This window comes from Zingiber officinale, chromosome 3B (genome assembly GCF_018446385.1).
Source record: "Zingiber officinale cultivar Zhangliang chromosome 3B, Zo_v1.1, whole genome shotgun sequence".
NCBI classification, from domain to species: domain Eukaryota; kingdom Viridiplantae; phylum Streptophyta; class Magnoliopsida; order Zingiberales; family Zingiberaceae; genus Zingiber; species Zingiber officinale.
In genome coordinates this window covers 30,961,506-31,105,684 of record NC_055991.1, presented here as the reverse complement: position 1 = coordinate 31,105,684, position 144,179 = coordinate 30,961,506, and the positions used below count along the sequence as shown (strand labels likewise).

The window sequence follows — 144,179 nt, the reverse complement described above, 5'->3', positions numbered from 1 at the left end:
CTCTGCAGACCTGCCCTGTCGCTCAGCTCTGCTGCATTATGAAAACCAGCCCCTGCTGGCAGCCTGAGATTATCTGCTCAGATCATTTCGACTATAAGTTGAATTTAAATTTCGTGTAAATTTTAAATTCAACTAAGTCCCCTAAAATCTCCGACAACATATTGTTTGGTTTCTAACAGTAACTTCTATAAGTTATAGAAGCTACCTCCTAATTTCTACAATGTGTCTCATGTTTAGATAATGTTCATAAGATATATACTCGTCAGAAAGCAACATCACAAAAATATGATATGAGTTGAACTCATCTAAGAACATACAAACAATAAAACATAGTCAGCCTTTGAAACTGAATTCATCAGCTATTATAACAAGAAAATCTATTTTGAAACAAATTAATGAGTGCAAGAACAACTGCCATACAAATAACAACATAAAAAATATACAAAATAGATTTATTTACTTCATAAAATAGGAAAACGTTTAATATTTTTTAGTTATATACACTAAAAAAAGATAAAAACAAACCCTACACTAGGAGGAAAATCCTAAACCGAAGAATGGAGGAAAAGTTTTTAGGTTGAAGCTTTGGGAGGGAGGATGATAGACAGTATATTAATGAACTATCAATTCTTTTTGGTTTACTAAACCTAAAATCAGGGAAGCTGGCTATGGTTCAAAGTTGAAAAGTCCTGAACCCTTAAACCCTGTTCAGAACTTAAACCAGGTTTAGAAACTCAAGTCCTTAACCAGAGAAGGGCATTTTGGGTAGGTAAAATCAAATGGAACCTCCCATTTAACTTTAATTAGAAATGGGGCGCTCATCTAACAAAAATGTATATAATGGGTGTCCATTCGATTTTTGACCAAATAATGCAGAACCAAATATGGTTATGCCAGTTTGTTCACGTTGGAAGGGTGATAAATGGGTTGAGCAATGTGGTGTTCAAGTTTGAAAAAAAAATAATTAAGTCAATTTGAATATAAAATGAATTAAATTGTTGAAATAATTATTTAAGCTTGGTTTGATTTTTTGTTTTATGAACTTGAGTTTGGTTCAAGATTGATTTGAAAACTTGGTTCATTTAGATGTTATCGAGTTCTCAATCCAAGTTTGTTTGATTGTTTAAAATTTTTTATATTTTAAAAATATTTGATTGATTATTAAATTTGATAATATAAATTTGTTTATTTATTTTAAAAGTCATTATGTTTATTTAACATATTAATAAAAGTTTAATTAACAAATATGATTCATAAACATTATGCACGAATATTATTCACAAAAGTTATTTTTGAATATTACTCATGATATTATTTTTGAACATTGTTCACACACATTAATAAGTTAAACATATATATGTTTAAGCTTGTTTGTTAATTTAATGAATTATTCAAAAAACATAAATAAGCTCTATCAAGTCAAACATCAAATTTATTCACGAAATATACAGAGCCCTATGTGTTGGTTGATGGTGTGTTTACAAAAGACTGATCAGGTGGATTACAGGTAGACCTGTCCATGATCGGGCCAGCTATGGTTCAAGGCCCAATTAATCGGAATTGTCGGTTCATTGAACCAACAATTCAATTGTTTTTTAATATAGATGGTGTTTTTTTTTTAAATATAGATGATGTGTTTTTTTATTGATGAACATTAGTTAAAAAGAATAGTTTTTTACTGAACCACATAGGTAAGTTTATGAAATTACCAAATCATGCATGGTTGTTTCAAAATTACCAAATCACGTGCCCATTTTTCATTTTACCCATATAAGTCGACTGATTTTTAGATCAGTCGAATCGATTTTGCTCTGTATTGAAATGTCAAAATTTTAAGCAAATTAGTCGACTGATTTACTTTTTTTTTCAAAGTCGAATTTAGGTAAAATTAATTGATGGACCAAACGACCTTAGATTGATATGAAACTAGTTCGTATGTATTCGACTATCTTTCCTGATTATATTCATATCCTCAAATATCAATTTGACATTTGGTACATCAACCGATTTTGCCCAAAATCAGCTGATGGATCGAATGACCTCGGATTGACATAAAACTAGTTCCTATGTGTTCGTTTATCTCTCTTGATGACATTCATACCCTTAAATGTCATTTAATTCAATATATTGAGAGTAATAATTTTTGAACACGAATATGTTTAAAAAATTAATTCATGTTCAAAAAAATCTGATTGATGGACCAAATGACCTCGGATTGACATGGAACTAGATTCTATGTGTTTTACTAGGTCTCCTGATTATATTCATATCCTTAAATATTAATTTGACCTAATATATTGAGAGCAATAATTTTTTGAACATGAATTAATTTTTTAAAAATATTTTTATGCTCAAAAAATCATTGCTCTTAATATATTAAGTTAAATTAATGTTTGAGAGCATGGAAATAATCAGGAGATGTATATGAACACATAGAAACTGGTTTCTTATCAATCTGAGATTATTTAATTCATCAGCCAATTTTATCCAAAATCGGATGATGGACGACATGATCTCAGATTGACATGAAACCAGTTTCTATGTGTTCATCTATCTCTCCTAATTATTTTCACGCCCTTAAACATCAATTTGACTCAATATATTGAGAGCAACTTTTTAAATATGAATTATTTTTTTAAATATATCCATGTTTAAAAATCATTGCTCTCAATATATTGAGTAAAATTGACATTTGAGGGTATGAATACAATTAAGAGAGGTAGATGAATACATAGGAACTAGTTTCATGTTAATTCGAGGTTGTTTGATCCATCAACCGATTTTTCCCAAGATCGGCTGATGGATGGGCAAAACTGTTGGGACCGAAATGTAGCTAGGGGGGGTGAATAGCTCGTCGCGTGCTCGTGGTCGGCGTTGCTTGTTTCTTCAAAGGTGTGCAGCGGAAATATACAAGAAACAACACACACAACGCTAACAAGTAGATTTACTTGGTATCCACCTCCAAAGGAGGTGACTAGTCCAAGGATCCACACACTCACACACACCTCCACTAATAAACACTCCTTTTCGGTAACTACCGAAGGCGGAGAAGCCCTACAAGTTCACACTACAAGAAGAAAGGGAAAGGATACACAAATACAAGCAAAAGCTTACAATGAGTATAGAAAACCCTAACCCTAGCTTTCTTCCTCTTGCTGTAGATCCGCCTCTTGACTTGGAAAAACCTCCAAGAGCTTCAAGAACTGGTGGTGAGAACCCTGTGGAGAAGCTCTGTGATCGTTGGTGAAGATCGGGAGAAGTGGCCGAGAGTTCTGCCGAAGGAATCGCATGCCTGCAGCCTTTATCTGCGCCAACGGTCGGATCCCGATCGATTGGATTGCTCCCAATCGATCGGGGAGGCTTTGGATCGATCCACTGATCGATCCAGAGTGCCTCTGTGCTCTCAGGAATTGCCTGGATTGATCCGCTGATCAATCCAGGACTTATCGCGCAGAAACGCGCCACCCCAATCGATCCACTGATCGATTGGGGTCTCTAGATCGAGCGACCGATCGATCCAGAGGCGTTCTGTCAGCTATGCGACTTGCCCACTCGAGGTTTGTCGCGGGGAACTTCCCAATCGATCGGCCGATCGATTGGGCATCAGCCAATCGATCGGCTGATCGATCCAGACATTGGTTTTTGCCCAAAACCAAGTCTCAAGCCCCCAAACCAACATCCGATCAATCCATGACCTGTTGGTTCATAAAACCTAGCATCCAGTCAATCTTAACCTGCTAGAACTCGCTTACCAAGTGTCCGGTCAATCCCTTTGACCCACTTGGACTTTTCTCCTCGTGCAAAGTATCCGGTCAATCCCTTTGACCTACTTGGACTTCCCAACACCAGATGTCCGATCATTCTTGATCCATCTGGATTTCTTCGCCTGACTTCACTCACCAGGACTTCCCTTCTGCCTAGCTTCACTCACTAGGACTTCCACCTGGCTTCACTCACTAGGATTTCCTTCTGCCTAGCTTCACTTACTAGGTCTTTCCATCTGCCTGGCTTCACTCACCAGGACTTTCACCTAGCTTCACTCACTAGGATTTTCCATCTACCTGACTTCACTCACTAGGACTTTCACCTGGTTTCACTCACCAGGATTTCCCCGTCAAGTATCCAGTCAACCTTGACCTACTTGACTCTCCTTCACACATGAACAATTGCACCTGCAATCTTCATGTGTTGTCTACATGTATTGTCAAACATGTATTGTCAACATGTATTGTCAAACCATCAAAACATAAACATTAAGACTCGAGCTTGACCCAATTCAAACTAAGTCAACCTTGACCTGGGGAATATTGCACCAACAATCTCCCAACAAAAACTAGCTGATGGACCAAATAACTTAGGATTGATATGAAACTAGTTCCTATGTATTTATCTACCTCTGCTGATTATATCCATGTCTTCAAACGTTAATTTGACTTAATATATTGAGAGCAATGATTTTATAAACATGAAAGTGTTTGAAAACTTTGATTTGTGTTAAAAAAAAATCAGCTAATGGATCAAACGACCTCATATTAACTTAGAACTAGATCCTATGTGTTTGACTAGTTCTCATGATTATATTTATGCTCCTAAATATCAATTTGACCAAATATATTGAGAGCAATAATTTTTGAATGTGAATTAAAGTTTTCAAACATATTCATGTTAAAAAAATTATTGCTCTCAATATATTAGTCAAATTGGCATTTAAAGGGCCTGAATATAATCAGGAGAGGTAGACAAACACATATGAGCTAGTTTCATATCAATCCGAGGTTGTTTGATCCATCAGCCAATTTTGCCTAAAACTAGTTAATGGACCAAATGACCTTGTATTGATATGAAACTAGTCATATGTGTTTGTATACCTCTCCTAATTATATCCATACCCTTAAAAGTAAATTTGACTCAATATATTGAGAGTAATAATTTTTTAAACATGAAAATATTTGAAAATTTTGATTCGTGTTCAAAAAATCTGGCTGATGGATCAAATGACCTCAGATTGACATGAAACTAGATCCTCTATGTTTGGCTAGTCCTCCTAATTTTATGTATTCTCTCAAACATTAATTTAACTCAATATATTGAGAGCAATAATTATTTTAACATGAATTAATTTTTTAAAATATATTATTATTTAAAAAATTATTTCTCTCACTATATTGAGTCAAATTAATGTTTGAAGACATGCATATAATCATAAGAGGTACACGAATATATAAGAACTAGTTTCATGTCAATTCGAGGTCATTTGATCCATCTACTAATTTTGCCTAAAATCGACTGATGGACCAAATGATCTCGGATTGGAATGAAACTAATTCTTATGTGTTCGTCTGCCTCTCCTGGTTATATTTATTTCATCGAACATTAATTTGACTCAATATATTGAGATCAATGATTTTTTGAACACAAAAATGTTGAAACATTTAATTTGTGTTCAAAAAATCTGGATGATGGACTAAACTGCCTCGGATTGACATAACACTAGTCATTATGTATTCGTCTAGTTCTCTTGATTATATCCATGCCCTCAAATATCAATTTGACCCAATATATTGAGAGCAATAATTTTTTGAATATGAAAATGTTTGAAAATTTTAATTCATGTTAAAAAAATCGAGCTAATAGACCAAACGACCTCGGATTGATATGAAACTAGTTTTTTTATGTTTGTCTAACTCTCCTAATTATATTCATATCCTCAAACATCAATTTAAATTAATATATTGAGAGTAATGATTTTTTAAATATAAATATATTTGAAAATTTTAATTTATTTTAAAAAAATCATTGCTCTCCATATTTTGGGCTCTAAAAAATCATTTCTCTCAATACCTCTTTACAATTTAATTCGTGTTTGAGAGCATGAATATAATCATGAGAATTAGTCAAATATATAGGATATAGTTTCATATAAATCCGAGGTCGTTTGGTCCATCAGCCAGATTTTTTGAACACGAATTGAATTTTTCAAATAATTCCATGTTCAAAAAATCATTGCTCTCAATATATTGAGTCAAATTAAGGTTTGAGGACATGAATATAATTAGGAGAGATAGACAATTACATAGAAACTAGTTTCATGTTAATCCAAGATCATTTGGTCCATCAGTCGATTTTGGACAAAATCGACTGATGGACCAAATGATCTTAGATTGACATGAAATTAGTTTCTATGTGTTCGGCTACCTCTCCTAATTATATCCGACTGATAGACCAAATGACCTCATATTGATATGAAACCAATTTCTATGGTGTTTGATTACCTCTCCTGATTGTATTTATCCCCTCAAATGTCAATTTGATTCAATATATTGAGAGTAATGATTTTTTAGAATATGAAAATATTTAAAAAAAAATTAATTCATGTTAAAAAAATCATTGCTCTTAATATATTAGGTCAAATTGATATTTGAGAGCATAGATATAATCAGGAGAACTAGCCAAATATACATGATTTAGTTTCATGTCAATCCGAAATTGTTTGGTCCATTAGCTAGATTTTTTTAACATGGATTGAATTTTTCAAATATATTCATGTTTAAAAAATTATTACTCTCAATATATTGAGTCAAATTGACATTTGAGGACATGTATATAATCAGGAGAGGTAGATGTACACATAGGAACTAGTTTTATATCAATCCGAGGTCATTTGATCCATCAGCTGATTTTGGATAAAATCAGCTAATATATCAATTGACGTATGAGATTATTGGATATAATCAGGAGAGATAACCGAAGATATAAGAGCTAATTCATATCAATCTAAAGTCGTTTGATGCATCAACTAATTTTATCTAAAATTAACTTTGAAAAAAAATTAGTCGACTGATTTACTTAAAATTTTAATATTTCGACATAGAACAAAATTAATTTGACAGATCTAAAAAATCAATCGACTGATAAAGATAAAATAGATATGTAATTTGATAATTTTAAAATTAATCTATGTCTTTTGATAATTTGAAAAACCTACCTACTTAAGTAAAAAGCGGGTCAAACTGGTTTAAGGCTCAATTAAGAGAACCGTAGGTTTTCAACTGATTTTTTTTTAAACATAGATGATATTTTTTTTAATGAAGAAAATTTGTTAAAAACAATGTTATCGGGACTTCTATCTGTCTTGAGTGAGAGGCTGAGAGCCAAATGTAATATTCACCTAAACTATAAACATATAGTTTTTTTTTACTATATAAAAAGAAAAAAAAACTAAGAGAATAAATAATTTTTAAGGAGTAAAAGTAATTTCAATCGTTATACTAATGGTTCTGACTATTAGCGGAGAGGAGGAGGATTTTTATTTTATTTTCTACAGTTCATATTATTTGATATTTTTTATTATTGATTATGATTTAATGTATGTTATTCTTCAAAATCTATAAATACTAAATTCATTTCATCATTTTCATACCATATTCGCTCTTATCATCTTTCAATTTCAAAATCTCAATCGTTTTTTACTTAAATTCTCTAATCATAATGAAGAAAATATTCATTATTTCGATTTTGGAGGGACAAGGAAATTCAAATGAGGATTACGATATTCAATTTACCGATGATAAATCTAAGTAAATTTTGACATCCAAAATATAAAGAAGTACTTATGACGATACTTCTAAGGATACCCTTTTAAAATGATAGGAGAGTGTAAACTATTTTTTATATAAATTTATAAAATTTTAAATTTTTATTAGTAATAATAATTTTGAACTATGATTGTGATAATCTTAATTGAATCATGAGTAGATAGTTTTGAATCATAAATTATAATCATAATCATAATCATAATCATAATCATAATCATCTTAAATATTTAAAATTAAGAGTCAACTTATCAGGACAATTGAACTAACAATTCCTAACTATCATATTATCTAATTGTCCATTTCGAACTGTAATCGGTTTAATTACACGGCAGTTATAATAGTTTGTTATTTAACGTAAAATAAAAAAATAAAATAAATTTATAATTCATCAGTTTTGCTCCGTGTTAAATATAATATAATTCTTTAAAACACCTTTTGTTAAAAGCAAAAAAAATTCTTTTGGAAAACTGATTTTTCTCTATTCGTGCAATTCAGGGACGGTCATGGAGCGGATGACGAAATGGCTTTCCATTCCATTAAAACGAATAAAAAAATATACAAAAATTAATTGATTTATAAATTCATCTGTTTATTATTTTATAATAAATAAATAGATAAATAATAGATGAATAATCCTCTAAGTAAAAGAGAGGTGTACTCTTTAATAAAATAAAGAACTTGACTACTTTAATTTCATCCGATACTCTGATTCTGCGATAGGATATTTATATTGTTACCTAAATATTCGTGGTTTGATTCCTAATTATAATATATTTATAAGAATTTTTTTTTTCAAATGAGGAGCACAATAAAACAATGTTGGACTTCTAGGCTAGTTGTGACGAGTACTTCTTGATTTATCCTGATGGTCAGATAAAAATTTTCGTAGAATCAGACAAGTCACTAAGGAATAGTCAATGAGGCCAATTAAATTTATCATTTTTTTTTTTTTTTGACTAATTCAATTTCTCCAAGTAATCCATCCTTGATGTGCATAAAGAGCTCGACTAGTTCTAAGCCCAGGTTCAATTTTATATTTGAAAATTTTAATTCGTGTTAAAAAAATCTGAATGATGGACCAAATGACCTTAATTGATATAAAACTAAATCTTATGTGTTCGACTAATTCTCTTGATTATGTCCATGCCCTGAAATATTAATTTGACCTAAAATATGTGTTTGACTATTTCTCCTAATTATATTTGGCTAATGGACCAAATACCCTCGAATTGATATATGATTTTTTGAATACGAAAATATTTGAAAAATTCAATTCATGTTCAAAAAATCATTGTTCTCAATATATTAGATCTAATTGATGTGTGAGAGTACATATATAATTAGGAGAACTGGCCAAACACATCGGATCTAATTTCATGTCAATCTGAGTTAGTTTGGTCCATTAGCCAGATTTTTTTGAACACAGATTAAAATTTTCAAATATATTCGTGTTCTAAAAATTATTGCTCTCAATATATTGAGTCAAATTGATATTTGAGAGCATGAATATAATCAGGAGAGGTAGCCGAATATATATGAACTAATTTCATATCAATTTGAGATTATTTGATACATCAATCAATTTTACCTAAATTGACTTTGAAAAAAAATCAATCGACTGATTTGTTCAAAATTTTGATATTTCGACACAAAGCGAAATTGATTCAATTAATTTTTTGAGTAGATTGATAAGAGTAAAATGAAAAATGGGTATGTGATTTAGTAATTTTAAAACTACCCTACATGATTTAATAATTTCATAAATTTATCTATGTGGTTCAGTAAGAAGCCATAAAAGAATGGACCAAACCGGTTCAAGGCTCAATTAAGCGAACTTTAGGTTTTCATCTGATTTTTTTTTTAACATAGATGATATTGTTTTATTGAAGAAAATTTGTTAAAAAATGTTATCAAGATTTGAATCTGAGAGTAGATACTCTGGTTGACAAAAAAGTGGATCAGGGGATGAACCACTCACAATTACTGTCGGATCGTGGTCGTGATCCGGCTGAAATTAGTTGCAATCCCTCTCTGGGTTCACCGTCTCCCCTAGATTTGTATCAGGGCGAGCGGCTGGAGGCTGCCCCTAGCTCAGCGTCGGGCAGCCAGCCACTTGCCCACCTCCGGCGGCTTTCGGCCGTCTGCTTCGATCCAAACTATAACCTGAGGGACAGTGAATCCAGAGAAAAATCATAACTAATTGTGGTCAGATCATGATTACGAGTTGACCATAATTAAGAATAATTCATTCCTTGATCTATTTTTTCATGGACGAAGAGATTTGGTCCCCTTGAATCTTGAATCTAAGTCTCTTGAGTGAGAGCCAGATGCAATATTCAACTAAATTATAATAAATTAACATATAATTTTCTTTTGCTATATAAAAAATAAAAAAATAATAAATAATTTCTAAGAAGAGAAAGCAATTCCGACTGTTATACCAATGATTTTTCGTTGGTGGAGAGGATTTTTATTTTATTTTTTATGATTTAAATTATTTGATATTTTTTAATGATTATGATTTAATGTCCATTATTTTTTAAAATTTATTTAAATAAGAAGTACCATATTCTCTAGTCTCATCTTTTAATTCCGAAATCTCAATTGTCTTTGGCTTGAATTCTTTAATTATAATGAAATGAGAAGGTTCATTATCTCCATTTTTGTTTGGAGGGCAAAGAAATTTAAATGAGGATCACAAGTAAATTTAGACATTCCAAATATAAAGAAGTATGATGCTTCTAAGGATACCCCTTTCAAATGGTAGGAGAGTGCAAACTATTTTTTTTTATAAATTTATAATTTTTTTAAAAAATAATAATAAAAATTTTGAACCATGGCAAAATAAACATTAACCGAATTGTAAATTGACGATTTCAAATTATAAATTATAATTATCTTGGACGATTGAAATTAAGAGTTAACAAGTAAGGACCGTTCAACCAATAATTTCTAACCATCAAACTATTTAATCGTCAATTTTGAACAGTGATCTGTTTAGTTACACGACAGTTATAAACAGTTTCTTATTTAATGTAAAATTTAAAAATAAAATAAATTTATAATTCATCAGTCTTCTCCGTGTCAAATATAATATAATTCTTTAAAACAACTTTTGTTAAAAACAAAAAAAAAAATTCTTGTTTGGAAAACTGATTTTTCCCTATTCGTGCAATTGAGGGACGGAAATGCAGCTGAGGACGACATGGCTTTCCATCTATTTAAACGAATAAAAAAATATACAAAAATTGATTGATTTATAACTTCATCTGTCCATTATTTTATAATAAATAAATAAATAAATAAGAGAAAGATGAATAATCCTCTAAGTAAACAGGGCCTTAAAGAGCTTGACTAGTTCAATTTCTCCGAGTAATCCATCAAGGCATAAAGAGCTCAACTAGTTCAAGTCCAGATTCAATTTTTTAATTATACTTGATGTGAGATATCTGAAAATGTGAAAGTCCAAGAGGTGGGGCTCTAAGCTATGAATTGTGTAGGAATTATTAGGGGGAAAACAGTTACCAGCTATATGTTGCCATAATGGAACACTCATCATTCATCAAAAATGATCACAAAACGATAAAACAATAAATGGAAGAGCTGCTGCAGGCCATCCGCATCATTCCTGTGGCCTAGTTTGTTAGAGGATAGAAAACTACTTCTCCATCATTCAGGAAATAAAGGTTTGGCCAGCTCCAAAAGCCATAAGCCATCGCTGTCCTAGTATTTGATGTTCCACAAGCATCCAATTCGATCACAGCTGTGTACAAAAGTCAGACCTGCAATATAGCGTCTACAAGCGTAGGCATCAGATATATTAAATATTTCAAACTGTGTGATGTAATTTACCCTTGTCACTTTGCTCTATCGAAACATAACTAATGTGTTAAAGAATCCAATACGATAAACATCATCAGCTAAAAAATAAGTGGAATAATCAGAATGATATTATTATTCAAATGACCAAACGACAGCAAATGGTTTGGATTATGATGCTAAAACTACAAGTATGAAAGTTCAAGTAACCTTTTACGATCGATAGTATCATGAAGTCTTCAAGGCATGCTTCTTCAAGTGGATCACTGGAAATAAAAAGCTCATAAAAGCTAGTGATCGATGTAGCAGACATAAAGAGTATAAGATACGTTCTTCAACTAGCACCTATTAATTCAAAATCAACATTCTGGTGGGATAGCAATGGTTTTCCACCTCGTCATGGAGTCTAACCCTGATTCTGTCAGCCATACATGTATTTAAGGCTATTTAAAGGATAAGCATGAAAAAAGTCTGCGCAAAAATTCAAGAGTAATGATTGTGGAATAATTAATCAAGAGATAGAAGGTCTCCCTCATTTTAATAATTTATAGAAAGTGAAAGAATGAAGAAAAAAATTGCATTTTTATCAGGATTAGAAATAAAAATGGACAGGGTTACATATTGATATTACAAACACCATACTGTAGCAAAACTGAAGTAAATTTATCCAAATATGAGAACTAAGCTCTAGACATGATGGATCAGGAGTATAACGTAATGCATGATGATAAACAAAACGGGAAAATAATCAACAAGTTGATATCCAGATATCTGAAACATCATGCTATCATAAAGTCCATAAATCACTAGTGTCGTTCACATTTCTAATCCTTTAATACATAAAATGATTATTGCCAAGAACTTATCAGCGTTAGCTTGCTTGCAATGTTGATAAGCATAATGCAAAAACATTCAGAAGCTAGAGAATCAAACAAGCGCTGGAAAAATCAACATCTAAAATGATTATATGATTGTTTTTCATTAAAACAAATTATCTTACTTTGTTTTTGGTAGGTATGAAAACTTTGTCAAGTATTCTAACTTATATGCAAAATTGAATGCCAATTAGCAGGGAGGAGGGGGGATAATAGGAAAATTGTCTCATAAGTCACCATTATTATCACTGTTTCTCCTCATATGCCTCCATGTTCAGTTATTTTTAAATAAGACGATCGTCTTCTTCTTTCGAGAATCTCCAACCTTATGTCATCTATCCTAAAGATGCCCAACAAATAATATTGATTCCTAAAGGCTGGCGTACCGAGCTGATTCCCTATAGTACATGGATAATGTAAACAAATAGAGTGGCCCTGTGCAGAAGAATTTCACAAAAACAAGCTCAAGTAGTGCAAAGAATACTATGAAGTTATCCTTGATTTAGAGCATAACCGATGGAAAAAATGAACCATTACATCTGTCAATGGAAATGTCAATGCCTGTTGAATCTCTTGGTTCCAAAGTGCACCAATCAGCAATCAATATTCTAATAAGAAATTACCCTTTATGATCCCTGGTTTCCTATGACATTCTCAACCATTTGAAATGACAATTAAGATTATCATGCCTTTGTTTTTTGCATAAATCTGAAGTTTATTGTAGTAAAGATTTGACTGAAGTAAATTCAAATTCTCTGTTTTGTACAGAAGTGAATGCACACAATAATTAAAACACTCAGTTATCATAGTTATCCATTCTAAAGTGATCACAAAGTGACAATCCAAGACATTGCTATGTTATAAGTCATTTAAGACAAAAGAAAAAGAGATAGAGCAAGCAAACATGCTTGGATTTCTGATAAGTGCTTTCTTTGATATGCAAACATCTAAAGACGAATCAGATATTTAAAGAAGATAAATAAATAACTGATAAGATCAGTGATCAAAATTGTAAACCATCTAGAATTACTTAGCTATGTCGCCCCATCACATCTTAATAGTCCATGGCAAGCAAAACTTACAAGAAAAAAGTGTCCTATAATGTATGTTATATTTGCTGATTCTCAAAAGGACACCAGTCGCAGACACTATGAACATGCTAAACAAATAGTGAAATAAAAAAAAAGTAAAGAAACAAATTTTCTTACAGAGGGAAACTTTAACTGGCATATGCTAAGAGAAATCAATCAGCAAGGTCTTCATATCAAATACATATAGTATGTGGCAACTCCAATTCCCCAATTACACAACGTTGTTGAATACTTCCAATCAGCTGAGCTGTTAATTTTTGAGATGATGTTTCCCTCCTAAGAATCTAAAGAATCTCGACTTCCACAATCAACAGTCTCTAAGCATCACATGATTAGTGAGATCTTCTTCTGTTGTGTTGAGAAGGATTAAACCCCTCAAAAAAATCAGATAAAGCCATTTCAAGATCCTCAACAGTGTACTTGATGTACAACTCCGGGTGTCTACCACTCTCTATATGTTGTCGGAACCGCCCAAGAAAGGCCCTGTATGCGGGCAACAACCTTTCTGAGATTGAAATCCTGAGCTCCTCCCTCAACTGGGTGTCTGGCACAAACCAACTCGCTTGGGTTTTATGAGCTTCATCAAAAGAAGCATTGAAAGACTTAAACCTCTCTCTCAACGTGGACTTGGAGACTCCCGATGAGAAGCTACCACTAACATGAATCCCCTCATCTCTCAAACAGTGGAGAATTTTGACCCACGTAGCTCTCTGATAGCTAGTTGCAGACAGTCGGAACTTCCCCGTGAGCTTTCTCAAGTAGTCATCACCAATCATCTCGCGGAGCTCGGATGAACCCTTCACCTTGTGTACTATATAGTGGATATTGTTCATCAAGAAGAGGTGGGAAAGAGCGTTATCCTTGTAAAGAGCCGCCTTGTTCTCAAGATTGTGCTGCAGTACAACTATGATCCAAGTCAAGTGAGTAGAGAGTGGAGTCTGATTCTCAGACTCCGGGAAATCAAGCTCCAATGGTGCAGAGCCAGCTGCAGCAAAGTCATCACTAGATAACCTGGCACTAGCTGATGGTCTTGTTACTATGAGTTTCATGAGAGTGGGCTTGTAGTCGGAGATGAGATTGATGTAGTTCATCACATACCGAGTGAGTGGATGGATGGTGCCACCAGGAACCGGGGTCTTGGGTGGATCCCGAAGCACTGCGTTCTCGAACTCAGAAAGGATTCCTCTGATAGCCTCCGCAAGCCGGGAGAGGATCTCGGCGGCTTGGGTATAGATGGATTCGGAAGACTTGGATTGGAAGACAGCCCCAACATCCGGGAGGAGATCAGAGATTGTGTCATGGAGATCGATAATTTTGAATAGCTTCTCCGGTGACCTACGACCGATGCTGATGGCTTCGGCGAATCCAAAGAGTTGGATAGCAGCGCCTTTGACTGTTTCGGTGAAAGAGGTATCATCAGAGATCCCAAGGCCTTCAAAGATGCGTTCACAAAGGAGACGCTCGCTGGCAAAGACGATCCGAACGCAGATCCGGGCGGCGCGGATCCAGCGTCGTATATTTGCCTCGAGAGCGTCCCACTCGAGACGCTGGACTTCCCCGATGCTAAGCTTCTCCACCCCTAGCTTCCTGAGGCAAGCGTCCACCGCTGCCTTCCGGACGCCGGCGTACACTTGGATGCACTCCCGGTCGTACCCGGCGTCAATCATACGCTCCGCGATGCTCCGGAGGTCATCTAGCGCGTCGGCCGGCAGCAGATCGATCTCCCGGATACTTTTCATCGACCCGATGCTGCTCCGGCGGATTCTGCTGCTCCCACTCACGGATTCGGACTCACCACTCGCATCCCCGCCGCCCTCAACATCAGACAGACCGTTGATCCCTTCCCCCGAAGCGGAGCTCATCGAGAGCGAGCTCAGATCCACGAACGCTTCGACATCAATCTCGGTCGCCCGGGTCAGCAACAAGTTCCGGAACTCGTCCTCCAGCCGCACCATCGCGGTCTGGATCACGTTCCCCGACGAGGACGACCGCCGCGGGCTTCCCGCCGCGCCCGGCTCCTTGATGGAGCGTCGGATGTCGTCGAAGGCGCGGAGATAACTCTCCCCATCGGAGCGGTCCCCGCCGTCAAACAACATCCGCTCCCCGGCCGAAGTCGCCGTGGAATCCCACCGCAAGATCAGCCTCTTCGACGCCTCCAGGTCGGCCTTCGACAGATCAGCGGCTGCTGACGATCCGACAGATCCGTCCATCATATCCCTAGGGCAATTTCAACGAAGCAATCGTTGTTCGTGTATGTCGGCTGCCGCTGCTGCTCTCTTCCGTCGTCCCCAACAAGACTTGCTTCTTTAATCGCGATGCGGAGAGAGAAAGCTCCGTGACTTTGACTTCCCGTAACGGTACAGAATATTCCGGAGTTCCGACACCACACCGTAACGAGAGGCCGTAATCATCGCGCCAAATCTAACGGACGACGACGTTCCTTGCATCATCACGCCGCCGATAATGAACCACTTGTCCACTCGAACCGCGGCCTCAGGGAGGTGATCGCCGAGCCTGACTATTATCAGAATCGACGGCTCGAGGAGCCTCCTAATAGGAGATGGTCAAATCCCATCCGTTAAATCGACTGTCCACCGGGTACGAGACATGTGGCCCTCCACCGACGTAACGCAGAAGGCGCACTGCTCTTTTTGATTGGCTGACGAGGTGGGTCCCATGCCCAAGGATCGGCCCTGGCGTTGATTGACTGGCACAGCATCGTTGCTAGCATGCGCCGCCTGGCTCATTTCACAAATAAGAAATGATTAATTTCTCAAATCATAATTAAACCCTAAATCTACATCCCAAGCGACTAGGTGTGTACAATACAATTAAAAAAGGTTGGATTTGTTTTAGTATTTTTTTTATTAGAATTGTCATATCATATCCTTTGGATGGGCTTAATCAAATTTCTACGGATAATAAATGCAACAAAAAAATTGGAAGAAAGAAATTAGAAAATTTGGCTACCATTCACAGGAAGTCAGGGTATATTCAAATTTTTAAATTTATCAGAAAGTATGTACACGATTTTATTATTTATCAAAAGATTTATCTTTTCTATCGTTCTATGAACTGATTACTTTTTTTTATTATTTTTTTTTGTTCTTTTTCTTCTTATGCAATGTTTTTTTTTTCATCTCTTCATTTTTTTTTTCTTCTCTTTTACACGTCGATTTTTCTAAAAATATTTTAACACTTCTGAGAAGCTGAAATAAACAATAGATAATATATTTGAACTTCTTACAACCTCAAAAATCTACAAGAACTGAAATGAGTATAATCGAAGCTCTCTAGGTCCATTAATGGATTTTGACAAAACCCCACTGATGGACTAGAGATCTCCAATTATACTCATTTCAGTTCCTGTGGATTTCTGGGGTTGCAAGGCGTTCAAATATGTTATCCATTATTTATTTCGATCTCTCAGAGGTGTTAAAATGTAATACGAAAGAATCATTAAAATTTTCCACGTTGGCCCTGATAAAAATCATATTAGGCCCAATCTGGGCATGATATTATTCTATACTAGGTCCACATTAGGCCTGATATGATTCCATATTAGGTCCAACGTGGAGAATTTTGATGATTCTTCCTTATTATATTTTAACACTTCTGAGAAATCGAAATAAACAATAAATAGCATATTTGAACTCCTTGCAACTCCAAAAATCCATAGGAACTGAAATGGATGCAATCGGAGCTCTCTAGGTCCATTAATGAGTTTCAATCAAAACTCATTAATGTACTTAGAGAGCTCTGATTGTACCAATTTCAATTTCTGTGGATTTCTGGGGTTGCAAGGAATTCAAATATACTATCTATTATTTATTTCGACTTCTCAAAGGTGTTAAAATATAATAAGAAAAATTATCAAAATTTGCCACGTTAGATCTGATATGGAATTATATCAGGCACAATATAAGCTCGATATAGAATGTAATAAGGCCCACGTTGGGCATGATATGATTCCATATCATGCCCAACATGAAGAATTTTGACGATTCTTCCTTATTACATTTTAACACTTCTGAGAAGCCCAAATAAATAATAGATAGCATATTTGAATTCCTTGCAACCTTAGAAATCCACAGGAACTGAAATGGATGTAATCGGAGCTCTCTAGGTCCATTAGTGAGTTTTGGTCGAAACCCACTAATGGACTTCAAGAGCTTCGATTGCACTTATTTCAGTTCCTGTGAATTTATGGGATTACAAGGAGTTCAAATATGCTATTCATTGTTTATTTTGGTTTCTCAGATGTGTTAAAATGTAATATGGAATCATATCAGACCCAACGTGGGCTTAATATCATTCTATATCAGACCCACATTAGGCCTAATATGATTCCATATCAGGTCCAACGTAGAGAATTTAGGTGATTCTTACTTATTACATTTTAACACCTTTGAGAAGTCGAAATAAATAATAAATTGCATATTTGAACTCCTTGCAATCCGAGAAATCCATAGGAACTGAAATGGATATAATCGGAGCTCTCTAGGTCCATAAGTAGATTTCGACCAAAATCTACTAGTCGAAATCTACTTATGGACCTAGAGAACTCCTATTGCACTCATTTTAGTTCTTATGGATTTATGGGATTGCAAGGAGTTTAAATATGCTATCTATTGTTTATTTCAACTTCTCAAATGTGTTAAAATGTTTTTAGAAGAATTGACGTGCAAAAGAGAGGAAAAAAGAGTAAAGGAAAGAGATTAAACATTGCATGCATAAATGACAGAGAAAATAAAATGAAAAGTAATCAGGAAGGTAGAGTGAAAAAAAAATACTATAAAAAAATACATCCTTTGATAAATAACAAAGTAACATGCACCTTTTCATAAATTCAAAAACTTAGATACGCTTTTGGTAAGCATAAGTCCGTCCGTGCGTTTTAAGAAAATGACAAGTATTTCACGCAGATAGGGGTGAATAAAATCGTAATCCGACCCTGAAAATTAGAAAGTTTGATTCGCTTAATTAGAAAATTTATTTTTTTAAATGATTATTTTGATTTATTCAATTATTCTCAGTTTTAAAATTTTAAATTTAATTAAATCGAATAAATATACGTCACTGTTATAATCTGAGTAGTCAACTGAATTGGATAATGACTAATCTCTTTGAAATAGGGAACATGTGGCAAAAGGCGAAATCGCTCGCCCTCAACGCCCCTGCCGCACCCGACCTCAGGCCATCATGAGGGAGGTAAATCATGGCAGTCGAGAAGGCAAGTGGTGGTGGGGTGAGTTGCATAGGGTCCAGGGATTTACGTCCCGACAACCCTGTGGTTCAATCCCACGACCTCATGCGGCAAGCATGCCACCATTTACCATCTCGGATGATCCGTGGGGTCAAATGACTAATCTCTTTGAAATGGGGAACATGGTATACTGGATAGGTGGTTTCACTGTTGACTATAAGAAGACTTTTGTACTGGGAGTCGAGGGCGCTAAACGATCATGTGTGTTAAAGAAGAATATGGAGGGAAGAAACGTCAACAACCAGATCAGGGAGGGGTCCCGATGCAGGTACTCTGACGCTCAAATCAATTACATGATCGGGAAGAAAAAGAATATAATGAACAGTAGAAAAAAAAACAATAAGCTCTGAGTGCGTAATGTCACGTAGCGTAGCGTACCTGCTCCTTTAGGAGAAGAAGACCCCTTATATAGTGTCAATTTTTCTTTGTGCTCAAATATTGATGCATTTTCAGAAAAAAAAAAGATCGACCATTCTGACACTCTAACACCTTTCTAAAAATAGACCCACCATCTCTGTGTTTTACAGAGTGAAAGCTTCCATCGTAAAGACTGCATAGGGAATATTCTTGTGATTCTCTAATGACAGTTACACAAAACATCAAAAAGGAATATTATGTCGTTGGGTTGGTGAGCCCTTGATATGCTCTAATGGTAAGTCGATTGAGTCGCCTTTATCGCCCGATCGAACCTCGTTGCGTGCAGAGTTAAGTCGGCTAAACAATGATGACCCTCTCAAGGAATTGGCCTTCGCTCGACCTCTTTGCTGAGCCAAAGAGCCCAGCGGGGTTGTGTGCTTAGCAAGTCCGATCAGATAGTAGACATAATCGGCCAGACCATTCAGCCGAGACACGTGCTCATGTAAGCCCTGCATTACTCAATGGGCTCGACTCTGAATGATACTGAACAACTCAAGGTTTCATTGACCCTGAGGAACTCGAGATCCAATCAGACCAAGGGTCCGATCAACTAGACCACTTGGCCGAAACATGTGACCGTGCTAGTCCTGAGTTTTGATTGCTCTTTAACCTTGACCACCATGTTAGCCAATTCTCTTGACTATGCCCCTAATTTCTGGGGTCTCGTCTTATTCGCTGTATCACAAGTCTTCCCTATTGTGACCTTGTTCACCAGCTAGAGGAGGGTGAATAGACGGTCACCCTCTTTGATCACTTCCTACGCTTGTTAGCGTAGCGGAATACTAAAACAAATAAAGAAAAACTAAAACCTAGAGGCAATAAACAAAACAATCAAACCTCTAACACATTGATTTACGTGGTTCAGAGATTAGGGTTCCTACTCCACGACTATCCTTAAGATGGGTGATCTCTCAATCCGTTGGTGGATCAATCTCTAGTAAACTTTGGCTAGTGAACGACTCCTTCTCTGTGGAGGAACCTTGCCATAATCTTGATCGCCAACACTTGGATCAATGAGAGCTCAGAGACTCTAATTAGGAGTTAACCATCTTTAATTTTATCACCTAAGCTAGTCATCTTAAGCTCTATTATATTGAGCTTGGGGGGAAAACATCCAAGTTATTTTTCCACTGCTAGTCGACTAGTAAAGTTACCTATTGAATGACCTCTAAGGAAAATCAACCGTTATACCCCAACTGTTGGATACCAGTCGACTGATATTAAGACCAGTCGAATGGTACCAGTCAACTGGTCCTTGAGAGAATAGAAACATTCTATTATCTCTCAATTGACTAATGAACATACCAGTCGACTAGTCACCCTAGGCTGAGCAAACAAAAGCTCACACTTGCTGTTTCTCAACCACCAATCAACTGTGACATATACCAGTTGACTAGTAAACCCTAACACTAGGATTCTTACCCTGAGTACAATCATTCAACACTCATCCTCACTCGCACAATTTGACCTTGTTTTTTAGCCTCCTCCATCAGCCTTGCGTCCCTCAGATGCTTCCCCATCTTTCACGCTTTGCCTTCAAGAGCTTTCTTTAGTCTTAGCCTTGTTGTCGGATCTTCCATTGCCAAGAGGCTCCTCACCTCTGGGACTTCAACTTTGCCAAGAGCTCCTCTCTCTGGGATTTCATCCTTGCCAAGAGTTCCTCGCTCCGTGAGTTCATCCTTTCCAAGTCACACTTGGACTTACGTTGCCAAGGTCACATTTGGACTTACCTTTGCTAAAATCACACTTGGACTTTTCCTTTGGCAAGATCATACTGGAACTTTTATCATTGTACTTGCCACCTGTTGGATCGACATCGTGCTAGAGGGGGGGGTGAATAGTACTCGTGGCTTTCACGCATTTCGTATTCGTAAAACAATGAGTAACACAGCGGAAAAATAAATGCAATACAGAAAGACACAAGGAGTTACTTGGTTCGGAGACTAGGGCGACTCCTACTCTAAGGCCCGTGATCGTTGATCGCTTTCGGTAGACAACAACTATAATATCGCAAATTTGATACAATAAAGGATTACAATTAAGTGCATAATTAACAGTAATAAAATATACTGACGATAAAAAGATTGATGAAATCGGAGTGACGGGTCGTCGGGAACTTGCTGTAGCTTTGTCGGAACTTTCTCGTTAGCAGCTGGATGCAGAAAGGTTGCTTGTTAATCAATGATCACAACTGCTGCTCGAACCCTCCTTAAATAGCCTACTTGAGGCGCCTCGAAGCCCTTCCAAGGAGCCTCAAATCTGCCGAGTCAGCCGCGTGGATGAATGCTGAATTCTTCATCTCTGATCCACTTGAAGGCACCTCCATGGTCAGTCCAAGGCACCTCCAAGCAGTCTGAGGCACCTCCATATCCTTTGAGGCGCCTCTAGCTCTGTTGTGCGTAGACTTCAGCTCCTTTGCACCCGAGGCGCCTCCAAGCTCCATGGAGGCGTCTCGGACACTGTTCATCCGAGGGAAAACCTTGTTCTCTCATACCTGCAAGACGTGTTAGTCCAAAAAAACACAAACATATCCTGCAAATAAAGTTAGCACATATAATTATGATAAACAAAATACTTTGACAGTCTCCGGGCTGTCCGGTTTTGACTTCGAATTTCCGACCAGAAATCCTAAGTCGAACCGACGCCTACTGTTCTCTCTTCCGGGGAGCGCGCCCTTACCTACTTCACTCAGGAGAGTTTACCTTTTGCTAGTTCAGTCTTCCATACTGACTGGACTTTTGCTCGGCGCTCGAGTCTTTCAGTCTTCATGCTGGACGCCCGATCTACGACCCGTCCAGTCTTCCACCCGGTTCGCGATACCAGGATTTCAACCTAGGGTTACCACCCCTTAGGATTTTTGCCTGAAGACCTCGACCCGCCAAGGCTTTCCGCATAGGGTTTCCACCCCCTATGACCTAGGGTTACCACCCCCTAGGGTTTTCCACTTGCCTAACCGCAGTTAGGACTTTTGCCTAAGTACACTTAGGACTTTTCCTGCAACGCTCATTCAACATATTAGTAAACAAAATATCTTAACTTTGAACCCTTTGACATAATCAAAACATAGGTTCGATCATCAGATGCTTCCCGCACCAACACCACCTTCACACTTAACAGTGTATATCAAATATAACAAATAACCTAACTTAAACCTTTGCCCAAACATTAAAACCTATGATCACACTGATTGCTCCAATAATCTCCCTATTTTTTATGTTTGACAACCTGTTTAAGTAGGGAAATAAATAAGCAATAAACATGCAAATGAAATATGCAATCTACTCATGCATGTATCATAGAACCTAATTCTTGACTCTCCCTTCACCTAAGCTCTCCCTTGAGCTAGGATTTTCCCGCAAAAGTATTTAGGTTTCCCACTTAAACCAAAACTTCTCTCCCTTTTCCATACAACAAAAAAAAAACTCCAACAATATCCCAATTATTGGATTTTTTAACCTCTAATGACTACAATTATTATGTATTAATCCCTCATAAGATTACATACATTTATATCATCCTTTTGGTCATTTCCTACTGCTTAGTTTCAGACTATATTAGTCGACTTTCATAGTTCCCAGTCTACTGGCCTCATCAAAACAAACTCACGGAACCGTTTTGTGTTCGATGAAGAGTGTTACCAGTTGATTGGTAACTGATGCAATTGACTGGTACTCTATTTAAGCCCAAATTATATTTTAAACCCAATTTCAAAAATTCACCAAAACTTCTATAGACCTCTAAAAAATTTTAAATTTTGTACAGAGGTCTATTTTACCATTGTCTACTTGAAAAACTATTTAAAAATATATTTATTACAGATCCCAATATTGACACAAAACTCAAAACTATCTAAATTGTTCAATTGAACCTTGACCTAAAGTCTTAGTTTTAGCTTTCTCTTGATGTATCTACCCATACTAAATCATAATGCATCCTTAGCATTAGTTTATATGACATCTATACATCTAACACCAATTTTCATGCAATATGAATATCATTTCATATTTTCATGCATGAAATTCAACTCAATTGTATCTACCAATTCGATTAGAGACTCAAGTTCATCTTTAAACTATTTTGGTATATTTGATGACCCATCTAGAATCCCAGGTAAGGCCCATTTGAGATCCATTGACTATGAGTTCCAATTTAACGTTTTGAGCTCCCTCTAGAGCTCTTAACCCTAGCCACCTTCCTAGGTGACTCATTTACAATAGCTAGACCACTATGATGCACCTCGAGTGACAATTGATTTACCCATTTGACCTTCTTCTTCTTCTCAACCTTAGACTTTTCTTTGTATTTGGTTGATCTCTCATTGTCCTTAATATTAGAATTTGAGGGATGTCTTAAGACAATCACCTTAGGAGTTTTTCTATTTATTTGATAAGTATATATTCACTATTTGAGTGCATATTATATGTTTGATTGTCTTAAACTCATTTACTGAATGCCCGTAATATAATTCATAGCATGAGAGAATTTGTGATTGGATCACAACTAGTGATTATCTCTACATGTGCAATTATGAATATATTAAAATTTCCCTAGTCGTTGAATTAATGTATTCAGACACCATCAATTCTGTAAAACTAGCATGGGTTATACTCCTTGGTTCGACCAAGCAGCTGTTTTCTCACTGGCTGGAGACATTGGTATGTCGAGAGTTAAACGTAGATGCTGGTTATAAAAACTAGTTCATTAGAGTGACTCGCTGTAAGATTTCATAAAGTTCTCTCTATATATATATAGATATGTCTGTGAAGTTCTTACTACAGCACGAGTGCAAGTTTCCTTCGAGTTGAAGTATACAAGTTATCTTGGTAATGGAGACTTATACTTTAACATCTTAAGCAAACATCTCATTGAGGTGTGGACCCGTGATGATTGGGTATAAGTTGAAGTGCCCAAAGGTGTTTGGATAACTCACAGAGGATTCATTGCTCCTTGCAAGGAGACATATACTCTATGACCACTCGTTAGGATTATTACTCAAAGTCTTTAGCCAAAGCTATTGGGGTTCAATCAAAGTCTCATATTAGAAATATTTGGTAAAGATCATGGGGTTAAAAGGATGCATGATATCTCCATTGGAATGAGACCTGTTGGGTAGAGCTCAAGAGCAAAGTCATGACGGTGTAGGCTCAAAGTAGAAAATATCATGACATTTGTGGAGATATGTGAACATCCTTTGGGCACAACAAAAGGTATCAGAGCTATGGTCCATATCCGATGTAATATGGGGTGGCCTTGAACAAAGTTGAGGGTGGGCCCAGAGTAGGTCAGGATGACCGGATGCTTGTGGGAAAGGCCCCGAAACAGATCAGGGTGACCGAATACTCGCGGTGAGGCCTGGAGCAGGTCAAGATGACTGGATGCTTGCGAGGGAGACCTGTGTAGGATCGAAAAGAATTTAGATATCCCCACAATGGTATGATATTGTCTACTTTGGGCCTAAGCTCCCATGGTTTTGCTCTTGGACCCTTCCCAAAAGGCCTCATGCCAATGGAGATATCTTTTTTCTTATAAACCCATGATCTTTCTGTTGGTGCGGGAAGCATCCGACGATTGAACCCAAGTTTTGATAATGGCAAAGGGTTCAAAGTTAAGTCTTGTTGTTATCTAACATGTTGAATGAGTGTTTCAAGAAAGTCCTAACTGTGGTTAGGCAGGTGAAAACCCTAGGGGGTGGTAACCCTAGGTCGTAGGGGGCGGTAACCCTAGGTGGAGAAAAGTCCTAGCTGCGGTTAGGCAAAGGAAAAACCCTAGGGGGCGGTAACCCTAGGTCATAGGGGGTGGTAACCCTATGCGTAAAGTCTTGGCAGGTCGATGGCTTCAGGCAAAAGTCCTAGGGGGTGGTAACCCTAGGTGGAAAGTCCTTGTGTCGCGAACCAGGTGAAAGAATGGACTAGCCGGGAAGCGGATGTCCAGCAAAAAGTCCGGAAGCGTCGAGTGCTAAGCAAAAGTCCAGTTGATCTGGAGGATCGAACTAGCAATAGGTAAATCTCCTGAGTGGAGTAGGTGAGGACGCGTTCCCCGTAGAGGGAACAGTAGGCGTCGGGTCGACCTAGGGTTTCCGGACGAAAATTCAAAGTCAGACCCGGATAGTCTGATGACTATCGATAATATGTTGTTACCTTATTTATGACTTTATGTGCTAACTTTGTGTTGCAGGATATTGTTTGGGACTAACATGTCTTGCAGGTACAAAATAATAAAGTCTTCCCTCGGATGAACAGTGTCCGAGGCGCCTCCATGGAGCTTGGAGGCGCCTCGGGTGCAAAGCTGGAGCTGGCTGCGAAGCACCTTGGGAGGCGCCTTGAAGGAGACATAAGGCGCCTTGGAAGGCACCTTGAATGGGGTATAAGGCGCCTTAAGCAGATGAACTTCGACCAGTTCAAGCTTGATCCACGCGGGAGACTCGGTAGCATGGAGGCGCCTTCGGAGGCCTTCAAGGCGCCTTGAACACCCTTTATAAGGGGGTTTCGAGTAGCACCTTGAAATCATCGAATTCCAAGTCTTCTGTCTCCAACGTGCCTCTCAGAAAGACGCCCGAAAGTGCTGCTACAAGTCTACGACGACCCGAAGCCCCGAGATTCTATTCTTGTCATCGGTATAATTAGTTTTTGCATTTACTTGTACTTCATCTTGTAATCCTTTTATCGAGCTTATTGTTGTTGCCCACGCAAAGCGATCAAGGATCGCGGGCCTTCGAGTAGGAGTCAATCTAGGCTCCGAACGAAGTAAAAATCTCTTGCGTGTTTCTGTGTGATTGTTCTTTGTCTTTATTCCGCTGCTTTAACTCTTACGCTTTTTACGATTCCGATAATTGAACGAAATAGCCGCGAGCGCTATTCACCCCCCCCCTCTAGCACGTCTCAATCCAACAATTGGTATCAGAGTGGGGTCGCGTTGATCTGGTGCAACCACCAATCACGCATCTTTTTCGTGGTATTTTCAGATTTTCAGAGTCAAATTAGAATTAGCTTGCTAGCTACATTCTAATTGTTTTATCGAATCGGTTTTGCTCGAAATTGGTACAATACCACTCGAGCTCGTTTTTCCTTATTTCTCCCGCACTGCTAATCCAAGACCTAGTCTTGGAACATTCTTTACGTTTTTGTTGTTACATATTACAAATGACCCTCCAAGAAGGGTTTAGCACTTCTCGCCCCTCGCTCTTCTCCGGCGAAGACTTTACCTATTGGAAGAACCGGATGATCTATCATCTCAAGACACAAGTCGAAATGTGGATCATCATCCAGACCGGTCTTGAGCTACCACTTGACGGCGTTGGAGAACTCGTTTCATGCACTAACTGGGATACCAACATAAGAAAGAAAGGTCGAAGCTGATGCTAAAGCAACCTATATACTACAATGCTGGTTGACAAAAGAAGAACTGAATAGAGTCGGACCATTTTCAAGTGCGAAGGAGCTGTGGAACAAACTAATCGAGCTGCACGAGGACACGTCAGACAATAAAGTAAGTAAGCGTGATTTAATTTTAAATAAATTGTATAATATTAAAATGCAGGAAGGTGAGACGGCGAACCAGTTTCACGCACGCATCCGGGACTTACTCAACGGGCTTCATGCGATCGGCCAAAAGGTGGAAAATCACGACGTAATAAGGTACGTGCTAAGCGCTTTTCCGAGGAACACTTTGTGAGCATCCATGATTGATGCCTACAAAGTTTCCAAAGATTTATCTTCAATAAAACTAGATGAATTGTTTTCTGAATTAGAATTGCATGAGCAGACTAATGCACGCTCGATCGAGAAAGGTGTCGCTTTGGTTGCATGTACTAGCAGGACGCGCGAACCAACGTCAAGGCACAAATCCAAAATCGAGTCCAAAGACGAATCAGAGACAGAGGACGAAGATGATGATGAGGCTATTTTCCGAACTGGTAAAGCTTGTACGGAAGATATGCAAGCTAAAAAAGGTGACTCAAACGAAGACGAAGGACAAGACTGGAGTCACGTGCTACGGCTGTAATCAGAAGGGGCACTACAAGCCAGATTATCCAAACAAGAAGAGAAGAAAGAAAGCATTGAAGGCAACCTGATCCGAGTCATCAAACAAATCCAAATCGGATGAAGAAGAGCAAGCGAGCCTTCTCGCTCTACCAGTACTAGCGAACATTATCGACACCGAGTCTGAGTTCGAATCCAAAACGGAGAGCGAGTCAGAAACAGAGTCCGAGCGAAGCCACGAATCCGCATTCGTTTCCGAAAGACCTAACCCCACTGTAAGTGCCTTACTCGTCGAAACTCAATTAGACGATTTAAAAAATATAGTCCCTTACTTGCTAAAAAAGTTGGCTAAATCCAACGTCCGAGTTAAGTCGCTCCAAAAGGAGATAACAACCCTTAAGGAAGCGACTGACTCGAGTTCTTTAACTGAGCCAACTCAAATTGGAAGTTCAACTCAAGTCCAACAACTTGAGGAAGAAAATTCCAATTTGAAAACTCAAATTAAAGAACTCAAGGACACGTTGGAACAGTTTACCATGGGTTCCAAGAATCTGGATCTGATTCTTGGAAAACAGCGAGCCGTTTACAACAAAGCCGGACTTGGATTTAAGACCAAAACAAAATATAAATCATATCTGTCTCTAGTTAATAGAAATAATAAAAACATAATTCAAGCATGGGTCCCCAAGTCCAAATTGGTCAATCAAGTTGGACTTGGTCAATACTGGGTCCCGAAGGATCAAATACACAACCTCGATAGACCATATCCAGGCTATGATCCAGGGGGAGTTAAAAGAAAAATGATCTTAATAAAACAAAATTAAAAATTAAAAATCAAATTAAAAATTTGAAATTAAATTATAAATTAAAAATTCGAAATCAAATTAAAAATTCGAAATTAAATTATAAATTCAAAATTCAAAATTCAAAATCAAATTATAAATTAAAAATTAAAAATTAAAAATTAAAAATCAAATTAAAAATTCGAAATTAAATTATAAATTCAAAATTCAAAATTCGAAATCAAATTAAAAATTAAAAATTCAAAATCAAATTAAAAATTTGAAATTAAATTATAAATTCAAAATTCAAAATTCAAAATCAATAATTCAAATTAAATAAAATATAGATGGAGGATCCAGAATAGCTGGCACTCCCAACTGAACTACCCGAAATGGGTAAAACAAGAGTAGATTACCCGGCAGGGTAATTAAGGTTAGATTAAAACGGGTTAGGTTTAACTTGACCCATAGTACTGGTGAAATTTTTGGATGATAGTACGTTAGGGAAGCTTGGGCATCGCATGTCTAGGAAGATATGGCTTTGACCTGGTGCATTTGGCCAAGTGGAACTGACCGAAGCTACGCTTAAATGGATCCTAACTAGTTAGCCCAAGGTTTAGTATTAAGTTCAATGGGTAGGACTATTTGGAAAACCTCGAAGGCATGGTTACTTTAATGAGTTCCTTGTGACTCACCATAGCCCAGAAGTTTATCCACCAGGTCTTCCTGCCCCTCGACCCACCAGGTCTTCCTGCCCCTCGGTCCACTCGACCTACTAGGACTTCCTTGCTTAGTCGCAACTAGGACTTCCTGCCTGGTGTCTAGTCCTCTTGATCCGAACATAGGAGCCCCCACTTTCTTTGTTCGAGGTCAATATTGTGTCCACATGGCTCAATCAGACCATAACTCTCGTGCACAGTTGGCGGTTAAATCTTCTGGCAGTCTGATCTCTAATACCAATTGTAGGATTGAAAAGAATTTAGATATCTCCATAATAGTATGATATTGTCCACTTTGGGCCTAAGCCCTCATGGTTTTGCTCTTGAACTCTCCCCAAAAGGCCTCATGCCAATGGAAATATCTTTTCTCTTATAAACTTATGATCTTTCCCATGTGTTTTCATTGTGGGACTATGTTTGCAACCTTGCAACCCCAACAACCTGGAGCAGGTCAGGGTGACCAGATGCTCGCAAGGAGGTCCGAACCAGGTCAAGATGACCAGATACTCGTGGGGAGGCCTGGAGTAGGTCAAGGTGACCAAGTATGGATGCTTGTGGGGAGGCCTAGAGCAGGTCATGGTGACCGAATACTCGTGGGGAGGCCCGAAGCAGGTCAAGATGACTGTATGCTTGCGGGGAGGCCTGGAGCAGGTCAGGGTGACCAGATGCTCGCGGGGAGGTAAGTAGGTCAGGGTGACCGAATGCTCGTAGGGAGACCCGAAGTAGGTCAAGATGACCAGATGCTACGGGGAGGCCCGAAGTAGGTCAAGGTGACTAGTGCGGATGCTTGCGAGGAGGCCAGGAGTAGGTCAGGGTGACCAGATGTTCGCGGGGAGGCCCAGACCATGAGAGTAATTATGGTCCTTCGTTTGAAAGGAGGATTGTTGGGTTTCAATCAAAGTCCCATATTGGAAAGATTTGGTAAAGATCATGGGATTAAAAGGATGCATGATATCTCCATTGGAATGATGCCTTTTGGGTAGAGGCCAAGAGCAAAGTCATGAGGGCCTAGGCCCAAAGTGGACAATATCATGTCATTATGGAGATATATGGACATCCTTTGGGCACAACAAAAGTATCATATGTTGAGAATGCGAGACTCTTGTACACATGTGTGAGTAATTTGAATCCATGGAATGAGGAAGTATTACTTGGGCCAGGTGTGACGTAGTCAACTTAGTGGGGACAAGACATATAGACCATGTGTTGAACCAAGTGGGTATAAGACGAGTGAAAGGAATGAGGTACGACTCACTATAGCTGGTGAAGAGTTTAGAATTAATTCTAAAATCAACTATAATTTTCTTACTAATTGGGGATCATGATGTACTATTAGGTGTCACTCATGATCGTTCTATAATTAAGTAGTTAATTATATATGGCCAAGATAAATTGGGAACCTATTGGGTCACATGCACTAACGAGTTTCTAAAAAACGTAAAATAAATTAAAGAATAGGATTCTTAGATCAAGAGATAAATGTTTGGTTGGACTGTATATAAGACAAATATGAAAATATTTATTGCAATGAAAGCACGGATGAGCCATATCTCTTATGGAAGAGTTGGACCATATTTAGTTTAATCATGAATTAATCATGAACCAACTTGGTTTAGTTGTGAACCAAACCAAGGGGTTAATGCATGAGCTAATTTTTTGTTAAGGAATAATGGGTTGGATTTGAGCTTTCTAATCCAACTCATTAATGAGGGTTATATATTAATATGGTTGAGATAAAATTAGACACATGAGATCATTAATTGGCTTGTAAGATTTTAGAAAACCTTAACCTAATTTCTCTTCTCCTCTCCCTCTCCCCTCTCTTTTTCCTGTTGGATCGTGAAAGTCGCTGGGGGGGGGGGTGAATAGAGATCGAAAATTCGTAGCAAGTTAGAGTAAGTAGCGAAAAAATAAGAGCAAAGCAATGCTAACACGAACTGGTTTTAGTTTATTCGGAGCCTTCGTCGACTCCTACTCTAAGGCCCGCACTCGTCGAGTGCTTTCGTTGGGCAATCACTAATAGTTCACAAAATCATATTACAAATGTAAGTACAAGAACTTTAGAGAGAAAATACCGATAACAATACAAAAAAAACTTGAGCCGCGGGTTGTCAGAGAAGCTTCTCAGAGTCGCAGAAGCACAGCGCATTAGAGCAGTCGTTGGAAGACGTTGTTATCTTTTGCTCCAGGATGAGACCTCCTTATATAGGATGCTCCGGGCGCCAGGATCCCTTCTGGACACCCGGATCCCTTCCGAGCGCCCGGATCATGACGTAGATTCGGTCAACCAGCGCACTCCACGTTGTGATGCGATAAGTCTTTGCCTTTTCGGGCGCTCGGACCAGTTCCGGGCGCCCGGACCAACTCTGAGCACTCGAACCAATTCCGGACGCCCATACCACCATTTTCCAAAAAGTCATTCTCCTGTAAGAAAATGCTCCCGGTTTATCTTGGTCATTTATAATTAATTATTTAATTATGGATCGATCATAAGTGAAACCTAATAATATATCATGATCCCCAATTAACTAAAAATTATAGTTGATTCCAGAACTAGTTTTGAACCCTTCAGTAGTTATAGTGAGTCATGACTTATCCATTTCACTCATTTTATACTCACTTGGTTCAAGACATGGTTTATGTGTCTGTCCCCACTAGACTGACTATGTCACACCTAGCCTAAGTAATACTTCCTCATCTTGTGGATTCAAATTACCCCTACATATATCTAAAAGTCTCATACTCTTAACATGTGATATTTTGTAAAGACTTTGAGTAATAATCCTAATAAGTGGTCATAGGGTATACGTCTCCTCGCAAGGAGTGGTGAATCCTTTGTAGCCTATTTAAACACTATAGGCCACTTCGACTTATACCTAATCATCCTGGGTTCACATCTTCAAGGAGATGTTTTGCTTAAGATGTCAAAATATAAGCCTCCATGACCAAGGAATACCTCAAGTCAAGAGGGAACTTACACTCGAGCTGCAGTAAGTATTTCACAGACATATCCATATATGTAGAGAACCATATGAAACCTTACAGTAGGTCACTTAAATGAATTAGTTACCATAAGTAGCATCCACGTTTAACTCTCGACATCTCAATGTCTCTAGTTAGTCAGTAATAGCTGCTTGGTTAGACCAAGGAGTATAACTCGTACTAGTCTCACAAAATTGATGATATCTGAATACATCAATTTATTGACTAGGGAATGTTTCAATACTTTTATAATTACACATATAGAGACTCTCACTAGTTGCGATCCAATCACAAGTTTTCTCATGTTATGAATCGTATTGCAGATATTCAGTAAATGAGTTTAAAATCATTCAAACACATAATTACACTCAAATAGCGAATCTATATTTATCAAAATAAATAGTATAAATCATAAGGTGATTGTCTTAAGACACCTCTCAAACATAACAAGCCACTGTCTATAGCCCTAGTTATCCGCTCGGTGCATTCCTCGATTGTAGTGGCTGGCGCAAGCATAACCACTACAACCGCGAGGTTTGGCGAAAGACATTCGAACAACTTCCACATGTTGAACCACAGTCAACCTCTATTCACGGGGGTGTGGTAGAGGGTTTTCTCGGGGTCCCCTACATTGAGGAGGAGGGAGAGTAGCTTGGTGCTCGGGGGTAGTGGCTGGCGCAGGCATAACCACCTCCTTCTTCCAAGCTGACCAGTCAACCTCTGTTCACGGAGGTGCGATAGAGGGTCTTCTCAGGGTTCCCTACGTTGAGGAGGAGGGAGATGACCATGGCACTCGGAGGGTAGTGGTTGGTACAGGCATGACCACCTCCTTCTACCGAGCTAACTAGGGTTTCTCTCTCTAACTTATAATCAAAATCTCTAGGGAGCTTTTTGATCAGGGACCAAAAGAAGTCCTCATCTATGAGCTCTTGGGAGAAGACATTCACTAGAATCTCTGGAGTGGTCGATGAAACATCCATAGTTACTTAGTTGAACCATTTTATATATGCCCTCAGCGCCTTGTTGGGCCCCTTGCTTAAGGAAAATAAACTCAGTGTGGTCTTATGGTATCGGCAACTGCTGGCGAAGTGGTAGAGGAATGACTTGTGAAAATCCTTGAAGCATCAAATTGTAAGGACCCGCCTTCTACTGACTAGGCTGTGTGGCCGATCGTTACATTAATCTGTGCTAACTATTCCATGACCATCATTAAATCTAAGTGCGGAAGCTGTACTAATTGAAATTTTACTAAACTATCATCATCTCTTGGTTCTACATGTGCTAAGGGGTGTAATCTAAACTATTCATGACATATATTACATCCCCCAATGGTCAAGGAACTTAACTAAGAGTTTCTTGTTGATATCAGGCCTCCCAATCGATCCGCGGATCGATTGAAATGGCCGGATCGATCCATTGATCGATCCAGATGGCTACTGTATGTGGGGCTTAGGTTGGATCTATCCAGTGATCGATCCAGCACGCTACTGTGCTCGGGCCAATATTCTGGATAGATCGGCTGATCAATACAGACTAGCCAATCGATCCAGTGATCGATCCCAGAGCCTACTGTTCGCGACAGAATTTGCTGGATTGATCGGCTGATCGATCCAGAGGCCTACTGTTCGTGGTACGAACTTCTCAATCGATCGGCTGATCGATTGAGAAGCCTCCAATCGATCAGCCGATCGATTGGGGTTTCTGATTTCGTACCAGAAGTCTGATTTCAACACTTGTTCGTGCCAAAACTTCCCATGTCAATCATAAACTAAATGTAAAACATTCTAACATCACACAAATAGTATTTTAAGCATGATAGGGTGCATGACTAACTAATTCATAGCAATTAACATACTAAGGTGCAAAATAATAAAATGCTAAAAGGTTATAATGCTTAAAACAAGCTTGCTGAAATTCCCTAAGATCTCTATTTCAAGTTCCATCCACACACATCTTCGTAGCATTCCCCTCCAGCCTCCGCTAGTCCATCTTTCCTTTACCTTTATCTGCAGTATAAGGAAAAGAAAGTATCTGTAAGCTTTCGCTTAGTAAGAAACCATCTACCTCACTAAAACATGCAATCGATGCAAATCATGCTTTGAAAACATACTATTTGAAAAGAACATACTGAATATGCTAAACATGGCATGACATACAACACATAGAAATAAAACTGATCATAGCAATAGAACTAATCATAAACTATCATGTTGTATCAACAGAAAACTAAACTGATATAAAACTGAACTAAGCTAATGCTAATCTGATGCTAAAGTTGACTGAACTCACATGACTAATTTGTGATGTTTGAAAAACTATATTCATAAGTAGATTAAAATAATAATCAAGCTGCTGTTTGGGCCCGACAACTGTACTTTGCTATGCGCGCATCCCCAACTAGACCCGGGTTTGCAAGTCCCGAATTTAGTAGGGTTACTAGGTTAGCTGAACCTAGGGACGACTATGGGAGTCTAACTCAATGGATATCTAATCCAGTACAGTGCCATTGATAAAGTAAAATACTGAACATAAGCTAATAAATTCTTGTCTTGCTTTTACTAGGTTGTCTAAACCCCGAACTAGGTTATCTAAACCTAGAGGCGACTGTGGGAGCCCACCCATTGGACGTCTAGTCCTGTAAAAGCTGTAGCCAGACTATATGAGCTGTGAAATGCTCCTATTGCATTTAACTAAGCTATCACAATGCCTAAGTTGCATTTTAGCTGTGCTAGTAATTTAATCGAACACTTGGTATGCATTAATTCGCATCCTTTGTGCCGAAAAACTATATACTACTAACTAAATCATGGAATTCACACGGAAGCTACTTATACTGCAGGTGAGGGGTTTCTTACCTCCTGTTCGTAATTTCTTACGATTCTAATCGCTAGGTTTTCCGGAGGAGACGATTTCCTCCGTCGATTTCCTCGCGTCCACGTGCTCTTCTCGTGGGGAGGAACGTTCTCGTAGCCGAGATATCGCCGGAAGGTGTTCCCCTTGCCCTTGGGACGGAACCCTAGCCTTCCTTGTGGTTGGCACCTAGAGAGGAAGAAAAGAGAGGTGGGCGGCGGTGAGGTTTTGAGGAGAGGAAAAATCACGATCCAAATAACCCTTCACTTAATTATTTCTTATTTATACTAAGTGATCTAATTCGGCCCAACTCTAATATAAATTTAATTGTCTCTCTTTCCTTTCAGCACGACCCTGCTGGGTTCAACTGGTTACTAAAATTATCTGTAAACCATAGGTCTCGGGTTCAATTCCCGCTTAGGCCGTTTTTGGTTTCTATTTGTTTTTGCTACTTCCGCTACTCTAAAAATTCTGTAAAAATATCCTAAAATTCCAGAAAAATCATAGAATATTTCTAAAATTTATTTTGAGAATTTTCGGGCGTTACACAAATGGAGTCGGCAGACAATCGGTTGAACCATCTTTGTGACGAGACAAAGAGAGTGATCAGGAACACTCGTCACTTGACATCGTCTGTGTATTGATGGAGGATAGCTACACTTTCAAATTTGAGCAAATGGTCCTCTGAGTCGGTCGCTCCTCCATACTCTCCAATCATAGGTTGTCTTCCAATAATTTTTGGGAGAACGACATACTTACTTGTCTGGGGGAGCTATTGACCATAGGAGCTTTCCCCTTTTGAATATCCCGAGTGGGCACATTTCCCGAAGATGATCCTTGGGGTCTTTTTACTCGACCTATATCATCGAATAGCAAGTGGAATAGTGCCTGGTGTTACGCGACCCGGGAGGGCAGCATGAGTGGCAAGCTAATCGGCTCCACAGGCACTTGCATGATGCCGCCCGAAGGAGGAGGAATCGGTTGGAACCCAGTTGGCCCTTCCACTCGGGTCCCTCGCTCAACGTGAGGGTCTGTCGTCGATAAAGTCGGGTCGTTCGACAAAGGACACCCAGCTGTTCCTTGATGCTATTGAACTAACTTCTACGCTCGGGCAGTTATTAGCAGCCCCAAGTCTTCTTGAGACAAATTAACTATAGTGAATTCTCCAATCTCTTCCGTTTTCGTGTTCTAGATTTAGGCGAAGTTCTTACAGATGAGACCAAATTTGATCCTGTCTGAAATCGAGGAAGTTGATGCACTGGGTAGGTGACTTTGTTGTTGACCGTGAGAAGACTTTTGTACTGGAAGTCGAGGACGTCGAACGATCTTGCATATCAAAAAAGAATGTGGAGGGAAGAGAACATTAGCAACTGGGCCAGGGAGGGGTCCCCGACACAGGCACTTCTACTCTCAAGTCAGTTACATGATCAGGTTGAAAAAGAATATAGTAAACAGTAGAAAGGAACAGTAAACTTTGTGTGTAATGTCATGTAGCGTATTTACGTCTTTAGGAGGAGACCCCTTATATAGTGTCAATTTACCTTTGTGCTCGAATATTGATGCATTTTCAAAAAAGGATTGACCATTCTGATGCTCTGACACATTTCCAAAAATAGATCCACCACCTTTGCATTTGCAGGGTGGAAGTTTTCATTGTAAAGAATATATAGGTAATATTCCAGTGATTCTCTGACAACAATTACACAGAATATCAAAAAGAAATATTAAGTTGTTAGGTTGGTGGACCCCTGATATGCTTTAATGGTAAGCTGACCGAGTCGCCTCTATCGCCCGATCAGACCTTGTTGTGTACAGGGTCGAGTCGGCTAAAGAATGATAACCCTTTAAAGGACTCAGCCTTCTTTCTGCCGCTATGCTCAGCCAAAGAGCTTGGCCAGGCCATGTGCTTAGCATGTCCGATTGGGCAGTAGACCCGATTGGCTAGACCACTTGGCCGAGACATGTGCCTATGTTAACCCCGTGTGACTCAGCGGGCTCGACTCCGAATGGTACTGAAACAACTCGAGGTTTTATCGATCCTGAGGGACTTGGAATCCGATCAGACCAGAGGTTCAATCGGCTAGATCACTCGACCAAAACATGTGACTATGCTAGTCCTAAGTGCTGACTGCTCCTTGACTTTGACCACTACATCAGCAAACTTTCTTGAGTTTGTCCCTGACTTTAGGGGGCCGCATTATTCGCCATATCAATGACTATATAAATCAACTACTAAATTGAACTAATTTGATGTTTTAATATTAATCGATTGATGAGTCAATTAGTAAGAAAAAAAACAATTAATTTGATAATTGAGGGAATCAATTGATTTTATATCTGTTCAATTTATTGGATTTAAAGATTTAATTTGTTTTAAAAAATTAGATTTAGATTCAATTTTTAACGACGGAATACTCATCCATACAAACTTAGCATTGAGTTTGATATGGTCTAGCGATCGATGGAAAAAGCACGAACAAGACTGAATTGATCCGACTCATTTGGATTTTAAGTTTTAAAGATGAGAATTGAGATAGAAGAGGATTAGGAAGTTAATGGTATAAAAACTGACATCGAACCAGACCTATTTTTTTTAAAGAAGCAATAGTGAGATTCTAGCTAAAGCTGTCAATCGGACCTCTTAATTGATCCAAATAATTTAAATCGATTGAATTAAAATTTTATTAATTTATTTAAAAATGGATCTAAACAAATCAGTTCATGCGAATTACGAATCCAAGTGAGTCAGTGGGTGATTGACTCGCAGATCTAGAAAGAACTGTTTTTTGCAAATTTAGATTATTATTATTATTATTATTAAACATATGTTAAATTTTTACGTCAATTATTTATTATGTCAATTTTTTATGAAATTATAAATTATAAATTTTATTTAGGATTTTTTTTTAGATATGTTTATATACCAAAGGTTTTAATTCAATGAATTATAAAGATTGTTTTATATTTCTTTATTTTTTTTAATGGAATCACCTGTCTAATTTGCCACCCATTTTAAGTTGAATTGGATTCAAAATTTCTCAATCCCGAGATGGGAGGCCAATCCGGCCCGCTCCATTTCATCATATGATGGATTTTTTTGACGAGTCGTCCGCTCCAACGGTTGCCAGCTCTAATTGTTACTTCCAATTAAGGGTATAAATGACTTGAATCGTTCGTGAACCGTTTGCGAATAGCTCGGTAAAAACTTGACTCGAGCTTGAATTTAACTGAACTCAAACTGATCTCGAGTTCGCATTTAACAATGGCTCGAGAGTTCGTCGAGTCTTGTCAAACAAAATTAATTTAATATTTTAATAATTAAAATTATTATTACTTTTAAAATGAAGAATAAGTTAAGATGGAATTTATGCCTAGAGCATGTCATTTAGTGCATTTGAATAGATTTTTAATTTATTTTTTTAAGTCAGGCTCAAGCTCAGGCTCAAACTCGATCGAGCTGGAGCTCGAGCTCAAGTCGAGTCTCTATAATTTTTTCGAGCTCAAGTCGAGGCTCTATAATTTTTTCGAGCTCGAGCTAACATGAGTTCAAATTCGGCTCAGCTCGATTATAACCCTACTTCCAACCATGATCTCACCTTGCTCTATGGATGGACTTTACATTGAAGGCCCATCCATTCTGATTATTGGTGCGTAGGCCGGCAAAACCATCAAGATTTTTGCTTCGTAAATAAAATTTCATATTAATGTGGCAATTCCTATCCTGGTTAGATTCGCCCTCCTAATCAATGCAAGCCCATACTAAACTGTCAGTGACGCAATCAAGGCTTCCCAAGCTCAAATATTATAGCTTGTGAAGAAGCTCATAAGATATATCCCCGGAAAGATCAAAACTTTTCCAATATCAAATGTTGCAGTTTGGGAACCGCTCCATAGAATACATCTCCGAAAAGACCAAGCCTTCCCAATCACAATGTTGTAGGTTGGGAGCAACCTCATAGGCCCGGAAAGGCCAAGGCTTCCTCAACATCAGATGTTGTAGCTTGGTAACAATCCCATATAATACATCCCTGAAAAGACCAACGCTTCTCCAACCTCAAATATTACAACTGGGGAACAACCTCATATGATATATCCCCAGAAAATCGAGACTTCCCAAGCCTCAAATATTACAACTTGAGAACAACCCTCTAAGGTACACCTCAGTCAATTAACACAGTACAGAAATACCCTCATTCAGGAATGCCTTCGTTCCATATAGTAGGTTGGGAGAGTCTCCCGATTATCTAGGCCATGAAAGCCTCATTACCTATAATTATGCCTACTAAATTAAAAATCCTCTAGTCATTCTATTTTACTATCCTTATTAATAATTATCACTAGCATTGGTACCTCTTTGGCCAATGATTTGATCTCTCAGTTGGTGTTGATGTCTAGGCGTGATAGCGCTTCTGGCTGTGGAACTTAATCCATAAGTTGAATCATTTCCCTTATTATATTCAATCATTTTTATTGGTTGTTTGATGTCAAATGGGGGTGTGTCTGCGGCAGGTACCGTTTTGGTTGAATATCGAGTCAACTCGACGGCAAGTTGTTGCTCCTATCCATTCACTGACATGGCGACAACAGGAGATCATTCCTTCACGCATGACCTTTCTTGTCTGGCTCACTCCTCATCTCATGGACAATACGTAAGGAGATGGGTGATGATTGGGGGCGGCAGCTGACGGCAAACACAAGTCCTTTCCCCTTGATACAAGATAGGTCGTCCTTTTTATCTTATATGGTAAAAAGATGATTCACTTATTCTCAGCGCCCCTATCAACCCGTCCTTAGGCTAACACGGAGGAGGTAAATCACGGGTGACTACTAGCCATTAGTGTAAATGGCCCAGACATGGAAAAAGTTATGCTCGGTCACACCGAGTTTCGACCTCAAAACTTCATGTGACTACACCCTATATCTTAACCATCGTACCGTCCCAACGAGACGTCCTTCTCATCTCATGAATGACACTTGATCCGGTGATAAGGCCGGGGGGTCCGCGTGAGGGCAAGGTCAACGACACGTAGAGGTTAACAGTCAAAGGGGGGTCAACCTCAGGGGCTCGACGAGCGGACAGGACATGCCGATCGCTAGGCGATTACCTTCACCCGAGAGAGCAACCATTTGGCCGTGGGCCCAGATTTCCAATGAGGGAAATCACGTGGCCGAGCGGATGGTTCGCTCGGCCAGGGTGCAAAGAAAGAGCAACGGCCGAGCAGCCTGCCCGCTCGGCCAGATATTTTGACCGAGCAGCCTACCCGCTCGGCCAGATAGGCGATGACCCTGAACCTTCCCGGACGGGCAACCACCTACGCTAGACCAAAGGTGAATATCCTGGCCGAGCGGCTTGATGATCGATCCGGGAAGAGGAATTCAAAAAGTTTGGGACAGTGTGGACGTCATCTTAGTAACCCCTGTTGCTAACAACAGACATGTTTGAGGGCTAGATCACACTTAGTATCGTACGACGAGGGATTCTGCTGTCCCATCAGGAAGACGCTCAGACTGTAGCAGTATGGTGTCAGACATGCTCTTCTGACAAGCCCATGCTGCGGTATGGTACAGGACACGTGTACACATCGGGTTGTGTGCACCAAACTCCCATAGCTCTATATAAGACCCCTTGGACTTCACCGGAAGTATGAAATCTCCGATCCTAGAAGTCACCTTCTTGTTTTCCATTTACCTGACTTGAGCGTCGGAGGGTCGTCGTCGGGAACCCCTTCCCGGCCCGATTTCTTTGCAGTTTCGCCGGAGCGCCGTGCAACGTGCCGAAGATCTACGTCAGCAACTCGGAGAGCGCCACGTGCCCAGTGTCCGTTGATTCAGCTTTCGGACAGGATCAATTTGGCGCCTTCTGTGGGAACGCTCCTGCATCCGATCGGAAGCAATGGACGAAGCTGGACGATCGCACTCGGTGATGCTCTCGACAGAAGAACTAGACGCTCTGATCGAAACACGAGCAGATAAGCTCGTGGAACAAAGGCAGAAGTCGCAGGCCGAGCGGATGGAGCATCAAGCAACATCGGCATCAGGAGGCCGAGCGGAAGCACCGCCGGCCACGGTTCCATTCCATCGGGCCCTATTTCGCACTCCTCCTGAAGCCGCAGCAATTAATCGGGATCGAGGATCTTCATCAGATGAAGTACCAAGATGAGACAGCAGAAAAGGCAAGGCTCCCCGAGCGGATGCCTCGCCCGAACGGATCAACCGTCAATTCTCAGAGGCCATCCTGCGGGACCCTCTGCCAAAGCACTATGTGCCGCCGGCGATCGGTGAATACAATGGAGCCACCGACCCGGACGATCATTTGGGTAAGTTCGACAACACCGCTACTCTTCATCAGTACACAGATGGGGTGAAGTGTCGAGTTTTCCTTACCGCCCTCTCGGGATCGGCTCAACGGTGGTTTCGGAGGCTTCCGGACGGATCCATCACAAGTTTTAAAGACTTCCGAACGGCCTTCCTCCACCATTTTGCAAGCAGTCGACGCTACTAAAAGACTAGCGTGAGCTTATTCGCCATCAAGCAAGAGCCCAGAGAGTCGCTCAGAGCTTATATCCAGCGATTCAACCAGGTGCCCATGGACATCCCAACGGCCACCTCCGAGACGATGATGAACGCATTTACGCAAGGCCTCGTGGACGGGGATTTCTTCCGCTCCCTCATTCGGAAGCCGCCCCAGACTATGATCATATGCTACACCGGGCTAATGAATATATCAATGTGGAGGAAGCCCAAGCGGCCCGGAGGAAGGAAGCTCCAACTGAGCGTCCACCACCTTCCGAGCGGAAGCCGCACACTGCTCATCACCCGCCCAGAGGACCTAGGGTCGAAGCAATCCGCTCCCCCCATACTAGGTCCCAGGTGCAAGAGGTAGCGGCCGAACGACCCAAGCAAAAGAAGAGATGGACCCCAATGTTCTGCTCATTCCATCGGACGGACACGCATAACACCAGAGATTGCCGAAGTCTTCCTCTAATCGCCCACCCCGTTCCCCGGAGTGGCAGCCGTCGATCGCCATCATCCGACAGGCGACAAAGACCTCGTGAAGCCGAGCGGACGAAACTCGACAAGCGACAAAGACAGACTCCCGAGCAGCGGCATACTCCGAGGCGTGAAGACAATCCCCGGAGGTCTAGGGAGCTGCCAAGGCCATCCGCTCGGGAAGAAGAAAATAGAAACAACACTTCCCGAGGCGAAATCAACATTATTGCTGGGGGGCCGACCGGGGGCGACTCCAACCGAGCAAGGAAAGCGAGCGTAAGACAGCTCCAGATCCATGCGGTCGGCTGCAGTCAGGAACGGGCGAGCGGACCCAAAATCAGCTTCGGGCCCAAGGACTTGGAGGGAGTCGAAGTGCCGCATGACGATGCTCTCCTCATCAAAGCGGTAATAGCCAACTACACTTTTCACCGCGTTTTCATTGATACAGGAAGCTCGGTCAATATCATATTCAAAAAAGCTTTCGACCAACTACAAATTGATCGAGCCGAGTTGCTGCCCATGACAACACCCCTCCATGGGTTTACGGGCAACGAAGTTCTGCCGGTCGGACAGATCCGGCTGGCGATTTCGCTGGGAGAGGAGCCGCTCAGAAGGATCCGGACGGCAAATTTCGTCGTGGTCGACTCTCCTTCAGCGTACAACGTCATTTTGGGCCGACCGGCTCTTAGCGAGTTCCGAGCGGCCGTCTCCACCTTCCATCAGAAAATCAAGTTCCCGGTCGAAGACAAAGTGGGAGAAGTACGAGGAGATCAACTGGCAGCTCGGCGATGCTACGTCGAGATGATACGAGCAGAAGCTAATGCCGCCCGGAAGACGCCACGGATCGAGGTGAACGCTATAACAGAAAAACCTCCCTCTCTTGTTTATGAATAAAAAGAGGAAGTGCAGATTCACCCGACCCGACCGGAGGCCACCACGTTTGTTGCGACCGATCTGGAGGTAAGCCAGAAAGAGGAAGTAATCAAATGCCTCCAGAGAAACTGTGATGTCTTCGTCTGGTCGATGCACGAGCTGCCCGAAATTTTGCCTAGTATAGCGCAGCACGAGCTACATGTCCGACCGGACTCTCGGCTGGTGAAGCAAAGGAAAAGGGATTTCAGCGCTGAACAAAATGTCATCATCCGAGCAGAGGTTGAGAAGCTCTTGGAGGCCGGCCATGTACGCGAGGTCCAGTTCCCGAGCTGGCTGGCGAACGTAGTATTAGTCTCCAAGCCGGGCAACAAGTGGAGAGTGTGCATAGATTTTCGGGATCTCAACAAAGCTTGCCCGAAGGATTTTTATCCTCTGCCTCGGATCGATCAACTGGTGGACTCCACAGCTGGCTGCGAGTTGATATGTATGCTAGACGCATATCAAGGCTACCATCAAGTACCGCTCACCCTAGAAGATTAAGAAAAAGTCAGCTTCGTTACAGCCGACGGCACCTATTGCTACAATGTGATGCCGTTCGGATTAAAGAACGCAGGAGCCACTTATCAGCGATTGATGAACAAAGTGTTCAAAGAGCAGATTGGGCGAAATCTGGAAGTATACGTGGACGACATTCTCATCAAGTCCGCCCGAGCAACCAATCTCTTTGAAGACATGGAAGAGACTTTCCGAACGCTACGGAAATATGGAGTTAAGCTAAACCCTCAGAAGTGCCTGTTCGGAGCAAAAGGGCGGGCGTTTCTTGGGATACATAGTGACCGAGCGGGGCATCGAGGCAAATCCCAACAAAGTGAAAGCATTACAAGACATGTCACCCCCAAGAAATCTGAGGGAAGTACAGCGCTTGACCGGTCGGATAACTGCTCTGTCTAGATTTATCTCCAAGACCGCCGACCGGAGCCTACCTTTTTTCAAAATCTTGCGCAAGGCCACTAAGTTTCACTGGGATGAAGAATGCGATCGGGCGTTCGAAGATCTGAAGACGTACTTGAACTCTCTACCTGTGCTAGCCAAGCCGACTGCGGGGGAGCCACTTTGTATCTATTTATCTTCAACTGAGCAAGCAGTTGGCTCAGCACTAGTAAGGGCGAGCGGAGAAGAACCTGTATATTTCCTAAGCCATATCTTAAAAGATGCTGAATCTCGTTATACTAGACTTGAGAAGCTGGCTTTTGCTTTGGTCCTCGCCGCTCGGCGCCTCCGTCCCTATTTCTTGGCGCATACTATAATCGTCCGGACGAATAGCCCTATGGGAAGAGTGCTGCTGAACCCAGAAGCGTCCGGACCGCTCATTAAATGGACCACGGAGTTGAGCGAATTCGACATTCAATATCAACCCCGCTCGGCGATAAAGGCGCAGTCCTTGGCAGATTTTATCACCGAAGTGCAAAGGCCAGAGCCTGAAGCTATGTGGAAATTATTTGTGGATGGATCGTCCACTCGGCTCGGTAGCGGGATTGGTGTATTATTGCTCTCTCCCCAAGAAGAAAAGATGCATCAGTCCGTCCGGTTTGATTATAGAACTACGAATAATGAGGCAGAGTATGAAGCCCTTATAGCCGGCTTACAGGCCGCCCATCACGTGGGGGCCGGACGAGTGACGCTGCATTCAGACTCTCAGTTGGCCGCTCAGCAGCTCTCGGGTACCTTTGAGATTAACAATGCTCGGCTCAAACTCTACGTCGAAGCCTTTGAAAAACTCAAGACCAACTTTAGAGAGGTTATTATTCAGAAGATACCCCGAGCGGAGAACCAAGCTGCAGATGAACTAGCTAAACTCGCAAGTTCAATATCCTCGCTCGTCATCCAAAGGCCAATTGAACAAGTATCTTTAGTGGCGCACGTCGACCGGATGGAGGGCCTCACGTTTCCGAGCGATTGGAGGACACCCATCATGGAATATCTTCGCTCGGGTGCTACGCCATCCGATCATGATGAAGCCCATGTGTTGAGGAGGCGAGCCGGTCGGTTCACGCTCATTGGAGACCAACTATACAAGAAGGCTTTCTCCCGTCCACTCTTGAAATGCGTGAGTTCAGAAGACGCAGCGTACATCCTCCAAGAAGTGCATCAAGGATCATGCGGAGGGCATCCGGGTGGACGATCATTGGCCAAAAAGATCCTGCTGGCCGGATACTTCTGGCCCTCCCTGCAAGCAGATGTCGCTCGGACCGTCACGACGTGCCTTTCTTGCCAAAAGTACCATAACTTCTCCCACCGACCGACGGAGGAAATGAAAGCAGCCACCGTGTCCTGTCCATTCGACCAATGGGGAATGGATATCGTGGGTCCGTTTCGTATGGCGACCGGGCAGCGGAAATTTCTACTAGTGGCGGTCGATTACTTTTCCAAATGGGTGGAGGTCGAGCCGCTAGCCAAAATCACCGAGCAGAAGGTCAAGAAGTTTATCTGGCAACATATCATCTGCCGGTTCGGCATCCCCCGTCGACTTGTTTCCGACAACGGACGGCAGTTCACGGGAAAGTTGCTCGAAGATTGGTGCAAAAGCTATGGCATCGAGCAACACTTCACGTCTGTAGCATATCCCCAAAGCAATGGTCAAGCCAAAGTAGCTAACCGGGAAATTCTTCGCATTCTACGCGCTCGGCTCGACCATTTGGGAGGAAGCTGGGTGGATGAAGTGTCGGGCGTCCTATGGGCCATCCGAACGACCCCGAAGGAGGGAACGGGCGTGACGCCATTCCACTTAGTCTATGGGGGTGAAGCAGTGATTCCAGTTGAAGTGGGGGTCGAGTCCGCCCGGATCTAGAACTATGATAATGACAACGCCGAGCGGAGGAACACGGAGCTGGATTTGGTCGATGAAGAGCGAGCCAAGGCGTCCGGCCGGCTGATGGCGTACCGTCAACGGATGAAGCAAAAGTACAACCGGCGCGTAATCCCCAGGGCATTCCAGGTTGGCGACCTTGTCTGGAAGAAAGTAAAGTCAGCCGGCCACGTCGGTAAACTGGAGGCTCCTTGGGCGGGCCCCTTCAAAGTCATCGAAAAGCTCCGCTCGGGTGCTTATCATCTCTAGCCGTACCGAGCTGGGTGAGAAGTGCGCTGATGTAATTTTATATATGTTTTGGTCGCCTATGTCCTTGTAATGCAGGAAGCAAATAATTAAAGGATGGCAAATAGCTTCGCCGAACGGCAGTATCAAAATTAGCTTTAAAAAGACCGTCGAGCTCCGACGTTAAAAATCGAGAGACGAGCCGGCATCTATAAACTCTCCGAGCGGAAGACCGTCGAGCTCCGACGTTAAAAATCGAGAGATGAGCCGGCGTCTATAAACTCTCCGAGCGAAAGACCGTCGAGCTCCGACGTTAAAAATCGAGAGACGAGCCGGCGTCTATAAACTCTCCGAGCGGAAGACCGTCGAGCTCCGACGTTAAAAATCGAGAGACGAGCTGGCGTCTATAAACTCTCCGAGCGGAAGACCGTCGAGCTCCGACGTTAAAAATCGAGAGACGAGATCGTCTAAATCTCCGAGCGGAAGACGGTCGACGTATCCAAATCTCAAGAGAGACGATGTTGGTGCGGTTAGCACTAACGATTTAACCCAGGTTTTGATGAATGACAAATAGGTTAAGTTAGTTTTGTTGTTGTCGACACTTTGATCGAGTGTGCAGGAGAAGTCCGACAGGTCGACGGGCTGACCGGATGTCGGCACGAAGTCCGGCCTAGGTCGACAGTCGACCGGATAGTGGCAGAAGTCCAAGCGGTCGACGGGTGACCGGACGCTGGCAGAAGTCCTAGGTCGACGGTGACCGGATAGCGGTAAGAAGTCCAAGCGGGTCGACGGGCCGACCGGACGCTTAGCGAGAAGTCCAGACGGGTCGACGGGTCGACGGGTTGACCGGACGTCTGGCGGGTAAGTGAGGTAAGTCACCGAGGAGAGGATCGAGGGCAGCGTTGAAGGGAACATTAGGCGTCGATCCGCTTAGATCCATTTCGGATGTCTAAGTCGAGATCGTAACTAGATTTCGGTCTCGGAAAGACGGAATCTAAGTCATACTTTGCTATTACTTTGTTGAACTTTAATTGTGCTAACAATCTGTTATATATATATATTTGCCTCCGGACTAACGCTTGTGCGGGGCGGATTGGAAACAGGTCCGGGCGCCGAGAATCCAGCGCCGGAGGTCCCGCCCGGAGGCAACTTTATCCCGATTGCGATCGCCACGTGGAGCATCTCGGGTGGAGCGGCTTCACATTCCAGCGCCCTAAGGATCCAGCGCCCAAACATATAAAAGAAGCCCGTGCAGAGCTTCGTAATCAATTTTCGAGAACTCTTCTCGCTGGTCTTGCTCGCCGACGCTCGGCGACGCCAACAACGCTCGACAAAAGTGCTCCTTCGGTTTTATTTAATTTCTTTGTCGGTATTGCTTTATTTTCACTAGCATTTCTGTACTTATTCTGTAATCATATTTCGACTTGTTAGTGATTGCCCAACGACAAGGACCACGGGCCTTCGAGTAGGAGTCGTCACAGGCTCCGAACGAAGTAAAAACATCTGTGTCTATTTTATTTTTCCGCTGCGTTTATACTCGTCTTTTTCGAATCGATATTCACCCCCCCTCTATCGAATCTAACGGTCCTACAAGTGGTATCAGAGCAGGTACCGCTCTGATTTGGTGCAACCACCAATCAGACAGGGGGTGAATTTTTTTTTGTTTTTTGTTCGATAATTAATTTTAAAACTGGTGTTTCGTTAACTTAATATTTCTCTAATCAATTTAAATTAGTGCAACACGAATCTAGATTTTTTTTCTATTTTTCTCTTCCCGCACTACTAATCCAAGACTAAGTCTTGGGATATTTTTTTTGGTTATTTACCTGTGCACAGAATGTCCCAACAAGAAGGATTTAGCACAGTGCGACCTCCACTCTTCAACGGGGACGACTTCCCTTACTGGAAGAAGCGCATGGAGGTCTACCTCAAAACAGACTTCGACCAGTGGATGACCATTACGAGACCCTACAAAATTCCAGTGGACAACGCCGGGAATCTAGTGGATCCTAAAGACTGGACAACATATATCAAGAAAAAAGCATCAACAGAAAATAAAGCGATCAACACTCTACAGTGCGGATTAACAAGAGAAGAACTGAACAGAGTCGGTCCACACAAAAACGTTAAAGAGCTATGGGACAAGTTGATCGAACTGCATGAGGGAACGAGCAACGCTAAGGTAACAAAACGAGACCTGCTTTTAAATAAAATTTTTAATATAAAAATGCAGGAAGGAGAAACAGCGAATCAACTACTCGCGAGGATCAAGGACATCCTCAACGGGCTTCATGCGATAGGCCACCAGATGGAGAAAAGAGACTTAATAAGGTACGCATTAAACGCCTTTCCACGTAATAGTTTGTGGGCATCAATAGTGGATTCCTACAAAATTTCTAAGAATCTTTCTGAATTAAAATTAGACGAGCTTTTCTGTGAATTAGAATTACACGAACAAACTAATGCTGGAGCCGAGAAAGGTATAACTCTATTTGCAGGGTCCTCCAAAGAAAAGAAAAGCAAGCCTGAATTTGAAGAAGAATCTGACCAAGACTCCGAAGACGAAGAACACCTGGTGAACTTGGTAAGAAAAATGTTCACCAGGAGAAAGGACCTTCAAAAGATCAGCTCTCCCTCGTAACAAAAGAACGTGACTTGCTACGCTGCAACAAAAAGGGACATTACAAGAACGAATGCCCAAAACTGAAGTTCGACAAACCAAAGCCAACCAAAAAGAAGGCACTCAAAGCAACGTGGGACGACTCCTCGGACGAATCGGAGGAAGAAGAGCAGAAACATCAGAGCCACCTCGCACTAATGGCCCGCGAAGCTGAAACAGAAGACCAGTCGGAAGATGAAGACGGGTCTGAACCCAAGGCCCGAATGAGGTATACTTTAATTTAAACAAAAAATTTTTAGAATTATTTCCTGTTTAAATAGTAAATTAACTAAATTAGAAAATAAAACAAATCACTTCTTGAGGAAAATCAAAACCTCAAGGAACAAATCAAAATTCAAATCCAACTCAAGATCTAACACTTGAGGAGGAGAATCTATCATTAAAAAATGATGTTAAAAATTTAAAAGAAATGCTAGAAAAATTTACAACAAGATCAAAAAATTTAGACTTAATCCTAAATAATCAAAAAGCATGTTATAATAAAACCGGACTAGGATATAAGTCGAATTCAAATAAAACCTTCAAATCATTAATAACCCAATACAAATCAACCAATCTAGCTTGGGTTTCGAAAGCGTGTCTGACCACGCAAGTAGGACTTAATCAATATTATATACCTAAAGAAAAAATACATTATATAAAATCGAATAAACCAAACCAAAATCCAAAATACAAACCTAAATCAAATTCAAAATCAAAACAGTTTAAAGATCAACAAAATTACCACCAAGTTAACCATAACTATAAAAAGAATCGACACAAGCCTAAAATCAAAATTTATTAAAGGCCAATAATTCAGGGGGAGGCTCCAGAATAGCTGGCACCTCCAAAACTAACTTACCCGACAGGGTAACCCAAAACTAATTAACCCGGCAGGGTAATTAAGATTAGTTAAAAAGAGACCAAGTTTAACTTGAATCATGGTACTGGTGAAATTTTTGGATGATAGTACGTTAGGGAAGCTTGGGCATCGCATGTCTAGAAAGATATGACTTCGATCTGGTGCATTTGGCCAAGTGGAACTGACCGAAGCTACCCTTAAATGAATCCTGACCAGTTAGACCAAGATTTAGTACTAAGTTCCGTGGATAGGACTATTCGGAAAACCTCGAAAGGTTGGTTACTTCTAATGATGTCCATGTGACTCACCAAGCTTAGAAGTTTATCCGAAGAATGCCTATTTGTGGAAACCAAAACTAAATCTGAATCTAACACACGTTAAACCAAAACTCCATAATTAAAAAAATCTAATTTCATCTCACGAAATCATAGGATTCCCTGATTGAAAATATAGATCGGGTGAGATGAATAAGGCTTCAAAAATTTTAATTTTAAACTTAAAAATTAATTTCAAAATTCTAATTTTAAACTTAAAAATTATTTTCAAAATTTTAAACTTAAAAATTATTTTCAAAATTTTAAACTTAAAAAATTATTTTCAAAAATTTTAACTTAAAAATTATTTTAAAAATTTTAAACTTAAAAATTATTTTCAAAATTTTAAACTTAAAAATTATTTTAAAAAATTTTAAACTTAAAAATTATTTTCAAAATTTTAAACTTAAAAATTATTTTCAAAATTTTAAACTTAAAAATTATTCTCAAAATTTTAAACCTATAAATTAATTTCAAAATTCTAATTTTAAACTTAAAAATTATTTTCAAAATTTTTAAACTTAAAATTAATTTCAAAATTTTAATGTTAAACTTAAAAATTAATCTCAAAATTTTAATCTTAAATTTAAAAAATTAATTTCAAATTTTTAAACTTTTCAAAATTTTAATGTTAAACTTAAAAATTAATCTCAAAATTTTAATCTGAAATTTAAAAAATTAATTTCAAAATTTTTAAACTTTTCAAAATTTAATTTTAAACTTAAAAAATTTATTTCAAAATTTTAATTTTAAACTTAAAAAATTATTTTCAAAATTTTATTTTTAAACTTAAAAAAAAAATATTTTCAAAATTCTAATTTTAAATTTAAAAAATTAATTTCAAAATTCTAAACTTAAAAAATTATTTTAAACTTAAAACTTAACTTCAAACCTAATTTCCAAAAAAAAAAAAAAAAAAAAAAAGTCAAAAACCAGGGGCGGACGGCCCTGGTATTCCCCTCCGGGGCGCCCGGAAGGGGATCCGGGCGCCCTGCCCTAGCAACCCCGGGCGCCCGGAAAGGATCCGGGCGCCCGGAGTCCCCTATAAATAAGGGGCAGCAGGCGCCCCCAACCTTTGCCCCACCAACTCTCACTTTTGCCAAGGTTCACTCTGAACCTCAGTGCGAAAGTACTCTAAATCAAAATTTTCTTGCGGTGAAGACGCTATTGCGATTCAACCGAGGTCGTCAAATCTATATTTTTCGATAGCTCCTCGGTAAAAATTCTTCCCCTCTCTAAAATTTTTTAATAGAATTTGTCTTCTCAATTTTTTTCTTAGAATATTCTTTTATTTATATACAGTAGGAAACGAACAAATACTGGTGTTGGACCCTCCAATGCTAGTACAGACCCTAGGTTTCCCACAGACGAACTTAGGATTAAGTTTGAGTCAACCATTTATAAGGCCATTAGGACTACCTGCATAGATAGATCGTTCTTTCTAAGATCATGTCCCTCCGCTTTAGAGGTTATAGGCCACTATAACTTAAGGAACCTTGTCGAATGTACCAGTCCAATAAACATAAGTCTGTGTGCCGAATTTTGCAATAACCTAGTGAAAGTAGACGATCTCACCTATACCACTAGGGCAGCAGGCACTGATATCACATTTTCCCCTATGACTATCCGAGAGTTTTTAGAGTTGCGTCCATCTACTTGTTTCTTTTTGTGCTATCCTCCGAGGGATCTACCATTCGAAGATCCCTACTCACATATTACTCTCGATACGATTTATTCGTATTTTTTCGGGGGAGAGAGAGATCCCACTATGACACAGTTTAGGTTAGTAGAACTTCGGGTCCAGGACTACGCTCTTTATAGGGTTGTAGTCCTTTGCATTTTACCACTGACTACTCGGGACATCGCTGTGATGCACCCATTCCATTCGTTCTTACTCTATGCCATGATTCATAGGTTAGACATTGACATCAGCCTACATATCTTCTCCACCATTATCTACTCAGCTGGATTCGTGACTGATAGACGAGTCCATATGCCATTTGGTCACATTCTGACAGCCTATATGTCCTCGTTGCACATTGATGTCACTAGAGGAGACATTGCCCATATGACCGAGTTCGATGTTATAGCAGCTCGGAACTTCTCCCTAGCCGGTATCCAGATAGATAGAGATGACGGGACTATGTCTTGGCGGAGGGGGGCACAGCACCAGCCCGATCCAGACGCACAGATGGACGAGTTCATGCTCGCACAATTTCCAGAGGAAGCCGCACCGGATCCACCACCGCCCCGAGCTCGAGCACCACGCCACGCTCCCCGCACTCTAGCCGACCGTATGACCGGACTAGAGAGAGCTATGGCGAGTCTCCAGCAGGAGAACTCTGATTTTCATCGGGACATTCGGCGAGAGATAGCCGAGTTACGAGCCACCGGGGATACCCGACACACTGAGCTGATGGCGCTTCTCCGATCCTTGGGATCTCGACCACCCCCTTCATCATCTCAATAGATCTAGTTATGACTCACTTCTGTAGTTACACTACCTGTAAAATATTTTGGATCTATCTAGTGATATTTCAGACTTACATTGATTATGTTCTATCTTGATAGACTAGGATTCTTTTTTCAAACTAGTTTTAAAATAATGTTTTTTTAACTAATAGGTTAAACTCGTGTATTTTCAAAACTTTCCATTTTTAGATTTTCAAAAACAGCTTTGGCCTTAGACTAGTTTTGAATCCTTAGAAAGCATGTACCCATAGGACTAGTTTTTGAGCATCTCACCAACACCTTAGGTTTACCTTGCTTGTGTTTGACAAACATAGAAAGGGGTGAGATGCATAGGCCAACTGTCTGGACTTAAGATGCTTATTTCAGTGCATCACCATAAGTCTGGACGTTAAATACAAATCAGACAGTAATCAGATTAAGATCATCAGTCAAGTCATACACTGACTGTTTACAATCACCTTAATCTGACTAACCAAGTGAAAGCTACTATCTTCTGATAGTTAGTTAGTACCTAATTGGTTAGACAACTGTTTAATTTTAAGTGTCAAATTCAGGGGGAGAAATTAATGTGTGTTTGAAAAATGCTTTTTTTTTCATCTATGTTAAAACTAACTTATTTTTAAAACACCAGTTTTCAAAAAAAAAAAAAAGTTAAATTTAACTAAGTTTAATCCCACCTAATTTTTAAACCTGATTTTAAAAGTTGAATATTGCAAATTTAAACTTATTCAGTTTTGTAACATATGCTTGAAAATTCAACTTTCCAAACTTAGCTTTTATCAAATTAGCCTTAAAAATTTATTTTGGCAAAAATTTTACTTCTTGAAAACTTGTCTAATTTTTGCTTTTGAAAAATCGAAGTTGATCTCCCCCAAGTTGGTGTTAAAAATTGTACGTTTATCTTTCAATTTTGAACCAAACTTCGATATGTTTCAAAATTTGATTACCTTTTACAGTAACTCTTCACTATGATTGTTTACCCTTGCTTATTTTTGATGAATGCCAAAGGGGGAGGGTTAGGTGGTTAAGTTAGCTAAACCAATTTGAAAATACAAACTAACTTTAAAACCACATAAATGCATGTTGTTTCATATGTTTTCACGGGCTAACCGGACGTCTGTCATCAAAGGGAGGAGTTATTGGCGGTTAGCACTAACGATTTAACCAGTTTTGATGAATGACAAATAGGTTAAGTTAGTTTTGTTGTTGTCCGACACTTTGATCGAGTGTAGAGAAGTCGAACAGTCGAGCCGACCGGATGTTCTGCACGAAGTCAGGTCGACAGTCGACCGGATAGTGGCGAGAAGTCCAGCGGTCGACGGCTGACCGGACGCTTGGCGAGCTAGGTCGACGGGTCGACCGGATAGTTGGCGAGAAGTCCAAGCGGTCGACGGGCCGACCGGACGCTTAGGCCCGACGGTCGACGGTCGACGGCCGACGACCCGCGTAAGTGAGGTAAGTCACCGGAGGGGAGTGTGCGAGGACGCGTTCCCGGAAGGGAACATTAGGCGTCGATCCGCTTAGATCCATTTCGGATGTCTAAGTCGAGATCGTAACTAGATTTCGGTCTCGAAAGACTAATCTAAGTCATACTTTGCTATTACTTGTTGAACTTTAATTGTGCTAACAATCTATTTTACAGGATATATATTTGCCTCCGGACTAACGCTTGTCGCGTGACGGATCATGAAAACAGGTCCCGGAAGGCCTGAGGTCCGGCCCGGAGGCAAACTTTATCCGATTATCGCCACGTGGAGCATCTCGTGGAGCAGCTACACATTCCAGCGCCGAAGGGATCCAGCGCCGAACAGATATAAAAGAAGCCCGTGCGGGAGCTTTAGAATCAATTTTATTGAGAACTCTTCTCACCGGGTCTTGCCGCCGACGCTGACGCCAACAACGCCCGACAAAAGTGCTCCTTCGGTTTTTATTTAATTTTCTTTGTCGGTATTGCTTTATTTTCACTAGCATTTCCTGTACTTATTCTGTAATCATATTTCGACTTGTTAGTGATTGCCCAACGAAAGTGGTCAAGGACCACGGGCCTTCGAGTAGGAGTCGTCACAGGCTCCGAACAAAGTAAAAACATCTGTGTCTATTTTATTTTTCCGCTGCGTTTATACTCGTCTTTTTCGAATCGATATTCACCCCCCTCTATCGAATCTAACGGTCCTACACCGGCGTCTATAAACTCTCCGAGCGGAAGACCGTCGAGCTCCGACGTTAAAAATCGAGAGACAAGTCGGCGTCTATTAACCTCCCGGTCGGAAGACCGTCGAGCTCCAACGTTAAAAATCGAGAGACGAGCCGGCGTCTATAAGCCTTCCGGTCGGAAGACCGACGAGCTCCGACGATTGAAAATCGAGAGACGTGCCGACGTCTATAAACCCTCCGAGCGGAAGTTAGTCAAGCTCATACGGTAAAAATCGACGTTCAAGAGCGAGCAACCGGAGTCTATAAAGCCTCCGGACGGATAGCTTTTTGCGTGGACCCACTCGGTTGTAAAGGCCGACCCATAATCGGGCCTGCCGTTAAGGCAAGAATAAAGACATCATACGGCCGAGCGGCTCCTTTATACAGTATACTTGGTGCGAGAAAATTTGGACCGAAACAAAAGTTAAGGATTGAATACTGGTTGAGCAAACAAATAACAAAAAGGAGTTCATTTACGCCGAACAAAAGACAGACAAAAACTAATAACAGTGTTCACCCTGAACAACGGGCATACAAAAAACAACAAAGAGATACTCCAAAGACTCCTCACTCATCAAAATTAAAAAGGGCATCAGAGATAGAGCCCATCATGACAGCCAAATCTTCAGGGGGGACAGACAGCTCGGCTGGTAGGTGGCCCTTAGTCTTCAGATAATCAACCGCCACCTTGATAGCCTCTTCGAAAGTTAAGGACAACTTATCGCTGAACTTTTCACCAAATTCGTCCGAGCGGACGAAAGCTTTGCGCACTTCAGCCGACCGGTCGGGCTCCCCATCTTGATACTCTTTGAGCGTGGCTTGGGAAGCGTCAAGGGCAGCCTGAAGATCTTTCAGAGCCCCTTCAGATTTTGCCTGGTCAGCCGAGCGGCTCTCCCGTTCAGTGGCCAACAAGGCGTCCAAGTCCTTCACGCGCTGTTCCAGCCCTCGGTTTTCCACCTTCATCAAGTTCATATCGTCGATGGCCTTGAGCTTCCGGCTGGTCGCGAGTTTTATTTCCTTATCACGCTGCTTGACCAGAGCGTTGAGCCGAGTCACTTCACCTGCCAAGTCAGAAGATTTATTTCGTTCGGCTTCCAAGAGCTTTTTGGCTTTCTCCAAAGCAGCTGTGGATTGTCTGCTGTCCCCCGAGGTTCTGAGCTTTTTCAGCTCGTCCTCTAGCTCGGCCAAGCGGTTGCTGATGGCGATCTGCTCCACCCAGTTCTGTGAACGGATGTGATCCAGTTAGAAGCTAAACCAAATTAGCCAACAAGACAAAGGATATACCCCAGTCGCCTGCTGCAAATTGCTGTCTCCTAGTTGGCTGGGGGTCATAAGAGCGATGCGAAGCCGAGCGTCCTCCCAAGCTTGGGCCAGAGGACCTGTAAGAGTGATTTGCTATTCGGGAACCGTTGGCCGGTCGGCAGCCAATAAATATTCCTCCAACGGAAATTGCAGAACAGTTTTTATCAACCGCGGTCCGCTCGGATCATCTTGTGGCGCAGTGGCTGTGCCATATGGCTCGCCGATTGTGGAAGGACGGTCGCCCAATCATTTTAGGCGACGCAGGGTCCGAGGAGGACTAGTAGGCGGCACCTCGGAGGCAGCCCGGGGGGAGTCGAGCGGCGTATGGGTGCTCTCCGTGGAAACCGCGCCGGAGATCAAGGGAGCATCATCACCTCGCTCGGAACGTTGTTCATCGGATGGGGTTGGCTGAGAGGCCTGCTCTTGCCGTCTGCGTTTCCGAGTCGCTAGAGGAGCCTCATCCGCCGAGCGGCCCTCTACCTCGGCTTGAGCAGAGGATGCGATATCGCCCCCAGCCTCGTTGAGAGAGGCAGAAGCAGTTAGGGCTTCAGGGGCAATCTGAGTCCCCTCATCCCCTTCATCCCCTTCAAGTGCCGAGCCTGCCAAGATCAATCCCCGTTCGGAGACCTCCTTATTCTTCGCTGCCTCAATCTCAGCAGCTCTCAACTTAAGCCGCTCGGTAGCCTTGGCGCGCCACATGACTTCAGCTGCAGAAACGAAGAATAAATCAGTTAGAACTAAGGAAAAAGGACGAGAAGAAGGCTTACTCATGCTGTAGGGTAGGTCGGCTTGGACAGGGGACAAGCCGAATATATATAGCACTCCGGGAAGGAGCAGCTTATCGATGTTGTATCGCTGGCCGACTAGCCGGTTGGCTGCATGAAGATAGGCTGGATCGCTCTTAAACTTGCCAAGCTCCGGTTGGGTCGGCACCGCTGTCTGCCATTTGGTCCGGAAAGTCGGCAGCTCGGGAAAACGCAAGTAGAAGAAATGTTCTTTCCAGTGCTTGTTGGAGCTCGGCATATTATCGAAAAGAACAAAACCTATCCTAGATTGGAAAATGAAAGTGCCCCACTCGGATTGTTTCGGATAGTAGAAGTAGTGGAAAACTTTGGGGTCCAAGGGGATGTTGTTCAGTTTAAAAAGAATTATCACCCCGCTCAGCAGCCTAATGGAGTTCGGAACTAGTTGGCCGAGCGGGATGCAAAAATAGTTGCACACTTGTAAGAAGAATCGGAAAAGAGAATGGTGCCGGACGGCGGTTCATGGGGCCGGTCGGTGGGGGTGGCTAATACTATATTGTGGTTAGCAGGGAGTTCATACGTCCGAGCGAGGCGCAGGGCGTCCTCCTCGTCAAACCGACTCTCCATGGTCATCTACCAAAGACCAGGAGCGCCGGTGGTCGGTTGGGAAGTACTAGCCATGGTCGAAAGTAAGGAAGAAATGCAAGGCGGAAAGGAAACAAGAGGGCAAGCGGGGAAGGATGAGGACAAGATGAAAAGAACAGCTAACGAAAAATCTAACGGAACGACGGAATGAAGGGTAAGGGAGGCTTACTAGCGAAAGGAGGATCGAGGAAGGAGGCTGCGAAGTCGATGGAGAGCTAAAGGAGGAAATCGCCGGAGCAGAAAGGGCAGCAAGGCTTCGGAGCGCTAGGAAGAAGAAATGCGGCGGAAAGAAGAAATCGAGAGCTTTATGATATGGGCCCCGAGCAGTCCCAGCCGTCAGATTCAGGTCGCAAAAAACGAAGCTGTCATCAAACCGTTCATTTCAAACGGCGGCTGTCCCATCGGAGGTAACGCCACCGCCATACGCTGACGCCAGCAAGATCGCCACGTGTCAGCAAGACACAGGTCGCATTTAATGAACGCCCCTTACCGCGCGCAGCGCGCGTGCTTGGCATTGAGGGAGAAGATTCGGAGTGGGCTCCAAGGGAATACCAAGGCACGAGCAGGACATTGCCGAACGGGCGTAACAAAGAATGTGAGCCGAGCGGATGAGCATTCTCAAGCCTGGCTGAGCGGACCAGGGTAATGGCCGTTACTCAGTCAGAACGGCGGTCCAGTCAGTCGGACTTCGCCTCTTTCGACTGGACTTATAGAGGAGGCAAGTGATCCGGTGATAAGGCCGGGGGGCCCGCGTGAGGGCAAGTTCAACGACACGTAGAGGTTAACAGTCAAAGGGGGGTCAACCTCAGGGGCTCAACGAGCAGACAGGACATGCCGATCGCTAGGTGATTACCTTCACCCGAGAGAGCAACCATTTGGCCGTGGGCCCAGATTTCCAATGAAGGAAATCACGTGGCCGAGCGGATGGTCCGCTCGGCCAGGGTGCAAAGAAAGAGCAACGACCGAGCAGCCTGCCCGCTTGGCCAGATATTCTGACCGAGCAGTCTACTCGCTCGGCCAGATAGGCGATGACCCTGAACCTTCCCGGACGGGCGACCACCTACGCCAGACCAAAGGTGAATATCCTGGCCGAGCGGCTTGATGATCGATCCGGGAAGAGGAAGTCAAAAAGTATGTGACAGTGTGGACGTCATCTTAGTAACCCCTGTTGCTGACAACAGGCATGTTTGAGGGCTAGATCATACTTAGTATCGTACGACGAGGGATTCTGCTGTCCCATCAGGAAGACGCTCAGACTGTAGCAGTATGGTGTCAGACATGCTCTTCTGACAAGCCCATGCTGCGGTATGGTACAGGACACGTGTACACATCGGGTTGTGTGCACCAAGCTCCCATAGCTCTATATAAGACCCCTTGGACTTCACCGGAGGTATGAAATCTCCGATCCTAGAAGTCACCTTCTTGTTTTCCATTTACCTGACTTGAGCGTCGGAGGATCGTCGTCGGGAACCTCTTCCCGGCCCGATTTCTTTGCAGTTTCGCCGGAGCACCGTGCGACGTGCCGGAGATCTACGTCAGCAACTCGGAGAGCGCCACATGCCCAGCGTCCGTTGATTCAGCTTTCGGACAGGATCAACACTCAAGGAGATAAATGGTGGCTAGGGTAACAAATGATGTGACAATTTTATTCATAATTATATAACCAAGTAGATGTTGGCCAAAGGAAGGACTCTCACTCTCTTTTTTTTTTTTCTGGGTTCCCTCTCAATTTCTGTGAGAATTTTCATGGTGGTTGACTTTCAACGTATTGTTTTTCTTTTCTTGCTCGCAAAAGTCCATTTCTCAATGGGAGATGACTATTCCGACAACTTACAAAAGTTCTTTCCAGCGGAAGACCCTTTCATTCCTAGCTCGAGCCTTTCTCTTGGAGAAGGCAAGTTTTGTTATTAGACTTGTGCTAATTTAAACATCGGACGAAGGGTAGAGTCAATACCGTTGGCCCCTACTAATGTTTATTAATTATTAGGAGACGTAGAGGCTAGAGAGTGATAAATACTTTTAATAATTTATTTGATGATGATTTACAACGGACATTCGAAGTGAAGATCTTCGTAATGCTAACATTAGGGGTGCAATGACTCAAGTCATTCATGAGCCGCTCAAGAGCAACTTGATCAAAACTCAACTCGAGTTCAAAGTTGATCAAGCTTGAACTGAGCTTGAGCCGAGCTCGAGCTAACTTGATTAGAAATCGAGCTGAGCTCGAGCCTAATTATTACTGGTTCGATGACTCATCGAGCCAAACGAGCTAGTAATAATATATATTTTTAATATATTTAAATATATAATATATAGTATATAATATATTAATTTATTTATTAAAAAAATCAAGCTCGGGCCCATAATTAAATATCAAACTCAACTCTATAGGTTCGAGCGAGCTCGAGCTCGAGACGAGCCAGTATAAATCAAGTCAAGTTGAGCTCAAGCCTAGGCTAACTTAAGCTCAGCTCGACTTGGCTCCTTTATAGCCCTAGCTAACACTCTTGATTTTATTTGATATTCACCTCTTTGACGTGACTAATATAAGGATCCACTCCTCGAAATCGAAATGTCCACAAAAATCCTTTACTAGGCTTCTTCGATGCCTCCAAATTGATTAGGCATATCCCTAATCAATTTCCATGTAGGATCTGTTGGGTTTTTCGGGCCGCGAAAATCGCGTTTTCGCGTCGCGAAAACCCCGAAAGCCCCAAAGCCAACGGATCCGTGCAAAGAAAAATTTCGAAAACTACGAATACGAGTTTCTACCGAGATCTACTCCTAGATCTACATAAAAAAGGGTTATACCTTCGAAGCGAAGCCCTTCGCGTTCCCGCTCATCCAAACGGTGCCGGATCGCAAGAGTATCAAAATAGATACTCCTCTAGAAGTATCCACACGAACTAATTAGGTGGAGAAAAACCTAAACGAAGGTGTGCTAGCACCTTGATAGGTCACTGCAAGAGAGGAGAAGAGGGAGAGGGAGAGCTTGAGAGGAAGAAGATGGATGAATGAATTGCCTTGAATGAGAAAAATGAATTCTCATTCCATAACAAAAGTGGCCGGCCACTTTCCAAAGTGTAACCCCCAATTTTGCATTAAGTGTGGCCATTAAGAGATTTGTAACCTCCATGAGGTGACACACACATGTGCTAAACATGATGATGTGGCACCTCATCATTGGCCACTTAATGTCAACTCACCAATGAGGTGGCATAAAGTCAAGTCAAACTTGACTCTTCATCTTCCTCTCAAGTCAAGTCAAACTTGACTTAATCTTGTTGGTGCAACCTTAGGTCAAGGTTGACCTGGTTGACCCGACTCGAGTTGACTTGACTCGAGTTGTATTTTGATGTTTGACTTGGGAAGATTGTCGGTGCAACCTTAGGTCAAGGTTGACCTAGTTGTGTTGCATGTTGATGTTTGACACTCGTGAGAGAGTTCTATTCTTGATATGGGACAAGAATAGATGTTTGGGAGATTATTGGTGCAACCGTAGGTCAAGGTTGACCTGGTTGACCTGATTCGGGAAAAGTCCAATTATGGAGACTTGGCACTGGAAAGAGCTTGGCATTGGAAAAGTCCAAGTATGGAGACTTGCATGGAAAAGTCCAAGCAGGAGCTTGGCATGCGAAAAGTCCAAGTTTGGAGACTTGGCACTGGAAAAGTCCAAGCAGGGTTACGGAAAAGTCCAAGTATGGAGACTTGGCATGGAAAAGTCCAAGCGGGGAGCTTGGCACGAAAAGTCCAAGTATGGAGACTTGGCACGGAAAAGTCCAAGTATGAAGACTTGGCACGGAGAAGTCCGTGAGGAGACGAGGCTGGGAAAGTCCTAACAGGATGTTAGGCAGTTGGAAAGTCCAGTGAGTGAAGCCAGATGGAAAGTCCTAACTGGATGTTAGGCGGTTGGGAAGTCCCAGTGAGTGAAGCCAGCAAGGAAAGTCTGGTGAGTGAAGCGAGGCAGACGGAAAAGTCCGTGAGGAAGCCAGCAGATTGGAAATCTCGTGAGTGAAGCGGTGAAAACCTAGTGAGTGAAGCTAGGTGAATGAGAAAGTCCTAACGGGATGTTAGGCAAGGAAATCACGGAAAGGTTGGAAAGTCCGGTGAGTGAAGCCGAGCAAGGGAAAATCCGGATGGATCAGGGATGACACTTGTGTTGGAAAGTCCAAGTAGGTCAAAGGATTGACCGACACTTGGCGAGGAGTGCTAGCAGTCAAGGGAGTGACCGGATGCTAGGATGAAGTACCAAGAGGTCAAGGTTGACCGGATATTGGTTTGAAGTCTTGGGACTTGGTTTGGGCAAAAAATTCTGGATCGGTCACCGACCGATCCGGATATTTGTTTTCCGATCGGCCGGTGACCGATCGAATGTGAAGCTTTCGTTATCGACGCCGGTGACCATCGAAGAAAACAGAGGCGTGAGGCAGCCGATCGGTCCACGCATCGACAGATGTCCCGATCGGCGTGGACCGATCGTGACGAGCAAACGCGAAGGAAGGAAGGGACGGCCTGCGGACCGATCCATTTTTCCCCGATCGGTCCATGGACCGATCGGACAACAAAGTTAGAAATGGATCGGTCGTGGACCGATTCATTATGGAGCCCGACGTCCACGCATCGATTCAGTAGCCGCAGGCCGCAACGGCCAGATTTCTTCCGTGTTTTCTTCGCTCGCAGTTATAAAGGAGGGCCGCCGAGCCTCCTTCTTCCTCTCCTTGATTCTTGCCTCGATTCTTGCTGCACTTGAGCTTTCTGAGCTCTCGATTCGTGAAGCTTCGTGTTCAGTTGCTGCTGTTCTTCCGTGAAGTTGCTGCTTCGTCAACGGAAACCAGTCGAAGGCAAGCAAGGTGTTTTACACTCATATTGTTTGTATTTCTTGCTGTATTTCTATCTTGCTGTTGCAAGTTGTTGTGGCGAGGTTTCTCCACCCAGAAGGAGTATATATATTAGCCGGTTCTCCGGGGACTCATCCACCGACGGATTGGTAGGCTTCGTCCACCTTACGGACACGCCGAGGAGTAGGAGTTCATCTCCGAACCTCGTTACATCGGTTTGTTTTTCTTCTCCTTAGTTTCTTCCTTGTATTTCCGCTGCGACTAACCCTAACTGTAGGAAGAACGCGAGATTTTGGGGTCGGCTATTCACACCCCCCCTCTCTAGCCGTACGAAAGATCCCAACAAGTGGTATCAGAGCCAGGTCGCTCTTCATCGGATTCACACCCGTGGGAGCACAAGCGCTAGAGATGGATCAATTCGGAGAAGACATCACCATTCCACCCTTCTACAACGACAACTTCGCATATTGGAAGGTAAGGATGATGTATTTTCTTAGGACTAATATGTGGAATTGGTTTTGTGTACAAGAAGGGTTTACTCCTCCAATGGATAAAGAAGGAGAGCCTCTAGAGAAGAACAAGTGGACAAAGGAACAAGTCCATCAATCAACGATCAACAATGAGGTAACTAAAACAATTGAATTTTCATTACCTACTAATATTTTGCGTAAGATAGGTGAATACAACAATGCCAAGGAGTTGTGGGATAACTTGGCCAAGTACCATGAGGAGAGTTCCACTTCAAGCCATGAAGAGGAGCCTAGTGAGCCAAGTAGCTCACATCATGGAGGGAGCGAGTTGGGAGTTGAGGGCTACTCAACATCCAAGGAAGAAGAGGAAGTGAGTTCTTCTTCAAGATCGGAGCACGAAGAAGAAGCTTCTACCTCCGGGAGGGATGAAGAAGAGAACATCCATTCATCCTCAATCCTAGGTAACTCAAACACTTTAAGTTCAAGTAAATTGCATATAATGTGTTTTGAGTGTAGGGAATTTGGGCACTACAAGAGTAAGTGTCCAAAGAGGGTAAGAAAGACTCCACCGGCGCCAAAGGTCAAGGAAGCCGGAGTCCCAACGCAAGGGCAAGGAGCACATCGTGTGCTTCCAATGCAAGCAAAGGGGACACTATAGGAGCCATTGTCCGAGGGGGAGGCAACCTCACAAGGGCAAGAGACCGAGCACTTCTATAGGGGGAGCTAAGGCAAACCCTAAGGTATCATTTAAGTCTCATTCGTGCAATACTAGTAAGATGCATGCTAGAAATTTTATTGCACTAGTCAATAATGATAAGCATGATAACATTAGAAATCGATACACATGCTTAGGTGCCAAACATGTTAGCCTAGATAAGAACAATTCTAGGAAGGCTAACCCTAGGATCAACCCATCTAAGGCTAAGGATAACCTAGGTAGGAATCCTAAATCAATTAGACACATGCCTAGGAATACCTCAAGGAAGAGTGATAAATCAAAAATTGAGGTATTAGAGAAGGAGAATCAAGTCTTGAAGTCAAGACTTGATACTTTGGAAAAGACTCTTAAGAATTTGGAGAAGTCATCTCTAGGCTCTAAGAGTCAAAAACCAATGTCCAAGGACAAGAAAATGCTCCTAGGTCCAGAGAATGTTAGAGAACCCAAGTTAGGTTATCGGGTTAACCTAAGGGGAGAATGTCCAGAGAATGTTCAAGGAAAGAACATTGGACATTGGAAGATGGTTGGAAAACCTAAGTTAGGTTATCGGGTTAACCTAACTTGATTATGATTTTGTCAAACATCAAAAAGGGGGAGATTGTTGGTGCAACCTTAGGTCAAGGTTGACCTGGTTGACCCGACTCGAGTTGACTTGACTCGAGTTGTATTTTGATGTTTGACTTGGGAAGATTGTCGGTGCAACCTTAGGTCAAGGTTGACCTAGTTGTGTTGCATGTTGATGTTTGACACTCGTGAGAGAGTTCTATTCTTGATATGGGACAAGAATAGATGTTTGGGAGATTATTGGTGCAACCGTAGGTCAAGGTTGACCTGGTTGACCTGATTCGGGAAAAGTCCAAGTATGAAGACTTGGCATCGGAAAAGTCCAAGCAGGAGGAGCACTCGAAAAGTCCAAGTATGGAGACTTGCATGGAAAAGTCCAAGCAGGGAGCTTGGCGCGCGAAAAGTCCAAGTTGGAGACTTGGCATGGAAAAGTCCAAGCAGGAGCTTGGCACGGAAAAGTCCAAGTATGGAGACTTGGCATCGAAAAGTCCAAGCAGGAGCTTGGCACGGAAAAGTCCAAGTATGGAGACTTGGACGGAAAAGTCCAAGTATGAAGACTTGGCACGGAGAAGTCCCAGTGAAGCCAGGCGGTGGAAAGTCCTAACTGGATGTTAGGCGGTTGGAAAGTCCCGTGAGTGAAGCCAGTGGGAAAGTCCTAACGGGATGTTAGGCGGTTGGGAAGTCCTGGTGAGTGAAGCTGCAAGGGAAAGTCCTGGTGAGTGAAGCAGCGGAAAAGTCCGTGAGTGAAGCGCAGATTGAAATCTCGTGAGTGAAGCGGTGAAAATCCTAGTGAGTGAAGCTAGGTGAATGAGAAAGTCCTAACGGGATGTTAGGCAATGTGGAAATCCTGGTGAGGCGGTGAAAGTCCCGTGAGTGAAGCCGGGCATGGAAAATCCTAGATGAGTGTATGATCGGACTTCGGTGTTGGAAAGTCCAAGTAGGTCAAAGGGATTGACCGACACTTGGGGAGTGCTAGCAGTCAAGGGAGTGACCAGATGCTAGGATGAAGTACCAAGAGGTCAAGGTTGACCGGATATTGGTTTGAAGTCTTGGGACTTGGTTTGGGCAAAAAAAGCTCTGGATCGGTCACCGGACCGATCCGGTGATACTGTTTTCTCGATCGGTCGGTGACCGATCGATAAAAAGCTCTCGTTGTTATCGATCCGGTGACCGATCGAAGAAAACAGAGGCGAAAAGAAAGGCCGATCGGTCCACGCATCGACAAAGATGTCCCGACGGTCTGGGACCGATCGGTGACGAGCAAACGCGAAGGAAAGGAAGGGATCGGCGGACCGATCCATTTCTTTCCCCGATCGGTCCATGGACCGATCGGGGACGGAACAGAAGTGGAAATGGATCGGTCCGTGGACCGATCCACATGGAGCTCGATCGGTCCACGCATCGATTCAGTACTAGCCGCCGCGCCGCAACGGCCAGATTTCTTCGTGTTTTCTTCGCCGAGGTTATAAAGGAGGGCACGCGAGCCTCCTTCTTCCTCTCCTTGATTCTTGCCTCTGATTCTTGCTGCACTTGAGCTTTGCTGAGCTCTCTGATTCGTGAAGCTTCGTGTGAGCTTCCCCGGCTGGTCAGCTGCTGCTGTTCTTCCGTGAAGTTGCTGCTTCGTCAACGGAAACCAGTTGAAGGCAAGCAAGGTGTTTTACATTCATATTGTTTGTATTTCTTGCTGTTTTTCTGTACTCCATTCTTGCTGTTGCAAGAAAGATTGTGGCGAGGTTTCTCCACCCAGAAGGAGTATATATATTAGCCGGTTCTCCGGGGACTCATCCACCGACGGATTGGTAGGCTTCGTCCACCTTACGGACACGCCGAGGAGTAGGAGTTCATCTCCGAACCTCGTTACATCGGTTTGTTTTTCTTCTCCTTAGTTTCTTCCTTGTATTTCCGCTGCGACTAACCCTAACTGTAGGAAGAACGCGAGATTTTGGGGTCGGCTATTCACACCCCCCCTCTCTAGCCGTACGAAAGATCCCAACAAATCTCTCTCATGGTTGATCTAATCCAACCATTTAATTCAAGCCAATTTAATATAATTAATCTAATTCATTTAATTAAATTGATTCAATGAGTCATAATCTAAATTAGACTCATTGAACACATGAATCAACTTGAGTCCAACTCAATTAGCCCAATTAGGATTACTCTTAATCCAATTTGATTCATCAAATGAATCTAATCCTCTTGGTTCATCATATGAACCTAATCTCCATCTAATTGTCCTTAGTGTGTGACCCTATAAGTTCTTGTAACGTTGGCAATGCCCCTAAACCCATTTAGGAGCATAAGTAATGAGCGGTATCTAGCAACACATCATTACTACCCAAGTTACAAGAATGTTGAGATCCAACATCACCTTGTGACTACTAATTATGACTCCTCACAATATATGACAAGTGTCCTTCTATCCTAGACATCTAGATTGATCAATGTGAGGCATAGACCGTGTCATCCTTTGACCAATCTAAATCTTGAACTCCAAGTAGACTCACTCAATCAAATGAGCTCAATATCTCATATTGACTCATTTGGGCATGGCCATGCACTTCGTGGTCTCACTCTATCAAGAATATCGATGTCACTCCCGTCATATAGGAGGGATAGATCTCATCTACATCACTCACATCCCTCTGCATAATTCGTTACATACCCAGTAATCACCTTTATAGTCCACCCAGTTACGGGTGACGTTTGACGAAACCAAAGTACATAACTCCTTATGTAGGGATCCATGGTGACTTCAGGTCTAAGGACTAGTAGTCATACTAATAGCTACATGAGAAAGTATATGCCACTCATATAACGATCCATGATACTTTCTCATGGCGGATCATTCAGTATACATTCTCTAATGTATACCCATGTGTCAACTTGATATTGTTGGAGTGTATACTGAAAGCCTAAGCTTTGTAAACATTCATTATGAATAAAGAATCACATTTGGTCAAATTATCTACATTTGTTTGTAGTTGTTCATATAATTTATATTGTAGATAACATAGTATGTGGTGTCACATGCAGAAGATGATGTTATCAGTACCTTATAAATTATAAACAGTAGCTCACGACTAAAATGGAAAGGAACAAACCATTAGAAGGTCGTAGTGTAATTAGGTATTAGTTTATCTTGACTATATAATTACACTAGTACACTCAGAGTGTATTGAGTAGGACCATTAGAGGTCGTTTCTTTTATACTGACTTTGTAAAGGAACAAAGACCTCAGTTATTATGGAAGTGTGTGCTCTTAATCCTAATATAATAACAAGCACATATGTTTGATATTTATTTCTTTAATTTATCAATGGGTGAGATTTAGTTCGATGAATCAATAAACCCGATAAGTTGGGAAATGGTATCACTTATAGTGTGTGTTGTTGATTATAGAAGGAAACTGTGTCCTAGAGATACTAGGTTGATAATGTCCTCAAGAGGAGCTCATAAAGATTGTCATGTTAAACCCTGCAGGTGGACTTAGTCCGACATGATAATAAGGTTGAGTGGTACTACTCTTGGACTTAGATATTAATTAAATGAGTTGTCAGTAACTCACTTAATTAGTGGACATTCGATATCTTAAACACAGGGAGACTAACACACTCATAATAAGAAGGAGCCCAAAAATGTAATTTGGGATTGGTGCGGTAGTTCAATGATAGTTCTCTAGTGGAATGAATTATCATTGATAAAATTAAGTTGTGTGTTCGGGGCGAACACGGGATGCTTAATTTTATCGGGAGACCAAAATCAATTCCTCCTCTCGGTCCCTATCGTAGCCTCTTATTTATAGAGTTCTATACCCAACAATACCCACCTTCTATACCCACCCAATAGGGGCCGGCCAAGCTAGCTTGGGAACAAGCTAGGGCCGGCCTAGGTATGAATTTGGGTGGCCGGCCCTACCTTGAACCCAAGCTAGTGGGGGCCGGCCAAATTAAATTAAAAAGGAATTTTAATTTTAATTTTTATTATGTGGAAGAAATAATTTATTAAAGAGAATTTAAATTAAAATATCTTTCTTATAAAAGATTTACAAAAGATTAAAGAAAGAGATTAGATCTCTTTCCTTATTTGTAGATTGGTGAGATATTTTATTTTCTCTTTAAAATTATTCACATGTTGATAAAATTAAAATTATAAAAATTTCCTTTTGTCAACCATGAAGAGGTTTTTAAAGAGAAATTTTATTTTTTAAAATTTCCGGAAACAAATTAGGAAGTTTTAATTGTTGATTGAAACTTGTCCAATTTGTTCTCCAATGATGTGGCCGGCCATTAGAGATTAATTGGGGAAATATTATTTTATTTTTCTCAATTAAATCATGTTAAGGGAATTAAGGAAATTTTATTGTAATTAAATTTCCTAATTTGCCTAGGCCAAGGAATATAAAAGAAGGGGTGAGGGTGCCTTCACAAGACACAACATCTATTATTTCTCTCTCTCTTTTGTTCCTTGGTGTGGCCGGCCATCCTCTCCCTCTCTTCCTCTTGTGGTGGCCGAACCCTTCTCTTCCATTGGAGCTCTTGTAGTGGCCGGATACTACTCGGAGAAGAAGAAGAAGAAGGAGAGAAAGCTAGCATCTCTTGGAGCTTGGTTAGTGTTTTGCTTTTCTTCCTTGGTGAAGCTTCCTCTTTGTTGGCCGAACCTAGCTAGGAGGAGAAGAAGGTGATTGGTGGTTTCTCGTCTCGGAAGATCGTTGCCCACACAACGTCCGAGGTTAGAAGAGGAATACGGTAGAAGATCAAGAGGTTTTTCTACAAGGTATAACTAGTAATTTTTCTTTCCGCATCATGCTAGTTATTTATGGAAATAATACCAAATACAAGAGGCTTACGTTCTAGAATTTCGAATATGTTTTTCGATGTTGTGTTCTTTTGTTTTTTCTTTTCCTTGTGATTTGATTGTTCTCTTTGGTTAACCTAAAGTTATTTTAGGAAATTAAATATTATCTTTCTATAAAATGTTTTGTCTAGTCGGTGGTGGTTGCTCCCATATCCAAGAAGGCCATGTGCCTCGCCACGTCAGTACTGGGAACCAATTATGGAAATTAATATTTAATGGAATTAATAACTTAAGGAGACTTGGGTCGAACGTGTTAAGTTCCGCAGGAGATCCAAGTCAAAACCTAAAAGAACAAATAGATTAAGTTTTAGATCAAACGTGTTAAGTTCCACAGGCGATCCAAAATTTAATTTAAAAGAACACATGGTAGCTAGGAAAAGGTTCAGACCTTTGTACAAAATTTTTGTACAGTGGAACCTATAGGTTTTCCGAGTAGCAACCAACATATATCTCTATATCCATGACTTGTGAGATCAAGTCATCGAGTTGACCTACATGCTAGTCTTATTGCATTAACATTGTCCCTGAATGTTAATACTCGACTAGGAATGATTAAGAGTAGTGTTCCCTATATCATCTCACTATCGATTCAACCAATCGATTGATATATGTAAGAACCTTCTACTCAAGGACGTTATTATACTTAGTTTATTTGGCACCAATACAAGTAAGTATAATAACCAAAAACCAAATGCCTTTATTTATATAGAATATGATACAACAAGTCCAAAAATACAATCATCAAATGATTGGCTCTAGGGCTCTAGCTAACAATCTCCCACTAGCACTAGTGCCAATCAGTGTAGGCTCTAAGCCCCAATGACCTAGTGTGACCATCATGCTTCCTGTGTGCCAAAGCCTTGGTCAAGGGATCTGCGATGTTAGCCTCTGTAGGTACTCTGCAAATCTTCACATCTCCTCTCTCGATGATCTCTCGAATGAGATGGAAGCGCCGTAGTATGTGTTTGGTCTGCTGGTGTGAGCGAGGTTCCTTCGCCTGTGCTATAGCTCCATTGTTGTCACAATAGAGCTCAATGGGGTCAGCAATGCTAGGAACCACCCCAAGTTTAGTGATGAACTTGCGAATCCAAACTGCATTCTTTGCTGCCTCTGATGCAGCAATGTACTCGGCTTCTGTTATAGAATCAGCTACTGTGTCCTGCTTCGAACTCTTCCAGCTGACAGCACCACCATTAATGCAAAATACGAACCCCGACTGCGATCTATAGTCATCCTGGTCGGTCTGGAAGCTAGCATCACTGTAACCCTTTATAGCTAGCTCATCATCGCCTCCATATATCAAGAAATATTCTTTAGTCCTTCTTAAGTACTTAAGAATATTCTTGATCGCTATCCAGTGACTTTCACCTGGATTTGACTGGTATCTGCTCGTCATGCTCAAAGCATACGAGACATCAGGTCGAGTACATAGCATGGCGTACATGATCGATCCTATGGCTGAGGCATAAGGGATCTGATCCATGCGGTCTCTCTCCTCTCTAGAAGAGGGACCTTGAGTCTTCGAAAGACTCACGCCATGTGACATCGGCAGATATCCCTTCTTGGAGTTCTGCATGGCAAACCGTAGGAGTACCTTGTCAATGTATGTACTCTGACTTAGGTCAAGCAATCTCTTAGATCTATCTCTATAGATCTGTATCCCTAGAATGAGGACTGATCCATCGAAGGATCAAGGGTTTGTCCACCTCAAGGACACACCGTGGAGTAGGAGCAAGCAATCTCCGAATCATGTAAAGGAATTGTGTTAATATTTGTGTTCTTATTTTTTACTTTCATTATTTTAGTTTTTGTATTTCCGCTTATGGACTAATGTCTTGTAGAGAAACAATCAAATTGGGGGTGACCTAGCTATCCATCCCCCCTTCTAATCGGCCACTGATCCCCTACATTAGGGTCAATTGATTACCCTAATTAATTGTTCGACTCTAACTCACTTGATCTAAGTCTAGGGTTCCTTTGCCTAACATCCAGTCAACCATGACTATTAAGATTTCCCGTTGTCTAGCATCAACCTTGACCTTCCAAGACTTCTTCACCAAGTGTTTAGTCCTCCATGACCCACTTGGACTTTCCCTTTCCAACTCCCGTTAGACTTTTGATCACTAAGTGTGGTCCTCCTTGGTCCACTTGGATTTTATTCTTGCCTAACCTCTAGTTAGGTCTAGTCACTCAGTGGGCTTCCAACCTGCCTAATCTCAGTTAGGACTTTCCATTACTTAACTGCAGTTAGAACTTTTTTTACCAACGTGCAATCCTCCTTGACCCACTTGAACTTTCTTTTGCCTAATCTCAGTTAGGACTAGCCACTAGGTAGACTTCTATCCTGCCTAACCTCAGTTAGAGTTTTCCCTTGCCTAGCCGCAGTTAGGGTTTTTCTTTGCCAACATGCAATCCTCCTTGACCTACTTTGGACATTTCTTTGCCTAACATTAGTTAGGATTAGTCCCCTCGGTAACCTCAATTAGAACTTTCCATTACCTAACCTCTAGTTAGGACTTCCTTGTACAAGTATTTGATCCTCCCTTGACCTACTTGACTTCTCTCTCACATATTGTCAAACATCACAACTCAAGCTCGAGTCAACTCGAGCTTAGTCAAACTTGTCAACCTTAATATGAGGGCAATTGCACTAACATTAATATCTTAGATCGAAAGTTTGCTTAGCTACAAAAAATTACTGTTGGAGGCCAATTTTGACACATAGTAGAAGAAACTCTACCAGCAAAAACCCTCAACTCACATGGTACAATAGGTTAGGGAGTTCAATTAAACTATTTGAATTAATCCATTGTATATTTGGGGACCTTTCAATGCTCCTTCTCTTTCTTGTGCTAAATATTTTGTCAACTATTATGGATGTTTTTTCTCATTTTACTTAGGTCTTTTTATGCAACATAAAAATGAGATGAAAATTTTCCTCACCAATTTTTTCCCTTTTGTGAAAATTAACCCAATTTAATACTCCTATAGAAAATATTCGGATTGACAATGGAGGAGAGTTCTTCTCTATGCGAGATTTTTTTAAACAACAAGGCGCCACTTACTAGCATACTTGCTTTTACACACCTTAACAAAATGGGGTGGTTGAGCACAACATATGCATATCTTTGCATCAGCTCGAGCTTTTAGTTTTCAAGCTCATTTCCCTTTATATTTTTGGGCAGAATATGTCTCCAATGTTGTTTATATAATTAATAAGCTACTGATACCTATATTTTCTCACCAAAGTCCATTTGAGAAACTCTGTGGAAAAATTTCCACTTATTCCCACCTTGGAATTTTTGGTTGTATAGCTTATGCCATTAGTTTATATAAAACTCATCAAATCTTCACTAATTGTGATAGTATTTTCCATGAGGATATTTTTCCCAATGAATTCATATATGTTGAGTCTCAATCAAATTCTATCATACCTAATGCAATCCAAGATTCTTCTTCCGTTCAACCAACACCTACAGAATACATCCCTATTGATTATTGTTACTTCACCAATAGCCCACTTATGTTGTTCTCAATGATCTCATGTTCCCCTTGCAACCTTGCATGACTATTAAGTAATAAGTAAGTTCTCCTGAATCATTAACATCCTCGTCATCTTTTTCAAGTAAAGGTATATGTTATCCTCTTTATAATTTTATCTCTTATTATTGTTACCCACCACAACAAAGATTTTTTATTACTACTATTACTAATGATGTTAGGAAAGTAAGTATCCATGAATTTTGTTGTACATATGTATATATATAACCTCTCACAGGTCCAGGTACCCGAATGTCCGCCTGAGCACCCCAATTCTCAAAAAGTGAATTGGGATGCCCGGAAAAGCTTCTGGGCACTCGAACCTGTGGGTATCATTTATCTCTCTATATACAACACTTGCCCTACACACTCCTGAACGATCCTTCCAGGTGTTCAAAAGCACTCTTGGGGATCTCGATTCACTTTTTGAGAATCGGGCACTATATATATATATATATACACACACACGTGATTGTGCGTGTTGCGCAGCATATTAGCTTTGTTTTGCTTTTTTTTTTATCTTTTTAATTTTTTTTTAAAATTTTGAATTAAAAAATAATTAAAATTTTTTTTAAAGATTTTATTTTTAGGGTTTATACTTCCCAATTAGGTTATAATTTGTAAGATAGTTTTTTTTAAAGATTTTATCGTTAGGGTTCAGGCTTCCCAATTGGATTTATAATATTTAGTAAAAATAAAATTTTAAAATAAAATAAATTTAAGTATTTATGGAGTATTATATTGTATTTAGGGGATATATTAATGGATTAGGGATTTATATATGGAAATATTGATTTTTTAAAATTCAAAATCTAAAAAAATAATAGATATCGTCTTTTATTTTTTATTATTATTTTTAAAAATTTTGAATAAAAAAATTGATTAAAATACTTTTTTAAGATTTTATTTTAGGGTTGATGCTTCCCAATTGGGTTATAATTTTCAAACTATTTTTTTTTTTAAGATTTTACCCCTAGGGTTAAGGCTTCCCAATTGGATTATAGTGTTTAGTAAAAAGAAAAATGAAAAATGAAATAAATTTAAGTATTTATGGAGTATTATAATATGTTTAGGGGATATATTTATGTATTAGGGATTTATATAAAGAAATATTGATTTTTTTTAATTCAAAATCTATAAAAAATAATTTAAAAAGTCTGATATGCTGTGCGCGCACTGTCACGTACTGTGCGACGTGCAGCATATCATGATTGATATATATATAGAGAGAGAGAATAGAAAAATATATTAAAAGATTTATAACATGATCTCATTGGATTTCACAAAGATATCTTTGGATTTGCATACTACATGATCTTATTGGATTTCCTATATATTTTGTTACGCCCAATGGATTATGGATTTATCAAAATTCTACCTTTCTTTTTACCCCCTTATTTATAGAAACCCTACCTTTCAATTGAATTTTTCTTGTTACTTTCGTCTCTTCACTTTTGACCTTTTTCCAACTTGAAGCCAATTTGAAAAAGTGACAAGGAGGTGAAACTATGATGCATAATAATTATTTTTTAGTAAAAATATCTTCTTTTGATTTTTTTTAGAGAAAAGTTGTTGTTTTATTTCATTACCTTAAAGCTTAAGCATGACAATTCATTAATTTTCCAGTGTATGATTAAATTTGGTATTCTATAATGAGAATTTTTTTACGGCCTTTTACCAAAAAGAGCGACCACGTTTCCTTATTTACCAAAAGAAATACCCTAGTTTCAAAACTATCAAAAAGAGCACCAAAAATAGTGTTATTCCTTTCCTACCCCTCCCGCCAACCTCCTAAATCCTATGTTATTTTTCAATGCATGGGCCTGATATGAGAAAATATCATACCTATGCTGGGCCTGATAATGGACCACATCGGGCCTAGCGTGAGCTTGATATTTTCTATATCAGACCCAACAAGCATGATATGTCCAATGTGAGTCTGATTATGGAAAATATTAGGCCAAGGCTGAGCCTGATATACAAAATATCAGGCCCACGCTAGGCCTGATATTGGACCATATCAAGCCTAGAGAAGACCTGATATGGGAAAATATCACACCCACCATGTGCCTAATATGGGATTATATCAGGGCCAACGGTGGGCCTGATATGGGAACATATCAGATCTTTTTTAATCCTGGATAGAGGGGATGCATTGGAAAACGACGAGAGAGAGAGAGGAGATTTAGGAGGTTGGCGGGAGGGGTAGGAAGGGAATAACACTATTGATTACTCAATCAACATATTGCGCTGTTTTTACTAGAAGGAGTTGTTCGTTAATTATTGTTGAATAAAGAAATCAAAGAATGTAAAGATTTAGTGGTAGGATTTCTTTTTAACAAGATTACTCCGAAAAAAATGAACAAAATGGTGATTTAGAAAATGTATGAGGAAAAGTGATAATAATAATTATTATTATCTTAAAATATATTTGTATAGATAAGAATCAAAGTTTAAAGTATCCTTATATTATTATATTTGTATAGATAAGAGTCAAATTTTAAAGTATCATTATATTAAAATGGTAAGATATAAATCAAAATTTTATTCCTTTAATTTTAAACACTTTTTATTTTGATAAATTAGCAGGGAGGTATATTATTATTATTATTATTTGTATGTAAATATGTTTACTAAAAAAAAATCATGATTATCAATCTCAAGTTCGAATAAAAAAAGGTGAGAGATTGCTTAAAAAAATAATATTAAAATCCTAATCTTTTTCCGCCTAGGGCCTCAATTAGGCTTGAGTCGACCCTAGACGATACCCTACGAAATCGTCCACGATTCGCTTTTTATTTTTTTTAATTTTTGGTCGGGCCCCCTAGATTTAATCCAAGTACCCCGTCTCTATTTTTTTTATTTTTAAAAATTCGTTAAAACATCTTAAATACATATATTATACCCCGTGAGTACTTAAAATTGTTTATCTTGAATACTATAACCCAAAAGGGAAGTCCATACCCTAAAAGAGAATCTTATTAGCTTAAACATATTATAACTCAACCTATAACTTCTAAAATCTTAAACCCTAAATACATATAATATACCTCGTGAGTATCTAAAATTTTTAATTTGGAATACTATAACCCAAGAGGGAAGCCTCAACCCTAGAGGAAAAATTTTATTGATTCAAATCCGTTATAACTCAACTCCTAAATCCTAAAATTTTAAACCCTAAATACATATAATATATTTCAAAATAAAATAAAAAAATTACTGAGGGAGTCTAGGTGCCTGGATTCATTCTAGCCACCTGGATCAATTTACACACGGGTGCCTAGATTAATTCCAAGTGTCCGAGTCCGGTCCAAGCGAATCCTGTCTGCATCTTATTAGCATTATATATATAGAGGTCTTTGTTAATGATTAAATTAAGATAGAATCTTCCATTTTTATTTTACACCTCGGAGCAGAGCAGAAGATTAACCTAGCTCGATGCAGTAACAGATACTTTGAGGGACGATATGAGAAAGGATAGATTCTAAATTTGACAATTTTTTTCATCCATTTAAAATTAGATTCGATAAATTTTTCATCATTTTTTTCTTAAAAAATAAATAGTTACAGAGGCAATAAAATTGACAGCAATAAACTGACTAAGGTGTTGCCGTGAAACCCTGAGAAAAATAATTCTTGATAAATTTAAATTTGACAGTCTTATGCTGTCGTGTCCACTTTGACATCCAAAGGTCTTCAGAAGCACTCCCAACGAAACGTATGAATCAAAACAAATGGAAGATATCGCTGCTGCGAATGCTTTTTGATTTAGTTTGATGATCATAAACTTTTTTTATGAAGTTGAATTGATCCAAGGATTAATCGATCTAAAAACAGAAAAAAAAAATGAAAAAATTGAAGGACGTTGTATCTGACACCTAATCAATGAAACTTCATGCCAAACGCAAATGTTCCTGCCGGACCACCACACGATTTTGTTTTTATTTTTTTATTTCATTTTGTTTCATTTTAAAAAATCAAGTTCCAAGTCAACTATGTAAATGTATTCGATCACCAACCTACGCATATTTTTGTTACATGCCTCCAAAATATTCGTAGGCCCATAAGATCAAATGATATTAAAGATTAGAGGAAATTTGATTTTGCCCCTTTGGTTTATTGTCTTTTTCTCTCACATCCTATAGTTTTTAAAATTGCTATTTTACCTCTGTTTCTCATTCTATCATAATCCCATCAATTCAGATGATGTCCCGGGATTAGAGAATGTTTCTCTATTCAAAATACATAATTTAAGATAAAAAAAATATTTTATTAAATTTAGATATTCTTTTTTCAATATATCATATATTAATTTTCTTATTTCTTCTCTCTTTTATAATGTTTAGGAAATAGAATATATTTTTTAAATTTAAAAAAGTTCTGTATAATTTAGGAAATAGATAGGATAGTTAATATAAAGATTTTTTAATTATTTTATTCAAAATTTAGGATAATTTTTAATAGGATATTTGATAGAATTTAACAGAATTTAGATAAATGTTTGAAACTATAAGGGGGTAAAATGATAATTAAAAAAATAGAGTATTTTTTGATAAATTTGATCTGTTCATCGAAAACAAGTTGTCACGTCAGACTCGGGACTGATGACCAAAGTAAAGAAAAAACTAAAGCCGTCTAAACCACGACTGCTGAGCTACCAACTTTGTGCTTCTCGTTGCCGTTTGATCAAGATCCTAAGGCTGATAATGAATGTTCTTCTTTTCCGTCGAAACTATCGACGTTGACGCGGTCCACTGACTCCCGCTCATTTTAAATCCGGAGCCGTCTTCAATGGCGGAAATCGGAAGTCGTAACCTCCAGATCGGCTTCACAGTTCGCCTGTTTCATCTGCTTATTCTGTCTGCACGTCGTTCTCCTGGCGAAGACCTACTGATCGATCATGGTTTAGTTTTTTTTGGTGGAGCAAAGGTTGGATTTTGAGACATTTCCCCCAATTTCATAGGCCTCGATGCGAGAGATGTGGGAGAAGTGCTCCTCCTCGGGGAAAGTTCAAGTTTTTCAGTGTCGCCGATGGCTGGCGGCGTTTTTCCTGTCCCACAAAACCCTATTTGTGGTCATCTGGAGCTTGGTGTTCTTTTACCTGCTACGGTGGAGGACGAGCTGCGTAGTTGAAAGCGGGTTGTCCGTTCCCCGGCCGGGGCTCTCTAATTCGTCCGATTCCTTCTCGTCGAGGCTGCCTCAAGTAAAGATCGACTCCACGCCTCCGCCGGTGGTGGTTAATTCGTCAGATTTGTCAATACCGCCGCCGTCGCAAGCAAGGTCCGGCCCCGTGCTTCGTCCAGTGGTGTTCAATTTGTGCGATTTCGGCGCGGTGGGAAATGGGAGGACCCTGAATACGAAAGCGTTTGAGCGTGCTGTGGCGGCGATAGCGGAGCTCGGGGAGAGGGGAGGTGGCCAGCTCGACGTGCCGGCTGGGGTATGGCTCACCGCTCCGTTCAATCTGACAAGCCATATGACTCTTTTCCTTGCCGAAGGTGCCGTTATTCTTGCCGTAGAGGTAAAAGCGCTCCTCTCAAAACTCTCGTAGTCTCTCGTTCCATTTGCATACTCTCTAAAGCATCTCTTAGCCCTGGAATGCTCTACTCATGGGAAAAACAAAAAACGCAGCAGTAGATGTCACCATGCAAAATCATGATGAAACCATTCCTAAGATTTATCGCTTAAGAGACAATTTAGCCTTCTTGTCCAGTATTAACTGAACCAACTAAACTACTGTGTCCCGAAGTCTTAATCATACAGCAGTTTACCTGAAAGTTCTCTGGAGCAATGATTTAGGACATCTGTGAAAGATGAGGCATGTTTATATGGGTTGTGGCTTTCACTAGGAACAAAATGGCTTTAATTTACTTTTTTTCCCCCTGCCTCATTTACTGAATGTGATGAATGCAGTAGAAATGTTAAGGTGAAAACTATAATGGAATTGCTTCTGCAGAATTATTTAACAAAATTACCATTAGAAGATGAGGTTTTTTTTTATAACAACGCTTCAATGACATGATCTTTCTTTTAAAGAAAAGAAGCTTCTTTTTCTAATTGGTTTTTCTTGTGGAACTTTTCCAACCAATAACCGGGATTTGTTTATCATTGAATTAATTTGAGAGAAGCAATACCCATATGGGAGGAAGGAGAACATAAGCAACCATTTCCTATGACAAACGTTTTTATATAAGTTGTATTTTTCTTTCATGAAATATAAGTTTTTTTTACCTATTTTAGCATTAATCTATATGAAAAATAATACCTTACTGGCGTATGTATGCATTCCCATCTCGTAAAACAGTCACATGATAATTATGTCCATGTACATATTTGATTAATGAAGATGAAGAAAGTTTAGCACCATTTCCATTGATAAAACTAGAATGCCCTATTCCATATATACATAGTGTTTTGTTTTACAAGTGAGAATATCAAATTTAATTTTCAGGATGAGAGATACTGGCCGCTACTGCCTCCGTTACCATCATATGGCTACGGAAGGGAACATAAAGGACCGAGATACGGAAGCCTGATACATGGTCAAAATCTGAATGATGTGATTATTACAGGTCAGTGTATGTTTTTATGGTGTTGCTGATTGATCTTGTTTACTCCAAATTCCTTGTCTGTTTCATTGCTCATATGCCAGTTCCTTTCAAACAGGACATAATGGCACGATAAATGGACAAGGCCAAACATGGTGGACAAAGTTTCAGCAGAGACTTCTCAACCACACAAGAGGTCCTCTTTTGCAGCTTATGTGGTCTAAGGATGTTGTCATTTCTAACATAACACTGCGAGACTCTCCTTTCTGGACACTGCATCCGTATGACTGCAAGAATGTTACCATCTCGAATGTTACTATTTTGGCTCCTATTTCTGGGGCACCAAACACCGACGGCATAGATCCAGGTAAACTTGATATCATAGGATGTATTATCCTCTAGCTTAAAATGAAATGCATTGGCTAACCTGTATCTTCCATGAATAGTTTTGATTCAAGCATTCTTCTCTTGTATCTAAGTGCATAATCATTGGATTTTGTTGACATATTTTAGGTGTAGTCTCTTCCTGTTTCCCCTTACTAGTCCTGTAAGTAATTAGCATCATAACTTGAGTTTCTGAAAGTTTGTTTATATCTTCACAGATTCTTGTGAGAATGTGGTGATAGAAAACTGCTACATATGCACCGGTGACGATGGCATAGCAATTAAGAGCGGTTGGGATCAGTATGGCATTGCTTATGGACGCCCGTCTACAAACATTTTGATTAGAAATGTCGTAGTTCGCTCTGTGGTTAGGTATGATTTTCTACAGATTCTTGTTAATACCATCAATACTAGGTGTGTATTTCAAACTAAACTTTACGAAATATTAGTATGTTTAAGTACCAAATATGCTTCTGTTTTGCTGCAATATAGAAACCATTTTTTGCTACAACAGCAATCAACTACTTTTTGCAAACAACAATGTTGTAATACCAGATTTCAATGCTGATGCACCAAGCTATATAAGTTGGGTTTCCTGAACCTATTTCTAAGCCTTCTTTCACTTTCTTTGGAAAAGTGATGTAAACGATTTACATGTTACTTTTCTATATAGCGACTTTTAGAGCTTGGTAACATGATAAGATTCTCGTAGCTGATCACTAACTGATAAATAAAGAGTCAGCATACACAGTTTTGTTGTTTCCTCTACACAATCGTGTTGTTTTCGATTTGCTTCAAGTTTAACAAGGACAATTCACTTTGTGGCTCCACAGCGCAGGAGTATCGATAGGCAGTGAAATGTCTGGTGGAGTTTCAAATGTAACAGTGAACAATCTTTACGTCTGGGAGTCAAGGAGAGGTATAAGGATTAAAACAGCTGCCGGCAGAGGAGGGTACATTCGCAACATTTCCTACCGAAATGTGTTCCTTAACAAGGTTACCACTGGCATTGTGGTAAGGACTGACTATAACGAGCACCCTGATCGATTCTTCAACCCAAATGCTATTCCTGCCCTTGAAAACATACACTTCAGTGGAATCCAAGGCAAGGATGTTCACCTTCCTGTTGGAATTTACGGAAGCCAAGATATCCCTTTGAAGAATGTTACCTTTCGCGAAGTGTCAATTGGTTTGAGCAACAAGAAAAAGAATGTCTTCCAGTGCTCTTTCATCGAAGGTCACGTTGAAGGAAATGCATTTTCACCACCATGCAAAGATCTCGATCATTTTAATGTTAGAAGAAGGCGAGGAAGGCGAGGAAGGCGGGGAAAGCGGATTGAACCACCAAAGAAGACGCAAACACTGTAATTCTTCATCTATTTTTCATTATTCTCCAAGAAAAGCAACCAAATTTGGTTGAATACTTCATGTGTAGATCTTTTTACACAAGAAAATAGAAATAAGATTGTGTATATCAATGCATTTCAGTTTAGGATAACATCTAAAAATAATGATTAATTATCTAAATGAATCATTGCAGTTCCAAAATTCGATCTAATACTAGTTTGTTAAAGTTAAATAATATTTAGATGAATATTGAGTTTTAAAGGTAGATTCGATATCTTAGCGGTCCCCTCGTGTCGGTTTCATGGATATGGAGGGAGGTACATGCAGATAGATCATAGGTGCATGGTGGGCGAATATTGAGCTTTAAAATTCAATGGAGTGTTAATAACTTCTGATTTAACTTTTGAATCATGAAAGTAAAATTATATAAAATAGTATAAAAATATAGAAAAAAAAAAACAGGTTTCAGATCTATTTTGAAAATTATAGATTTTTAAACACAATCTAGTTTAATTTTTATTTATACAATATAAATAATAGCTTATATTTATGAACTCGAATTATATTTTAAGGTATATCATGAATTCAATTTATCGAGGCCAAGTTGTTTTGTGAAATTAATTGTTATTTTTTTTTGTCAAAGTTAAAGAACAAGTAATTAATCGAATTTGAATAATGATTTCAAATTGGACAAGTACTTCAGACCACATATTAAAACAGAAAACAGAAAACAGAAAACAAAAAACAAAAACATTTACTAAAACCTTCCTAAAAATATCATGCTGAAAAAACCATCATTTCATATTTCAAAAATTAAAATTTAGAACTTAAAAATTTAAAATAATAATCTGACTATCTGACTATTTTATTAAGAATATGTACCCTTTACTAACTAAATTTGTTAAAGACTAAAATGAAATTACGTTAATGTTTTGGTTTGTGCAGCCGACAAGAGAGAGGTTTCGACTTGAGTTAGATAAACACTTAATTAAATTAGAACGAAACAAAAAGAAAGCACAAGACAATCAGGTTTACTTGGTTTGCAATCAGAAAATTGCTACTCCAAGATTATAGAAGCTCACTACGATCTCCTTCTACGAGCGAATCCTCGGAGGTAGAGAAGTCTCGTACACGTGTTGAAGTACAGAAAAAAAGTACAGAGTATGGAAATAAAAGTACCAAAAGTATTATGTTGAACTAAGAGGAGAAATAACCATTTTGATAACATGGCATCTCCGGGCGCCTGGATGGGGATCCGGGTGCCTCCAACTTGCCAGTTTATCCACTGTGCAATGGCTACGTAACGGCATGGGGATAAAATTTTATCCACTCCCGGGTGCTTGGACCATTATTAACATGGACCCAAAAGTGATTTACGCTACAACGGCTTGAAACGGCGCCTGGCTGCCTGGTTGGTGCCAAGGCGATCTAGGTGTCCGGACGAGTCAGCTTTGTATTGACTCATCCGGCTTATGCTTCGATCGCTCAAGTGATCCTCCAACTATCAAGAGTTGAGCTCACTCGAACCCAACTCTGGTCTTCTCCTCGAGTAGTCTTCCGCTTCGGCTCTAGTCCCTCGAAAGTGTCGCGCACGTTCTTCTCGCTTCACCAGTGTACTCTGCCACATCTTCGTGTCTCTCGAATGCACCGAACCCGTCAATTCGATTCTCGTGTCATCCTTCTCGTCCGCCGCATCTTTCGCTCGACTTCTTACGTTCCTCAGTCCCTATACACTTAGACGCAATACATCAAATACGCAGAGCCTAATTTGACTTGGTTGATCACATCAAAATCTAGGATACTTACAATATCTCTCTATTTGATATGGATCAACCCAAGTTAAGTTAGGGCTAAGACAAAATAGTAAAATAAATAAATATGCAATTAAGTGCAATTAATTTACAATTTTAAAAAATTATTCTTTCCTCTAGACTTAATCCTATGTCTCCACCTTTGATCACATTAAAAATAGGGGTAATCATCAAAAAATCTATAAAAAATTCTATGGGTTATTGAAATAGTGGTCAATTTTAAGAAAAATTATGGGAACTATTGTTCAATAATTTGAATTTATAAAAAATGAAAAACTCGTTTTGCAAAAAAATAATTTCAAAATTATTTTTAATCTTTTGAAAAATTTTGTCATTGTTAAACACAACTATCCAGTGTTGTCATAAATTTTTCACGAAAAAATAAGATTAATATTGGCAAAAATTAATTATTTTATTTAAAAAGATGTATTTCTAAAAAAATACAAAAAATAGATTTTGAGCTAAAAAATCTTGTAAATTTTTCTAAGTATGTAAAACAGAATGTATATATGCATAAAAATTAAAATTTTAAAAATTGAATATTTGAGAAGTTTTAATATTCAAAATTAATATTTTGGTAAAAAATCATAGAAAATTTATTAACGGTCAAAAAAATTTAGAAAAGTTTTATTGTAATAGAGGATTTATTGTCTTATCACTATAAGAAATTTGAACAAAAAATTATAATAGAAAGTTTGCAAGATAAAAAAATATTATTCTAAGTAAAGTCATTCTAATTTAGCAAATCAATTAAATTAAAGAAAATCTACTTTAAACATGATTTAGGAATCCAGTATAAGTTCCTACCTACTAGATTAACAAGATATTTTTTGGGAATGCATTTTTTGATACTTTTGACCCTTGTGATATCTGAAATACTAATTTAGTCCTTGAAAATTTCTAAAATTTTGAACATGTGAACATGGATCACCCTTTTTCAATTGTTCTAATTTCTCTTTTAACTTAACATTTTCAATTTTTAGTTTGTCGAATTCTTCTAGTGTGCATGCTTTAGCTAAAACTACTCTTATATTTAGGTTTTCCTTTTTCAATTGTTCATTTTTTGTTTTAAGGTTGCATAGAGACTTAGACATAGATTTTATGCCTGAATACAATTGATCAGGAGGTAGAAGACATACCTCATTTACTATATCAGATCTAAAGCTCGATTCTCCCCTTTCATCGCTGTTGTCTTCTGATGTAGCTCCCTCTTCATTGATGCTTGTTTCTGAGTTACTTGATTCTTTGTGACTCACCATCAATGGCAGTCCAGTGTAAGCTTCTATATCAGATTCTGATGAGGAGCTTTCATCCTAAGTATCCTTGAGATTCTTGTGCTTGGATCACCTTGATCCTTTGTCTTTCTTCTTTTTGAGCTCTGGACAGTTATGTGTGCCCTTCTTTTTGACAATTATAACATCGAACCATTCGTTTGCTCCTTGGATTTTTCTTGGTCTGCATCTCATTAAACTTGTTAGATTAAAAAAAAAAGAACTTTCTTACATATATGCTACTTGAGCTTCGTCAAGGGATGAGTCTGACTCGGGTTCATCCTTCTTGTTGGTTCTCAGTGTCAGGTTATGGTTTATCTCCATTTCTTTTGTCACTCCTTCACATCTAGATTCATGTAATTCGAAAGTTGAAAAAAGTTTTTCTAAGGTACTTACCTCCAAGTCCTTAGAGATGTAGTATGCATCTACTAAGGTTGACCACTCCATTGTTCTCGGAAAGGCGTAGAGCGCGTACTGATTCGCGTCCCGATTCGTTACCGCTTCTCTGAGGTTGTTGAGTTGGGTGTTAGTTCTTTGATTTTTTCTTGAAGTTGGGCCACCTTCTCTTCCTTATTCATCCGAAGTTTTTTAGTTGATTTCTGAGGATGTCCACATATCTCCACAATTGTATGATATTGTCCACTTTGAGCTTATGCCCTTATGACTTTGCTCTTGGGCTCTCCCCAAAAGGCCTCATCCCAATGGAGACATCCTACATCCTTTTAAATCCATGATCTTTACCAAATCTTTTCAATGTGGGACTTTGATTAAACCCCAACAATCCTTCCCTCAAACGAAGGTCCACAATTACTCTCATAGTCCGGGCCTCTCCGCGAGCATCTGGTCACCCTGACCTGCTTTGGGCTTCCCCGCAAGCATCCACACATGGTCATCTTGACCTACTTCAGGCCTCCCCGCGAGTATTCGGTCACCTTGACTTGCTTCGGGGCTCATTGCGAGTATCTGGTCACCCTGACCTACTCGCCTCCCCGCAAGTATCTGATCACCTTGACCTGCTCCGGGCCTCCCCGTGAGTATCCGGTCACCCTAGCCTGCTTTGGGGCCTTTCCCACAAGCATCCGGTCATCCTGACCTACTCTAGGCCTCCCTACGAGCATCCTTCAACCTGACTTACCCTGGGTCCACCCTCAACTTCGTTCAAGGCCACCTCACATGACATCTAGTCTGGATCATGGCTCTGATACTATTTTTTTGGGACCGAAGGATGTTTGCATATCTCCACAATGACATGATATTGTTCACTTTGGACCTAGGCCCTCATGGCTTTGCTCTTGGGCTCTCCCCAAAAGGTCTCATGCTAATAGAGATATCCTACATCCTTTTAAACTCATAATCTTTATCAAATATTTCCAATGTGGGACTTTAATTGAACCCCAACACCTTCTCTCTAGTTTTGCTTTCGAGGTGCCTTCATAGAGCTCTAGGAATTTCTCTTAGAGTTCTTTGGCTGAGGTGTAGCTTCCGATGTGGTTGACCTCTTGAGATGGCAGAACACTGAGCAGATGGAATTCTGCCTTTTTGTTTGCCATGAAGTCGCTCTGTTCTTTCTTGTTCCATAGTTGTCCTTCCTTCACCTCTCCATGTTGGTCTCTGGGTTCTACAAAATCATATTTAATAATTAACAATATTTCAAAATACGTTTTAAAAAATACCTCCATCTTTTTCTTCTATATTGCAAAGTTTCTCTCGAACTTTGGTGGATGAATGCTAGCTTCGGTCATTTCTTGTGCTTTAGACAACGGTTAGTCCCTCTGAAGCGTTCTGACTCTAATATCACTTGTTAGTCTCGTGCGGCCAATAAGAGGGGATGAATTTTCTTGAAATTACAAAAATACCCTTCTTGATCTTTCGACTTGAGTTAAACAAACACTTAATTAAATTAGAACGAAATAAAAAGAAAGTATAAGACAACCAAGTTTACTTGGTTTACAATCAAAAGATTGCTACTCCAAGATAATAAAAGCTCACTACGGTCTCATTCTACGAGTGAGTCCTCAAAGGCGAAGAAGCCTCATACATATGTTGAAGAACAGAAAAGAAAGTACAAAGTATGGAAATGAAAGTACAGAAAGTGTTGTGTTTAACTAAGAGAATCAGGGCTATATTTATAGTCCACTGGTTGAAATAGTTGTTTTGATGATATGACATCTTTAGGCATCTAGATGGGGATCCGAGTGCCTCCAGTGTAGCAGTTTATCCACTATGCAATGACTACGTAACGACGCGGGGATAAAATCTTATCCCCTTACGGGCGCCTGTATTGTTGCTGACGTGGACCCAAAAGTGAGCTACACTACAACGCCCTGAAAGGGCGCTTGGATGGTGCCAAGGCAGTCCTAACGCCTAGACTTGGTACAGGCACTTGGACGAGTCAGCTTCATACTGACTCGTTTGACTTCTTCTACTGACGCTCGGGTGATCCTCCAGCCATCTAGAGTTGAGCTTACCCGAACTAACTCTGGCCTTCTCTTCGAGCAGTCTTCCACTCCGGCTTCTAGTCCCTCAAAAGTGTCGTGCGCGACTTTCTCACTCCATTGGTGTACTCTTCTACAGCTTCTCATCACTCGGATGTACTGAGCTCGTCGACTCGATTCCCGTGACATCCTTCTTGTCCACCGAGTCTCCCGTTCGACTTCTTGCGTTTCACAATCCCCACACACTCAGATGCAAGTTATCAAATACGCAGAGTGCAGCTTGACTTGGTTGATCACATCAAAACCCGAGGTACTTACATAATGTTCTTTTTTTCTTTTCACACAAAACATAATTTTAAGGCTTATTAATAATTTTTTCGGATTATTTTTATATAAACAATATGTACTACCATGTTCATTTTAGTCCTACATCTTGGGATTGGTAACACCGCGAGTAGAGATGCTTCTATAAATACTTTGGGCCAGCGATATTAGAAAGCATGTCTTTCTCGGTCTTTTGGCTAAGATCAAGTATAGTATCGGTTTAATATCTGATATAAAAAAATTAAATTAATTTTTTATGTGGAAGAGTCATCCTTGCATTGTACTACTACATAAACCTGACACATCCTTACCAAATGTAATTTATGGGTCTGGAGTACTAATTTATACGTATTTATATATTATATTATATATATTCATGTATTATATTATCCATACAATATATATATATATATATATAACTCTTATAATATATAATAATTTGATATTTAAAAATATTTGTTGATTGAAAGCTAGACTCCAATTGAAAAAGAATATTTTTAAAATAAAATAAAAACAAAATGAGACATTCTTTTATTTATTTCGAAATTTTAATGCGGAAAAAACGAAATCACATCCTTTTATTTATTTATTTATTTATTAATTTATTCAACAGTTTGATCGGCAAAAGCAACGGCCACGTTTCCATTTGTATCAATTAAGTATCCCTCTTTTTCTCCACTACTGCAAATAAAGCACGTGATTCTTTCACCCACCACCTCGCTGTCCCAAGGCCAAATTGCCAACCCGATCCAGTTCATCGCAGCTACAAAACAAAACCCTAGCTAGGAGCTTTTGAAGAGATCGAGCAAGCAGAAAGCAGCGGCAATTAGGCATCGAGTTCAGCCAAACGAGATCGAGAACAGAGAAGGCGAGAGAGCCAAGCTCCGATTCAGGGAGGGGAGGGGAGGGGAGGAGAGGAATTGAGTGAGATGGTGGACGAGAAGTTGGGAAGCAAAGATGAGTCCAGCTTCTCCAGGACGTGGAGGTTATTGAGCCAGTACTTGAAGGAGAATGGCAGCTTGGGAGGCCTTGCTCCTCTTGATCAACGAACCCAAGGTGAGATTTTTGTCGCAGATTTGGTATTTTTTTTTTTTGCCTTTTCAATTGGGGAAGTTCGGAATCTTTCGCTAGAACGTAAAGTCATTTGTCGGTGTGATTGATCGCGCAGTTTTATCTTCAAAGTTTCGACTTTGGACAATCAAATCGCAAATCTTACTGCTCATCGGACTTTCTACTTTAATTCTTCCAAACAATTAATTCACACGAGCCTACCAAAATGAGCTTCTTGTTTCCTTCTTGGTACGCGAGCTTATGAAATTGAGTTGCATCTATTCTTGTCAAGAAACCACTTATTCACGCGAGTTTATCTGAGTTAAAAAAAAAAGTGTATATTTATACGAGCTTCTCAATGGGTTACTGTTTTTTTCTCCCCTTTTATAGATCTACCCTGCAAAAAATTCGACTTTGGGCCGTTGATTTTGTCCAAATAATTCTCTGTCAGTTTTTTTTCCTAATTTGCTCGCTCTTCAGGTTCAGAGGCTGGACAGTGGTCCATAGCTTCCTCAATTGATTTCTTGTACTTGTTATCAGGTAAATCTAGGGCACCCGCAACCATGAGCTTGTTTCCAGGGGTAGATGTGTCAGGAGAGCTCCAAACACAGATCAATCAAGACAAAACCTCTCAGAAATCCATTGATCTTTTCCCCCAAGAATCAACAGAAAAAGAGCGTGTCAAAGCCCTAGAAGCCAAGTAAGAGGCAAATTTTACCAAGAAATGATAAAAACTAGCATGCATGTTTTTCTCACGCACAGTGCTAATCTAACCAGATGCTTTGATATGAACATTTCAGGCAGAGGGAGATGGGCCAGCTAACGATCTTTTATGCTGGAAAGGTTCTTGTTTTCAACAATTACCCCGCCGACAAAGCCAGGGATCTGATGCAGATGACAAGCAAAGAGTGTGTTGTAAGTGCTGGAGCTGAGTGCACTTCCAGACCTGAACCCAACCTGTCGACAGCCACCGCACCGCCACCTCATAGCTTCCCAAAGCCGAATTCCTCCGGTAATTAATTCAAATCACACAATTCAATAGTTTAAGCTTTCAAATTATGGAAAATGATTTCGGTTCACAAGTGATATGAAGTAGTAATTGTCATTTGATGCGATACGACTATACGAGTTCTTGAACAATTTGCTTATCGGACCTTCAACCTTTATGGATTGCAGATATGCCTATAGCAAGAAGGCATTCGCTGCATCGGTTCCTCGAGAAGAGGAAAGACAGGTTTGTAATAATAACTTTCTTCCTTATGGATCTTGAGACTATGGATTGGTGTTAGCACATGACGAAACTAAATAGCACTCTTTGCTTAAATTTTTCAGAATCCATTCCAAGGCACCGTATCAAGGTAATTCTTCTTCGCCTATGAAAGAGTCGAAGCCAGAATCTAGCCAGCCTTGGCTCAACCTAGGCAGGGAAATCTCAGAGCCAGATCACAGTTCAAACAATAGCAAATAACACAGGAATGAATATGATGCAGAAGCTCGTCTGACATGGATCACTGGTCTCAAGTTTCTTCATTTTAGGAGTGCTCAAACTTAAACATCTGGAGCAACAGCAAGATATGATATTTGTTGTTTGTGACTTCCACTATGATTCTGTGTAGTTTTGTCATAATGGAAGAGAGAATCATTTTTTTTATTAATGTAGCATATTTACATTGCAAGGTTTTTCATATTGAGTCAGGAGAATGGATGTCTAGCCAAATTCTGCTGGGATAAGGTTTAGTGATCATGAGGAGATCATGTTCTATCAGATGGTATCATTATGTTTTTAAAGTAACACTCTGGATTTTGGCTCTATCATTATTTTTTATAGGAACACTAGGAATTTTGGCTCTTCTTCATCAGCCTCGTGAAATTGTATGTCAATTGATTTATTGTTCTCTAGAGCTGTAAATGAAGTAATTGTTCGTGAGTAAATTTGGAATTTGGTTGGGTTAGAGTTTGTTTATGCTGGATCAATATATATAACTTTAATTCAATGATTTATTAAATTAATATATATGATTAATTTTTTGCCTGACCTCGACGCACAAAAGACCGTTGAGTTAAGATAAAATGTTTTTTTTTTATTTATTCCTTTCAAAGAGGGTGGGGCTTTATTTAAGGGGTTGTTAAGGAGTTCGGATCTTTTGGATCGTTTTTTGGGATTTAGGGGATGGTCTCTAAACATGTATTGGTGAGGATGAATGATCCTAGTCTATTTTATAAGTGGGGATCATGTATTTTATCAATGTATGTTTAGGGATTATCTCTTAGACCGTAAAAAGTGGTCTAGACGATCTGACCTAGTCGTTAAAGTGAGGATTTCATTTGAACTCTAATAAATGAGATTTTTAAGCTCCCGAATTAATGGTGTAACAGTAAGATACTCTCATTTTTCTATGTATTTAAGGATTGAGTCTTGTATTCGAATCCTTATTAAGGCGCAGCTGTCGGGTGAAGAGCTATTCGTGCTTTCAGATTTGTTTGATGATCGATCTATGGGGTCAGACCATCTACCTCCGAGACTAATTGGGCTGAAGGTAAAAAATGAATGAGATTTTAAAGCTCCTCAGGCATAGTGTAGAGGCAAAAACATTACTTCTAAATATGTATAATTTAAATCTCAGGTACGACACATTACATTTCTCGATAGATTGTGGTAAAAAGGTAAATACGCTCGTCCTCAGTGCCCCCGTCAATCCGTCCCAGGGTCAATACGGAGGAGGTAAATCACGGGCGACTACTAGCCTTTAGAATAGTGACTAGCACATAAGAGAGGTATTTGTTGGTGCAACCTTAGGTCAAGGTTGACTTGGTTGACCTGACTCGAGTTGGTCAAGGGTGACCTGACTCGAGTTGTATTTTGATGTTTGACAATGTTTGACGAGAGTATAAAAGTTGTATTCTGATGTGTTGACAAGAATACGAACTTGGGAGATTGTTGGTGCAACCGTAGGTCAAGGTTGACCTGGTTGACATGATTCGGGAAAAAGTCCAAGTATGGAGACTTGGCACTGGAAAAGTCCAAGCAGGGAGCTTGGCACGCGAAAAGTCCAAGTATGGAGACTTGGTACTGGAAAAGTCCAAGCAGGGAGCTTGGCACGAGGGAAAGTCCTAACTGGGATGTTAGGCAGTTGGAAAGTCCTGGTGAGTGAAGCCAGGCAGTGAGAAAGTCCTAACTGGGATGTTAGGCAGTGTGGAAAGTCCTGGTGAGTGAAACAGGGAAAGTCCTAACTGGGATGTTAGGCAGTGGGAAAGTCCTAACTGGGATGTTAGGCAGTTGGAAAGTCCTGGTGAGTGAAACCAGGCAAGGGAAAATCCAGATGGATCAGGGATGATCGGACTTCTGGTGTTGAAAAGTCTAAGTGGGTCAAAGGGATTGACCGGACACTTAGCGGGGAGTGCTAGCAGGTCAAGGGAGTGACCGGATACTAGGCATGATGTACCAACAGGTCAAGGTTGACCGGATGTTGGTGTGGAAGCCTTAGGTTTAGGGCTGAAAAGTTTGGATCGGGCTGCAGACCGATCCAATGATACATGGCTCATCTGATCGGTCTGGTGACCGATCAGTATGCTACTGATGGTTATCTGATCGGTCTGGAGACCGATCAGAAGGAGAACAGTGGCAGCGGAGAAAGAAGCCTGATCGGTCCGTAGACCGATCAGGAGGTTCCCTGATCGGTCTGTGGACCGATCAGGAGGTTTCCTGATCGGTCCATGGACCGATCAGGAGGTTTCCTGATCGGTCCATGGACCGATCAGGGACAGAACAGAAGCATAGGCTTCTTCCCTGATTGGTCTGCAGACCGATCAGGATGTTGCCTGATCGGTCCACAGACCGATCAGGGTTCTAGCCGTTGCGACGCAACGGCTAGTTTCTTCGTTGTTTCTTCTTCGCAGGTATAAAGGGGCTGAGAGCTTCTACAGGGATTCTTCTTCTTCTACTTCTTCCTGCTTCTAGCTTGCTGCTGCTTGCGATCTGAGCTTTGTTGAGCTCTCCCCAGTAAGCTTCATGTGAGCTTCCAGTCGACGGTCAGCTGCTGCTGTTGTCCGAGAAGTTGTTGCTTCACAGGCAGTCGACGAGAAGGCGAGTTAGTGTTTATACATTGTTCTTGTCTTTCTACTTGTATTCCTTGTATTCTAGTCTGCTGTTGCAAACGTTTGTGGCGAGGTTTCTCCACCCACAAGGAGTATATTGTATTAGCCGGTTTTCCGGGGGCTCATCCACCGACGGATTGATAGGGCTCGTCCACCTCACGGACACGCCGAGGAGTAGGAGTTCATCTCCGAACCTCGTTACATCCTTGCGTTTGAGGTTTGCTTTTTTCTTCTTAGTTTCTTCCTTGTATTTCTGCTGCAACTAACCTAATCGTAGGAAGAAACGCGAAAGATTGGGGTCGGCTATTCACACCCCCTCTCTAGCCGTACGAAGAGATCCTAACAGTATTTACCTCGACTTTACCAAGATTCGAACCCTAGACCTCATTATGACAATACTTCATGTGCTAACTACTAGACCCATCCGAGGGGACACATTTCTCGATACATGAATTAGTGGAGAAGATAGTTTACTGTAAGGATTAATTGAGCTCAAGATATAAACACATGAATTATCAAAATTTAAGGTGTGAACTAATAAAATTTAAACTAGTAAATAATTAAATAAAAACTAATAAATAAATTTATAATATTAAACTTACTCACCAATCAAATAAAAAAATTTAAACAATTAAATTTAAATTAAGAGCTCGGTAACAAGTTTGATTCAAGCTATTCAAATCAAACTTCAACACCTGTTTCAATGGATTAATTCATTTTAGATTCAACAGGAATATCTTATCAACAAATTTGGACAACATAAATTTCAGCTTGACTTGACTAGTTTATAATCCTATTGTTTTCAAATAGGTTTGGTCGACCCAAACGATGCTATTTAGACCCTGACTTAGGTTGGGTGGGGACTTGACTTTATTGTCTCGTGCATGGTCACCTAGACCAGTTTTGCTCTAATAAATATTTTCAAAATCATTTTATTTTTTAATTATAATTTGCCTGATTTATAAAAAAAATATAAAACAACATATCTATAGACTTATTTATCCATTAATCATTATATACTCTGATTTCAATAGTTCTAATTTTTAACTTATTTTATAAAATGCATTTTAACTACTTAGACACTAGTGAAATTACTCTAATTTAATTAAAATGGCACGTCATATTAAAATACCTTTATTTAAATTTTGCTTCAATTTAATCAAAAAATCATTTTAATTTAATTAAAATTACTTTTAAAATGAAAAAAATAGGATGATTTTTTAAAAATAAATATTTTTTTAAGGATACAAAAAATAAAGAACGTCCATTTAATTTTTATCCGATAAATTAAAAAGGTGTGTCATTTTAATATTTTATAATATATATTTTAAAATGATCCCTTTTAATTTTTTTTTCTAAAAAAGTATATAATTTCAACAATTTTTCTCCCACCGCCCGTTCATGTACCTTTGGAATCCATCAATTTGACAATGACTGATGATCAAATCCTTTCCTTTATTCCTTTCCTTTTTTCGGTAAAAATCCAAAAAAAGAACGTCCTTTGTTTTTTTTTTATTGGAATCATCACAATAACACCCCTTTTTATTTTATTGTATTTTATTATCAAAACCATCCCACCTCATCCGCCCGTTATCATCTAAATTTGATAAATAATTTGATATCCAACCCAAATGAAAAATGATATGGAGAAATTTTTTACATCTGATTATAATAAATATGTATTCAGATATGGATATTTTAAATATGAGTATGGTATATATATAATGAAAGATGATATGGAGAAATTTTTTATACTTGATTATAATAAATGTGTATTCTAGTATGAGTATTTCAGATATGAGTATGGAGACTGATGTTGATAAAATTCTATCAATATATTAATATATCCCCTTAATATATTACAATACTCAATAAATACTTAAATTAATTTTATTTTAATTTTTTTTTAAAACCAAACACTATAATCTAATTGGGAAATCTGAACCCAAAGGTAAAATCTAAAAAATAAAATTGCTTTGATACTATAACCCAAAGCCTGAACCCTAGATGTAAAATCTAAAAAAAAATGGCTTTGATACTATTACCCAAAGCCTGAACCCTAAATAGCTTTGATACTATAACCCAAAGCCTGAACCCTAGAGGTAAAATAAAAAAAAAAATAACTTCGATACTATAATCCTATAACCCAAAACCTGAACCCTAAAAATTAAAATTTTAAAAAATAATTTAATTATTTTTTTAATTCAAAAATTAAAAAGAAATTAAAAAGAAAAAAAAAGCGCTGAAATCCTGCGCGACGCGCACATTCGCACACTGTGCCGTCGCGCAGGATATCAGCGCTATATATATATATATATAAGTCTCATTTTTTTATTAGAAAATAAAAAATTTTACCCTGCTTTTTGTCTTAGAAAAAAAAAGACTTAGTTTGTTTCTTTATCCGGTCATCAACACGTATCTCATCTTCTTTTCCACGAAAAATATTCACCTGATAGAAGGAGCACGAGACGGACATGTACATTGAATTATTATTTTTTTTTAAATGAGAATGGTGGAGAGTAATAGGATGATGGATAGGAATCATAGGATATGGATACCCGAAACTCTGACGGGTATGAGGATGAGTATGAAAGTTAAATATCCGATGGATATGAGGATAAGTATGGGTATAGATATAATAAATAGGGATGAGTATGAAGAATATAAAATCTTATCTAAATCATACCCATTGTCATTCCTACCACCAAATACACTGATTGATTGCTTTGCTACAATGAGTCGAGGAAAAAAATTCTCTTATTCTTTAGCCATTTATTGATCAATTATAAAATAATCATGTAATTTATCTCGATGCAATAACTTAGAAACAGACTAGGAGAAATATCTAGAGTGAGTGTAATCATCTTTCATTAAAAATATACTATCTAATTATCCCGACGGGATACCCAGTTAATTAGAAAGTAGTAAATTTATTATAATAGGGCAAAGATTAATTTTCGACGAGTGCATACCTCCAGGAAAAACTCCTCCCCATCCCTAGCAACTCACCTTTTTACTATAAGAATATACTATTTGATTGTCTCATGGTAGTACAATGGGTTAATGTAAGGGTACTATTATCAATAGACTTGCGATCGATTCTCAATAGATACGAAATGCTCGATTGGTTGCTTCAATCTATCCTTACATGTGCTTTCATTGCTAGGTGAAGTCTCATGTGATTTACCTCTTTTACATATAGTGATTATCCTAAAGGAGTTATCGAGGTGACTACTTCACCTTATACGGTCAAAGTATACTATTCAATTAATTTTGATTTTTTAATAAGTCATATTTCAAATTTAGATCTGAACATCGAATGGACTTAACTTGTTTAATAATATTTATATTATAATAACTTTAATTTCATAATTGTTATAATTCGACCTCTCCATAAAATTACACAATTATTCTAAAATAAATTATTCGATAGATTTTTTTTTTTTTTTTTTTTTTTTTTGTAAAAAAGCCAATTTCAAATTTAGATCCTGAACATGAATGGACTTGACTTGTTTAATAATATTCATATTATAATAACTTTAATTTCATAATTGTTATAATTAGATCTCTCCATAAAATTACATAATTATTCTAAAGTAAATTATTCGATAGATTTTAATTTTTTACAAAAAAAAACCAATTTCAAATTTAGATCCTGAAAGCAAAATTGTCATGTTTAATAATATTCATATGGTAACAGCTACAACTTCATAACGATAGGTCTTTTATGGCCAGTAAAAAGGAGTGAATTGCCTTACACAATTTAAAATAAACACTTTTCTCAATTCGATTGAGCTTAGCACAATTACATACTTAATTAAACATAATGAAAGAAAAATAAGTACCAGACAAGTAACGATTTACTTGGTTGACAATCAGAGGATTGCTACTCCAAAGAAAGTAACTCAGTAGAAAAATCTTCCTCTCGAACAAAACGTTGGAGGTGGAGAAACCTCATACACGAAAGTGATGCTCAAAAAGAAGAACTGAATAGAATTTGAAGTACCAAACGTGTTGTATTGAAAGAAGAAGATCAGGACTCTATTTATAGCCCACTGGTTAAAACTGGCCATTGCTCACGTAGCACGGTCTGGATACCTGGAAGGGCTCTAGGCACCTGGGTGTAGATAAAACTTTATCCACGTCGCAACGATTACGCAACGGGCGAAAGATAATATTTTATCTGGTCCAGGCACCTGGAATAGCTCTGGCCGCCTAGACCGCCTTCGCATAGGGGCGCCTCGCCAAGGCACCCCCGATTGGACCAAACCGGTCCGGGCACCTAGACCATAGTCAACTCCTCATTGACTTTCTGTCCCGGTGTTCCACTCCGTCTCAGTTTACTTGGTGATTTCGGTCATCCGGAATAGGGCTCACCTGAACTCATTTTCCGTCCTTCTAGAGCAACCTTCCGCTCCGGCTTCTCGTCCCTCGGAAGCGTCACGCGCTTCCTTCTCGTCCACCAATGTACTCTTCCACAGCACCTCATCCCTCGGACGCACCGAACTCGTCGACTTTTTCTCGTGTCGTCCTTTTCGTTAGCTGCGTCTTTTGCTCGACTTCCTGTACTCCTATGTTCCTACACACTTAGACACAAGACATCAAAAAATAACAAGACCTAACTTGACTTGGTTGATCACATCGAAACTACCACGAAGTACTTACAATTTTCCCCATTTTAATGTGTGCAAACTAAGTTAAGTTAGGGTAAGCTAAAAATAAATAACAATAAAAATAGTAAGTACATAGTTTGAAACTCATAACATTTAATGCAAAAAGAATGTACCCTCTCCTAAACTTAATCTATAAATCTCCCCCTTAATCCCATTAAAAATAGGAAAAATATTGAAAAAGAATTTGGAAATAAATCTGAATTAACATCTAGGGAAAAAATTACTAACATTTAAAAATTAAAATTTTAAATATGTATTTTTATGAATTATGAGAAAATTAATTTTAAAGTTGTTTTTTAATTATGAAAAATTTTATAACGTAAATAGACATAATCAATGATGTGATAAAATTTTTACAAAATTATGAAATAGATTAAAGAAAAGAAAATTCTACAAAAAGTTACATTTTCTAAAAAAAAAAATTAAAAGTAGTTTTTAGCTAAAAAATAGTGAAAAAATTTAAAAATTAAAATTTTAAAAAATATGTATTTTTATGAATTATGAGAAAAATAATTTTAAAGTTATTTTTAATTATGAAAAAATTTTAAAAATTTTTATAACGTAAATAGACATAATCAATGATGTGATAAAATTTTTACAAAATTATTAAATAGATTAAAAGTAGTTTCTTAGCTAAAAAATAGTGAAAATTTTTCTAAAAAATTAATAGAGCAAGTATTTTTATAGAAAAATAAATAAATTTTCAAAAATTCAATCTTTGAGAATTTTAATATTAAAAATTAGTATTTAGATAAATAATTCATAGAAAATTTAATAACAGTTAAAAAATTCAAAAATATTTCCTTGAATAAAGAATATGATAAATTTTGATAGAAAAATAAATTTTGCTAAAAATATCACTAAGAAATATTTTTAAATTGAATAATATGATTTTTTTAATTTATAAGAATTAATACAATGGTCAAAAAATATTGAAATTTTTTCTACAGTTAAAAAATGAAATCCTCTTTTTCGAACAAATTAATATTTAATTAATTTCGAACAAAAATAAGTGAGACCTGTATAAAAATTTAATTTAAGCATAATTTTAGAACTCAATATAGATTCCTTCCAATCAGATTAATCAAAAACTTTCTAGGAATATATTTTGATGATAATTTTTTAATTTGGCTCTTATGATATCTAAACTGCCTAAATAATTTTTAATTTATTGAACATATGAGCATGCATAATTCTTCAAATTTTCTATTTTTACTTTCAATTTTTTCATTTTCAATTTTTATCTTGTCGAAATCTTCTAATTGACAAGATGTTGCTAATGTTATTTTTAATTCCTCATTTTCTATTTAAAATTTTTCATTTTCAATTTTTAACTTACAAGAATTTTTTGACAACATTTTTACTTTTATGGATTTTAAAAATCTAGGTGTATTCAATCTAGACTTTTATAAACTTTATAGAAATCTAGTGGTATTCAAATTAGATTTTTTATAGAGTTTTAAAAAGTCATGTGGTATTCAAATTGACTTTTTTAAACTCTATAAAAATCTTTTGGTACCCAAAGTTTCAATAGATTTTCATGGATTCTTTTAGAATTTCTTGGATGTAAATTTTAACCAATAAAAGCTCTCCAAAACACTTGATACAACTTTAAAAATAAAATAAAAATTCTTCTCCTCACCCTTGAGATTTCTATGGACTTCAAATCACCTTAATTTTTTATGAATAAGTCATTCTTCTTCCCACTCCTCTATTTTGATTGTTTCTTTGATCTAAAAGACCATGTCCTTGTTCAACCTCTCAGCATGCATTTTATGTAGGGGTGTCAATTCGGGTGGGTCGGGTCGGGTTGAGTTTTTTTTTTAACCCAACCCGAACTCAAGTTCAACCCAAAACGCCTAAACCCGAACCCGACCAACCCAATCAACCCGAACCCGACCCATATAACCCGAAAATTCGATTCAAAATGACTTTTTTCGGCTATTTTCCCTATAATTCTTCACTTTTATCTCAATACTCCATCATTATCATACAAACATGATATTAATATACATAAAAACATCTAAATTTTTAAAATAAAATTTGATTTAACCCTAAAAAAACCCAAAAAACTCTATATTTAAGTCAACCCGGGTCAACCCGACCCGACCCAACTTGAAAATTTTTAACTCTCTAACCCTCCAACCCGAACCCGACCTGAACCCGAAAATGTCCAACCTAAACCTGATTTTTTTCGGGTCGACTCGGGTTGGGTCGTCAGGTCGGGTTCATTTTTGACACTCCTAATTTTATGTGAAGATGGGAGTCCTCTGAAACACCATTTTCTGATGTTATAACAGAAAAATAATGAATTGAAATGGTCGGAACGGAACGATAGCCGCTTGCAACCTTTTCTTCAGCGGCGGCTCACGACAGCAGGCTACAGGTGGAGAATTTTCTCCGGTTGCTCGTGATGGGAAACGATGAGGAGTGTCATCAGGTGAAGCTTGCGGTGCGTCGGAAAGGAGGAAAATAAATAGAAAAATTGTTTGAGGCAGTCGGTGATGCTTCTATCTAGTGGCGTAGCCAACATTTTAAACTAGGAGGGGTTATTTTCAAAAATTTCAAACATTAGTACTGGTTGATTTTCACAATTTAAAATCTAATTTTAAATTTAAGGAGCCAAAAATGATGTTAAACTTAAAATTTTTGATCATAGCTCTAAGTTCTAATTGAAACAACGATCCGCCAATCTCTAAAGCTTATCTATGCCTTAAATTTGAAAAATCATTTGTGATATCGCTTTCTCATAATATTTAGCATTCCTATAGCGATGATGGCGTATGACACGACGGAGGCTGCAGTGTGTAGAGAGAAAAAAGTGTAAGATAAAATTTTCTCAAAATTATCATAATTCATTTTAAATCGATCGAACTCGTTTAAACTTTAAATTTACTTCGGTCATAACTCAACCAAATCAATGCCGATTTAAATCAACGTAATCATTATCTGTGTGCCTATCTGTTGGATTTAGTTCAAATCCGATCCAATTTTAATTTAGCGCTCTCACTTTGTATTCTACATTTAATTTATCCATTTACTATTATATATTTTAATTTAATATTAACATTCCAAGTGACGATATTTTTTTTTTATAAATTAAAGTCGTACCAATGGATAACTTAGACCAAGAGTTTTCTAAATATGTGACCAATTTCAATCTTCCAGTGACAAACGATGGTGAATCAATCGGTCAAAATAGCGGTGAGGACTTTTCAAATATATACTATTAATATTTTTTTTTAATTCCAGAGGGGGCGGTCGCACCCTCTCCTCATAATGTAGCTACACCCCTGCTTCTATCTGCTACTTGCGAGCAGGTCAATGTCGATTTGGATGGTGGCGTTGTACATACAAGGAAGAGAAACTTGAGATATTAGGTTTTAATATAAAATATATATTAATAAATCAAATTAGATCTCAACTTAATTAATAGATAATTTAATAAAGTCTAATGAAATTAGACCCTAAAAATATTCTATAAAATTTATTTAAATCTTAAAAATTCCTAAATAAATTGTATATATTTATATTTATTTATTTTAATAATATTATTACTAATCAAAGTAATAATAATATTATTAATTTATTACTAATCAAATTTATTAATTCAACACTTTATTAAAAATTTGACCAAATTAAAGGGTTGATCAACATTTCATGATAATTTGGATCAAATTTGTAAATAAAAATATCTAAAATTATTATAATATTATTGGATTTAAAATTATATTAAAGTTTTTTTAAAAATAAAAATTGAGACGTTATCCTCTCTTTGTTTTTAGCCAAAACAAGATAAAAGTATAAAAAGTTGAAAAAAAAAATTATAGACAAATATGCAATTTATTATTTTATTAAAAAATAAATTTAATTAGGTATTTTATGTTTTATTCGGAAATAAATATCGTGTGAGACCATGACCATCTACACTTTTCTAAGATTAAATACACTCCCTTAAATCTACAAGTTTCTATAAAATTTATAAATGTTTGTAAAAGTATGGTAAAAAAGTCTATAGAACTCCATGAAATTTTTTTCACAACTATATAAGATTCTATAAAAGTCAATAAAAATTTATCAACTCCACAAAATCTATCATTAAAAAATAAATAAATGAAAGTCATTCAATCACTTGATTGAATACACCCCTCTTAAATAACTTATCAGGAGGTAGAAATCGTACCCGACTTACCTTGTCGATCTCATTATCTGATGCTCCCCCTTAGAGCTACTTCCTTTTGACGTTGCTCCCCCTTTATTGATGTTATCATTGCTCATCTCCGATGAACTTGCTTCGTCGTCTTCTTGGTGACTTGCCATCAGTGCAAGTTCGGCATAGGCTACGATGTCCGAATTTGATGACAATATTTCGTCTCATGTCGCCTTTAAATTCTTGTGCTTCTTCTGGGTCACTCTTTTGTCCTTGTCCTTATTCTTCAGTTTTGGGTAGTTATTTTTGGCATGTCATTCTTCATTGCGATGATAGCACCATACTTTCCTTTTTTTCTTTTGGCCTGCACTTGATTAAAATTATTAGCTTTAAAAAAACTTTTGAACTTCCTTACCATGGCATGAATGATGTTTTGTCATCATTGAGAGAAGTTTCATATTCTGGTTCATCCATTTTTGTCTTCAAGGCAATGTTGTGCTTTGACTCCTTCTTTAGATTTGTGTATCTAGACTCATGAATTTCAAAAGTAGAGAATAATTCTTCTAAATTACTTACCTTTAAATCTCTAGAGATGCAATATGCATCTACTAGAGTTGACCATTCAGGAGTTCTAAGAAAAGCGTTAAGCGTATACCTTAGCGAATCTCGGTTTGTTACCTTTTCTTTGAGATTCGTGATTCCGATGATGAGTTCTTTGAGTCTCGAGTGTAGATGTGTGACGGTTTCACCTTCTTCCAGCCGGAGGTTGCTGATCTGGTTCCAAAGCAGGTCCCGTCTCGTGAGTTTACCTTCGAGGTTCCTTTGTAGTTCCAGAAATTTTTTCAGAGATGTTTGGCTGACTCGTAGGCGTCGATCCGATTGACTTCTTGTACCAGTAAAACACTCAACATATGGAATTCTGCTTTGTCGTTTTCCACAAAATCGACTTACTCCTTTTTTGTCCACTGATGTTCTTCTTTGTCTTTTCTTTGTTGATCCTTGGGTGCTACAAAATCATACTTCATTATTAATAATAATTCAAAGTCAGTTTTGAGTAATACCTCCATCTTCTTTTTTTAGTTCGCAAATTCTCTCTCAAATTTAGGTGTGCAGATGCTCAGTCTGACCATCGTGTTTTATGCTTGGTCGGCGGTTAGTCATTCTGAAGCGGTTGGACTCTAATTCCACTTATAGGTCCCTTGTGGCCGGCAAGATGGGGGGTGAATTGCCCTACACAATTTAAAACAAACACCTTTCTCAACTCGATCGGGCTCAACACAATTACATAATTAAACAAAATGAAAGAAAAATAAGTATGAGACAAGCAACAATCTACTTGATTAGCAATCAAAGAATTGCTACTCCAAGGAAAGTAAGTCCAATACAAAAATCTCCTTCTCGAATAAAACGTCGGAGGCAGAGAAGCCTCATACACGAAAGTGACGCTCAGAATTAAGAACTGAATAGAACTTGAAGTACCAAGTGTGTTGTATTGAAAGGAGAAGATCAGAGCTCTATTTATAGCCCACTGGTCGAAATTGACCGTTGTTGACGTGGTACGGTCCGAGCACCTGGAAGGGCTTCAAGAGTCTGCTATGGTTAAAACTTTATCCATGTCGTAACGGCTATGCAACGGGTAAAAGATAATATTTTATCTGGTTCAGGAGCCTGGAACAGCTCCGGCTGCCTGGACTGGCTTCACACAGGGGCACCTCCCCAAGGCACCCTCGGCTGGACCAAACCGGTCTGGGTGCCCGAATTCTGGGCGCCCAGACCACAGTCAACTTCTTGTTGACTTTTTGTCTAGGTCTTCCACTCCAACTCTGCTCGCTTGGGTGATTTCGGTCATCCGAAATTGGGCTCATCCGAACCCATTTTCCGGCCTTCTCGAGTAACCTTCCGCTCCGGCTTCTCGTCCCTCAGAAACACCACATGTTTCCTACTATCCACCGACGTACTTTTCCGCACTGCCTCACCCCTCAGACACATCGAGCTCGTTGACTCTCTCCCATGTCATTCTTCTCATTAGCTGCGTCTTTTACTCAACTTCTTGTACTCCTAAGTTCTTGCACACTTAGACACAAGGCATCAAAAAATAATAGGACCTAACTTGACTTGGTTGATCACATCAAAACTACCACGAGGTATTTACAGTAACAGTTATAATTCACATGAGTAGATATGAAACAATTGTCAAAAATTCAAGAAATTCAAATTGTACAAGATAAAGCTCCATTCTTAAAAACTCACTATTGTATTCGTAAGATATGTTACAAGGAGAGTATTATAAGGAGTAATAAAACTTCTCTCAAAAGAAGGGAAGATTTTCCCTCTTATTTAAGAATAAGAAACGTAGAGAAGAAGAAGAAGAAGCTTTCTAAGCTTTCTTTAGGAAATAGAAAATAAAATTTCTTATGCTTTCAGTGGGAGATGTGATCCCCATTTTATAGGAGATGGGAAGACTATTTAACCGTTGTAAATCAGTTTAATATTAGTTGTATTGTAACTAAAATAATGCCAAGTAAATCAAAACATTAATGGCCTATATGTCAGTCAATTAATAGTTGATAAACTAGCCAAAAGAAATTGATTTTACTATCAAACAATGGATGGTTGGCTAGCCAAATAATGATATAGATATCTAGTTGGATAAAGGTTGATTGTCAACTGTATCATCTTCCTTATTTTCAACACTCCCCTTTAAGTTTGGCGAATAGATATTCATGGAGTCCATCTTGATGAGGATGTTCTGCATATGATTAACTGTAGTTTCATTAGTGAAGATGTCAACAAATTGCTCATGACTTCATATATGAGGAGTGACTATGGTTTTGTCTTCTATCTTTTGACACACAAAATGGCAATCGAATTCGATGTGTTTAGTTCATTCATGAAAGACCGGATTTGAAGCAATGTGGATGACTGATTGGTTATTGCAATATAGTTTAATAGGAGTTATGACCATAAATCCCAGCTCTTCAATTAAAACTTTTAACCACACTATTTCACTAGTTATAGTTGCCATAGCCCAATATTCTACCTCTGTGCTTGATCTAGACACAACTGATTGATTTTTTTTACTTTTCCAAGATATTAGATTTCCTCTGACAAATATGCAATATCCTGTAGTCAATTTTCTGCCTTGAGTGTCTTCAGCTCAGTTTGGATCACAGTAGCCCACAATCTCTGAGCTTTTATTGTTCTTCATACATATTCCTCTTCCAGGAGATCATTTGAGATATCTAAGGATCCTTTCAGTGGACTTCCAGTGGCTCATCTTAGGTGTGTGTGCATATGTTGGCTGATTTGACCTACTGTGTTGGTGTGGTTAGCACTAACAGTCTAACTCAAATTTTAATGAATGTCAAAATAGGTTAAGTTAGTTTCATTTGTGTTCTCAACACTTTGATCAAGTGTCCAAAAGTCTAGACAGGTCGACGGGCTGACCGGATGTCTGGCACGAAGCCTAGCTAGGTTGACAGACCGATCGGATAGCTGGCATGAAGCCCAGCTAGGTCGACGGGCCGATCAAATAGCTAGCACGAAGTCCAGACGGGTCGAAGGGCTGACCGGACGTTTGGCACGAAGTCCAGCTAGGTCGACGAGTTGACCAGATAGCTGGCACAAAGTCCAGACGGGTCGACGGGCTGACTGGATGTCTGGCAGGTAAGTGAAGGTAAGTCACTGGAGGAGAGTGACTGTGAGGACGAGTTCCCGGGAAGGGAACTTAGGCGCCGATTCAACTTAGAACTATTTCGGAACTCTAAGTTGAAATCTTGACTAGATTCCGGTCTCAATGAGACAGAATCTAATTAATATTTTATTTGATCTTAAACTGTGCTAACACTCTATTTTACAGGATTTATAATTGCCTCAGACTAACGTTTTCTTGCAGGAAGGAAATTGTTGAAAAACAAGGGTTCGGGCGCCCGAAAGATCCGGGCGCCCGGAGGCAAACTTTATCCTCAAACGAGATTCGTCACGTGGAGCACTCTGGCTGGTTCGGCTACATCACATTCAGGGCACCCCGAAGGGATCCAGGCGCCTCAAACTTCCTATATAAGAAGGGTGAAGACTGGAGCAGAACAACAACAACTAACGATCTGCTCTCTTGTGCTCCTGCGACGCTGCGAAGACTCTCCGACAAATGCTATTTCTTTTTCTGTTTCTCTTTTATCATTGTCGGTTTTGTCTTCTCTGAATAATTCCTATGCTTAATTTATAATAAATGTTCGAATTATTAGTGATTGTCCAACGAAAGCACTCAACGAGTGCGGGCCTTGGAGTATGAGTCGCCGAAGGCTCCGAATCAAGTAAATCGACCCTTGTTAGCATTGTTGTGGTTTTCACTTTTCTGCTGCTTACTCGTTTAAAGTTTTAAATCATTATTCACCCCCCTTCTAGCGAAACTCATCGATCCAACATACTACATATACAATATCTAGTCAGGTAGATGAGTTTGTCAACCAACCTCTAGTACCTTTGTATGTCAGTGAAAGGCTCATCATACATAGAGAATAGACTGTTGGTTGGCTTTGCTCCCAACTTACTTGTCTCCTATAAAAGGTCAAGAGCATATTTACTTTGGAATATAACTAGCCCTTTAGGATAATAGGCTAATTTTGTACCTAGAAAATACTTTAAATTTTCTAAATCTTTAATTCTAAATTTAGACATAAGGAATTTTTAGCTTGATTAATGCAATTAATCCTACTTCCAGTAATAATTATGTCATCTATGTATATAAATACTATAGTGGTTTCCTTATCATTAGTTTTAATAAAAAGAGAAGAGACTCTATTACATTTTTTGAAATTGAGACTAATAAGTGCATAACTTAATTTTATATACCAAGCTCGAGAAGATTGTTTAAGTTCATAAATAGTCTTTCTTAGTCGACAAGCCTTTCCTTCCTCTCTTGAATGGATCCCTTGAGGTAATTGCATATATATTTCTTCTTCCAACTCCTACCAAAGAAAAGCATTTTTGACTTCCATTCGATATATTGACCATCTATTGTTGGTGGCCAATGATAAAAGAATCCTTACTATGTTCATTTTAGCCACGTGAGCAAATGTTTCCATATAATCAACATTGTAAGTTTGAGTGTATCTTTTGGCCACTAGACTAGCTTTAAAGTGATCAAACACTCCTCTTTTATTTTATTTTTATCAAATCATCCCACTTCGTTCTCCCCTTCATCTCTACTCTCAAGTATAATGTTTGATGTGCACGCAGGGCTAAGGTGCAGTGAAAAGGCGTCAAATTGTCACCCAAGTATTCACGGTTCAATCTCCAACTATGATATATTTGTAAGGATTTTTTTTCCTCCAAATGGAGTACACAACCACCGGATGCTAGGCTTCTGGGCCGCCCAGTGCGAACTCTTCCCGATTTATCCTGGCAGTCAGTGGAAAATTTTCGTGGGGTCGGACCGATCGCCCGAGGTTCAATGTTACCTGGTTCATCATTAAGTATACTATTTGATGTCCTCAAGAGGTGCTCAGTTGGCTAGAGAGTGGAAGATATGCTATAATGAGGCAATGGATCAATTCGCCATCAAATAAAACTCCTTCCACCCTTTGGCTACTAGGTGGTCGACTATAAATTGACCTTATAATTTATTTTCATTCGTATAACTTGGGGGCAGACTATAAGGGTCTTCCTTCAAATAAAATAAGTTGAATAGAACGTGATAGATTTGTTATAGTGGGGCAAGGATTAATTTTCGACTGATGCATATCCTCAGGAAAAAAAACTCCTCCTACCCCCTAGTCATTTGGTGATTGACTATAAGCTGAGTCTATGATTTACCTCCCTTCACATAACTTAGAGACTGACTGTGAAGGTGTCTAGGGTGAACATAATCCTCTTTTGCTACAAAAGTACACTATTTGATTGCCCCCACGGTCTGGCCAATTGGTTAATGCAAGGGTATTATTATTAATAGGTCTGGGATCGCTTCATGGTTGCCTCAATCTCTCATTGCATGTATTGTTGGACGAAGCCCCAATGATTTACCTCTATTCCGAACAATGGGAAACCATCCTAGAAGGATCGCTGAGGTGATAATTTCACCTTTTATTGCCAAAATAAACTATTTGATTAATTTTGATTTTTTTGACAAGTCAGATTTCAAATTTAGATCATGATCGAACAAACTTATTTAATAATATTTACGTTATAATAACTATAATTTCATAATTATTACAATTTGACCCTCCATAAAATTACACAATTGTTCTCAACTATATTATTCGATCAATTTTAATTTTAAAAAAAAAATAATTTCAAATTTAGATCCTGAATTTTTAAAAAATAATAATTTCAAATTTAGATCCTGAAGGCATAAACTGGTCGATAACTACTACATATTATAACAATTATAATCTTATAATTACTACCATTTATATGCATTAGCTACGAAACCATCACGTTCATTTAATATTTACTTTAATAACAATTATATTTACTTTAATAATAATTATAAAATTATAATTATTATAATATGAATTTATTATATTAAATAATATTCACATGGTAACTGTTACAATTCAATAACTACTACGATGCAAACTTATCGTATTCATGAAATTAGCCGATCAATTCAGGATTTAAATTTAAAACAACTACCGAAAAAACAAAATCGATCAAACACTGCAGAGTTCCTGTGTAACTAATGAGATAGGATGCCATTTTTTTTGATAAAAAATCAAAGAGGAAACCCTTCAACGATTCGAGAGGCCCTTCTTATTTGTTTTCCCTAAAAGAAGTGTGTTTCAATCAGTCACTGTCTCAAAAGAAGAATAAAAAATTAATAATGTTTCCAAGTGCAAATATCTAAAGAGAATACGAATCAATAAAAAAAATTGAAACATCAATCTCACCAGCAGCTTTAGTGGCTTTGAAGCCTGTAAAGGAAAACCTAAAGACGAATATATTCCACTGAGATAGCAACCACAATAATATCAAGAAAAAAACATAGTGAAAAAGAAAATTACTGATGGATGAGTGCTTGTTTCAAGAAATAATGAAACTATAGCATGCTAAAAAGTCTTGTTTAGTACCAAAAAGTTCATATACCCAATTGTAGAATCTGCTGCTTCTGAATAAGTTTGAGATCTCAAACACAATATGGGGAAAACAAAAGGTCATCAAAGGACAAATTGTATTGTTTCTACTCACTAATAAATTCATGTACTGTGCTTGAATTCTATCTCGTCTACCAGAACTTGTGCTCTGTGATTATTTTGCTTCTGTGAATTATGCAGGTTATATACATTAATAAATATAATAATAAGTATTAGCTCCTATCAATTTTATATTAGAATCTATATCTTGTATCCACAATTAGAAGTATTCTTTGTGGAAGTGGAAGCGTGTTGAGGTTTTGTGGCTCATCTCAAGTGACAAATTCCTCAGTTCTTTTGCTAGGGTTGGTGCTCCACAGTAGAATACACCTGTGTCAAACAGTTGAATTATTAACAACATTGATTTAAAAACATGCCTAGCCTTAACAAGGTATAAAGTTCTGAAATTAGGAAACTAAATTCATGATCTTGAGGTCTTTGAACAGGGAATGGTTTTATATGTGAAGTAATTACCAACGGTGGCACCAGGATGCTTGGAAGCTAACTTAGTGAAGACTTCTTTCCAATTTGGCCTCGCAAAGTGAGTTCTCACCTGAGAGATTAATAACATCAACCATTAATGCAACATTCTAAAGCATTTCAGTGATAATATAAAAATAATAATACCTATATGAGAAAAAAAAGAATCTTTAACACTTGAGGTTAACACAATATGCAACATGATCAAGTTTCTCTAATTAGTACTTACTCGGATGCCTGAGACAATATCAACTCCATGCTTTGCATGATTCAGAGCCTGTACCATTGAGAGGAGAGTAGTCCTGGCATCTCGCTCTTCGTAAACGCTCGTCAAGTAATTGTGCATCTCTATAATACCCTGTCCCGAATAAAAGGAGGTTTACTTATTTTTTAAAATTTCTTCATTTCTTCCCACCTTAATTACTTAATTATGTAACTTTTCAAAAACAAACGAACCTTTTTGTCCATGTCAGCAACATCATTCATCACTCCCTTAAACCATTCAAAGGATCCTGCCTCTCTAGTAACCCAGTAGAAATGAGCACTACTAGTTCTGTGGGATCTCTTCTTGTTGATGCTACTGGATGTGGAAAGGCTGTAGCTAGCACTGCTAATTTCAGACCTGCTAGTTTCCATTGCAAGATCCTAAAAATTTTCCAGCAGAACAAAAAGATAAAATTCCAGGTAACAGAATGTTCAATAAAACCAAAAAAAACATAAATTGATTCAATAAATCATGTAGACAAAACTTTACCATTAGTTCATCAGCCAACTTTATGTTGTTGAGTAGGTCCCTGAGAATGCTGATAAAAGGTGTAGCTCCTATGCCAAGTCCAACCAAAAGTAGAACATCATAATTTCTGAAGTCTTGTGCTGGGGCACCATAAGGGCCGTCGACGAACAGCCGTGGCAACCTGCCAACAGTTGAATTAAAGTTAGTTCTTTCACCTTCTGAGTAGCTTTAGAGATGCCTTTTACTGTAACTTTGTAAGCTTGATCACCTCTTCTGTCCTAGAGAACCTAATCCATCAAATGTAGCTTTTCCTACTGAGTGTGGTGTGAAGTAATTCTCTATAAATATGCGTTTGAGCTCCTGGGTCCAGTCACCATTGGTTCGAATGTGGACACTGAGGTAATCATCACCGGGTGCCGATGTAATAGAGAAAGGATGCCTGTTAGCATGATTTTTTTTTTACAATCATCAGAATTTTTTACAAAACAAACTTCAATAATTGGCTATGGAGAATGAGTTTGAATTCCAACCATTCAAATGGGGAAATGGTAGGGCACTGCAGAAATATGTACTGTCCACTTCGATACCGAAATCCATTAGGCTTGGACATTGTCACAGTCAACACGTTACCAGGTAGCATTGAGACCTACATAGAGGAATTGGTTATAACTAATAATGTGATATTACTTCATCACATTAAGCCTCATATGAAATTTATTGAAATAGTTCAATGTTCTTGATGAAAAGTAAAAGTTTGGTAAGTTTGAAGGACAATATAAGCATATATTATGCCATCATTAGAGAAAAAGTACACAAGAAGCTAATGTGTCCAGTGATGGAGGAAACATTTACCTTTAAGATCTTGACATAGTAAGCTTTGGAGCGGAAGGCTCTTAGATTTCGTTCCCCCGCGTAGAGAAGCAATGGAACACAAATGTACATCCACGTCTGTTTAAATCACTAAATCAATTAGCCAAATTAATTAGTTTAAAGTCCTTTTAGAAGTACAATAGCCATGTATACTTGATGTGGGAAATCTACCCTGAGGAAGGCTACAATGGTTCATTGAGGGTAAATGACAGTAACTGAACATGTATACCTGATATGAGAAAATGGTCAACCTTTTTAGTTGAGGCAATGTTTTTAAGGGGAGATGTACCAAACATTTTTTCAAGGAACAGTTTGTAAACATCACTATAGTCCAAATAGTTCGACAGGAGTAGTTAAAACTAATTTTACAAATAAAGTAAGAGTGCAGTAATTGCCAGCCTTGACATCGTGGTAGGGTCTTCTTTGGTACATGATGTCCAAAGGAGAAAAGAAAATAGACAAATCCCATGTGGCGGACCAACCTCTAGTTGACCCCCCCACCCCCCCAATTGCAAACAGCCAAATGAGAAATTGTGGCAAAATGTAGATTCCAAAATGCTCCATGATTGAGCATGTTGATAAGTCAAAGTCCAATTTCATAGAAAATAAATTTACAAAGGATTATGACCTGCCTGAATAATCAACCTAAAAATGGACCAGACTCCATACAGATTCAAGAACTAGAAAAAACAAGAAATTTGGACTGACTAGTGCCTAAAAAAAAGAAGGGATAGTTTCAACTAATATGTTAAAAATCCACAACACAATGGAGGTTATTTGAGTAGTTAAGCTCACATTAATAGGTCACCACGTGGGTCTGTTGTGAAATGCAAACAGATAATTATGCGTATGCAATAAAGATGATGCTCAGAGAATTAATATAATAGAGAGGTGATTAAATTAAGGTTTGACAGATTCCAAATAGATAGATTAGATAATAGGGATTTTTCAAACAGGAACAAAAAAAAAGAGATTATGCAATAGACATACGGTGGCAAACTAGTATTATATTAACAAGTAGAAGGTGAACTGCTATTCCATCATACTATCCTTAATGCTAGGCAGGTACGTCAAATTAAGAAGGAAAAGCTCATTTGCCCCATGAGTTTGTTATCTTGAAAATATTCCCTACCCTGATTTTTCCTCCTTTTTCTAACAAAATGCAGACCAGAATTTTAGTTTTGTTAAAATGCTGCCACAATTTAGTCAGTTTACAACAACCCATCTTAGTCATGTTTACACTGACAAGTATGATTACAACATGCTCTCTAATCAGATAGCGAGAGTTTCTTAAATATTAAGATATGTGATGATACAGGCATCTCTCATAAGGTCCTCATTTCAATAATTGCAAGGTGCAATTGGTACCTAACTTTGGAATTTAATAAGGAAAACAACAATTATATCCTTTCATGTGAGGTGTTGCGCAAATCCCAAGCCTTTGCTGAGTCCAATACCAACAAAATATATAATTTCAAACTCTTGTACAAGATATATACTCTACGGTGAACTGTCAATTTGACAATAGAAATAAGCAGTTTGATGGTCATGCATGTGGAGAAAGTAGGAATCTGAAGAAAAGAAGAAGAGTGTGCAAAGTTTGAACGTGGAGAAAATCAAGTGTATATTTCATATCATTAACTGCATTTCTTAAGTATCCTGTTCACTTAAACCGATCTAAGGAGTTCCCTGAAGTTCAACTTTCCAATTTGGTTACGGATTGCAAGGTAAAAAAACAAGCGATGCTAACAAATAATACATACCGTTCGCTGGTACCACTCGTGGATGAGGTAGACGAAGTAGCCGTGGAGGAGGAGGAGGAGGTAGACAACGGCGAGGAGGTGGTGGGAGTACCAGAAGGCGTTGAAGCCGGTGAGGCGATTGAGAGGGAAGGGGAGATGGACGCCGTTTTTCCTGAAACGATGCGTCGCAAGGGTGAACGAGACGCACATCAGCACCACCATTGCGATCCCCGTCAACCCCTCCACCCCCACCACCAAGCTCCCGTACGTCGGCCTCTCAGATCCGAAGAACCTCTCCACCGCCTGGTAGTGTGCCGGCGACGAGTTTGCCAGCCGTGGGAAGTCGCACGCCAAGTGATTCCCCGCGTGCAGCAAAATCCCGAACACAATTGCCGTCGCAATCGTCTGCAAATATGAAAATTCTTCCTGTGAGGCGCAATACTGTAATAACAAGAAATCAATTGGTACAATTGCTGAGGGCGGGAACAGAAGAACTTCAGTGAGGGTGGTCATGATGGGTGCCAAAGTACAGCTACAACGAGCGGGAACCGACACGTTGCGTGCGATGGTCCCTTGTGCAGGAGGCAATGGCGCCGCCGTTTTTTTAGGCACAATCAAATGCCGGTCACCGAGAGAGATGGGTGCGTGATGCAGCGGGGGCTTATAGGTAAAATTAAAACGCTAAAAGGTGGAAAAGCATTGCGATATTCTGACAGCTCAAAACGTGGTATGGTAACAAGCGGAGATGAAGAGAAAGAGGGCAAAAGTTAATTGAAGAGAGCTATTGAGGAATCGAAAACGTTTACCGTGGGATTTGCCTACCTTGTGGAAGGTGATGTTGTCGTCGAAGGGGACGAAGAGACGAGCGCGGGTTGAGCGGAGCCAGGTCAGGGTGTTCCGGCAGACAGGAAGAAGGACGAGGGCCATGTTGAGCTTGAGCGTCTCGGCGGCACCCTTGGCGACGGGGAGGCAGTAACCCATCACCCTAAACGCCGCCCGGTTCCGGTACTGCACGAACTTCCAGGAGAACAGGGCCGCCATGGTGATCATCCACAGCGCCACCACCCACGCCCGCTGCCAATTCTCCCTTGCCGCCATCCGCAGCCGCTCCGCTGTCCGGCGGATGCTGAATCGGGGCCGCCGCCGCTGATGCTGCTGTTTCGGCCCACTTCCGCCGCCGGCGGTGATGTTCTGGCTCCATGCTGCTGCGCTTGCGGAGCTCAGCGGCCGGCTGTAGTTCATGTAGGTGTCCCGTTGCAGCAGCAGAGCCTCCAGCTGCCATAGCTGCAGTCAACGGTAACTAAGAGAGCGTTCGACTTCCAATCGATGGTGTGTGGCTAGAAGAATAAATTATGGTGTGTGGTTTTCACCTCGATGTAACCAAGGTTTTCAGGATCCAGTTCTTCCATGATGAGCGCCGCGTACTCCTCTGCCTGCTCTTTGAGCTTCGCGAGCTTGTTAGCTGAAGCGCTCAGAACTATCAGCTGCAGTGGAACACAAATATAGGATTTGTTTTTGTTTTCTTTAAAATCACATTGGAACACTGATAATTGAAGAAAGCTACTCACCTCTTGTACCTCCTGTCTCGTTATCCTCCCATCCACATTGGTATCGACCCTATCACAAACAGAACAAATTAAAGAAGACGACCAAAGTTCACCAGCAATCACAAGCAGAACAAATTAAAGAAGAGAAAAGTAATATCAATACAGGATACACACATGTCGAAGAAGATTTGGAGGCGAGCGTCGAAACTTTGATCGGAAATTTGGAGCCAGAAATCGTAGAGTTCTTCTTTAGTGATCCGCTCCAAGTTCTGTCGCCGCCGCCTCGCCAGGGCGTCGAAGATGCCCACCGCGAAATCCTTCGAATCCACCATTCCTGTGAACAGATGGAATCGGAAAATTGAAGCCTCGCCGGTGGCAAGATAAATAACCCGATTCCGACTTGAAATACGAAAAGCGTGAGGGAGATAGAAAGGGACCAATGCATTCGCCGAAGTCCTCACGGGAGAGCAAGCCATCCTTGGCGAGAGTGTCGAAGCGGGCCTCCACCCGTCGCCAGAGCTCACCGGCATCCCCCGCTGCGGCTCCCTTAGTCGTTCGGCTGATGAATCGGAGCCCCTTAAGCGCCCGCTGCGAGCCTGATCGCGTCCGCTCCAGGCGCGCCCGGATCCGCCTCGCGTCGCGCGACGACATGGCGGCGACGGGCGGCGGCAGAGGACCCGAACCCGATGCCGACGCCGCCTCCTCCTCCTCCAGCATCTCGCCCAGGGTCCGTCGGCGCGTCGGCGACAGCAGCCACGAAAACTTGCGCCGGATCCGCGACGCCGTCGAGGAGCTCCGGCTCAAGCTCGCAGACGATTCCCGAGACGGGACCGGCGCAGCCACGGCTGCTGCTGCCGCGGCGGCCGCCGACGTCGGAGTGACGCTCCGCACCACCATCGACTCCTCATCGAGCTCCAGCATCACCTCCACCAGATCGCTCTGGTCGTTGAGAAAAACCGGCAGCATTCCCCCTCCGCCACCGTAACGGCTGCCTCCATATCCCTGCACGACGGATTCGTCGCTGGATTCGTCATCCTCAGCGAGGATGTCGGCAATCCGCCGGTGCCTGGACTTCCGGTTACTTCCGCCGCCCAACGACGACGTCCTCCCCATCTCCCCGGCTCGCCCACTCTCCCTCCCTTCCTCGATCGTCCTTTATTCCTACACCTTCTTCTCAATCAATCAATCTTCAAAGCCTCCGCTTCTTCTCGTCCTCTACCTCCGCCATGACTCTAGTCGAAACCAGTTTTTTCTAAATAAATAACCAAAACAAAAACAAAATTACCAGTGTTCCAGTCGATCATCGGCTGTCAATTCTTAATTTGACGGCACTGATGTGCTACGACGAGTGCCGACTGATCGAGTGGGAAAAGGACGAAAATACCCCCGCGTCGTGGTAGCACACTATAGCGTGATCTGTTAAGGTAAATTCGTTAATTCAGACATGAGCAAGGGTAGTTCCGGTACATCGTTACACGGGTCCAGCTTAGTCAGCTGTGATTTGAAATGTAGAAAGGGATGGGCGACCGGTATCTTACGCGCCACCAACTAATTTACATCTTTATATTTAATTATCTCCTTTTCTTTCAATTCATTTTATGAAATGTTTTTTTTTTGTAATAATTTGATTAATCATAAAAATCGGAAAATATCATTTTTCACGTTGTAATAATAATAATAATAATAATAATAATAATAATAATGCATCCTACCTAACTCCAACAATACTAACCACATGAGTCACCTAAGTGGAGACTAAGTAGAAGAAATAGATTGTCTTGGTAGGGATCGATTAAACTTGGTTGGTCTATAGCTATCTTTAAAGATTTTGATTGGACTATTAGATTCATTCGATCCACTCTTTCAACGACTTATGAAACTTCAATTGATCGCTTGATTTGATTGATATTCAAGGACTTGTACATTTCATGAGTTATTCCACAATTATAGAGGGCGCGTCGTGGAATTGTCATCCTGTGCCTTCGACGTATAGTTCAGTTTGAATCCTATCGATAGATGTATTTGAAGCCATTGCGAGTGTAGTTAAATTGGTACTCAATAGTTTGTCAACGGAGAAGATAACGACTTCACCTTTTACCGACAAATAAATGCATTTGACAATGCTAGCACCAAATTAGACCCAAAGAATCATTTTACATTATTATATAAGTAAATATCTAATATGATAAAATCACCAAATTTTTTCCTATATAAACACCATAAAATGAAAATGATCTGGAGAAAAATAGAGTCCTCTTAGTCACCATTATTAGTTCGAACGAAGCCATCTTGGAAAATAACAACAATAAAGTGATTATAATTCATAATTGTAGTAATTAAATGGTATATCATGATCATATTGAATCCATGATTTATCTTATGTTTCTTTGATCTTTTTTGTATTTGTTGTATGTTTAATCAAACTCTTGTCTACTAATAATGTTTACCTCTTTTATAATTAACTTCAACTTTGTGGAGAATTCTAATATTAGTGAACAGATCTTTCTTTTAATATATGTATAGTTCGTGCAATACATTCTTTAAAATCAAAATCTTTAGAGCTTCTATAAAATTTTATAGAAATGTCAAAAACAAAAGATAAGGGGGAAAAGAGTTAGCAGTTAGGTGGCTAATTCCAATGAATCGAATCATGCTAAAGTTGTTGGTAGTTGTTGAAGCAATGAAAGGTAATATATCAACTTCAAAAGCACAAGTCTGATAGTTAGCACAATCACTAAAACGGGCAAAGTATCGAGTGCTGCTGCAAAAATGGAGCAACAAGCACAACATCTTATGGCTACCATTGAGGCAACGACGATGACTGCAAGTCATTATCTATCATCAACTACAATTAAAAATGGACGTTGATGGATTAAAAAATTTCATCAGCTTCCTATGCAGACCATGGAAGCAAAATGAATACGGCAAACATTTTATTAAGACTAGACATTGATCTGATAAATGCTCAGTTATGACATCTCAAGCACAAGAAGATATCCAACCAAGCATAACAGTAACAACAAGAACTGAGATTAACTGCAAGAGTCATGACATGCAAGCATGTTTGAGTAGTAACAATATCTCCTTAGAAGTACTTGATAATCAACAGTAGCATGGTAGCAACATATGAAATACATCAAGTGCCTAAGATAATAGGATACTCCAAATCTTTGATCAGTTAATCTAGGAGACACACCTGGTTCTCCTATTCTCCTTCAGCACTGATTCCTGAAGCAAAAAAGGGAAAATGGAAGGTATCACTCTTTCATGATGTCAAAAACCTTAGACAAAGAAAATGGCTTAGGCATTCAAATGGCAGTAGAACACTTACAATTGCTTCTTATTTACATAGTATAAGGTCCCTCGGCACCATTCTCAGACATTGACAGAAGGTCTTCGAAGCTCCAGAGATCAACATCATACATATTCTGAATCACATCACTACTTAGAAGATTCTCAAAAGAGTCATCTGAGTTACCATTCTCCAGATAAGGTACCTGCACAGTCTTGATGGGATTCTCAAAAACAGGCAGTTCTTCACAGGTTTTGACAGAGTCATCAGAAGGCATTGTTTCAGTCATGATTGGAGTAAGAAATGTTGTGATCTCAGGAGTTTTACCCTCAGTAACACTGCTATAGTCAGAACCATCAAAAGAGTTGCTTCCTTGATCAGATTGTAAATTAATTTCATGTGCCTCAGTTGGCATAGATTGTTTCATCTTGGTGAAGGAATTCATGTTGACAGATTGCTTAATGTGTACTTTCTCTTCAAGGAAGTCGAAAGATGAGAAATCCTGCTCTGGTTCAATCAGGAAATTGGTAAGATTATTGAAGCTGAACTTCTCAGGTTGGTGTGATCTGAGCACTTTTGCTGTATTTAGTTTCAGAGGATGATTATGAACAGCTGGTAGAATCTCATCAGAGAAATTCACTTTAGCTTTCTTGCCCCGAATACGACGGGCTTCAGCATCATAGGCTCTTGCAGCTTCTTCAGCAGTGTTGAAAGTCCCGAGCCAAACACGAACCCCCTTACGAGGATCTCTAATTTCAGCTGCCCATTTCCCCCACGGGCGTTGTCGGATTCCCCTGTATTGGGTCTTTCTCTTCCTTTTAGCACACTTAGCTGCAGGTCCACTGAATTCAACTGGTTTCAGTGCATTTGGTGAATCTGCTGCGCTTAGTAGAATAGAAAAAACAAATTTAGATCATTTGCAGCGTGACATTATGATTTTGCAGAAATTAATGAAAACCACAATAGACAAACAAAATCAAAAGAATCAAGCCTACAAAAGAAGACCTCACTAGGAACCAGATTTCAAAGCAGATGTTCCTGCTTCAGAAAAGAAAAATGGGGAAAAAAAAGAACAAGCATGTGACACTTTCATTTCTAGAGAATATACTAATATCTTCTATAATCATTTCAACATCTATATTTGTCCAAGAGAGGCAATAATAATAAAACAAATACAAATCACATCTATTTTTAGTAGTCTATACACATCATATTCAGCCATTGAACACCATTTAAGGCTATAATGATAATATATCATCTTTTTCTTAAGCATCAGTTCATCTGGTCTTATTCTACCTGTCCAATTTTCAATCCTAATCTCAACTTATCTGATTATAAAATTTCTTTGAACATGTACATATCATCTTAATTTATCTCTTTTATTGCATACTGGAGATATGCCTAAATGTTGAAAGATAAGAGTATTAATTTTATTCTTTTCTCATCATGCATACATCTTCGTATTCTTGTCCCACACCATGCACTCTTAAGAAGTTAGTGTCCAATAAAGAGACTATATCCGCCTAAATAAACAGCCTCAAAATACTAGCTTTAACTTTACATTAAAGCAACATCATTATCATAATAATTTTAACCATTTTTTATCTGGAATTGAAAAGTAACTGAATGAATACAGGTCAAGAGCAACATATTTTGCATCAAATGAATCTGCACAAACATCTGGCTGAATTATTAATTGAAGCATAATACATATGTTTAATTCTACTTCATCAAACTCATGAAAAAAAAAACATTCTGTGTATCATTCTTGCTGTAATAGGATGCAATTTAATCATGTTTCCAAACCAAGAAAGGTGGACTTGATTGTCCACAGGCTTAATATACCAGTAATTCATTTATGCAAGTCCTGACAATCATTAATCTTTTTTTACTAAAAAGAAAACAATCTATTAAAGATAATGATTATTCTTAGTTCACTCTGATCCTCCTACTTGATTTTCTTTGATTTCATCTGGATTAGCCTCTTATTATTTCACCATCTGCCTTGAAGTTACTTTTGCATTTTGCCTATGCCCTTGTATTTGTTGATATCATTCTTGCTTCGTGGCTACAATGCATGGTGTGATTCACATACTTACTTGAGGATGACTACCGTGTATAAGTATTGAATGATTTCAAAGATTTAAAATACAATAATTTTTTCCCCAACTCTTCCTTGTCCATCGCAAGTTAACCTGTGACTGGACCACTCCATCACTCCTTGCTTCTTTGCTACATCTGCCTAGAACTTCATCCACAAATTCCTGACACTGCTACACAACTACATCATCCAGGTCAAGGGCATGGTCCTCTGAGTTCCTCGGCCGAAGAATGCACAGCATATTTCATGCCAACATTGCATCTAAATATTATTTTGTGTCTACATCTTTTATATATATATACATATATATTGATCTTATTTTGTGAATACCAGGACTTACCTCCTCTAATTTGAGGATGATGATTGTGTACAAATATTATACTATTTCAAGGTTTCAAAATACAACAATTTTTTCCCAAACTGTTACAATAGCATGGTGTACATAATGTAAATGTTTTGATAAATAGGCAAAAGAATCAACTTCTTTAGTATTGATTCAGTGCACGCAATTGAACGATAGAGTGCAAGGCACTAAAAGCACCTTAAAATCTGCGTGAAGACATTATCAAAAAAGACAATGATCACCTATAAAAAAAATTCATTACCAAGGATGAAGAGCAAAAACATTCCTAAGAAGCAACTTTGTGAATAGGAAGAATAACCGCGTTAGAAGAACATAAGAAATACGTATGAGAAGGAAAACTTCAAAGGATAAACAATTTCCATTCTCCAAAACATCTCCTAATATATGGAAGTATTTTCCCTTTTTAGCCACAAAAATTATAAACGGAAAAATAATCACTCTAGAAGTGTTAATACAAACAGAAAGAAATTACCCAAGCTCAAATTCTTTTGTTACAACCCCCAAGTAAAGTAAACCCCGCAATCTTCCCTGCAGAAAAGGAACAATTGAAAAGTGTGCTTTCACCAAACACGAACGGGAAGATAAGAATACTGGGAGCAAATCCGAAAATATTTGCTGTCCAAAATGATACTCAACCCCGAAGCAACCATAGGCACTAGAGAAATAAGAAAGAGTGCAAAATAAATAAATAAATAATCTCATCTTGGCAAGAAAAACTGACTATTATTTAATATTTCAGTTCCTAATAACACAAGAACAAAGGAAAAGGAAAAAAATCCTTCTCGAGGAAAGAAATACTACAAGAAATCAAACCCTAGCATTAATTAAAAATTTCGCCCTTTTCTCCACAGAACAATACCTTTGGATCCGAAAGCAAGTGGCCTGTGGTTGAGTACCTCCACGTCAGAGTCCATCAGCTCCTCCTCGAACTCCTCGAAGTCCGCCTCGAAGTCATCCTCCATAGGCAGGCGCCGCCCGCCGTTCTTCTTCTTCTTCCTCCCCGCCTTGCTAGCTCCGCACTCCTTCAGATCCGGCCACAGGTAGTCGGAAGTCAGCCGCCAGTCGGGCTTACCCGCCGGAATTAAGTCGGTGATGATCGCCCCTCCGCACATCTTCGATCACCAACCCTCGTTTTTCCTTCTTCGACAGCGCAAAAAGATCTCTCCCTTTTTTTTTCGGTTTCGAAAGAGGCTTTGAAATGCTTAGACAAACAATGAAAGGAAGGTGGGCACTTATGTTCAGTGCATCGAATGGTAGGTGAGACTAATTAACTTTTTAAAAATAATTCCCAAAATATTGGTGAAAAAACATTTTTCAATTAACACCTCATATTTATTTTCTCTTCTCTCGCAAAATATAATAAAACAAAAAACATCCTAATTTTAGAGAATTTTATCAAATGGTGATAGAAGAATAGTGATAAGATATCATTGTTATTGAAGTGACTAGCCAATATTGTCGAGACGAAGAAATGAATTAGTCTCCACGAGTGTGGTGCAATGAGGGACAGATTCATATAATAATTGTCCTAAACTCTAGCTAAATCATGTTTAAGATGTTGGATTGTACTTCTTTAGTAATACAATTAAAAAAATTACAATCACCTACATTTAGCCTATTAAAATTCACCCCTTTCGTATTCAAAATCCAATTTATCTCTAATTTCAAGATCCATTTCTAGATGGTAAAATATTTAAGAGAATAAATAAGAGAATTGATCCTATCTGAAAGTGATGGAGATGGAGCGTTGGGCATGTGGGTTTGTTGTTGACCGGGAGACGACTATGCTAGGGAGAAACGATGACGCTTGGCACTCCTTTCGACTCCTTTCTATGCACACTCGAAAGAGCAAACAGAATGTTATGATGAAAATCAAGGAGCGAGTCACTGGCGTTGACCCTCAAAATGTTCAAGTTAGTAAGGTGACCGAGCAAAAAATGGAGAAGATAAACATTTAAATGCAAGTGTGTAATGTTGTGTACTAAAAGCATAAAGCATAAAGTATCACGTATATAACATACCTCACCAACGAAGGGATCCTTCCTTTTGATATCACCTCTCGTAATTTCCGCAATAATGAGGCGACAAGGCATATTTGGTGTCAGAAGATGTCGGGTAATAGAAGGTGTAAAGTCTTCCTCCGAGGAAGTTTTCGTTACACATGTATGAACAGTCTTTTGTAACCTCCACAATAATGATAAAAGTTGAATAGTCACTCTCATAAGAAAGTTTCGTTGCATGTTTATGTTAGATATTAGGATATTTCCGGGCGAATAGTTGTTATTCTCTAACGAGTTGTTAGGATTCCTTAATAATGTTGTCCCCTGGAGGTAATCCAACCAGACCCATATCCGACCGGCTATATGTAATAGGAGACTAATAAGAATGGGGAAATGAGTACCTCCAATCTGACCATCCATTAGACCAACCAGGTTATATACTAAGTTGTATTATAATAGTGAAAAATGAGATGTCCTTTAAATTTAAACAATCATGCGTCCTACCTGTTATATACTGAGAGTGCCTTTGTTAGGAAGTGAGGAACTTAGCCTTAGGTACGTCCGACATTTTAGACCGAGCAGCCATATGTAACAAGACTTGCCCTTGAACTATTATACTGGGATTTAGAAGTCCAATTGGATCAAATCCTGGCCGACTGTAGGTTGGGAGATATTGCCTTTGCTATGTGCTGAGAGAATATTTCTGAAGGATGGAAAACTAAGATTCGTTTGCCTGACCAACATTAGGGTTGTTCAGGTTTATTTTGTATATCTTAGCATCAAGTGGAGCAATAAGTTCTCTCAGTCTGACCAGTTATTAGGGTTGTTCGACCGTATACAGAGAGACTTGTACTCAAAGAATGAGAAATTGAGCTCCTTAAGTTCGACCGGCTGCTCAGATGACTGACTTTATTCTGAGTGTCATAGCACTAAGTGAGGAGTTAAGTCTTAGTGAGAATAATTGATTTAGATGCATCGATTATGACTCTGACTGTCACCTCATCCTTATTTTAATCATCATCTTATTGACTTTGATTGATACATCATTTTTAGGTCTACTTATAACACGCGGATCAAATATCTATCTTTAATTTCAAGATCCATTTCTAAGTGCAGTAGTAAAATCTTTAGGAGAATAAATAAGAGAATTATAGTTCAAATTTCAATAGAAATAAATATTTTATATATTTTAGTGGTTGGTTCTAAATGTGTATACTTGTTCCGAATGTGATTAACCAAAGAATGAGTAGTGAATTAGAATTGTGAAAGGTTGATGAGTCATAGTAGAGTCTGATTAAGTATTTTAGTCTTCAATAGTAAGAAAAATTTATTGGGGAGTTGAAAAAGGATTCTTACGGGTCAAAGTGAACTTTCAAGGTCATTGACTTTTAATGGTGTCCACGTCCATCGCATGTTGTTAATCAATAATAACAATAATTTCAAAAACAAAAATATTATAATTAATAATATTTGACCAATGATAACTATGGAATAATGACAATTTGTGATTTGTATAGTTAAAAGATTATACCTTTTTTAAGAAAAAAGAAATGCTAAAGATTGGTAAGGTGATAATATAAATAAATTATTAGGGTTATTTGTAATTCACACAAAGAATTTTTTTTTAAGGTATATATTTTTTTTTTAATTCTATTTTTGAAGATATTAATACTTTATTTAAAAATAGATATTATATGTTTGCTTTAAAGTATACGATATAGCTTTTCTCCCTAAATGGAATCAAGTTAACATTTATAGATAACGAATCTAATTCTAAAAGTCTTCCCAAATAAAAGATATTTTTATTTATTTTAAAGGTAATTTAATGGTAAAAATTGAATTCAAATAGAGATCATTTCTCTCTAGCCCAAATAAAAAGCATTTTTATTTATTTTAAATGTAATTTACTGAACTATTTATTTTTTTAAAAGGTATTTCTATTTAAATATCTAAATTTTGCATCTACTTTTAAAATAACTAAATTATGTATTAATTTTCTGTGAGAAAAAAATTAATTATTTGGAATGTTTGTTTTCATTTAGTCATAGTATATTTATTTTTTTGATAATTTAAATGTTCAGACTTTGCCTAATAACCACCCCTTGAAATAAGGTTGCGATAAAGTCTAATGCCGGTATGGATAGGGGTGAGCATTCGGTCAAAATTGAATCGACCGAACCGAATAGACCGAAAACCGAATTTCTTTTCAACCAACTGAACCGACCAAATTTCCCTATTCGGTCAAAATTGAACCGACCGAACCGAATAGACCGAAAACCGAATTTTCTTTTCAACCAACCGAACCGACCAAATTTCCCTATGAAATCAAACCGATAAGATATCGATTAATTCGATTTTCGACCGAATTGACCGAATTTTAAAACCCTATTTGATTTTATCTTTTAAAAAAAGTTTTTATTTAATTAATTATATTTTAAAATAAAAATTAATTAAAATAATATTCTTATTTGATTTATTCGATTTAATCGAATTATAAAATTAAAAATCAAAACCGAACCGAATTAATCAAAAACCGAACCAAATTAAAAAAAAAACCAAAAATCGAATTAACCGCGGTTCAGCTAATTCGATTTTTCCAAATTTTTGCTCACCCTTACGCATGAATCATCAATACATATTAGCCCAAAAAAAAAAAATTCTGAAAATGAATTTAATTGAATATTCCAACTAATTCTCATGATCTTTTAATTTCTTGTGAAATTCTTACTTGTGTTTAAAAATATTCCTGGAATTTATCTTTGCAAAAATCCCTGACTTCATAAAAGTATATAAAAGAAAAACACGGATGGACCATGGCAATCAACTAACAAGGATCTAGGCTAACATGATAAAGGATCACCAGCATTTGACTAGATCTCAAAACATAATTACTAATGTAGTCATACCAAAAAAGTCAACAAGATCATCGAATCTATTTAGGCAGATATCATAGTGTGGTGAGTGCATGCTGGATATCAAAACAGTTGAGAATAAGCACAAATACCCAACTAAAAATCCTTGCAGATGATGATGCACGCCTGCCTGTGCAAAATTTTAATGATATGCACATCCTGTTAACTTTTTCTTATGAAGTAGAGAGAACGATCAAAAGATTGTGCATAGCTCGAGGTTGGAAGGTTCTGCGAGTGCCAGACTTTGTCGGTTGTAACGCAAATATCACATTTGGAGAAATGGCAAGGCCATCACAGCGCCAAAGATGGAGAGCAACAGGAGTAGTAGCCAAAATGGAACTGGCTTTGATTGCCTTCTTCTCGCTTCTCGGTCTGCAACCTCCTTGTCTTGGTCTTCTAGTTTTGTAGGTGCTACTGTGGTGGCCGTCAAAGGAGGACTCCCTTCATCCTTTGTCTGAGGTTCCGAGATCGATTGTGTAAGAGCATGCTGTTGCTGGTACTTCTCGACATACTCTGGAAATAGCTTCCTAAAACTCGTGCATTTCTTACTGTGCAAAATGAAAGATGATAAGAGGCATTGTAATATGATAAACTGTGAGAATTTTAAAACATTTACCTCTCGCAATTGTATGCAAGCGAAGCTTTCGCCAATTGTCTCTTTTCAGAATCAGATGTCTTGATGCTACCAGTGGTTTGGTGATCATCCATCTGCGTCGACAAAGTTGATATAGAAACACAAATGAAAAATGTTTAAGATGCAAACCTATCAGTGAAGTTTCAGATGATGAACATCTTCAGTATAGTAATGCTTTTTTCTTTGCATGATGCATGAAAAATTAGCATATATCGGGAACCAGCCAAATACTTCCAAGTAATTGTAAAAGTTGATCGATTTTTAACCTAACAAAGGGACTTCATAATTATGAATCTTCATGAAAATATTGATCAGCATATTCCCTTTTTAAAGTGGTTGTTGTGAAATTTAGATCCATATTTACAATCCGAGCTCATTATGCAAGGAATGTGGAATTCTTTTCTTCTTTTTTTTGTTGCTCTCAGGACAATAATTTTTTTTCAAATTGGAAAGAAAATTAGAGCGTAAATCAATACAAACAACTCACCATGAAGGAAAGAAGTCCGGTCAGTATGCTGCAATCATAGGTAACATATTAGAAAGCAGAAAAAGGTGTGTAACTAGCAGAAATTTGTGATTAAAAATAAGAATTTGTTTAAGAATCTATAAATAACATGGAATTTTTCGACCTATGGGTCATATCTTACCTTGATACAGACCACATAGGATTCCAGGACTCTGGATGGACTGAAAAAAAAAACAACGATGTATCATGTTCATCTAATCACCACAGCAAACTAATGAACTATCCACTCATTTGAGAACTTACAGTCACTCATTGACAAACAGATCTTCGTGTTAGTAGAAAATCGTCCATTGGGTGTTATCAGGCTGTATAAAATGAAATTGGTATAACTTTACTTAATGGAAATAAACATACCGTGGTTATCTACTTGTTGACTAGTTGAAACATTTGTATACGGCATACCTAATACTAGGAGGCTTGAATGGATAATCAGGTTGAAATTTCAGTTTCCCATAGTAATATCCACCTCCATGAAAAAAGAAAGAGATTTAGCTTAGATGCATAAACAAATACTTGAATGCAAATAAGAATTAGCAGACAATTTTAGAACCAAGACAATTAAATACCTAGTTGAATGAAGAAACTATACTAGGAAACGAATCTAGTAATACCCAGGTAAAGGAGCTAGAAATAGCTATTTTATACAATCAACATATGACAATATTTACAAAGGATACTTACCTTCAAATGGTGTGCCTTTGCTCCCTTCAAGCACAAAATCTGAAAGAAAACCACATACAACTAATTTAAAATAATGATTGGTGACAAAGAATAATCAAAGAAAGTTTAGGATGACTTAAACATCCATAATTCCAGGGTTCACATGCATTCCAAAAACAGATAATTAAGAATAATGGAAAGCAAAAGCCTCTAAATAGCAATGCAACAAGAAAGTAACAGCTATCGATGTAAAGTATCAAGAAGATTGTAATGAACCAAAACTTTCTGTAGTTCCTTTGGCTTATTGCACTGAATACATCTGCACCGCCACTAAGGGGCAAAGCACAAATATGCTTGTGCAAACAAATAGCTGAAGCCACGAAACCAACTAGGAAAACTAGACAAATATTTCTGGTGTCTGAATGTTACATGGTCTCCTGCAGACTCCTGACTCAAGTATCATGAAAAAAAAACCCTATCGTGAAGCAACGCCAATAATATTGTTGAAGCAGTTCGATTTAAGGATCAATTGCCACATCCATTCAATGTCTACATCAGAGTTCATTATCTCCATTCTCCATGGGATGGATGCTCAAGGTCTTTTCGTCAAAGAAAAGAGAACAATACATGAAGCTGTGCATTGTTTATTGCCAATTGAATGATGCAAGGATCAATTATCCTGTCTCAAATTGATTACTGTGGTATTACGGCTTTATTGGTGACTCATTCTCCCAAAGTATAGCACATTATAGGGTGTCAGTAGGATCTTTGTTTCTCTAAAGCAGGGCATTCCTCAGACAACAGTGGGGCACTACCGAGAATGAGATATGCAAGGATCTTATTTACCTAGTTGCCCATTTAGTTTGACTTCATTGTTTGGTGAGGGCTCATGAGGGAAAGCCATTGAGTTTTATGGGTGTAATGTAAGTGTTTTCACCCTGCAGTGCTACTGTACAAAGGGCAGCAAAGTCTTGTAGTTACCTTTACTCTAATCGTAACCACAATGCTAAGACTAATTTCTGCATCACGTCTTTCAATTAAGAAATTCTTGTTTCTTGAAAGAGGATTTGTGTGATTGGCATTTTGTTGTTGCCATATTGGGTAAGCTTGTGAATGCATTTGTGATGCAAGCTTGAATTGGAGTGGATGTGATTATGTAGCTTGAAGTACTTAGAGGATCACAGTGAAACCATAAGTTGCTGGAGGAAGAACCATATTTCATCTTCTTTTTGACTGCTTGACTTGCTTCTCTATTTGTTGGCTCAAAATAGACTTATGATATGATTATAATATGATGCTTATAAATAATGATACTTGCTTTACATCATGCCTATACTTGTGTACAGATAGCAAACAATGCATGTCAATCCACGATGCCTAACATGTTTATTATATCTATGCTGAGTTTTTGCTACTTGTTTAAACATTCCAATATTGTTGCACAGTAGCTGAGACATATTAATGAATATGGGTTGTGCTTCAAGCATAGAGATTATGACTATTTAATTCCTTTGGACCTCTTGCTAGATAATTGGCACAGTCATCAACATTCTTTTATCAACATGGCACTTGATCAATCAACAATGAGTTTGCGGACTATTATGCATTGGCAGCCATATCCAAGCTTAAGCAGACACAAAGTACTACTATGCTGTGTCAAATTGCTAGAGGGAAACCCATAGGTTCTTTGCTTCTTAAAGGCACATAGCTATATGCGATAACCAAAGTACTGTAGCATGTCGTGTGCACATTATGACCTATCAGTATTAGCATAGAACCTCATAATTTCAAGTTTAGGCTACCTTTGCAAGTTACATTCACATTAAGTTGCTATATGACATCTTGTTATTTACCTACCTATCTTTTATTTACTTTCCTATTTATTATGCATACCATGCTGCTACATTCCTACCATCTATTTCCCATTTGCCATCCCTTTTTACCTTGCCATCTAGATCAGCCTGAGGCGAATGGTAGGGTTGTCAGATTGAGTCAATAGGCGCATCTTTAAGGCATACTTTGTGGCTGGAGTTCGTGGAGATTTACTTGTTTGGATCTTAAAAGGCTTCTTTGTTTGCCTTTAGTTTCATTTTCCTACTACTTATCTCTTCAGTATTCTATTAGTCAGTATGCACTGACAGATGATTTGGTTTCCATAATGAAATGATCTAGTTCAACTACTACTTTTCTGCTATGATCTAACAAGTTAATAAGTGAATCCTCTCATCTATGTGGGTTGTGACACTGCGTATGTTGCGAAATCAGAAGAAAAATATATACACATCAAAACTTTTACTATAGTCATATTGCTTCGTATTTCCTATATCAATTTTTGTAGCTTTTTTTCCCTCTTAACCTAGTGATACTAACATTTCAAACATATCATAGTGTAAAATGGAGCATGGGAGTATGAACCATAGCTCATGTTCAGTGGTATATTTTCTCTTTCTACTCCCTCCTTACACGAGGCCTGCTAAAGAATAGTCAAACTGCATTTCATGATTAGACAAGCAATTATAAAATCAAATACACAAGGCCCCCGGGGCAAGGTTGAGTTGGCTAGTGCGGAGCAGAGTTGCTACCATAGGGCAAGGGTTCAAATCTCGGCAAAGTCGAGGAAAAAAAGCCCTCCTCCGCACTGGCCAACTACAACTTTCTGATTTACCTCCTCACAGATGGTCGTAGGGCCAACCGTGTGGGGCCGCTGGAGTGGCGGATTCCACCTTTTGATACTAAATACACTCCAGATATCTTCAATCCAAAAAGATAAGTATTCTGAACCAAATAAGATGTCAATTTTTATTCCTCAACTATCTTCAGCTGAAACTCATAAATGTACTCAATGTCTAAAACTACATCTCTAGTGGCCGCTTTTATGCATCTAAATATTATTACATGAGAGATGCCAAAGCTTTCAAACAAACTGAAAAATTGTCCAATGCCAATTTATTAATATACAGAATGTAGAAAAGAAATTATTTATGGTATTAAAATGGGCAACATAGATCCACATAAGAGCAAAATACTATTAGAGAAAACCTTGAGATCATTCACATAGTTGTCAAGTACCCGCCAAGGTCAGGATCAGCGTGCTGATCTAATTTTAGACAATCAGTATAACAGGCAAAAATCAATATAACATTTGGTTCTACAGCTCTTTTTAAACTCTTAAAGATGCCATAATTATCATTGCACCATAAAGTAGAATAATAAAGATGAGAAAGAGAATCTACTATCAAATTGCATCATAATCAAAATAGGATAGATAAAACAACTCACGCCAATCTAAAATATCACTGGGGGAAGGTCGAGCAACAATCTGTGGAGGTGGTTCCTGAAAATTAACAATATCAGATATATATCAAGAAAGATGAATCCCACAAAGTAAATTTTGAAGGGGAAAAAAAACTAAAATGACAGAAAAAATTGAAGAAAACTAAAATCATTCTTCAATCAAATTCATTCGACCTATAGTTTCCAAAGGAATCATCACAATTAATACTGTTTAACCTTGAGCAGTGGCACGAGAAGTTGTGTAAGATACTCACCAGCCAAGTCCAAAAGGAAAACAGGAAAAGTTGAGAATGAACAGACGAGCACTTTGTTCTCACTCATATGTAAGTTATGTTTAACCTTGAATGCAATTTGTAGATTCAACCACAATAGTCCCTCAGAACTCGAAAAGTCGCAACGAAAATGGCTGATTCAGTAACAGATTCTGGAGCTGCCACTGTTGGAACTAATGATGCAAATGATTGACCCATCATTGCTTTATTCCACTTTGATAGACCAGGAGAGACAATTTTGCACCTATTTAAATGATTTACAGTAGAAGGTGTCGGAGAAATGAATTGAATTTCTGCACATTCTGAAATTACCTCTATCCACATAGCACAAAGTCAGGGTAATGCCTGCTGCAGCATGCTGTTCAGCTGACATTTGATGCAACAGAAAGTTAAGTGTATCATCCTAGTCGGCCAAATAGCTGGATCATTGATCCCTGGAATGGGGCAGTTGGTCTGATTTCTCCTATTTGAGAACGAAATTGAGTTTGTTTCGTCTAGTTCTAACGTAAAGCATATGGTTAAGAAGGGAATTGGTGACTTAACTAGAGTCAAAGAATTAATTTTTCTACTCATTTTCATCTTCTATACCACTTCCATCAAAGCATGAAATGGAACAATCAGTCAGGTGTAATGACCTCCATATGCTTTTCATTTTCTTTTATCTTCTCTTAGATTGCTTTTTACAAAGTCGCAGCTTAATGATTGTCCACAAGTCTTAATGTATTCAAAGGGATAAATGGAAAATTCTTGAATAAATTTCTCAGATGGTTCCGCATTAAGAAACTCTGCAAGTAACGTGCACTAGCATAAGTGCATGACAATTATCATAGAAACATGTAGTTGATACAGAAGAATAAATGATGTGAAAAGTGAAGCTTAAGTTTGGACTTTTGAGTGTAAGTATTTTCTGAAGAACTGAAGCAATAAACCAACAGCTCATGAACAAAATCAAACTTAAACTGGCATACCCTACAAAGAGCTTGAAATTCCTTCTGAAGGCGTCTTACACAGGCCTTATCTGTCATTTTCTATAACCCAACTAAGTTGATAAACCCAGTGTCTTCAAACCCTCGTCAATCCCCAATTGTAAAGCTAGGTCGATTTGATGTCAGCTTCTGCAATATGGCCAGTATTAGTTTAGAAGATACAATTGCAGACCTATAGTCAATTGATAACATGTGATAATACCTTGAAACAAATATCAAGTATTACTAATTAGATAATCAAACAAAACGTAGAGAAAAAAAAAAGGCTAACTTCAAGGTTTTTTTCAAATATGAATTCAAAAGCCTAAAAAGACTTGGCAAGTGATAGGAAAATTCAAATCGAGCATAGTAAGCTAAAAACATATGTAGAATTCAAATATGAATTCAAAATTTACGTCTTTATGTTTCAGAAAACACGTAGCCAAACCCGTACATCGAACCCCTAATCCGCTAAAAAAACAGAAAGGGAAAAGGAGCAACCACGAGTCAAACCAAAAAATTTATGAACCCTAATTAGCAGATCGATCATGAACTAGACGGATCGAAACCAATCGACCGCCATAAGGCAAATCCCAGACCCCAAATTCAGATCACAAGGAACAGCGAAACGTTGAGATCGACGAAGACCTGTGCGAATCCGCCGCAGAAAGTTCGTGCGATAATAGTCGCCCCGGTGAGCCGCTGCGTTGCAATCCAACGAGACAACTACGATATCGATGTGATCGAGAAGGATCGAGATAGCGATGGGGAGAGAGAATCCCGGCCGCGTAGAATGGGGAACAGATTGACAATGGGTCTACTGTCCGAACCGATGATCCAAGTGGATTGTAATAAAATATTATTTTAATAAATTAAATTTATATATTTTTAAAATTATCAACTATATCGACTGCAATAACTAAATAAGGTAATTTGTGGAGCAAGTGAATAAATATGGAACTCGAGTATGATCTTTTATGGTAAAGATTCCTCTGTGCTAAAAATGAAAAAAAAATGTGGCTGCTGGGATTCGAGCCCAGGTCTCTACGGCCACAACGTAGAATTCTCACCACTAAACTACAGCCACAATGTTTATTTGGGTAACTAGTCACATAATTATATTAATAATATTATTGATTGCTGATCTCACTCATGCTTGTTGCCCGACTTCATCGTTCCCTTCAGTTTGAGTCCAGTAAAGTCTCGTCTTTATCTTCCTGCACCATGTCTTTATCTTCCGGCAGATGTAATGTCATATTATGACTCAGATACAACTCAAGTAGATGATGATTTAAGTTTGCAAATTATTAATCTTGGAAACACATATATTTATTTAACTAATTATAGTTTTTACATGCACAATGTCTTTCATGTTCTATCCATCACTAAAAAATTTACTCTCTACATGTTAGTTTTGTCTTGATAACAATGTTATTTTTGTGTTTGATCATAAACAAGGGTGAAATCAGAAAAAAAAATTCAGGAGGGTTGAATTGCACAGATATTTTTTTTGTTGCGGCCAAATAAAAATATTAATAATTAAAGTTTTACATCGACTCTTGTATAATATATGATGCTACAGAAATTATACACATGAAGTCTGAAATCTAATTGACAAAAAAGTTAAGCTCTAGTCTATTCATTTCCAGTATGTTGATCCCTCCAAGGCTCCAACTCTTGCATAATATACGTTGCTACAAAAACTACAGCCAAATAAACATGAACGTCACTCACATAAATCATCATATGCATGAAATTCTCATGACAGATAGTGTAGAACAAAGCAAAAAAAAAAAAAAAAAAAAAAAAGAGGTTCAGAATTTTGAGGAATCAATGATGAACAAAGAACACTTTAATAGCGAATGTTTCTGCCAATACAGAAGTAATAAGAAATAGTTGTACATCTCATTTTGCAACTCACTTGATGACTAACAACATGAAACACTCTCCATGCAAAAGCTATTAGCCTATTAGGTTAATCACAACCAATTGATCTTGTTGAACACTTAGGATTCTCATTTAAACTATATAACAAACTGCAATACTAATACTTACAATATGTGATTGAAATGATATTGTTAGAATTTACCAAGAGTCCAAGAGACTAGAATTCGAGTCTTTCCCTTGTCCCACTTAATACTCGATCGAATCTCCATAACCTAATAAATTAACATTGAGAATATTTGATCTAACTTGCAAGAAAAAAAAAACTAGAAGTTTAGGAAAGATTAGTCTACCTTTCTTCCATATGTGAGCTTCATTTCCAGGTTGGCACAGAAGTCTGCGACGGCTGACGAGTCGGTACAAGAGAAGACAATTGGATTCTACAATACTGCATTTGTTGAAAATGTTATAATATTTGCTCATTTTCAATTGTAGAAAAAAATATTCTTTTCAATTATATAACTAAACTGTCATTCATCCATTCATCTCCCATTCTATTGCATAAATCAGTCTTCACAGTTCAACCGAAACAGTTACAACTGGTAAAACTAATGCCAACTATATCATACGATAAACCAATGAGAACACCAAATGTTTTTCAGTCTCAACCAATTTCTGAGCAAGAATTCCCAAGTCATCAATTGAAGAAAAGTAAGGATCATCCCACAGATTATAAAAGTAACTCATAAGTTGTTGTTACAAAAATAAATAATCAGTACCACAGAAGTCCTCGAGATAAAAATCAACAAGATGGATGAATTTGTGAACATCAAATTGAGAGAAAAAATTTCTTGGATGAAGACATGATATGCAACCAAGCAATTCTATATTAACTTCTGAAAAACGATTATTCATCTCTTGTATAATTAAATCAACAACCTAGCGTTCAAATTTGCAACCATGATAACATTAATAATCAATGAAATCTCTTTAACAAAAAAAAAAATAGATTTTTAGAAATAATGCCTATCAAAATATCTCCACACGATAATGATGAAAATTGATGATGAGTTGCCCTCTACGCCTACCATGACCATGAGTTAGCATGTTGTCCTCCATATCAAGTATTGGAATCATATTCAATTCACAAAATGTGTTAATTTATTCAAAAATTATCTGTCATCCATCTTCCCTGAAGTCTTGTAGTTGACATTTCACACTTCTAACCAAGGACATAGCTTGAAAAATATTTTGATCCCCTTGTTGTAAGGAAAGTGATAACTCATTTGTAATTCCTAATATATACTTCATCAAATGTAACACAAAAATAAATTGATAACTCTCCATCTTCTTAATTAAACATGCGGCAACACCTTTATTCGTAGAATAAGAGGCGTCATAATGTATATTTCCTAACACTTCTATCACTGAAGACCACATAGAGCATAAACGAAGTAATGTTAAGTAGTGTGATCCCCAACAAGTATCTCCAGGTCTTGCTAAACTAGTTTCTTGATTTTTTTTCCTTTTCCACTAGTAATTTCTCCCACTTTCCAATTCAGCAATTATCTTATCATGTTGAATCTTTCTAAGTTAATCTCTCCTCATAAAGATGCTCTAGATATATTCACAATCATGGTGACATACCCAAAAAATTCACTCACAATAAAATTATCATGGGCAACAACAACAAGAATTAATTGGAGCTGGTGTGAGAAATAGTGAACATATATTGCAAATGAATTTTCTTGTAATATCAGATATTTCAATTCATTGAACTCACCATGCATATTTGAAGCTCCATTATATCCTTGGCCTCTCAATCTAGATAATGATAAATCATGTTGCACAAATAAAGCATCAATAGCCATTTTCAAAGAATGAGAATTAGTGTCAGGCACATGCACAACTGCAAGAAATCGTTCAATCACACATCCTTCTTTATTCACATACCTCAAAAAAAAAAACTCTCATATGCTCCTTCACTGAACTGTCCCGAGCCTCATCAACCATCAAATAAAAGAATTTATCTCTAATATCATTGATTATAGCAAGTGTGATATCTGAAGCACAAGCACGTGTTAAATCCTTTTAAATTTTTAGGGAAGTCAATTGATTGTTTGCAGGAGCATTTTATTTTAAAACTTTAGAAATCTCTTCATTTCATTGACTATATCATTCAAGAAACTCAAGAAAATTACCTCTATTTGAAGAACTAGTTGACTCATCGTGTCCTTGAAAAGGTAACCCTTGCTTCAATAGAAAGCATGTCACATCCAACATTACTATTAAATGAGTGTGATAATTAATTTCCATATCGCGACTATGTACTTGTAAAATATTCCCCACACTATGCCTTTGATCTTGAAAAGACTCAAATTGTATTCTAGCTTCATTGTGACAACTATTCACAATCCTCATATGATGATTGAATCTTTCTAATGCCCTTTTCCAATTGTTGTATCCATCTTTTATAAAGGCATTATCTATATTTTCTTTATTTAATGGTTTGAAAAGATAACACCAAAAACAAAATACAACATCTTTTGATATGCTATACTCTAGCCATGTATATTTTTTATACCAAGTTCCTTGAAAACTTCTTTCTCGATTACCAAAAGTTATTTTTGGATACACATGACCATTTGGTTGACAAGGCCCTCAGAGCGCATACTCTCTTCAAGCTTGATCTTGAATAGCAATATTAAATTCTTCAATTGGTTTTCGTAATCTCGGATCACTAACAATATTATCCAAATTTAATTCTACACGGGATTGATTTTCAACTTGTTCAATAACATTAGACTCATTAGAGGAGCCAAAGTTGGAACTACGAGTTCGTTTAAAAAATCTCTCCATATCCTACACAAATAAATAACTAAAAATAAATTATGTAATGGAAAACTACAAATGTAATGGAAAAATATATATTGAATTAAAACTTTAATAAACTACCACTACCAATCTAATAGAATACTAATGGAAAACTAAACTACAAATGTAATTCTATACATTTTACAAAAAAAATCAAATAATAATGAAAAACTACCAATCTAATAGAAAACTAAACTACAATGGTAATATGATATTCTGTACATTTCAAAAAAAAAACAAATAATAAAAAAAAAATAAAACACGGCAAATATAAGTTCTAACCTTATGGAGAAATGGTGTTGGAGCTTGGAGCCTTAAAGTTAGAGACTCGGTTGTAGGTTGGAGAATGGAGACTAATGTCATCGCCTACCGCCTAGCTGTCGGCGAGCGAGACCGTGACTCCACCGACTACCGCACTTGGAGACTTAGTTGGAGCCTTGAAGAGTTGGAGTGGGAGAGGAAGAGGTTAGGGACTTAGTGTAGGACCGTCGGCGGCCGGCTAGAAGGAGGGTTGAATAGCCTGTAAAAATAAAATGCAAACCTTTCTCGACTTTTCTCAAACTAACACTTGCATATAAAATAAATAAGCAGTAAATTAAAAGAAAAGAAAAGGCACACAGAGATTTACTTGGTTACAACCGGGGAGGTTGTTAATCCAATGAAGAATTAGCACTACTATCTCCTTCAGACGGAGAAGTCTCTTACAACGAGGAAGTGCAGAAAATAGAAGCTTAACTACAGAAAAAGCATACAAGTGTAGAAAGAATGAATTACTTGAGTTGTTGAAAAGCTTCTGGACCAAGGCTATATTTATAGCCTTGGTCGGGACACCCCTAAGGGTTCGGGCACCCTGGGGGGATAAACTTTATCTTCCAACGTTCAGACCGAGCCAAAACTCGATCCGGTGAAAAAGTCAACTTCAGGCGCCCCGGACTATGCCGGGCGCCCCGGATAGCTCCGAGCACCCAGAGACAAAAGTCAACCCCGTTGACTTTTTCCAGTCCGGATCTTCTGCTCCGGCTCCGTTCGCCTCGGACCGAGTCTTCCGCTCACTTGGGTGGTCTTTGCCATCCAGAATAGGGCTCACCCGAACTCAACTTCCGGTCTTCTCGAGCAGGTTTCCGCTCCGGCTTCTCGTCCCTCGGAATCGCCGCGTGCTTCCTTCTCGTCCGCCAGCGTACTCATCCGCAGTCTTCGTCCCTCACTCGCACCCTGTGTCGACCTTCTCACTAGCTACGTCTCTTGCTCCTCGAGCAGTCGTCCGCTCCGGCTTCTCGTCCCTCGGAATCACCACACACTTCCTTCTCGTCCGTCGGTGTACTCTTCCGCAACGCCTCGTCCCTCGGACGCACAGCGTGCCGTCCTTCTCGCTAGCTGCGTCTTCCGCTCGACTACCTATACTCCTAAGCTCCTGCACATTTAGACACAAGGTTAAAAACACACAGTGTTGGTGTAGGTAGCACTAACGGTCTAACCTAGGTTTTGATGAATGACAAATAGGTTAAGTTAGTTTTGTTGTTGTCTGACACTTTGATCGAGTGTGCAGGAGAAGTCCAGACAGGTCGACGGGCTGACCGGATGTCTGGCACGAAGCCCAGTTAGGTCGATGGGCGGACCGGATAGCTGGCGAGAAGTCCAAGCGGGTCGACGGGCTGACCGTGTTAGGACCGATGATCGCGGCTAGAGAGGGGGGGTGTGAATAGCCGACCCCAAATCTCGTTCGTTTCGTTCTACAAATCAAGGTTAGCGCAGCGGAAATAAAAACAGCGAAACAAAGACAAGAAATCAAACCTCAATACGCGTCGATGTAACGAGGTTCGGAGATGAAACTCCTACTCCTCGGCGTGTCCGTAAGGTGGACGAAGCCTATCAATCCGTCGGTGGATGAGTCCCCGGAGAACCGGCTAATATATATACTCCTTCTGGGTGGAGAAACCTCGCCACAATCTTTCTTGCACCAGCAAGAATAGGAGTACAAGAATAGAGGAAACAAACAAGAACAATAGAAATTGTAAACACACTTGCTTGCCTTCTCGTCGGAGTCCGTTGATGAAGCAGCAGCTTCACGGCTCCTGCAGCTAGAAAACCAGCACGAAGCTCACGCGAAGCTTCAGCGAAGAGGAGATCAGCAAAGCTCAAATCGCAGTAGTGAGGAAGAAGAAGAAGTAACCTCGAACAGTAGCTCCTCAACCCCTTTTATAACTTGCGAAGAAGACACAGAAGAAACTAGCCGTTGCTACGCAACGGCTAGGATGTGGACCGATCAGGCTTCATCCTGATCGGTCCAGGGTTCTTCTGATCGGTCATGGGACCGATCAGGCTCTATGCTGATCGGTCCCCAGACCGATCAGAACGTTTACAGAGAGTTGCCCAACTCTCTGTGCGTATCCTGATCGGTCCCGGGGACCGATCAAAGCTCCCTCTGATCGGTCCAGGGTCCGATCAACACCCTTTTCTCCCGAACTTCTTCCCTTCTGATCGTTGTTTCTTGATCGGTCTGGAGACAGATCAGATAACACTCAGTAGGCTACTGTTTGGTTACTGATCGGTCACCAGACCGATCAGATAACCCAGTGTATCACTGGATCGATCCACTGATCGATCTAGCTCTTGGTTTTCGCCCAAACCAAGTCCCACGCCTTCCAAACCAATATCCGGTCAACCTTGACCTATTGGTATCTCATGCTTAGCATCTGGTCACTCCCTTGACCTGCTAAGACTCACCACCAAGTGTCCGGTCAATCCCTTTGATCCACTTGGACTTTTCTCTTCGTGTCAAGTATCCGGTCACTCCCTTGACCTACTTGACCCTCTCAACACCAGATGTCCGATCACCCTTGATCCATCTGGATTTTTCCTTGCCCGGCTTCACTCACCAGGACTTTCACCTAGCTTCACTTACTAGGATTTTCACCTGGCTTCACTCACCAGGACTTTCCAACTGCCTGGCTTCACTCACCAGGACTTTCCAACTGCCTGGCTTCACTCACCAGGACTTTCCCATTGCCTGGCTTCACTCACCAGGACTTTTCCCACTGCCTGGCTTCACTCACCAGGACTTTCACTTTCACATCCGGTCCAGAGAACGAGCTACCGAGCCCTCTCTGACTACAGTTCGGCGAACGAGCTACCGAGCCCTCTCCGACTTCCATTCGGTCCAGAGAACGAGCTCTCGAGCCCTCTCTGACCTCAGTCCGGAGAACGAGCTACCGAGCCCTCTCAGACTTCCATCCGGTCCAGAGAACGAGCTCCCGAGCCCTCTCCGACCTCAGTCCGGAGAACGAGCTACCGAGCCCTCTCCGACTTCCCATGCCAAGTTTCCATACTTGGACTTCTCCGTGCCAAGTCTCCATACTTGGACTTTTTCCGTGCCAAGCTCCCTGCTTGGACTTTTCACCATGCCAAACTCTCTGCTTGGACTTTTCCCATGCCAAGCTCCCTGCTTGGACTTTTCCGAGTCAGGTCAACTCACCTCGGGTCAACCAGGTCAACCTTGACCAAGGTTGCACTAACAATCTTCCATCAAAATACAAATCTTCTGTTTTCGTCAAACATCAAAATACAACTCGAGTCAGGTCAACTCGAGTCGGGTCAACCAGGTCAACCTTGACCTAAGGTTGCACCAACAATCTCCCCCTTTTTGATGTTTGACAAAACCATAACCTAACTTAGGTTTTCTAATGTTCTTCCTTGAACATTAAAAAGAGTGAATCAAAAAGAAAACCATACACTCTCCCCCTTTTTGACACACATCAAAAAGAGTGAATCAAGGTCAAGAGTTTTTTCCTAATGAAAGTCCCATACCTTTCATTGAAACTCTTAATTTCCCCCTTGATACTAAGGTCAACAATTAACTTAGTGATAATCCCATATCACTCAAGTCTTTAGGAGTAAAAACTCCCCCTAAAAGTCAACTCCCATTGACTAATAGGTAAAAACTCCCCCTAAAGGTCAACTCTCCCTTGACCATTGCACCAACAATGTCTTGGAGAGTTTCAACCCTTTAGAAATCCAAAACACCACTTCCACAGCTGCAATTTCAGACAAACAGTCGAAATTCAGCAAGTTGGCACGCCCTGATCGGTCACCGGACCGATCAGGCTTCCTCTGGATCGGTCCAGTGATCGATCCACACAGACCTGGACCGATCAGGGAACCTCCTGATCGGTCCACGACCTCTGATTTCTGATTTCTGATTTCTGAAATTTTCTTCTCCCGAAATTCAGAAACCTCTAGAAAATCACAGAAAATTTCAAAAATTATAAATTTTGAGGATACATTCCTCATAACATATACTATCATGGAAAAATAATTTTCGATGAAAATAACTTCCATTTTCAAATCTTGATACAAAGTTCAAAAGTCTTTGAAATAGCTCAAAGTTAAGTCATCCTTGTATCACTTTGTTCAATGATGAAGGCTATTACTAGAAAAGCTTCATCAAAGTTTTTCAAATCAATTTTGAAATGATTTTAAACCATTTAATTTAGGACCACAATCTTTGGGCTAAATGTACATGACTTGTACATAAGCTTTCCCTATGATCCCCAATTAGAATTAGGCTCATCTAGGTACAAGAACTATGCACCTTGATCCTAACTCACAATCCTAATATCTCACACACATCTAAGGTGTATCAAACACATTCAAGTCAATTTTTATGTGAGATATGGGTTTAGGTTAGCTTAATCTAAGTTCTCATGCATTTTTCTAAACAACAATTTGATCTCCATATCAAATTGTGTTTCTTATCCTTAAATCAAGTTAATTGATCATTAATGCACAAGATGATGACATGACATATAATTGTATCATAAATGGAAACATGTGCCAATGTTATGATGTCATAGCATAAAGTATGAAACTTAAATAAAGCATGACACTTAACTAACCTAAGCATTATCATGACATTTTAAATGATCATAAAATAAATATGATGTCATGACATGGCATATGGCAAACAATATATGGCAAATAGCACATAAAGGTATAGAAAATACCTAATTCTAGCCTTAGTTGTCATTTTTGATAATTTTGACCATTTTGCCATAATTTCTATATTCCTAAGTGTAATAGACCTAAAATCATATCCTCAAGACTTTTAGATCACTATGTGCCAACTAGATTGATTCTAGAAAATTCCTCAAATGTGGTTGGCACATTCTAATCACTTTAGGAATAATATTCACTTTCATTTTCAAGGCTTGATTGCACCTTGAAAATTCCTAAAGTGCCACATTTTGCCATGCTTAGGTTAACTACCTATTCAAGTAAGGTTGGCACACCCTAACTCATCTAGCGTGATGAAATCACGCTCCTAGGAACCCAATACCTATTGGAGCTCATTGGGTTCACTAAGTATTCACTAGGGATGACTTCCCTAGCAACCCTTCTAATGACCCTCCTAGGCTTTGAAGCCTTGGTCATTTGGGACTCATCAAGATCAACTCTAGAGGTGACTCCCCTTGTGACCTTGGTGATGGTCTTCCTAGCCCTAGATTTTGTTCCATAATCGAATGGAACATTGTGATAAGTGGGCTTGACCATTTGGGACTTAGGTTTGTGACCCAAACCTTTCTTGTCCTTGGACATTGGTTTTTGACCCTTAAACCCTAGAGATGACTTCTCCAAGTTCTTAAGAGCCTTTTCCAAAGTATCAAGTCTTGACCTCAAGACTTGATTCTCCTTCTCTAATACCTCAATTTTTAATTTTTCATTTTTCTTTGAGGTATTCCTAGGCATATGTCTAGTTGTTTTGGGGTTTCTACCTAGATTATCCTTAACCTTAGATGAGTTGGTTCTAGGGTTGGCTTTCCTAGTGTTATCCTTATCTAGGCTCACATGTTTGGCACCTAAGCATGTGTATCGATTTCTATAATTAACATGCTTATCATTCTTAACAATAGCAATAAGGCTACTAGCATGTGTCTTATTATTATTGCAATAATGTGCCTTGGAGATTACCTTAGGGTTTGCCTTAGCTCCCCCTATCGATGTGCTCGTCTTCTTGTCCTTGTGAGGTTGCCTCCCCCTCGGACATTGACTCCTATAGTGTCCCCTTCGCTTGCATTGGAAGCACACCACGTGCTCCTTGCCTTTGCGTATCGGGACTCCGGCTTTCTTAACCTTTGGCGCCGGTGGAGACTTTTTAATCCTCTTTGGACACTTACTCTTGTAGTGCCCAAATTCCCTACACTCAAAGCACATTATGTGTAATTTGCTAGAAATTAAAATGCTTGAGTTACCTAGGTTTGAGGATGGATGAAAGCTCTCTTCTTCATCCCTTCCGGAGGTAGACGCTTCTTCCTCTTGCTCCATTCTTGAAGAAGAACTCTCCTCCTCTTCTTCTTTAGATGTTGAGTGGCCCTCAACTTCTAAATCCTCTCCTCCATGATGTGAGCTACTTGGCTCACTTGACTCCTCTTCATGGCTTGAAGTGGAGTTCCCCTCATGGAACTTAGCCAAGTTGTTCCACAACTCCTTGGCATTGTTGTATTCACCTATCTTACACAAAACATCATTAGGTAAAGAGAATTCAAAAATTTTCAATACCTCATCGTTGACTAGGGATTGGTGGACTTGTTCCTTGGTCCACTCCTTCTTCTCTAGGGTTTCTCCTTTCTTGTCCATCGGAGGCTTGAAACCTAATTGAATACAACTCCAAATTTCAAGGTTAGTCATAAGAAAGTACTTCATTCTTACCTTCCAAAACGCGAAGTCGTTGCGATCGTAGAAGGGTGGAATCGTGATGTCCTCTCCGAGTTGATCCATCTCTAGCTTGTGCTCCCTCGGGTGTTAATCCGGCGAAGAGCGACCTCGCTCTGATACCACTTGTTAGGACCGATGATCGCGGCTAGAGAGGGGGGGTGTGAATAGCAGACCCCAAATCTCGTTCGTTTCGTTCTACAAATCAAGGTTAGCGCAGCGGAAATAAAAACAGCGAAACAAAGACAAGAAATCAAACCTCAATACACGTCGATGTAACGAGGTTCGGAGATGAAACTCCTACTCCTCGGCGTGTCCGTAAGGTGGACGAAGCCTATCAATCCGTCGGTGGATGAGTCCCCAGAGAACCTGCTAATATATATACTCCTTCTGGGTGGAGAAACCTCGCCATAATCTTTCTTGCACCAGCAAGAATAGGAGTACAAGAATAGAGGAAACAAACAAGAACAATAGAAATTGTAAACACACTTGCTTGCCTTCTCGTCGGAGTCCGTTGATGAAGCAGCAGCTTCACGGCTCCTGCAGCTAGAAAACCAGCACGAAGCTCACGCGAAGCTTCAGCGAAGAGGAGCTCAGCAAAGCTCAAATCGCAGTAGTGAGGAAGAAGAAGAAGTAACCTCGAACAGTAGCTCCTCAACCCCTTTTATAACCTGCGAAAAAGACACAGAAGAAACTAGCCGTTGCTACGCAACGGCTAGGATGTGGACCGATCAGGCTTCATCCTGATCGGTCCAGGGTGCTTCTGATCGGTCATGGGACCGATCAGGCTCTATGCTGATCGGTCCCCAGACCGATCAGAACGCTTACAGAGAGTTGCCCAACTCTCTGTGCGTATCCTGATCGGTCCCGGGGACCGATCAGAGCTCCCTCTAATCGGTCCAAGGTCCGATCAGCACCCTTTTCTCCCGAACTTCTTCCCTTCTGATCGTTGTTTCCTGATCGGTCTGGAGACCGATCAGATAACACTCAGTAGGCTACTGTTTGGTTACTGATCGGTCACCAGACCGATCAGATAACCCAGTGTATCACTGGATCGATCCACTGATCGATCCAGCTCTTGGTTTTCGCCCAAACCAAGTCTCACGCCTTCCAAACCAATATCCGGTCAACCTTGACCTATTGGTATCTCATGCTTAGCATCAGGTCACTCCCTTGACCTGCTAAGACTCCCCACCAAGTGTCCGGTCAATCCCTTTGATCCACTTGGACTTTTCTCTTCGTGTCAAGTATCCGGTCACTCCCTTGACCTACTTGATCCTCTCAACACCAGATGTCTGATCACCCTTGATCCATCTGGATTTTCCCTTGCCCGGCTTCACTCACCAGGACTTTCACCTAGCTTCACTCACTAGGATTTTCACCTGGCTTCACTCACCAGGATTTCCAATCTGCCCGGCTTCACTCTCCAGGACTTTCCAACTGCCTGGCTTCACTCACCAGGACTTTCCCATTGACTGGCTTCACTCACCAGGACTTTTCCCACTGCCTGGCTTCACTCACCAGGACTTTCACTTTCACATCCGGTCCAGAGAACGAGCTACCGAGCCCTCTCTGACCACAGTTCGGAGAACGAGCTACCGAGCCCTCTCCGACTTCCATTCGGTCCAGAGAACGAGCTCCCGAGCCCTCTCTGACCTCAGTCCGGAGAACGAGCTACCGAGCCCTCTCCGACTTCCATCCGGTCTAGAGAACGAGCTCCCGAGCCCTCTCTGACCTCAGTCCGGAGAACGAGCTACCGAGCCCTCTCCGACTTCCCATGCCAAGTTTCCATACTTGGACTTCTCCGTGCCAAGTCTCCATACTTGGACTTTTTCCGTGCCAAGCTCCCTGCTTGGACTTTTCACCATGCCAAACTCCCTGCTTGGACTTTTCCCATGCCAAGCTCCCTGCTTGGACTTTTCCGAGTCAGGTCAACTCACCTCGGGTCAACCAGGTCAACCTTGACCAAGGTTGCACTAACAATCTTCCATCAAAATACAACTCTTCTGTTTTCGTCAAACATCAAAATACAACTCGAGTCAGGTCAACTCGAGTCGGGTCAACCATTTCAACCTTGACCTAAGGTTGCACCAACAGACGGGACGCTTGGCAAGAAGTCCAGACGGGTCGAAGGGCTGACCGGACGTCTGGCAGGTAAGTGAGGTAAGTCACTGGAGGGGAGTGACTGCGAGGACGCGTTCCCGGGAAGGGAACATTAGGCGTCGATCCGGCTTAGATTCATTTCGGATGTCTAAGTCGAGATCGTGACTAGATTCCGGTCTCGGAAAGACGGAATCTAAGTCATACTATTTATGCTAATTCATACTATGATAAAATGTGCTAACAATCTGTTTTGCAGGATATATATTGCCTCGGACTAACTTTGTTTTGCAGGAAAAAAGAGTTTTCTGGAACAAGGTGGTCCGGGCGCCCGGAGGGGATCCGGGCGCCCGGAAGGCAAATTATATCCAACCAAGTCGTTGTCCCGTGGAGCATCTCGGTTTGAGCAGCTACGTCACATTCCAGGCGCCCGGAAGGAATCCAGGCGCCCGGAGCAACATATAAAAGAAGCCCCAGGCAGGAGCTTCAGATAATCAATCAACAACGGAAAAAGAAAAGTCTTTTACTGCTCTGCGCTTCTGCGACGCTAACAAAGCTCCGACACTACGCTCCTTCCTTTTTCTTCCTTGTCGGTATTTGTTTTAATTTTCATTAGCATTCATTGTACTATTTTGTAATCATTATTTCGAATTGCTAGTGAATTGCCCAACAAAAGTACTCACGGAGTACGGGCCTTCGAGTAGGAGTCGTCACAGGCTCCGAACGAAGTAAAAAAACATTGTGTTCATCTGTCTAAGCTGCTTTATTTCCGCTGCGCTTAACTCTTTTATACTCGTTGTTTTTCGAATCGATATTCACCCCCCCCCTCTATCGACGTTTCACGATCCAACAAGTGGTATCAAAGCAAGTACCGCTCTGATTTGGTGCAACCACCAATCAGACTGGGGGTGAAACCTTTCCTTTGTTTTTTTTAAAAAATTTCTAATTCTAAACTGGTGTATCATTTTTATTTTTTTTACAATTAAATCTAAATTGGTGCAACACCAATCTAGATTTTTCTACTATTTTTTCGTCCCGCACTACTAATCCAAGACCAAGTCTTGGGATTTTTTTTGTCTCTTTTCTTTCGTCTGTGCGCAGGACTAAAATATCTCAGACAGAAGGATTCAACACAGTACGACCTCCACTCTTCAACGGGGACGATTTTCCGTACTGAAAAAAGCGGATGGAGGTTTACCTCAAAACAGACTTCGACCAGTGGATGAGCATTACGAGACCCTACAAAATTCCAGTGGACAACTCCGGGAATCTACTGGATCCTGAAGACTAGACAGCAGATTTGAAGAAAAAGGCATCAACAGAGAATAAAGCAATCAACACTCTACAGTGCGGGTTAACAAGAGAAGAACTAAACAGAGTCGGTCCACACAAAAACGCTAAAGAACTGTGGGACAAATTGATCGAGCTGCACGAGGGAACGAGCGATGCCAAGGTAACAAAACGAGACCTGCTTTTAAACAAAATTTTCAATATAAAAATGCA

The 144,179-nt window shown here is 39.3% G+C and overlaps 6 protein-coding genes, 1 non-coding gene and 1 pseudogene across 9 annotated transcripts; 3 read left to right on the top strand and 5 right to left on the bottom strand.

Moving 5' to 3' along the window:
* Nucleotides 1–11,130: 11,130 nt before the first annotated feature.
* On the bottom strand, nucleotides 11,131–15,702 carry LOC122056307 (exocyst complex component EXO70B1-like). The gene has a single exon (XM_042618208.1). The coding sequence runs from the start codon at nucleotides 15,591–15,593 to the stop codon at nucleotides 13,713–13,715; it is 1,881 nt and encodes a 626-aa protein (XP_042474142.1). The 5' UTR covers nucleotides 15,594–15,702; the 3' UTR covers nucleotides 11,131–13,712.
* A 60,580-nt stretch (nucleotides 15,703–76,282) lies between these two features.
* LOC122056306 (probable polygalacturonase) lies at nucleotides 76,283–79,916 on the top strand. Its single transcript, XM_042618207.1, has 5 exons — nucleotides 76,283–77,024; nucleotides 77,955–78,075; nucleotides 78,170–78,418; nucleotides 78,654–78,807; nucleotides 79,269–79,916. The coding sequence occupies exons 1-5, from the start codon at nucleotides 76,476–76,478 to the stop codon at nucleotides 79,801–79,803; spliced, it is 1,608 nt and encodes a 535-aa protein (XP_042474141.1). The 5' UTR covers nucleotides 76,283–76,475; the 3' UTR covers nucleotides 79,804–79,916.
* A 5,883-nt stretch (nucleotides 79,917–85,799) lies between these two features.
* Nucleotides 85,800–85,933, top strand: LOC121968708 (annotated as a pseudogene).
* Nucleotides 85,934–86,339: 406 nt separating this feature from the next.
* On the top strand, nucleotides 86,340–88,483 carry LOC122056305 (protein TIFY 10a-like). The gene is made up of 5 exons (XM_042618206.1): nucleotides 86,340–86,679; nucleotides 87,214–87,373; nucleotides 87,474–87,685; nucleotides 87,850–87,907; nucleotides 88,006–88,483. Exons 1-5 carry the CDS (start codon nucleotides 86,553–86,555, stop codon nucleotides 88,139–88,141), a joined length of 693 nt encoding a protein of 230 aa, XP_042474140.1. The 5' UTR covers nucleotides 86,340–86,552; the 3' UTR covers nucleotides 88,142–88,483.
* Nucleotides 88,484–106,635: 18,152 nt separating this feature from the next.
* On the bottom strand, nucleotides 106,636–113,335 carry LOC122056304 (respiratory burst oxidase homolog protein E-like). Its single transcript, XM_042618204.1, has 14 exons — nucleotides 112,531–113,335; nucleotides 112,268–112,427; nucleotides 112,115–112,163; nucleotides 111,917–112,030; nucleotides 111,369–111,830; nucleotides 110,568–110,951; nucleotides 108,787–108,882; nucleotides 108,465–108,580; nucleotides 108,203–108,373; nucleotides 107,956–108,115; nucleotides 107,658–107,846; nucleotides 107,431–107,559; nucleotides 107,196–107,274; nucleotides 106,636–107,051 (listed from the first exon to the last, which is right to left on the bottom strand). The coding sequence occupies exons 1-14, from the start codon at nucleotides 113,204–113,206 to the stop codon at nucleotides 106,942–106,944; spliced, it is 2,895 nt and encodes a 964-aa protein (XP_042474138.1). The 5' UTR covers nucleotides 113,207–113,335; the 3' UTR covers nucleotides 106,636–106,941.
* Nucleotides 113,336–115,101: 1,766 nt separating this feature from the next.
* Nucleotides 115,102–119,086, bottom strand: LOC122056303 (ethylene-responsive transcription factor 1-like). 3 transcript variants are annotated; one of them, XM_042618203.1, is made up of 4 exons: nucleotides 118,710–119,082; nucleotides 115,591–116,264; nucleotides 115,425–115,521; nucleotides 115,102–115,321 (listed from the first exon to the last, which is right to left on the bottom strand). In XM_042618203.1, exons 1-3 carry the CDS (start codon nucleotides 118,960–118,962, stop codon nucleotides 115,438–115,440), a joined length of 1,011 nt encoding a protein of 336 aa, XP_042474137.1. In that variant the 5' UTR covers nucleotides 118,963–119,082; the 3' UTR covers nucleotides 115,102–115,321; nucleotides 115,425–115,437. The 3 variants fall into 3 exon arrangements, with proteins under 3 accessions (XP_042474137.1, XP_042474136.1, XP_042474135.1); XM_042618202.1 differs by having other exon boundaries at nucleotides 115,425–116,261; nucleotides 118,710–119,086; XM_042618201.1 differs by having other exon boundaries at nucleotides 115,425–116,264.
* Nucleotides 119,087–122,715: 3,629 nt separating this feature from the next.
* On the bottom strand, nucleotides 122,716–129,931 carry LOC122056301 (ubiquitin-conjugating enzyme E2 34-like). The gene is made up of 10 exons (XM_042618200.1): nucleotides 129,762–129,931; nucleotides 129,117–129,263; nucleotides 127,862–127,916; nucleotides 124,604–124,642; nucleotides 124,325–124,388; nucleotides 124,166–124,227; nucleotides 124,044–124,083; nucleotides 123,884–123,911; nucleotides 123,379–123,470; nucleotides 122,716–123,310 (listed from the first exon to the last, which is right to left on the bottom strand). The coding sequence occupies exons 2-10, from the start codon at nucleotides 129,171–129,173 to the stop codon at nucleotides 123,028–123,030; spliced, it is 720 nt and encodes a 239-aa protein (XP_042474134.1). The 5' UTR covers nucleotides 129,174–129,263; nucleotides 129,762–129,931; the 3' UTR covers nucleotides 122,716–123,027.
* Nucleotides 129,932–130,128: 197 nt separating this feature from the next.
* TRNAH-GUG lies at nucleotides 130,129–130,200 on the bottom strand. The gene has a single exon. It is a non-coding gene; the product is annotated as a tRNA-His (tRNA).
* Nucleotides 130,201–144,179: the final 13,979 nt, after the last annotated feature.

What these genes read in the sequence shown, in the direction of transcription:
- LOC122056306 (XM_042618207.1), top strand. Translation starts at nt 76,476, where the DNA reads ATGCGAGAGATGTGGGAGAAGTGCTCCTCCTCGGGGAAAGTTCAAGTT. An exon ending in GAATGATGTGATTATTACAG is followed by an intron (nt 78,076 to 78,169) that starts GTCAGTGTATGT and finishes CCTTTCAAACAG; the next exon opens with GACATAATGGCACGATAAAT. An exon ending in CACCGACGGCATAGATCCAG is followed by an intron (nt 78,419 to 78,653) that starts GTAAACTTGATA and finishes ATATCTTCACAG; the next exon opens with ATTCTTGTGAGAATGTGGTG.
- LOC122056304 (XM_042618204.1), bottom strand. Translation starts at nt 113,206, where the DNA reads ATGGGGAGGACGTCGTCGTTGGGCGGCGGAAGTAACCGGAAGTCCAGG. An exon ending in ACAACATCACCTTCCACAAG is followed by an intron (nt 110,952 to 111,368) that starts GTAGGCAAATCC and finishes TCATATTTGCAG; the next exon opens with ACGATTGCGACGGCAATTGT. An exon ending in GGTTCTCTAGGACAGAAGAG is followed by an intron (nt 108,116 to 108,202) that starts GTGATCAAGCTT and finishes AACTGTTGGCAG; the next exon opens with GTTGCCACGGCTGTTCGTCG.
- LOC122056301 (XM_042618200.1), bottom strand. Translation starts at nt 129,173, where the DNA reads ATGACAGATAAGGCCTGTGTAAGACGCCTTCAGAAGGAATTTCAAGCT. An exon ending in CCTATGTGGTCTGTATCAAG is followed by an intron (nt 123,912 to 124,043) that starts GTAAGATATGAC and finishes CTATGATTGCAG; the next exon opens with CATACTGACCGGACTTCTTT. An exon ending in CCGGACTTCTTTCCTTCATG is followed by an intron (nt 123,471 to 123,883) that starts GTGAGTTGTTTG and finishes TTGTCGACGCAG; the next exon opens with ATGGATGATCACCAAACCAC.
- LOC122056303 (XM_042618201.1), bottom strand. Translation starts at nt 118,962, where the DNA reads ATGTGCGGAGGGGCGATCATCACCGACTTAATTCCGGCGGGTAAGCCC. An exon ending in ACTTGCTTTCGGATCCAAAG is followed by an intron (nt 116,265 to 118,709) that starts GTATTGTTCTGT and finishes TACTAAGCGCAG; the next exon opens with CAGATTCACCAAATGCACTG.
- LOC122056305 (XM_042618206.1), top strand. Translation starts at nt 86,553, where the DNA reads ATGGTGGACGAGAAGTTGGGAAGCAAAGATGAGTCCAGCTTCTCCAGG. An exon ending in GTCAAAGCCCTAGAAGCCAA is followed by an intron (nt 87,374 to 87,473) that starts GTAAGAGGCAAA and finishes TGAACATTTCAG; the next exon opens with GCAGAGGGAGATGGGCCAGC. An exon ending in CTCGAGAAGAGGAAAGACAG is followed by an intron (nt 87,908 to 88,005) that starts GTTTGTAATAAT and finishes TAAATTTTTCAG; the next exon opens with AATCCATTCCAAGGCACCGT.
- LOC122056307 (XM_042618208.1), bottom strand. Translation starts at nt 15,593, where the DNA reads ATGATGGACGGATCTGTCGGATCGTCAGCAGCCGCTGATCTGTCGAAG.